This window comes from Python bivittatus, unplaced genomic scaffold, assembly GCF_059951505.1.
Source record: "Python bivittatus isolate LINGU-HERP-01145 unplaced genomic scaffold, Pbiv_v1 ctg000650_np1212, whole genome shotgun sequence".
Lineage (NCBI taxonomy): Eukaryota > Metazoa > Chordata > Lepidosauria > Squamata > Pythonidae > Python > Python bivittatus.
Window position 1 is genome coordinate 1,514,718 of NW_028277093.1, and position 101,801 is coordinate 1,616,518.

A 101,801-nucleotide genomic window follows, 5' to 3' on the forward strand; every position below is an offset into this window, starting at 1 on the left:
AAAAATAAGAAGATGAAGCAATATATTTCCATACTCTCTAGATCTGGTAACAGCTTTAAAGACTGAATGAGTTCCACATTGGTATAAATGGATATAATTTTTTAAATTCGTTTCCTTTTCCCCCTCCTTTTTGTTAGGTCTGGTTTCTTTTAATCCCAACAGTGTGTCTAGGGCTTTTTTTCTTTTAGAACCATTACTGTATTTATTTTTGTTGGTGTTGTAGTTGTTTGTATTTCACTATTTAATAACAAAGAAAGTTAGAAAGATAAGAAGTGGGGAGGCCCAGTATCAATCATACCAAGAAATCCATGATGGTAGTTATGCTGAACCTAGGACTGTTGAACTGGACTCTAAACAATATTTGCATTTTACCTCTTAATTCATAACATGGACATTGGAGAGGAAAGAGGTAGAGATTTTTATCCCTAATAATTGTAAATTTAGTTTACATTCCTTGTCTCATACTGATATTCTCTTGATGGATTTTATGGCAAGTTCTCAATTTATTTTCTCTTATTCCTGTACCCAATAGCTCTCCCTCCATGGTCCTCCCAATTAGATCTTTCTGCTTATGTGGCTCTATGAACTTCATAAAGATTAATTGATTGATTGATATATCTTTTGGCCTGTAATTTAAAGTTGGTTTGGGTGAGAAAAAGCCATTGACAGCTTCCAGTGAGGGCTATGGCAGACTAAATGTCTTCGAAGGAGCAGAGATGGTATTGCAGTGGAGATAGGCATCCAGAGGGCCAACGCTGGACACTGAAATCTCTCTAGTTCTTTCCTCTGGCAGAAGTAAATATTGCCTAATCCACCATGTCCTTCTATCTCTTCCTACCTCATCCTTCAAGATCTTTTTCTTATTCCTCCCATTATGGAAGAAATTGGTATGTTGAAAATAAACAACAAAATAGTCAAGCTTAGATGTGTCTTTTAATATGCACCTCCATCAAAATGCTCTGGATAAATCCAATACCCTTTCCTCCGATGTCACCCACCTTCCTGAGTGGAGATGATCCCCTCCGGACAAAGAACAGAGTCATAGCAGCAAACTGGCTCTCCTTCCCAAGCCTGCTCAATAAATCCAGGATGACAATTTTCCCCACATTTGGACTGAGGCAGAGACTAAACAGAAAAACAAGGAATGCCAAAGAAAATGTGTTAGGACTAATCATCCATGGAAAATGGAGGTAGACATTAACATTAGCCAAGGTAGTCTCTGGGCTTGACTTAGGTAAATATGAAATCTCTTAGTCCCAGACGGTTGTAACAGACACAACTACTTGCAGATTCTTCATTTAGTTCTTCCCTTTTGCTTCTGGCATATCACATTGCAATGAAGTACTTTTCTACTTGATAAAGTCTTGAGGGGTGGAACTGAGATAAGGCATGTGTCAGAGTTTTAACCATACTATGTCCAGTATAACCATGTGTCCAGTTAACCATGTGTCCAGGCATGTGTCAGAGTTTTAACCATACTATAAACACAGTGGACATTTGCAAACCAGTCCCTGTCCCTTTCCTCTCGGGTCTCCAGTGGCTCTTTCTTCTCTGGCCATTGATAGAAAAGATGTGCTTTGAAAAAGAACAGTCAAAAGCCTTATCTTCAAACTGTCTGCTCACAAAGAAAATAGGTTGAAAAGCATAATCTTTTGGCCCTTTTTTTCCTGGAAAGCAAAGGTCCAAATGTTCTGGACATATTTAGAAGTTTCCTTACTTATCATAGGTAAAACCCACAAAGCTGTGGTGATACAGATTTTCTCTTCAGTGGGTCCTGGCTATTTTTCAAGTGTCCAATGTACAGGGGCAACTCCATCTATGAGGCTGCCAATTTCTATAAAGTAAACAAAGATATTGACTTGTCTCCACTTAGAGAGGACATCAGGGCAAATTTTGTAAATGTATTTCTTGGGAACCGTTGCAATACAACAACAAAAATTCCATTCCTCACAAGCACAGGAGTGAATTCCTGATGAAATTCTCTGTCTGAAGCAAAGAGACCAATCAAGGCTTTCCTCCATAGAGAAGTTTGACAGTTGCTGGGTGCTGGATTCCTTCTTTGGGGACCATCCAGTAGAAAAAAGGAAATTGAGTTTTATCATTCAGAGCCTCTGAAATAATTTTATAATTGATCTAAAAAAGAAATGAAGAATGCTCTGTTATATATGGGATCAGATCAAACCCAAAATATTAGTTTTTAATAAATCCAACTAGGTTCTCATGAACGTATTTGGGTAAAAAATAGTTAACATGTTGGGTACTATACTTGTAATTTTTTTTATAAAGTGGTTAATTAATGTTAGTGGTCACTATGAGTCCATAAGACATATATATGTAGGTAAAATAATCCATTGGGATTCTTTTCACGAATCTGGGATTTGTTCACCATCGAAAATATCATTATTTTGGCTAAGATCATGGATAAAATATTAGTATCTGATCTCTGTTGCACCTTCCTTTTGTACAGAACACCCTTTGATTGGACAAAGAACCTCTCCTCACCTTCACAAGTGTGCAGCAGAAGCCCCAAAAGTAATGGGGATGGTATCATGAGAGGATATGGCTGCTTTGATCCTTGCTTCTCCCCAGAGTGGACCCCAATCCATAGCCCTGACACCTACAATGGCCATGGTGAAAAGCAGTCCTTAAATTCTATGCAAGTTATGACCGGATCTATCACTCACCTACCACCACGCCACTCACTTTGTCAGATAGAGAAACACACACACAAACCTACAGGATGTTGTAGGTTCCACCACAGTGGACATCTGGATGGAGATGTCATTGTCAGCTCCATCAAGAAGAGCCAAGGGGTTGTCCTTCCTTCCATAGCTGTAGTTGGGAACATTGGCTTCTCCAGCAGACAGCATGTCTAGCAAGGCATGTGAAGTCACAAGGGTGTTCATATAGTTGTCTTGGATGTTGTAGCCAAGAGTGAGATTGTACAATTGCTGGGAATCCTTGTTGACCACTTGAATGGCGAAAATGGGCAGGATTCTTGAATGATCAGTAAATAATGTACAGTAAAAAATGTGCATGTCATTATCATCATTTAACTATCAACAACAGCAACAACAAAATGCAGCAGCAACAATTATCAAATGCATTCCTCTTTGACTCCACAAGCCTATTGAGTCTTAAGCCAATAGTGATATAAAACTAGAGACAAATTAGCAGCACTTCCAGTGAGCTGCAATGGCGAACTGATGTTCCTCTAAAAGAGAAGAACACATTGCAGCCAAAATGGCGCCCAACTGCAGGAATTGGGCTGCTAAAATCCCTCTGGAGTTAAAGAGAGATCATCAGATAACCCACGTGTACTTGGTACAGCTGTTTTTTCTGTGAAAGGATGGCAGGATCTACATTTTTGCAGTCGGCTTGCAATCAGCTGGGAGTTGTGGGATTCCAATGTGCTTATATCTGCTAATGTTGCCTATATGGACTCTGCTTGACTGAGGCTCATCTCTTAAATGGAATTTAATTTTTTTTTATCTCTGGCTTTCTTTAAAGATTGAGAACGTTCAGACTGACAAGTTTTATTGAAGTCACTAGGTGAGTTTCCTTCAATCTTTTTTTTTTTAAAAAAAGTTTAACTACTTTAAGTATAAAGAACTACTATAAGATTTGTATTTTTTGGAATATACAGTAAAAGGATTAATATTGTTGGCTTTAGAAAGTTTTAAATCGATTAAGGGCTCAGATGGACTTGATTTATGACTCTGAAGTTGATTGAAAGGCTCCTTCTTTTTCACTGGAAAATACTTCATTTACATTCTGAAACCAATAACACCACTGAAGATTAGACACTAGAGGGCACCAGATGGCTACCTTAAAATAAATGTATGATCTATAAAGCAATAAGAAAGTAACATTATTAAAGAAACTACAAAGAACCCACCCCTTAAAAAAAATGAAAAAATAAAGAAATATACAACTTCCTGTATATTCAACGACCCAATTGCCAGTACCAGTTGTGGTCATTAAGCACAGACTACCTGTACTAACTAGAGTGAAAGTGCTATCTGAAATGAATTAACAAAACTATATTGATGATTGCTGCTTGATTATCCAGGCAGGAGCTCAAGCTATTAGTGGGAGTAATCCATTCTGGAACAAGACTGAGCCTGGCAAGTTTTATCCCTGGCTTTGATTTTGGGAACACCAGCTGACAATCTCAGTGCCACTTTAGGAACGTATCTGGGTGTTTTAAAAAGGGACCTGGGACAGATTGCAGGGCGGCTGGTCAAGGAATAGAAGGGAAAGGAGATAATATAGGATGGGTCAATTGCCCCTGACAGCTTATTCCTAAAAAGTAACTTGGAAAAAGGCATCTCCAATCATTCAGAGATGTTGCTTATAATTAATTAATTAATTATAAATGAGGGTGTGAAATTCCTCTTAAAATTTCCAAGATCCTCTACTTATTCTAGACTAGCATTAAAAATACTTTAAGGAAAGCTTTGCAGTTGTTGCTTCCTTGATCTTCTTGAGCAGCTGGAGGGTCTTTTCCAGCTCCTGCGTCTGCTGGGCGTTGTCCCTCCATCTTTGTTCTCTAATCCAAAATGGGCCAGTGGATCTCCACAGGTCTTTCTATTCACAAGGCCTGAACTTCATGAAGAGGTCTTGGACAAGTCTCCCAAGGCCATTCAGCCCTCTTCACTTAGAAGATACCTTAGTCTCCAGAGGAAGCACGAAAGATTTCCAGCTTACATATCTGAAATGGAAAAGAAACTTCCAGAAACACAGGGTGACTAACGTAACTACTGAGCATCCTCCACCAAAGAAAAAACCAAAATAAGAAAGTCTTATGAACCCACCAATGTCTGGGAAGAGGGAGAGTATCTTATTAGGTAGATTGACTTATCTGCATCTGGGGGAAATTCAGGAGAACCCTTCTGGATAAACTTCTATCAAGGACTCAAAATATTGGATGAATACCTTTAAAATATGTTTTGGATTTCTATTTCCTAATTATTTATTCAAATGATTTCTATGGCTGCATACAAAGTTAAGAACAACCCTTTAAACAATCCAAACCATAAATGTCTGAGGTCACAAACAGCAATTGAGATGAGTGGCTATATAAATTGATTTAATAAGTAAATAAACATTTGAATTTATAGTAAAACATCAGCCAGCAGAACCCTATTAATCCTATTAATGGCTCCATCATTGTGGTTAATATCTACTCTCTACTGTGCCTGGTGGTTTGTATATTTTAATAATAACTGTTTTATATTTTTTAAAAAATGATTGTTGTTATATATTTATAGGTTTACTTGATTGTTGTATGCTCCCAAGAGTAACTTTTTGTGAGATGGGCAACCATATAAATTTGATAAATAAATAAAAATAAGTAAACCTCCAGGCCCAAACCCCTGGGGGAAGTCTGAATTAACAAACCACCATACAATGACTATAGAACTAATACCTGAATGAATAAACCAGCTAAGCTTAACATGATGTCTGATTCATGCGTCTCCTAGAAACACATTTCCCACTTTTTTAGCCTAATCCAGTCTTTTTCAAACTTGGCCAATTTAAGATATGTGGACCTAAAAGTGGCCATGTTTGAAAAACACCGGCCCAATCGGGCACACAGTGTGAATGCTGCACCTCAGACCCCGCTGCACCTCCATCCGTGCAACATTTTCCTTATTTGCCCAAATGGCTCCCTCCATCCTGGCGATCCTGATTCCCCCCCCCGGGGGCAACGCGGTGGGTCTGGAGCTCCGCTCTCCCCCTGGCAAAGGGGCGGCGGGGGAACATGGGGCCCCGGGGTCCCCCCTTCCCAGGACTCCAAACCTGGACGAGGACTTCTCAGGTCTCCAGGTGCGCTCCAGCGCGAGACCCCTTTGCCCGAGAAGCGCCCCACTCACTGAACCCTGGAGCCGCGTCCGGACCGCCATCCCTGCGAGGCTTCCTGGCAGCCCCCCGGAAAGGCTCAGCCGAAGGCTCCCGGCGAGGGCTGCAGAATCGGACGCCGTGCAAAGGGCGGACGCACCTCCGGCTTCTGCCGGGCAGCGCCCGGGCAGCGCTCGCCGAACAGCCAGGCGCATGCTCAGTTCCCTCCTGAAGCAGGGCGGCTGCCAGGGAGCCCCCTGGCGGATTCTGTGCGCAATGGCAGGGGCCCTGCGAGGGCGGGAAAGACGAGGGCATGTGGGGGGGGCAGGGATGATGGGCATGGGAGTAGAAGGAAAGCGCCCCTCTGACTTATTGCCTGTCTAAGGAAGGGGGTGGCGTCTCCAGCACGTTGCAGTTTCTAGATCTTCCCGTTATTAATGTCTAGGAACTGTGGGTGATCTTGTGAACATCGAGAAAATCTCTGGGGAGGATCAAAACTCACTTTCCTCAAGAACAGCCACTCCGAAGGACCTGTGGAGATTCAAGTAGGCCTCAGAAATGAGCGAAATCCTGTCAGAAACGGCAGGGCGGTCAAAAAACAAGAACAAGGAGCCTCTCTTTGAAACACAGCTTGTGTCTTGCGGTTGTTGGCAAACTCAGGCCTGAAGCGGTGGAAGATGGGGGCAGGCAGGGACACAGGGAGGGAAGCCGCGGGTTAGGGAAATGAAGATTTGTACTGATTTTTATTTAGTTAGTTCAATTTATACAGCCGCCCTTCTCAAATTCGTGACTGGGCGGCTAATAATGGTTTGAAACACCAAGTGGCAGCCTGCAACAATGAGAATAATCCTGAAGAAAAAGAAATATCAAAAGAAATCAAGTTCCAAATTGGAGAAAAAGCTTAAACTCATGGACGTTCTAGAAATTTTACCTCAAAAAAGGCACTGTGGTAGAGAAATTAAGAGTGGGAGAATGGCATCTCATATGTGACTGGAGAACAGCCGGAGTTACAAAATGAGGGAAGGCAAATTGTGAAAGGTGAATGTAAAGCTCAAATAACATGAGGCAGAAAAAGATGTGTTTTACTTAGGGGTTGAGTAGGGAATACGCCACAGGGAATATGAGTAGGAAGCTTAAGACCTCTGGAGAGTTTAAGGCAACCGGAATATCTTTAGATCATGAATAAACAGAGAAAAAGAAAGTACAAATGTTGTTCTAGTCCGAAGAGCTGAAGACTTTTTCTTAGTCCTCATCATACCATAGAAAGGCAAAGTATGGCCCTAATGCTTGAAAAAAGTCTTTTGCACATGCATTTCAGGGGCTTCTCATCATTCTGGCTCCTTTTATGAGAGGAATTCTTCATCCTGAAGCTCTTTCCACACACTCTACATTGTTATGCATGTGATGATTTTCTCACATAATGAGAGAAATTTGACCAAAAAAGGTTCCATCCTTCTGCTTCCATTCTGGGTGACTCAGTTCTACACCTTGGATGCGAGTCTGACTATTTTTTGTATCTTCATATCTCAGAGGCAGTTCCCCTTCTCATTTCTGTTTATTGGTCAGGAGGAACTGAAGTAGTTTCCTGAAGTGGTTTTCCTTCATTTCATATTATTTTATTTTGGTCCCCACTGATTTCCAAAAGTCTCCCTTCTTGCTTGATCCTTTGCAATGTCAGCACACGAGTTGTTTTCAGAAAACAACAACATGCTACTCTTCCTGGATATCATCAGCAGAGGAAAGAACAGGAAATTAGAAACCCAAGTTCATCAGAAGACAACCCACACCAATCAAGTACTCCATTACCAAAGTAACAACCCAACCTCCCACAAGAGGAGCTGTGTAAGAACATTATTCAAGCGAGCACAAATGCATTGCAGCAACCCAGAACAGCATAAAAAAGAAAAAGACCACCTATACAACATCTTCCAACAAAATGGATATCCATGTAATTTTATCAGAAAGTGTCTGACCATTCAACCTACTACAACACAACCTACACAAGCTATGAAAAGGATCACTCTGCCATACATGAGAAACGACTCAGAAACCACCAACAGACTATTACAACCATATGGCATCTCTGTAGCACATAAACCAACAAAATCACTCCAAAATACCCTAAGTAAACCAAAAGACCCAGTAGCCCAAGAAGAAAAAGCAGGAGTCAACTACAACAGACAGTGTAAGGACTGTAACAAACACTACGTAGGACAGACAGGCAGAAGACTAGCAGAGTGCATCCATGAGCACCAACTAGCAGTCAGAAGACATGATGAAAATTCCTTAATCTCATAACACATGGACAGACTCAACCATAGTTTTAACTGGGAAACTGTCAGCATTTTAGACCAAGCTAAATCCAAATATGCAAGAGAATTCTTGGAAGCGTGGTGTTCAGACAAGGCAGCAATTAACAGACACACAGAGAGAAACAGCATCTACATACTATTCAAAAGAGACAAAAGACCAGAAGATCACCTCACCAGCAATCATCACCCAGATAAGCAAAGGTTACCACCAGACACACAATCAAGCAGCAAACATATGCCAATCAAAGAACTACCAGAGGAGCAAAAAAAAAAAAACCCCACCCTTACCAGCACTGGCAAGGCAGGCCACAGCACATAAATAGAGAGCAAACCCCATCGCATTTTAGCACTGAAGATGTTACCTAGCCGTGTAATGAAACATTTGCAAGAAAAGAACCAAGCTCAGAGAACCCCAAAGACTCCACAGTTGTTTTCATTCTCATTCTCCTGAGTTCCCTTACCTTGGGACAAAAAGAGAGAAAAAAGGAAGAAGGAAGAAGGGAGGGAGGGAGGGAAAACTGCAAAATACAAATCCTCTTAGTTGTCACTTTTAATTCAATATCACAATTATTCAATGGGACAATTCAATATCACATTCCAGCTCATTCTGTATACTTTGATGGAACTTGAGGTCCCTTTGGATTATAATATTGCTTCAGACATCAGAATCTCTCTGCTGCATCATTTCCAACTTTTTGGGAGGACAGAGAAGTGTAGGGTCCTCTGATGAACGGTGAGTGTATTAAGGAATGAGAAAGGGAGGGGAAAACAATTGTAAGAAGACTAGGCAAAAGAAGGAAAGTTTAAACTATGGGAAGTAACTGTGAATCAGGTGAATATCTGCACATCTGCTATAGCAGAAAGACTAATAAAGCTTTGTCTTGAAGAGATGCACCAGGGAGTTGCAGCTCCTTCTACAGCGGGGGGAAGCAGCATCTGTTAAATGTCTACCTCTTCACATCCCTCCCAGAACCATGATCAAGCGGGAAGAACAAACAATTGGGGAGCAGGAAGCTCACTTGTAAAAATGCAATAAAGACAACATCTTCATAAAATTGCATAGGCCAGAATCTGAGATGCCTAAAATGGCATTTTCTTGGGTTTTGATCCCCAACTGGAAACTAGAATAAACTTAAATTTCAGGGGGGAAAAAAATCTCTTATTGACGTGCAATAGCACTGGCCACCTTCAAATGATAGCACTTTCAAAAATGCAGAGTTAATTAAAACTCCACATGCCCCTCTGCGGTTGCCAGTTGTGAGGGTCAAACTTAAAAAAACTTTTCTTTCCTAGTTTAGTATATATAAATAGGAAATGCATAGATTTAACCAACTAAATCTAGAATTTACATGGATTCTCACCCAAATGGATCTGTGTATAGCAAATTAGATCATTTCTTCTCCGGAAGCTCTTTCCACACCCCACACCTTTATATAGTTTCTCTTCTGTGTGGATCCTTTTATGGGAAGTAAGGGAACCACTACGACTGAAGCCCTTTCCACATTCCATACAAACATATGGCTTCTCCCCTGTGTGGATCCTTTTATGGGAATTAAGATGACTGCTATTAGTAAAACCTGTTCCACACTCTCTGCATTTATATGGTCTCTCCCCTGTGTGGATCCTTTTATGGGAATTAAGATGACTGCTATTAGTAAAACTCTTTCCACACTCTCTGCATTTATATGGCTTCTCCCCTGTGTGGATCCTTTTATGACTCATAAGAGATGCATTTTGACAGAAGCCCTTTCCACACTCCATGCATTTATATGGTTTCTCCCCCGTGTGGATCCTTTTATGAACAGTAAGAGACCCACTTTCACAGAAGCTCTTTCCACACTCCATGCATTTATATGGCTTCTCTCCTGTGTGGATCCTTTTATGGGAAGTAAGACTACTACTCTTAGTAAAGCCCTTTCCACACTCCATGCATTTATATGGCTTCTCCCCTGTGTGGATCCATTTATGAGATGTAAGGGAACGGCTCTCCCTGAAACTTTTTCCACACTCCATGCATTTATACGGCTTCTCCCCGGTGTGGATCCTTTTATGGGAAGTAAGATGACTGCTCTGAATAAAAGTCTTTCCACACTCTCTGCATTTATACGGCTTCTCCCCTGTGTGGATCCTTTTATGGCAAGTAACTTGACTGCTTCTTCTGAAGCTCTTTCCACATTCCAAACATTTATATGACTTCTCTTCTGTGTGGATCTTTTTATGAGATATAAGGGACCCATTTTCATGAGAAAGAGTGAAAGTCCAATTATAATTTTTTGCATTGTCTCTGCATATATAATCTTCTCCTTTGGTTTGGGTTGGATAGGGTTCATTTACATCTAATTTGTCTTTGAATAGTTTTATACTTTTCCCAATATACTTTTTCTTTACTTTTCCTTGTTGGGCAACAAAATCTTTAATCTGAGCATTAATGGAAGATGCGCTTTCCTTATTCCAATTATTTGACTGGTTTCTGTCATGCCTTTCTAGTTCCGTTTGAATTGCAGGCTTCTCCGTTCTGTCTCCATGCCTGATCATTTGGAATGGTTCCCTGGAATCTTTATTCTCCTGCCTATTATCACCTTCAAAGGAAAAGTGAAACAAAATGAGAACAACATTAGGAGAAAAATCAAACTGTAGGAAGTGATATGAATTTCCTTCTGAAATTGTGCCAAATTCCAATATCTTGCAGTTTTGCATACTTACAGTGGCATGGTAGAGAAATTATAATTTCTATATTCATAAGCCATAAAAGATTTGAAAATATCTAAAGCATCCTTTTCATTTAGAATTACCCTTAAATATTGAAATCTCACCCACAGTCAGGAAACATTCAAGAAGATATTAGGGGAAAACCTAACGTTTATTGGAGGGGGACCGATTCCAGCAGAGACCTGTGAGAGCTACAGTAAATCAATTTTGAAACTCGCCTTTTTCTTCCTACCCAAACTACCTTCCATTTGCTATTCATTTTTCTCTTGCCAAAATCACATGGTTGCAGAAAAAAAAAAACCCCTAGAGTTCTTCTATTAACCCTAAACATCATGTTTGCAATGGAAAAACTGTACCATTTTGCCCTTAATCCTAAGGCTCAAGAGGGAAATGAAAAGGATGAAAAGTCATTAACCCAAGAGCCTGAATGAATGACAAGCCTTCATAGGACAGGTGGGGAAGCATCTGGGCCCAAAAACCTGAAATCAGTGTGATGGAGTTTAGCTTCTCCTCAAGCCAAGGAGTTAGTTTGTCACTGATACATTTAAACAGAAATGGAAAAATTCACCAGATGAGAAATGGCACAGGATGCATCTAAGCAGAGAGCCACTGACTCTTTCCTTCCTCAGAGCAGGAGAAAGCCAGATCTTTTCTTTTTCCCTCCCAGGAGATGACATCTAGTTGAAGATTTTAATAAGAAATAGCTGAAGGCAGCTAAAGAGGGCCAAAACTTGATGTTACCAAAAAACTACCGGCCAATATCATTATTGAACAAGGATTATAAGTTGTTTACAGTGATTCTGGCTGGAAGGACGCAAATAGCTTTGCAAGAATTTATTCATGAAGATCAATGTGGGGTTTTACCTAAAAGACAATGAAGAGAAACTTTTTGGAGATTTTGGAATACTTAGAACAACATAATGACAAAACAAGCTACACTGATCTTCTTAAATGCAAAGAAGGCCTTTGACAATTTGAACTGGACTTGTTTAAAATTTTGGAAGATATAGGCTTTGGAGAGTATTTTATTAAATGGGTGAAATCAATCTATACTTTGCAAAAAGAATAAATAATTGTTAATGGAGTTAACAATCACAAGCTAGAATTAAGATTGCAGGGAGAAACATCAACAACCTCAGATATGCAGAGGATACCACCCTAATGGCAGAAAGTGAAGAAGAATTAAAGAGCCTCTTGATGAGGGTGAAAGGGGAGAGTGCAAAAGCTGGCTTGAAACTCAACATTAAAAAAACTAAGATCATGGCATCTGGACCCATCAATGCCTGGCAAATAGAAGGGGTAGAAATGGAAGCAGTAACAGACTTCATTTATTTGGGCTCCAAGATCACCGCAGACAGAGACTGCAGCCATGAAATTAAAAGACGCTTGCTCCTTGGGAGGAAAGCTATGGCAAACCTAGACAGCATATTAAAAAGCAGAGACATCATCTTGCCGACAAAGATCCGCATAGTCAAAGCTATGGTTTTCCCAGTAGTAATGTATGGCTGTGAGAGCTGGACCATAAAGAAGGCTGAGTGCCGAAGAATTGATGCCTTTGAACTGTGGTGCTGGAGAAGACTCTTAAGAGTCCCCTGGACTGCTAGGAGGTCAAACCAGTCAATCTTAAAGGAAATCAACCCTGACTGCTCATTGGAAGGATTGATAATGAAGCTCAAGCTCAGATACTTTGGTCACCTAATGCGAAGAGAGGACTCTTTGGAAAAGACCCTGATACTGGGAAAGATGGAAGGCAAAAGGAGAAGGGGACGACAGAGGATGAGATGGTTAGATAGCATCACCAAAGCTATGAGCGTGAAACTGAGCAAATTCAGGGAGGCAGTGAAGGACAGGAAGGGCTGGTGTGATATGGTTCATGGGATCACGAAGAGTCAGACATCACTTAATGACTGAACAACAAAAAATGGAGTTAACAAAACCTTGTGAGATACAAAAAGGGACAAGACAAGGATGCCCTTAGTCTCTACTGCTCAAGGCATTTGCTGAGGATTTGGTGGTAATTCTGGAAGATCCTTTAGAAGGAACAGTAATACTAATGGAAAAATTAAAGGAATTGGTATTTTAGCGGGTTTTAAGATTAATAATCAAAAGACGAAGATGTTAACAAAAAATATGAGAATGGAAGATCGAATTGAATGGATGAGAAAAAGTGGTTTTAAGAATGAGAAAAAAGTAAAATACTTGAGTATTACTATAACCAATACTGTATGAACTGTCTGTTATTTCAAAAGAATTCTGTTAAGACATGGAATGAAATTAAGAAGGATATGTTAAGATGGAAGAAATTACAACTGTCATTGTAGGGGAGAATTTCTGTGATGAAAATGAATGTTTTGCCTAGAATGATGTTTTTGTTTCAAGCAGCACCTCTTTTGACAATTGATATGCAATTTAAGCAATGGCAGAAAGATAGATCTAGGTTTGTATGGCAAAGGAAAAAACCACAGGTTGCATATAAAATTCTCCAAGATGCAAAGGAAAGAGGAGGATTGGGTCTGCCCAATTTGAAATTGTACTTTGCAGCCTGCTGTTTTGTTTGGATGAAAGAATGGGTGTTGCTGAGAAATAAGAGAATTTTAGAACTAGAACAGCATTACCTGAGGTTTGGAAGGCATGGATATTTGCGGTACAATAAAGTTAAGGTTAATGTAGATTTTAAAAACCATGATGCTAGAAATGCCATATTGAGAATATGGAACATATATAAACCCTGACTGTGCCCAAAAACACCTTTATGGCTCTTAGCACAATAAACATTTTATAGAAGAGAAGCAGGCAAAGACAAAGGAGTAACATGTCAAGAGCTATTAGAACATGAGCAAGGGGAATACCAAATGAAGTCAAGAGAGCAATTGATGGCAGAGGAATATAATTGTCAATGATTTTCATATTGAGAGTTATCAGAAATATTCAAGGCAGATAAAAGGACCTATGGTATTAAGCAACCTAAGACAGAATTTGAACCTGAATTATGTATAAATGATGAACATATAATTGTTAAAATATATAAACGGATTAAAGAATGTACGATAAAATGGGTCAAGAATTTTGGTCATAATATACAGATGGAACAACAGGAAAAAATTTGGTTGAAAGGACTGAAATTTACATTATGTTATAATCTAAAAGAGACCTTTTCTAAAATGATGTACCATTTATAACTGCTGTTGAAAAGATCGGAAGCACTTTATTATTTTTTCTTATTTTCTTATTTTCCTTTTTTCTTCTTTCTTTATACTTTTTTCTTATTCTCGTATTACTTTATCTTCTTTATTTCCTATTCAAAACTTTTTACTCTGATAAAATTTCTTTAATAAAATTAAAACAATAGCTTTAAAAAAGAATATTAAAAAAGAAATAGCTGATGGCATATAACTGCAAAATGTCTTCCCAAACTCTCTGACGGGAGAGTAGTAAACCCTTACCCAGAGAGGCCACGGTCCTACGATTTTCCAGCATGACTTCCCAATGCAGCGCTTTTTGCTGGGGATTCAACTGAGACCACTCCTCCTCAGAGAAATACACAGCCACCTCCTCGAAGGACACAAGACCCTCCTGAACAAGGAAAAAAAGAACAGAACAGGCCCAGGAGGGTTTGCAAGATCTGTCCTATTCTTCCCAAATTTCCAAAGCAAAGATATGCACTAAGTTAAATGGCTATACATGGGAGGATTCCAAGGTTTAGGTGAGAAAATAGACAGAGCCAAAAGCCTTTGACTGACGAAATATTTCAGGCAGGTTTTATCAACTTGATTGATTCTGCAGGGCTTTCAGTGCCATTCAGTGAAAGTGACCCCAGTGTATCATCTCTCTCTTTATCCATCCATCCATCCATCCATCCATCCATCCATCCATCCATCATCAAAAGACTCTTAGTATCTGGAGAGAATCAACTGGCAGATGGACCTTGGAAACTCCACCTATCAGTGACTCCAATCCTTCCTGTGTTTGCAGAAGGAAATCGGGGGGGGGGGGTTCTTTCTAGCATTTCAGCAAATGGCTTGTGGTGTCCCCAGAAGAACCAATCCTGTCCATGCTCAACACGTTCATTAAAGTGCTGGGAGAGCTCAGCCAGGGATTTGGGTGGGGGGCCATCAATATCCAGAGACACGCAACCCAGGTTCTTCTCCTCCTCAGATTGCAAGGAAGCTGCTAGTAGTCCGAGCCACTGGCTGAATGGGAGACAAGAAAGCGGAGAAAATTTCCTCGGAAGGACATTTCTTACCCTTTGCAAAGCTGGATTGTTTGGCCTCCAAATCCAGGCACAAATCAGAGGATTAGAAATTACTTTGCAAGCCAAAAGTGCCTTGATTACGTGCTCTTTCATAGCAATTTTTACTTAGAGACTTTTCTATCTGGCCACCTTCATAGGATTTCAATAGTCTGCCTTATCTTTTACTCTGATGTGCTTATTTTTCTTATCACTGGTTGTAAACAAGGCTTTTTAAAAATGGTAATGTGCCACTGTGAATATCTAGTTATTTTTGAGCAGTCTTGCTGAATTCCAAGTCAAAGAATTACAAAAAGAATGCCTCTCTTGAAGGATTCTGTAAAAAAATAGTTACTGAAAACTAGGGAGAGTAATTAGCACAAGGAGAGTTAAGTACTGGTCTTAAAAAAAAAAGATTTCCTAATAAGAATCTCTTTTGAATTTTCTATATTGGTCGGGAACACAAAAATAACCCAGCTGAAGCAAGGGTGAAAAATGGAAGGAGTGCTATGTATACCAGCTTGACTTCCTGAAGGAAAGGGAGAATACAAATCTAATAAATAATTTTTCTCCTCTTACTTGATGAGGTTCAACCACTCTTTCAGATCCACCATAAAGACCAGACAACTTTGTTTTATTTTTCCCTGTGAGGGAGACAGAATTTAAAATGCATAATTAATAAAATAGGAGGAGGTATTCTACAGAAGAGAAGACATAGAGAAGATGAGACAGCTGGGATCTCTCTGAGGAAAGGGAGGACCTTTGATTACCTCCTGAGGTGTCCTGACTTGGATCTTCCTGAGAGATTGTCCTGAAGAACAGCTTCTGAGGGGGATCTGATGGATTCCTCCTTCCCTCAGGATCTCCAGTGTCCACAGAGAAGGACTTGAAACAGGCAGGAGAAAAGAAGAAGAATTAATGGATATAACACAACATATAATCCACAAGAAGTGGATTCTTGTTCTCTGAACACAACTTCAAAGCCCCCAGTGTCCATCAGTGAGGCTGGAAAGTGAGAAAGGAATGGTGGTCCCAGATCTATCTTCTAGAATGGATAATGGAACAATGTCCTATGAGAATTAGTGAAACATTTCCACATATTATGAATGCCAGAGAACTCTGGTTGGGAGGGGTTAAGAATTCAAACACATTGTTTATTCCATTCAAACACCTTCTGGGCTCCCAAAATGAAGGTCTCTCACCTGCAACTTGACCTGTTCCTTCTGCTCCTCCGCCTGGCTCAGGAGGAAGCCTTCCACCAGGGCCACTGCCTGGGAGGTGGTCTCTGCTCCACACTCCCACACCCAGCTCTTCATCTTTAGGGGCAGAAGGGCCAGGAACTGCTCCAGAACAACCAGGTCCAGCATCTGCGCTTTTGTGTGCTTTTCTGGTCTCAACCATCGACTACACAAGTAATGAAGTTGGCTGCAAAGTCCTCGGGGATCTTCAGCATCCTGGTATTGGATGCTCCTGAAGTTCCAGGGCTGAACTTCTGAATGGATGGTTTCCTTCTCCAGGATCTCCTGCCCAGTTCTTGTCCAGATCTCCCTATAGCTCCCAGGCTGAACAGCAGAAGGGCCTTCTCCAGTCCCCTCACTTGCTAAAAGTTGTGTCTCCATTCTTTCTCTGTCCTATAATGCAACTCCAGATGGGTCTGAGGAATCTTGTGGATCTCCAAAGACCTTTTCATTCATTGGACTGTTCCTATAGCTGCAGGAATGACTACAACAGGCCATTCAGCTCTCTTTGTCCAAGGAATAATTTTTTTCTGTACATGATGTACAAATGATGTCCAGTTTATGATGGAAAAGAAAACAAATTCCAAGAATTAGAAAGTTGTGGATTTAACCATTGAACAACACTCATCCCACGGAAGGAAGCATTTTTCTGAGCTGGTATAGGATTGCATTGGCATGGAGCTGATTGGTCCTCTGTGCGTGCATGCGTGTGGTACAAAACATGAGACTGACTTCCATCAAGGACTTAGAATACCCAATAAATGTATTTTGAAGCATTTTCCATTTTTTTCTCACAAGGAAGGGCTTGCTTTTTAAAAACCTAGATCTACATTTCCCTACAGGGTTCATACAACATGCCAAACCCCAAATAGGTTAACAAACCATGAAAGTTCAGTTCACATAAAATGAAATGCCAATGAAAGGACCCTGGCTTAGGATGTTCCATTTCCCTTTCTTCAGGGTTTGCTTTTTAAGAGCCAAGTCACACTATGACACTATGTCAGGTTCACACAACCTGCCCTAAGCCCAAAGAGGTCAACCAACCACATGGGCCGAGTTCGCACAAAGCACAGGGCTTGAAAGAACAGAGTTTAAGATGATGTCCTGGTTCACTCACCCTCCTAAGACATGTTGAACTGCAGAGAATCCAACCCTATTTTAGCCCCATCCAGCACATGGCACAATCTCTGGCATCTCCTTCCTTACGAAGCTTTTCTTCTTTCCTGCTTGAGATTTGCAATGCACACTCTCCCTTTCCCCCAATTCAGAGGCTTTTCCCAGGAAATGGGGCGTGAAGGGCTCCCCCAGATTCCCGCCTCCTTCCTGGGGACCCTGGATTTGTTCCTGGGGGCAGCATGGCTGGTCTGGAGCTCTGATTTCCCCCCTGCCTGTTACATGCATGGAAAGAGGGGGGAAGGGAACATGGGATCCAGGCTCTCCCACTCCCAGGACTCAGAAGATTGATGAGGACTTGGCACGTGTCTCTTCCTTTTCCAGTGCAAGAACCCTCTGCCTCCCATTGCATGGGAAGAGGCCCCCCACTCACCCAGGGCCACATCTGGATCTCTTCCCTGCAAGGCTTTCCTGCAGCCTTTTTGCTGCCTGCAAAGCTCAAATGGTTAAAGTGAGAGAGTGCAGCGTCCTAGAGGGGCAAGACTTAGTGATGTCACTCCCCTCCCACCCTCCTCTGGAAAGCCACCTCTGGCATTCACCCTCCAATGTCCCAATGGTGAAACACATGGTGTTCCCTTTGCAGAGGGAGCCCCCTGGTGGTTTCTGTGTGTAATGCAGGTACTCACGCAAAGAAAGGAGAAAGGATGCATTTTCCATGAGGGGCTATGGGGGGCCAGGAGGAAGGAGGCTATTGTGTCCCCCCTGATCAGGAAGCCTTCTCAATCCAACTGCTTTCTACAACTTTAGATCGTCTCCAACCTTCCATTTTTAAGCAAGTTTCCGGAGAAGGTCCCGTCTCTGCATAGAGAGAGCAGAGGGAGCAAAGGAAGAAACAGGAAGGGAACTCAGCATTCTTCTTACTCAAGAGACTCAAAATAATCCTGGCTTGATTCTGCTTTCCAGAAAAGAGGTCAGAGGGAAACTCTGACAGGCTTCCCAGATTCTGTTCTTAATCCCACAACAATATCATAGAGCTCCAATGGGCATGGTGGTGTCCAATTCCTGACCTGGCTTGCCAGAAAGGGCCGACGCTCTGCAACTGCAGAGAGCCTTAGAGGAAGCAGATGATTTGGCTCCTTGGCAATCAGTTTCCGGCCAGGATACAGCATGGAAATTGCATTGTTGCACTTATAGATGGCTTATGGAGAGAGCAGGAGTGGGGGAGTGCAACCCTCTTTGATCTCTGAGTGGCTTTCAGTACCACTGACCATGGCCTTCTTCTGCTACATCTCTGTGGGAATGCACTGTTTTGCAATGGTTCTCCTTCCTGAAGTAGTGATGGTAGAAGAGAGATCTGTCCAGAGACATCTCGTAGACACCTGAATGTCTAACTAAAGAATGTGTTGCCTCTCTTGGTGAACTTAGATGACAATCTAAGGCACTCCCAGCTCGAAGAGTGTGATCCTCTACAATAGTTTTAGTAAAGTGAATGGTATTCTTTATTGCTGGTTTTGTGGGTCTTCTTGGCTATGTCAAGAGTCAGCAAACACAGATGCCCTTGAAGCCAATTTTCTAAGTAGAGAGCTTGATGGACTGTTAGCAGCGACATCCACAGTTGTGGTCAAAGAGGCAAGATGGCCATCAAGGCAGTGTGATCAATGCCCTAAAGCTTTGTAGATGAGCTGATGTTGGCAAACATACACTATAGTTGGGGCTTGGCTCTCCCAGGTGCCATCCTGCCTCTTTTAACCCCCTCCCTTTGGAAGCCACTGTTGGTTTTATATACATATAATTTTTATTAAAGAAATGTTTAAAAGAATAAAAATCATGCAAATTTTGAAAGAAAAAAGTAAGGAAAGGAAAGTAATAAGTAAGTGGAAAAAAAGGACAAAGAAAGAGAGAAGAGAAAGAAAAGAAAAAGTTATAAAGAAGTAGCTTCCAGTCTTCTTAACAGCAGTTAAAAATATATTGATATTTTACCCTGTCTAAGTTTACAACACAATTTCCTTCCTTCCATAGTCTACGTTTTCTAATCATCAAACCCATAATCACAAGTTCATTTTTTTTTTCTTTTTTCAGCAAAAAGTCCATAAGGGCTTTCCAGTCACTAATAAATGTAGTTATTGTCCTTTCTCTAATCAAACAAGTCAATTTTGAGATCCCTGCTAATTCTCAAGTGCCCTGCATTTGAAGGAAGATAATATGTTCCATAGGAATACATTAGTTCTAAATGAGAAATAGCTGAGTGGTTGGAATTCTTGTAACCCCCTTCCCTTTCATCTCAATAAATCTTGCTAAAGAGAACTCTCTGAGAATTCTGCATGGAAATTTGGTGTTCAGCAGCTGCATTCCCACCATCCATTCCTCCATTGTGGGTATGGATGTCTTTCCATTTTTGTGCATATAATAATCTTGCAGCAGTTATCATATATAAAAACAACCCGCTATAACTCTTTTCTAGCTGTCTATCCATTAGTCCCAATAAGAAAAGTTCTGGCTTCAACTGAATGTTAATCTTTAAAATCCTTTGTATCGCAGTATGTATTTGTACCCAACATTTTCTGGACCACCAGTTATGTCCCCCAGGCATGATAAAATGATCCTTCATGTTCATCACATTTTTAATGTAAATTTGAAGTACCTTCATACATTCTAGATAATTTTTCTGGAGTCATGTATCCAATGGTACATCATTTTATAAAAGTTCTCTTTTAAATTATAACATAATGTAAATTTCAGTCCTTTCCATGAGTATATTATATCCAAAGTTCTTAGCCCATTTTATCATACACTTTCATTTGATCCTTTTCTGTTTCAAATTTCAACAAAAGTTTATATATTTTAGCAATTACATGTTCATCATCATTTGTACATAGTTCAGTTTCAAATTCTGTCTTACGCTGTTCAATTCCAAATGTCCTATTATCTACCTTAAATCTTTCTCTTGACTATGCATCTGAAAACCATTGAAAACTAAATCACTCTGGTGTCAGCTGATCTCTTGACTGAGCCACTGTTAGTGAAAAAAACTGGTCAAATAAATTCCTACAAGAGTGACAGGCTCTTTGGCAGCTGCTGAACACCAAATTTCCATGGAGGATTCTCAGAGAGTTCTCTTTAACAAGATTTATTGAGATGAAAGGGAAGGGGGTTACAAGAATTCCAACCACTCAGCTATTTCTCATTTAGAACTAATGTATTCCTATGGGACATATTATGTTCCTTCAAATGCAGGGCACTTTTACAATTCTTCCAATATCATAATGGTGTTATGTCTCAAGTTTTTGCATTTGTTCTGGCTGTAAGCTGCTCCTTTGTGTTCAGATCTGGCCTTACAATAATAATGTAGCACTTGGGGATGAAGATGCAGCCCAGCAGCCCAGCACTGGAGGCCAAGATGGAGAAGACCTGCACGGCCACCATGTACTTGCCCTTGGTGCTCAGGTAGGTGGGCACAAAGGAGACCCAGACGCTGCAGAAGACCAGCATGCTGAAGGTGATCAGCTTGGCTTCATTGAAGGCTCCAGGGAGGTTCCTGGCCAGGAAAGCCACCGTGAAGCAGATGCCAGCCAGGAAGCCCATGTAGCCCAGGGCTCCATAAAACATGGCAACAGACCCTTCATTGCATTGCAGGACGATCTCTCCAGGCTGGGAATGCAGGTCAGAGTCAGGGTAGGGGGGAGAGACTCCTAACCAGATGGAGCAAATGAGAGTTTGAATCCCAGAACAAGAAAGAACAAGGCAGTTGGCTAGAGTCTTCCCCAGCCATCTCCTCATGGTGTTGCCTGGCTTTGTGGCCAGGAAGGCCAACACCACTGTGATTGTCTTTGCTAAGACCGAGGACACAGCAGTTGAGAAGACGATGCTGAAAACGGTTTGCCGGAGAAGGCAGGCGGCTTTCCTTGGCTGGCCAATGAAGAGGAAGGAGGTCAGGAAGGAGAACAACAGGGAGATGAGGAGGATGTAAGAAAGATCCCTGTTGTTGGCTTTGACTATAGGAGTTTCTTGGTGTTTACTGAAGATTCCTAAGACCAAGAGTGTGGCTAAAGAGAAGAAGAGGGCCAAGGAAGCCAGGATGATCCCCAGACGTTCTTCATAGGACAGAAAGGTTGTAATTTTGGGGATACATTGAACTCTTTCCTTGTTGGAGTGCTGATCTTCTGGACATCTGGTGCAGAACTCTGCATCTGTAAAAGATAAATGGAACATTTATCTTATTCATTGCAGCAATCTTTGTTTTTCACTGTGTAAGAGGAAAGCCGTGTTATCTACGGTGGCCAGACAATCAGAGTCTTGGACCTCCTTTTCTGACTATCAAATTTTATTAAAAGGCATCAGCTTTTGTGAGCTGCAGCTCTTCCTCAGATCGATACTGTGGCATTCTATGCATCTGATGAAGTGTGCTGCATATTCGGGACCCTTGCTGAGTAATGGTAAGTGACTGGCCTTCTCTGGGTAGGGAAGCCGAGCAAGATTAGACTTGATTAGTGCATCAATGGGAAACTATCTGTCCTGGAGCTGTAGGATTGACTCGGGAGTCAAAACCATGGGAAACCACTGCCATACTGTCACCAAGTGAAGTGCTTCAGTTGTGTCCATTCAGTCACCACCTTGACATATCTCAGAGGAGAGGGGAGGTGATCACGAGAGATTATGAAAGACGCGTGCAGGTGGTGAAGTTCCTAAACTCAGGATATGGATCAGAATTGGGTTATGGAGCATTCCTTGGTGGAAGACAGTTGAACTCGGAAGAGAAAGCTCAGGTTTAACTTTGCATGGAGGTTTTCATTTTGAGGACATTATCCCTAATATGTGTTTTTTTCTTTGCAATTTTGCATATGAGATATATATATAATTTTGAAGTAGTTTTCCTAAAATAGGCATTTTGTGCTGTGTTTCATCCATTTTTGCAAATAATTTCTTGACTAATCCACCCAGATAGCCATTCTTCTAAAAATATCCTTTAAACAAACCTTGCAAACTCATTGTAAAATTGAGTGCAGGGGGGATTTCCAAAACTGTATTTGCAGAACTAGGTAGATTCCCCTAAAATGGTGGACCACAATTCCTTCCAATCCTTACCACCAATCACTGACAGTATTTTTCCCTAGAAAAGTGTTTCAGTAGATTAAGATTTGGAGATTACATTCCAGTCCTGTTTCATGCTCTCAGAAAGGTTCTTGGTGGTGGATCGAAGAGATCAATTTGTCTTCAATTCATGACTTATCGGGACTTAGGAAGAGTCAGTCCAAAGATGTGTCTGTCCCACCCCACCCTCTGTATCTCAAAATGCCCCTCTTAAGTTCCCTAAGACCATTCCTTCTTATTCTCTCTGAGAACTTCATGGTGGAGATGAAGCAGGGAAGACTCAAATGGATCCAAATTTGGAAATCAGAGGAGCAGGTGCCAGTTGTGGCTGGGAGGACTTTTGCCCAACTCCATCTCACGAGCCAGTTATGATCATCCCTAGATGAGGAGACCTGCTCAGAGTCACTCTTGCCTTGCTCGCCTCTTGATTGGATTATCGCTACTCACTCTACATGGGTTTCCCTTGAAGGCATCTGGAAAGCACAGCTGGTCCAGAATCCTGCAGCTTGAATAATTAAGGATGCCCAAGTAACATTACTGCTATGAGAACTCCATGGGTTACCAGCTGCCTTCTGATGTAATTCAAGGTGTTGGTGGTCACCTCTGAAGTCCTCACAGGTCTTCCTTTCCCAGAAGGTTCAGCCTATCAGATAAGTTCTAGTTTCACCTTTGAAGGATTACCATATTCAGTGACCACATGAATTTAATAATACTTTATTAAATGTATATGCTGCAGAACTCCCAGCACCATCTATGGCTAGGTCAGCCCCAACCCTCTTGGGGTTCAGGAAAGACACCAAGACTTGGCTGTTCTGGGAAGCCTTTATGGATTGACAGTATAGCAGATCCCCTCCCTTTAGTAGGTGAGTGTTCTTTTGGAGCTGGGGGTTTAGTTTTTATTTCTTTTTAATTCTGTCTATTTTATTATTGTATTGTTGTAAGCCACTCAGAGTCTTTTTAAAGTTTTTATTTTATCTACTAAATATTGAAGGCCACCCAACTCCATTGTGATTCTGAGTGGCATACCATATTAAAACGATTCAAGAATACGAAGAAAAGAACAACAGGTGTCTGGAGATCCCCCCACCCCCGAGCTCTCAAAAGATCCCTTGAACATACAAGGAGTTGCACCACTCGAGCCCAAGGCCTGGGTGAAGGGCTAGCCTTAAGTGCTCTTTTGAACTAGGTCAGGGTGGGGGCCTAAGGAATCTTGTGATCTATGGGTTTGAAGATTAGAAAGGGTGGCTTATGGAAAGAAGGAAATTATGATGTGACTTTAGAGAGAGAGGCTAAAATATAAATTACCTATAACCACTGTCAAGAAGATCAACAGCTGCTTCTTTAGAAACTTTCTTTTTTCTTTTTTCTTTTTTCTTTCCTTTTTTCTTTTCTATTTCTTTTTCTATATTTCTTTTTTACTTTCTTATTCTTTAATTCAAAATTTGTACTGTTTTTAATTCTGCTGAAAAACTTCTTCAATAAAAATTATTAAGAAAAAAGGGTGGGGGCCTAAGGCATTGGGGCAGGGGTTGCTGCTTCAGAGCCCCATCAGATGACATTTTTCAGGATTAGACAGCCTATAAACGGCAGAAATAAATGTGGGTCAGGAAATGTCTGATAAAATCTTTGCCCGGGTTTAGGCCCATCTAACAACAGGATTGGATGGAGACAGAATGAATTCTGGGCAATGAGCCAGCTGCTTTTCATCTCGACCTCCCCACTGTAGTTGATGTCTTCATCCTATGACATCTTCTTGAAAAGTTTAGCTGCAGGAATAGGTCTGTACTCTATGTAGCCCTTTTAGTATCATAAGGACTTAAACTCCTTTCTAGCACTTCGCATATCTACTGTATTTTGCCTTGTTGGTTCTTAATCTCCTTGGGACTTGATAAGTTTAGTTTTGTATAAAGCATTGGTCAATGACCACAATAAACTTGAACACATGATGACACTTTTTGGAACTGGGTGGCATATAGATGGCAGAAATAAGTAGAAATTTAAAAACCTACTTGTGAACAACTTCTGATAAAATGTCAGCCTGTGGAATCTATCTGTGGAATCACCCACCTTCCCGAGTGGAGATGGTGGCTTCTGCACAAGAAGCACAGTCGTAGCAGCAAATCAGGTCTCCTTCCCGAGATATCTTGAAGAATCCTGGTGGGCAACTCTCCACACACTTGGACTTGGGCAGGGGCTAAATAGGACGTCAAGGAGAATTGAGGACAAAGAGCAAATACATTGACAAACCACGACATCACATTGAAGAAACCCAACAACATCTGTGGCACCAGATCTGAAGCTGAGTATCTGTATCTCCTTGTTAACTCCTTCTCCACCACTCTTGGTTCTGAAGTGGTCAGTTTTTGGGGCAGGAACCTCTCTCTTTCTACTGTTCAAGTGCCATGCACACTGGTAGTCTCCACAAAATAATACACAATCAGGTGGAAAGGCATTAAAAATACTCAAGATTTGGCTGCAAGTGTGTGACTGAAACCCCACCCCTTTTTTGCACGTAAAAACGCACCTTGATTTTCTTCTCAACTATCATTTTTCCTCCTCCTTTCAAATGTAACTTGCATCATCTCCACAAAGAATATTTAACAACAGTACCTGGGAGTGGGGGGAGTATTAACAAAAAATGAAGATTGTGGCAAAGGCAGTGTGACTGAAGCTCCACCCCCTTTTTATGGGTGTCATGCAACACTTGTGAAAAATATACAGGGCTTCAATCATGCATAATTTCACTCCCCATTTAATGAATTTTTATTGAGCATTTTTTAGAAAGAATAAATCAACCCAAAGGAAGGGGGGAAAAGTCACAAAACCTGAGTAGAAGTGAGTAAACAGGCAATTTACAAGTCTCACAGAAATTAAAGTTTTCCAGTATTCCATAAATTAATTGTAAATAACTGAGCATATTGTGTCATTTTAGAAGAATTAGAAATCCCTATTAAGCTGGAAACAGGCTGAAAATATCACTGAACAAAACCAGCACTGTATAAGTCATGACATGAAATTATGAACCATGATAAATCCTACCCATACTCCTAGAAGTCTGTTCTGGTTTAAGAAATCTTATAGAACTGAACTATAAAGAGTTTAGATAAAGAGAAACTCAAGACCCATAGATAGACTTGTCATCTAGAAATGGTATCTGAACTGAGTTAGATCGTGTCTCAGATGAAGACATGACGTCACCTGTATTCCCTTCCAATGGAAGTCATTTTAGACATGGAAGTGTCCTCCCACAATGCTGATACCATTTGGAGGTATTGAGCCCTACTCATGGATGTCCCTGAGTGTACCTGCTTTCTTTAAGCCTCAATTGATTGCAGCCCATCTCTCCCAGCAAAAGGTAACAGAGCTTGGAAAAGATGTGGCTGAGGGAGAGATGAAGCTTAAGAGATCAAGAAGCAAAAGGAATAATTTTGCCCACCTGGTTGAGCCACTTGGGCCACACAACGGTGTCTTTGTCAATGGTGAACTTGATGTCAGTGGATCCATGTCTTTCTAGACTCCCAAACTTCACTTTGATGATGGAATTATTAGGTAACACCATCCAATTCAGAATAACAAAATCACCTGCCCCTGGTCCATTCTTGTCCACATACGCTCCATCAATGGAATGATTGGAAAAGTCCATGTTTTGCAGGAAGAGATGAAGCTAGAATAACAGAGAACAAGACAGCTTTTTTGATGCCTTATTCTGTCAGTTTCATCCTTGAACCTCCCTGAATACAGAGCTCATTTGAATGGTTGCACTTGTGAGGGACAACCCTGTGTTTCGCTTTGTTAGGAGAGAGTCCTGCCGCAGTGCCTGCCCTCTACAATGAGGTTCCCCGAGAGATCTGTGTGGGCATCCTGATGGTATTCTGGAGGGTCTTCCAGACCTGGCTGTTGGAGCTTCTCACTGGGTGTGGTTGTATAAGTTTTTGTGTTGTCAGAGGATTCACCATCTCCTTTTTTTTAGCTTGTTCTTTATTTACCCTATCCTTATCCTATATGGTTGCTAAGAGTCAACGCCAACTAGATGGCACATAAAAATCAGTATTTATGTTGGATTTTGATTTTGTTTGTTATATGGTGTGTCATGCAGAATCGTTCTGGGGTCAGGCAGCATATAAATAGAATAAACAAACAAACAAAGCTTGAATTTCTTGACTTCAGCATTGGATGTTCAGCCATGAAAATATTATCCTTAAAATGAAGAATGTTTGTATGTGTATATAGTCTGCGATACTGGGAAACAGCTTGCGACTATATTAACAATTCTGTTCATCACACCTGAACCACAGACTCATAGAATGGTAAACTTGGAAGAGGCTACATCTAGTCCAACTCCCTGCCATATGCAGGATAACCATTCAAAGTGTCCATGAGAGGAGGCTCTCCAGCCTCTCCTTAGAACCCTCCAGGGATGGAGAACCCACAATCTTCATAGGGAGACTGTTCCACTGTTGTACAGCTCTTGCTGTCAGGCAGTTTTTCCTTATATTTATATGAAATCTAGGTACTTGTAACTTATACTAGGGATTTCTATGTCCTAATAGTCCTAATTTCTATGGCCATGGACTACCTTACCCAAGGATCCCTTTTATGTACCTGAACCCCAATATCAGGTCTCCCATCAATCTTCTTTCCTCCAAACTGAATATCCAAAGGTCTTTCAGCCCAACCTCATAGGGTATGACCTCAAATCCCCAATGTTCATTGTCCTCCTCTGAACCTATTCTGACCTGTCAATATTCTTCTGGAAAAGTGGTACTTAGAATCTTACAGAGTACAATAGAAATTGAGACAGTGCAGAAGAGGGCAGCCAAGATGATCATCTATGGGTCAAACACCTTCCCTATTGGAAAAAGGGTGGAGTATTTGGAAATCTAGCCTGGAAAAATTGATGAGGTGGGAACATGGCTGAAGTGTATAAAATCATTCATGCCATGATGAAAGTGGTCGAGGAGACATTTTTCTCCCTCTCTCCAAACATATCGGAGGTCATTTAAGAAACCTGATTGGAAAGAGTTTTAGAAGAGATTGAAGGAAGTACTTTTTTACACAGCATCTAATCAACCTGTGGACTTCAGTAACATTAGACATGGTGAGGGCCACCAACTGGAATATCATTAAAGGTGGAAGGAATAAGTGCATGGAGGGGACTGGATAAATCCATGGGTTATGAATCTGGATCCACGGCACCATGCCTCCAAATGCTAGTTGCAGGAGAAGACAGCCAGGACTGAGACAGGCATAGTGGTATACAAACAGCTTAGTTTCTGCTAACAGCCTTCATGTTACATATGAAGGAATGCTTGGCTCTATCCTCTTTTTTAGGGAGAAGCCCTATTTCTACCCTCACCCTTCCTACCTTCTTTAGATTTTATAGGAGAAAGAAACTTCTTCAAGCAGTTGATAGCTACACATAGACAAGAATAGATATAGAGAGATGCAGAAGCAATGCCAGATGGGAAACCATAGTCAATCTCCAAGGCGTAGGAAAGAAGCATCAAGTGTTTAAGTAGAAAAGTTGAAGAAGGTGAGGACTTCTGGGGGCAACTATGGTAGACTGAAGATGGCTCTGCTTTTAGTAGAGTCAACAACCATGGCAGAACGAGGAGCTGACAAATGGATCGGCGCCTCGAAATTCCTGTCCAGATAAAGGGGAGGACTTGGGATTGCTCACAGTGCTCCATACAGATGCTCCCCACAATGAGACAGTTAAACAAAGGAGAAGACCCACTAATACAGAATGGAGAAAAGTATTTCAACTCTGGAAGAATTCAAGGATATTTGGCAACAATGAACTCAGAACTTTTTCTTAAGTTTGTCTGCTACTATAAAAATGGGTTTAAAAGAGGAGATAGAAGAAGATACAATTGAGAATCAGGCTGTTTTGGATATGGATTTAAAAATGACAGGCTACAAGAATGATATTGACAAAGATGTTACATAGTACTTACAAATGAAACTGGCTGATGCTTTAATAGCTCAAAACGACACACAAATATTAAATCAGAAGAGTGACCTAGATGTGCAGATTCCAACTCAGAAGAGTGACTTGGACCACTTTCTTATTTTGGACCTTATGAAGGAGTTCCTGAGAAAAGATAAAGAGAGAATGAAAAGAAATCAGCTTTTGGGACATTACTTAAAAGGAATAAACATCAAGGCTTTTAAAAGCAAAAAGAAGGATTATAAAGTTGGCTTATTTGATCAAGGTTAAAATATGTATTTTTTTTTTCCTAGTAGCTTTTAATGGGTTTTTCTTGACCAGGACTGAATGATGAGGCTTTAAAGATTTGTCTATAGATAATATATGGGAAGAAGAAATTCTTTGTTGTATTTTTAGAGAAAGTGATAAGCAATGGTGTTAAAACTGAAGGAACTTGTGAAGGATTTTCTGAAAAGAGGTTAAGAGAAAATGATAAGAAATTTGTGGGACATTATTTGAAGAGATTAAAGATCAAGATTTTAAGGCTTTAAAGATTTGTTTATAGGTATGAGATAAGGTATGGGAAGAAGAGATTCTTTTTGTTGTATTTTTAGAGAAAATGATAAGTTACTGTGTAAAGGAAAGGAATATGAAATTGATTTACTTGTTTAAGGTTAAAATATACATATTGTTATTTCTGGTAACTCTTAATGGACTTCAAGTTTGAATGATGAAGCTTTATTATTTGTTAAAAGATGAGATATGGGATGAAGAGATTTTTGGTTGAAATGTTAGAGAAGGTGATAAGTTACTGAAATTGTTTGCACTTGTCTTGATGAAGGGGGAAGTCATTTCTTTATATATATTTTTTCTTTATTATTTTCCCTTCCCCCTGTTTTTTTTCTCTCTGCACTTTTTATTTTTTTTAGTTGGTATTAGTTTTTTATCTTTGTATTTTTAAACTTCAGTAAAAATTATCATAAAAAAAGAGAAAAGTTGAAGAAGGCAATGGAAGAAGACCACAATGGCCTCCATATGGAAAGATGGTCTATATGTGGTGAAGGACCATTAAGAAGGATAGGAGGAGGTACTCCTGGCTTTGAGGACTGACTGACAAGCCCACCTGCTAAATATGAGTGCCAAAAGGGGGGATCTCAGAATAAGGTTCACTGATGGACATCAGATTAAAGAGGTGAGAACCTAAGAGGTGATCTCAGAGAATAACTCTGACAAACTCAAGATTAAGATAAGATACCAGAATGAGACATTTCTAGATAATGGGATAATTCAGTGTCCCGTAGTTAGGACTGTGCAAAAACATCCAGTCCCAAGTTGGGCAAAACAATGTCTCCATTTCCTCCTTGTGGATACTCAAAGGCATAAGATAAAAATGGGCCCTGGCCTAATCCAGCAAAGCTATTCTTAAAATGGAATTTTGCTAAGAGATCTGATTCACCGCCGCCCCACCCACCACCTGAAATCATCAAATTTATTCTCAGATTCAGGCAGAAATATGTGTGGTTGGAAAGTAGAATACCTGCCATGGCTGTATTTTCCAAATATCCAAGCTCTTCTCACCCTTCTTCAACATCTTCTTGGACCTGGATGAATAAGCAGTGTTTAAGGCCCGTGCCACAGTCCAGACCGTGTGATAAATGATGTAGTTGTCTATAGACAGGATCTTTTCAATCTCCTCCTGGGGGAGAGTCTCCAGGTCCTCTTTCTCTGGACATCTTGTCCAGCCTTTCACTGACAAACCAAGTTTGGAATAGGAACAATGAAATGCTTTACGTACGAACTGTACAATAGAAGCATAAAGGGTCTGAATGTTGATTGATTTTGTACTTTTATTTCTCTGGATGAGGAAAGAAAAAATGCACTGGGCGTTATTAAAAGGGAGAGGCCTTCGTAACAACTGAAAAGTGAAGTCCCATACAGCTGTTGTGATCAACACTTTCCCTACAGTGGGTTTTATCAGTATATCAAGAAAGAAGTGTGTTAAAACCATGAACTTGAGGTCAATAATTGCCTCTGCATAATAAATAATGACACTAACTTGACTCCATTTGCGGAAAAGGCTAGAAACATGGAGGAAATCTGTAATATTCATTGAGATAGTGTATGAGAAAACAACACAAACATCATTTTGGAGGAGCGCGGGGGTGAAGGTCCTCACAAACTGCTCTCCATTTTCATTGTCTCTAGCAACAAGGCCAGTCATGGTCCATCGGAAATGCTGGAGAAGTCTGACAATCCCCAGATACTGGGCTCCTTCTCTGGAGAACATTCGGTAGAAAAAGGGGAAGGGAGTTTTATCACTCTGAGGTGGTGGAGCAAAAGCGTAGCTAACCTGAAAAGGAATGAAAAGGAAAGGATGGCATTTCAAATGTCCTCTGTTTTGTATCAGAGGGGGAAAAAGTATCTGCTCACCTAGAGTTATTGGAAAGATGTTTGCTGTTATGACAGAGTGGTCCACCTCTTGTAATAAAACCTTGGCCACAGGCACTGTTTATCAGCTTATTCTACTCAGACATTGTACCTCTTCCTACTGACTTCTACACCATGGGAAGTAGGCTGTAGATATGCACATACCTGTGGGATTTTGTAGGTGGCCAACACGTTGGAAATTTCAGAGGAGGTGTCAGTCTCTGCCCCTTCAAGAACAAGGAAAAGGTCCTTCTGCCTGCCACAGCTGTAGTTAGGAACATTGGCCTCCCCAACTGAGAGCAGGTCCAACACAGCATCCCAAGTCATTCTGGTGTTCCAATAGTTATCATGGAGACTGTAACCCAGGGTGATATTGGGTAGGAGCTGGAGATCCTCGTTGATCTCCTGGATGGCAAAAAGGAAGGAGAGGATGTTCCAGTAGTACGTGGAGGCTATCCTGCAAATATACAGGCATTGTATGTTCATCGTCCATTTAATCCACATAACACATTTCAGTTCTAGGGGTACTTTTCCCCACTAGACTTTCTGTAACAAAGCAAGTAATTTAATTTCTGGAAGTCTGTTGTTGTTAGGCCAAAACCAAGACTACTTACTCCTTGTTCCCTTGATGGTCTACATTTCAGGCCAGTCAGACATTCTTTTAACCTGCCCTCCTTGGATTTATGTTCCAGGCTAACAACCTTAATAGAGTTACAGTGTGACGGAGTTCATTTTTGGACTGGATGTGTATTGGGAAGCAAAGATAGCAATGGACACGGAAATACACAACAGTGGAGGCTTTTTAATATGTCTGTGTGTGTGTGTGTGTTTTACCGTACACAGGGGGTATTTACAGAAGGTATTTACAACAGGGTGGATAACACAGTGTTGGGGTTGTGTTATTTTCCACATCTCCCTACCAGCAACTTTCCCTGTCTATTTCTCCTGCTCCCTCCCCCTATTGTCTCCATCTCCCTCCTCCCTTTTAGGCTTGATAAGAGGGAGAAAGGAAAGGAAAGGAAAGGAAAGGAAAGGAAAGGAAAGGAAAGGAAAGGAAAGGAAAGGAAAGGAAAGGAAAGGAAAGGAAAGGACTGGGGTTCCTGGAGGCTGCTCAGCATTGCGTGACTTTTTCCAGTTCAGCTGAAACACTGTCTGCTTCTGTGTTGGGGGAAGAACTTCTCTCAGGGTCTTCTGCCCAGTTTTCCCTAAAACTAGGGCTTCCATCCTGGCAGCCAATTCTCCCTTCTTTCCTCTCCAGAACCTTGAAGCCGCTACCTGCAACCAGCCCAAACCCTTCTAGTCGTCCAGGAGTCTTGGGTGGAGGTCGTCCCTCTGGGTCTTCTTCTCACCCCAAATAGGAACCAACACTTGCCTTAGACACCTCTCTTCACCTTCTTGCTCTTCTCCAGCCTTTTCCGTCCAGCTTCTCCATCCACTTGAGCAACAAACTTTTACTCTCCTCTCCTCCTCTCCACTCCTTCTATCTCTCCAACTTTCAGTTTAGACCAGCAGCATGTCCCACAGTAACTGAGGAGGTGGGTGCCCCCCTGGGCTCTAGTCCCTATCACCTACATACCTCCCTCTACCAAGGGGACTGGTCCCTCAGGATCTCCCCACATCAGCCCTGGCTAGCAGCCAGATCAGCTCATCAGGCCCTGTGACAGCACAGCTGCCCTTCAAGGCCAAAAGTGAGCTGTTCTTTCCTCCTCCTCCTCCTCCTCCTCCTCCTCCTCCTCCTCTCCATGTCTAGCTCACACCAGCAAAATCACAGCTATGACAGGCCTCGAAATCCATATGCTGCAAATAGAGAAGGACAGAAGAGGAAGATCTAGACCAGAGTGGTCTAGCTTTAACTCCATTGCTGTAAGAGTGACTTACGAGCTAGCTTTAGTAGAAGGACACTTGTTGAAATGATATGGTAGAAACTCAACAGTTGTTGCAGAAAGGACCCCACCAATGAGACGATCTCCTAGCCTGTAATGGTTTGGTGGATCTACTCCATCCCACTCCAAAGTCAAGGGACATTTGGCCTTCTGTAGCCCGTAGGCTGCATCAAGCAGAATCAGAATCAGAAGGAACATTTCTTGTGTGCTGGAGACAGTCACTTGCACTGTAGCTTCTCTCATAAAAGGTCCAAAGTCCAATGTGATAGGATTTTTGTAGCTTTAGTAATAGAGAGGGAGCCCAGTTAAGATTCCGCATTCGAGAAATGTGATGCACAATCAATACTCTTTTCTGAAACTCCACTGGCACAAAGGACATCTATGTATCCAGACTTCTTGATGTAAGATATTGCCAGTGGCAATGTTTAGTCTAAATCCCTTGAGATTTGGGATAAGGAAAACAAATAAATCACTACCTTTTTCATAATTATGAGAAACATCTTGTGACATTCTGATCTCTAGTGTGAGTCCATCTGCAGATGATTATCAGGAGACATCATGAAGTTATTCCTCCCTGGACCAGTAAAGGAGACCAGAAAGTTTGGACCATTTTTTTCCGTTGAAAGACTTTCAGAGTTGGTTAGATCAAAGAGGTCTTCATGCAGAGACATGAACAATCACACAATCTGGATAAAATACTTGTGAAGGAGCTTTCATCCCCACCCCCAAGTTTATGCTTCAGCACAAGAAGCATTTTATAGAAAAGAAACAACGGGCAAAGACAAATGGTGAACATATCAGGATTTGTCAGTATAGGAAAATGGAGAACTTAAGATGAAGTCAAGAGAACAACTAATTACAGAGGGATTTAGTTTTCAATGATTTTCATATACATAATTAAGAGAGAGAGATAGTATAGATAAAAAGGTAATTGTATTGAACGACATCAAAATTATATACAAAATCTGTCTAAGTGATGAACATGTTATTGCTAAAATGTATAAACTTTTTCTGAGATTTGAAACAGAAGAGGAACAAGTTAAAGAGTGCATGATAAAATGGGCTAAGAATTTTGGTTATAACATACGGATGGACCAATGGGAGAGAATGAGGATAAAAGGACTGAAATTCATATTGTCCTACGATTTAAGAGAGAACTTTTATAAAATGATGCACCGTTGGGATATGATTCCAGAGAAATTATCAAAGATATATAAAGGTACTTCTAATCAATGCTAGAAATGTAAAAAGCATGAAGGAACATTTGACCATGCGTGGTGGACTTGCAAAAAAGCTAGGAAATATTGGATACAAATACATATATTGATACAAAAAAATTTAAAGACCAATATTCAGATGAAACCAGAACTCTTCTTATTGGGACTTATGGATAGCCAATTAGATAAAACTTATGAAAGGTTGATTTTGTATATGATAACTGCAGCAAGGCTATTATATGCACAAACATGGAAAGGCTCTGAAATACCCACAAGATTTGGAGGAGTGGATTGTGAAAATGGCAGAACTTGCAGAAATGGCAAAATTGACTTGTTTGATCAGGGATAAAACAACAAGTACTTTTTTATAAACTGGAAACCTCTTATGGACATTTTGCTGAAAATGGAAAAAAATGAATTGGTGAGAGTTCTGGGGAAAGTATAGCAAACTGAAGATGGCTCTGCAAAAGTGGAACTGACAACCGCAGCAAAGACCAAGGAACCAGTGAGTAGACCGGTCCCTTGGAACCTCTCCAAATGAGGAGAGGATGGGAGATTGCCTACATGTGCTCCAGACAGCTTATAAGTTAAGAAGTTCAAGAATTTGAAATAAACAGGAAAAAGCTAAATAAGATTTTGATCTAAGACCGTTTTAAACAAATTAAGGGTCCAGTTAAATTTGACTTTTACTATAAGATTTTGGAATTAACTATAAAAAATGAATAGCTTCTTATGGAAACCAGACTTATTTTGGCTATCTTTGGTCATTATAAGTCATAATAAAGATAAGTGACTTCGTGATTTTAGAAACTGGACACTAGAGGGGATAAAGATTCTAAGTAGAAGGAAAAACAATACAAGTCTGCTTTTGGTGTCTGTTAGTACTGGGACTTACAAAATGACACAAAACATTGTAACACTGGAAATATTAAAGGAGATCTTTGAAGATTGGAGCCAGAAAGTAGTAGCTACAATATCAAGTGTCAGTAATGATATCTGACTCTATGGATAAACTGTTCAAAAGATGTTAATGAGAGGATGACAGATGTGGAGCGAATTTTGCATGACAAGACAGAGAAACTACCAGAAGTGAAACTACAAATGACAGGCCAAGAGAATGATTTGGAAAAGGACACTTTACTGGATGTACAAAAGAAACTGGCTGAAGTTTTAAAAATTAGAAGGAAATTACAGATGATAAACCAAGAGATTGACCTGGAGAATGTTTTCTTATTGGATCTACAAAAGAGACTTAAAGATGTCTGTGCAATGGGATAAAGAAGAATTGAAGAGAAATCAAATCCTACAGCAATATTTGAATGAATTAAAGATTAAGACTGTTAGAAGTAAAAGAAAAATAAAGTTAGTTTATTTGATCAAAGTTAAAATAAGACTTTTTTTGAAAAGTTTTGGCAACCCTTTACGGACTTTTTGCTGACACCAGGATTGAAAAGTTGATGTTTTATGAATTTGCGTATAGATAAAGGATGGGATACAAGAGGAAAAGATATCTGTTTAACCTTGTAAGGGGTGAAGAGTTACTAAATTTATCTATACTTGTTGTAAGGAAGGTTGGAAGTAACTTCTTTATATATTTCTTTTCTTTTTCTTTATTATATTCTTTCTTTTCTTTTCTCTTTTTTTCTTTTTCTTGCACTTTTTATTCTTTCTATTCTCTTTTCTTTCCTTAAGTTTAGTTTTTACTATTGTAATCAAAATCCTTAATAAAAAAATTATATATAAAAGAGAGAGAAACAGAGGGAAGGAAGGAAAGAAAGAAAGACCAAGGCTGGTCTGGGGAAAACTTCTTGAGGAGAACAACCACAGACAACAAAGAACTGGAACTGCATCACTTCTGGGACATCCTGAGCTTTGGTTGGAATCACGGGCAGGAGAGCAGATGGCGAACTCACTGAAACCACCCTTGCTGGGAGCCAGTGAGGAAAACCACCAAATTGGGCCTAGCCTTTTCTGGGAAATGCATTGATAAAAAACAGGATCAGTCTCCCAGCTTGGGTTAGGTAGTCCTGAAGTGGCCAAATCCTGTATGACATAATTGCTTAGGATCAGCCCTTCTGATAGGACCCCCTTGAAGAATGCATGGCCCTTCTAGGTCCACCTGCCTCAATAATATATAATTTAAGTTGCCACAATTTCCCACTCTTAAGCCAATAAACTCAAACATATAGAAGAGGGAAATGAGATGCTGGCAATTGCAGCTGAATTTCAGGGCCCCCAACTGGTGTCATCCATGAGAGGGGAAAGGGGGAGGTCAGAAGCATGTCAATGCACCAAATTAAGTTACCCCAAAATAATAATAATAATAATAATAATAATAATAATAATAATAATAATAATAATAATAATAATAATAATAATAATAATATTTTAGGCACTATGAAACTTTGGGCTCCCAACTTGCATAGAGTCCTGCACAAGTTCACCATCCTGGCTTAACTGCAGCAATGAGGGTCACTATTTATTTATTTAATCAATTTATATAGCTGCCCATCTCAACAAGGGACTCTGGGTGGTGAACAATATTAAAAATAAAAATAAAAGCAAGTACAACAACAAATAAAAACATTAAAATACATAGCAGCCAAGGAAAATATCACAATGCAGCCAGGAGATGGGACCCTTCACACACTTGGGGCCCCAGGCCCGGGCACACAGGTCTTCAGGGTCTTGTGAAAAGCCGGCAAGATTGGGGCCATCCTGATCTCCAGAGGGCGAATGTGCCAGAGGGCAGGTGCTACAGCAGAAGAGGCTCCTCTTCTGGGCCTTGCCAGCTGGCATTCCTTAGCTGACTGGGCCCCAAACATGCCCGTCCTGATGGACCAGACTGGACAGGTAGAAACAAGGGAGAGACAGCCCCTCAAGTAACCCAGTCTCAAGCCATGAAGGGCTTTAAAGGTGACAACCAGCCCCTTCAACTGCGCCCAGAAGCATATTGGCAACCAATGCAGCTTGCAAAGTAGTGGTGTCACATGTGCTGAGTAATTGCACTGGCGCCATTTACTACCTGTCTCATGGCATTCTGCACCAATTGAAGCTTGCAGTTGATCTTCAAGGGCAGACCCATGCAGAGCACATTGCAATGGTCCAGATGGAAGGTCACAAGGGCATAAGTGACAGTGAGCAGGGCCTCCCAGTCCAAGAATGGGTGCAACTGATGCACAACCTGAAGGTCTGCAAAGGCAGACTGAGGAGGAGCTCCTAGGGAGGTACCGTTGGCCAGCCTTGCAGTTGCAGCCAACCTGCTCCAGATAGGGCCCACCTGGGGACTCAATGTGTATGACCTCAGAGCCTCCTGCACATGAAGCAGCACCTTCCTCCTTCTTTCTAAAGAGGTTTAATTAATTTCTTCCCCCCAAAAAAAGGTTTAATTTATACCTGTTGAACTTCAGGCTGCACAAAGGCCACCATCCTGACTTTTCCTTTTTATCCCCTGCCCATATTTTTATCAAGGTTATGTCTATATTCCTCTGTGGTAGATGATCTCTGTCAGAAATTGCACAAGAGGGGATAGTATGAATCTGCTGGTTGAATTGGATTTCTTGGTGGCTTTCAGAACCATTATTCATGGTACCCATCTGGTTGATAATGGAACTAGGAGCCTCATAAGCAATAATTCAAAGATAAGCTTTTTATTAAGCTATGTTTATGCATGAACTTGAAAACTTGTTAAAGTAGAAATCCTGTTAACTATTAAGTACAAACTACAGGCTCTAAGCAAGCTCAATTCTTGGCCACCTTTCTCCCATTCACATGGCCTAATGATTGAAAGTTTCCCATTTGTGGGGAAAAGGAATGAAAGGCTTGTTTGGATAACACAGACTCAGACTGTTTCCTTCTTCAACAAATAAACCCAATAAACAATAAAAATTAAATATTATGACCCTGAGAAATAATTTCACAATTAGTTCCCTAGTTTTATCATTAGATGTTCCTTAGTGTTTAGATCTGGCCTCAGGATAATAATGTAGCACTTGGGGATGAAGATGCAGCCCAGAAGCCCAGTGCTGGAGGCCAAGATGGAGAAGACCTGCACGGCCACCATGTACTTGCCCTTGGTGCTCAGGTAGGTGGGCACAAAGGAGACCCAGACGCTGCAGAAGACCAGCATGCTGAAGGTGATCAGCTTGGCTTCATTGAAGGCTCCAGGGAGGTTCCTGGCCAGGAAAGCCACCGTGAAGCAGATGTCAGCCAGGAAGCCCATGTAGCCCAGGGCTCCGTAAAACATGGGGACAGAGCCTTCATTGCATTGCAGGATGATCACTCCAGGCTGCGAGTGGAGATCAGAGTCAGGGAATGGGGGAGAAACTCTCAACCAAATGGTACAGGCAATCATTTGCACCACAGAACAAGAAAGGATGATAGAATTGGCCAAGCTCTTCCCCAACCATCTCCTTACTCTGTTCCCTGGTTTTGTGGCCAGGAAAGCCAGCACCACTGTGATCGTTTTGGCCAAGACAGAAGATATGGCAACTGAGAAGATGATGCTGAAGGCAGTTTGTTGGAGAAGGCAGGTGGCTTTCCTTGGTTGACCAATGAAGAGAAAGGAGGACAAGAAGCAAAGCAGGAGGGAAACCAGAAGGATGAAGGAGAGGTCTCGGTTGTTGGCTTTGACAATGGGAGTTTCTAGGTATTTAAGGAATATGATTAAAACAAAGCCTGTGGTTAAGGACAAGAGTAAGGCAAAGGAGACCAAGATGATTCCCAAATCTTCTTCATAGAACAGGAAGGTTATAATTTTGGGGATACATTGAACTCGGTCCTTATTTGGATATCGATCTTCTGGACACTTGGTGCATTTTTCAGTGTCTGAGAAAACAAAAATATTTTTTTTTTACCATTTCTCCTTTCACATTTCAAGAAATATCTTCTTGGACAACAGTTGATACCAGGAATATTTTCCAAGATGCACTTCTTAACATTTCCACAGAAAGAAAATAAGAACATTTTATTTTTCACCACAAAGCTTCAGTCTATGATATTGCAGGAAGTCCTAGGACCTCAGGGATTTCCAATGGAATAAACCTTTATAGACTTATTGGCGCCTATGTATGTTCTTAGAGGTATATAATGAATAATTTAATTTTTATATTCTTTTCATCATTCTATAATTCACCCATCTTGGTCTGGATTTATAAAAAAAAAAGGACATGCATCTGAGAAAATTCATCTGGTGATCAAGACCAGATATTTTGGACATATGAATTAGAATTTATTTCTTCATTTGTTTACTTATTTTATCAATTTATATAGCTGCAATGGCAATTCTGGATAACAAACATAGTATTAAAACCAAGGAACAACAAATGCAAATTCAATAAACAATAACAGCAATAACACAATAATAGCATAATGGCACCTGAGGACAATCTAACCCACAACCCCAGAAATGATACAAAAAAATCATGTCAAAGGGCTCCACCAACCTCCAGGCCCCATTTCAAGGGAACATCCAGATCTTCAAGGACTTAATAAACACTACCAGGATAAGGGCGAAACCCATAGTCGGGGGCATGACGTTCCAAAGAGCATGCCCTGTGACAGAGAAGGCTCACATCCTGGGTCCTGCCAGATGGCACTTCTTAATAGATAGGACCCAGAGTATGTCCATCCCACCAAATCTAGTTGGCCTGGCAGAGAAAGCTAGTCCTACAAATAACCTGGAATGGCTAATATGAATGTAATGAGGTGCATCTGTAACTGTCCACGCCACAGTCCCAAGTAGACTGTATTGCATTAATACATTTGAGAGGTGGACAAAGCATGAGTGATTGTGAGTAGTGCCTCTTGAGCCATGAATTCGCTGTTCTTTCTCATTGGATGTTGAAAAGGCCTTTGATAAGTTCAGAACGAATTTCTGAAGTCTGCTCTAAGGAGACACGGGTGTTCACCCTCTTTTGTCATTGGATTACAACCTTGATCCCGTGGCAAGTGTCCTTAAAAATGGTTTTCTTTCTCAACCCATGAAGTTATACCATGACACCTGCCAAAGACACTTCCTATCTCCTTTAATTTTCATCTGGTTCTTGAACCATTCACATTTCTCATTAAACAATCTCAAGAGATTAAGGGTAGTGTGGCACTTGATCCTGAAGACCAATTATTTTTCTATGCTGATGATACAATTTCAGTAGATCAAACCCAAGAATTAAATGTTCCATTGATACATTACATAGATGAACTTGTGAGAAAATATTTATTTATTTATTCAAATAATTGATAGGATGCCTGACTCCCAATGACTCTGGGTGGCTGACAATTAAAAACATAAAAAATTACAGAAGACAAAAAGAAATCCTGAATGCCCCCCCCCGAAACCATGTATAACCTCAAATCCCATGCAGCAGGGGCTCAACCTCACTGTGCCCCAGAGCTGGGGAGAACAGCCAGGTCTTTCACAGCCTCCAGAAGGTCACCAGGGTGGGAGCCATCCTGAGCAGAAGCCCTCAAAGATCTTGGGGGAAATCGAGGTTCCCTTACAGTGAAGGCAGCTTTAGCCTTGTAGATTTTCATCTCTCTTCTTAAAGCTGCATGGGAGGGGACCCATGGTTGGGTATGGGCAGTGGTTGTTTCAGTGTTAAAAGAGGGAGTGGTTCCACCAGCTCCTAAGGAGGCAGTAGTGCACCCCCTCCTTAAGGGGCCTTCACTTGACCCGACTGATCTGAACAACTTTCATCCAATTTCCAACCTCCCCTTATTAGGGAAGGTGGTGGAGAGAGTGGTAGCATGGCAGTTGCAGATGACTCTGGATGAAGTGGATTAACTGGACCCCTTTCACTCAGGGTTCAGGCCATGGTTTGGAAGTGAAACGGCATTGAATGCACTCTTAGATGACCTCTGGTGGGAGCAGGATGGTGGTAGTGCATCCATCCTTGCTCTTCTTGACCTCTCAGCAGCATTTGATACCACCAATCATGGTATCCTTCCAAATTGGCTTCGGGAGTTGGGGGCAGGCAGCACTATGCTGTCCTGGTTTTCCTGTTTCCTCCAGGGTTAATTTCAGTCAGTGTTGATGGTGGGGAAAGATCCAGCCCACAGCCCCATTCTACATGAAGCCACCAAGTGAGGTGATCCGGTGGTTTGAGGTGAGGTACCATCAATATGCAGATGATACCTAGTTATATATCTCCACTCCAGGCCCATTGAGTGATGACCTATCCCAGTGCCTGGATGGGGTGCAATGGGCTCCGACTCAATCCAAACAAGATGGAGCGGCTTTAGGTATTTGGTTCTACTGGGGACACGGTTTTTCCATCTTTGGTACTGGATGGGGTAGTACTGCCCCAGACAGACCCAATGTACAATCTGGGGGTCCTCTTGGACTTGCGGCTCCTGCTCGAAGAGCAGGTAGCAGCCATGGCTAGGAGGGCCTTTGCACACCTTCTGGTTGTGCGCCCGTTGTGCCCATTCCTGGACTGGGAGGCTCTCCTCACAGTCACTCATGCCCTTGTTACCTCCTGTTTGGATTACTGCAATGCGCTCTACGTGGGGCTGCCCTTGAAGAGCATTTGGAAACTTCAACTGGTGCAAAATGAGACTGTGCAGGTATAAATGGTGCCGGATATATGGCACATGTAACACCAGTGGTACGAGAGCTGCATTGGTTACCGGTAGGTTTCTGGGTACAATTCAAGGTGCTGGTTGTCACCTTTAAAGCCCTGCACGGCTTGGGACCGGGTTACCTAAGGGATCATCTTCTCCCAATAGTTTCTACCTGTCCAATTCAGTCTAGTAAATTGGGGATGCTGCAGATCCCGCCAGCCAAGGAATGTCGGCTGGTGGGGACCAGAAGGTGCACCTTCTCAGCAGCGGCCTCTGCTCTTTGGAGCATTCCTCCTTTGGAGCTCAGGATGGCCCCGACCCTGCTAGCCTTTCGTAAGGCTTTAAAAACTTGGCAATGCCCGGGGTCCCAAAAGTGTTCAGGGCCCCGTTACCTGGCTGCTCTGTTGATTTTTATGTAATTTTTATGATAATTCTTGGCTGCCTGTATATATAAGTTGTAACTGTTTGAATGGTTTCAATTATTGAAATTGTTTGCTGTTCAGAGTCACTTGGATCGGGATGGGTGGCTATAGAAATTGCACAAATCAAATCAAATCAAATCAAATAATAAATTAAAAAAATAAATTAAATGAAAAATAAAAAATAATAAAATAAAATAAATCGCTACTGTTGGGCCTTTATTTTAACATCTCTATTCTTTTGGGACTTTTTCTGAATTTTGCACTCTCTGGGCTTTAATTCCACATTGACACAAATGGGTATTATGTGGATATTCTCTTTTTTTTTTCCTATTTATTTATATTTCGAATTTAGACGCTGCCCACCTCACGAGGAAGTGACGCTTTTTTCCCATCTCTTTTCTATTAAGTCTGGTTCATTTTAATCACACTTGTATCTGTAGGGCTTTTTTCATTGAAGAACCACTAATGTGTTCCTTCTTTGTTGGTGTTGTTTGTATTTCACTACATACTAAAAAAGAAAATTAAAAAGATAAGAAGATGTGGGGAGGTCCAGCGCCAATAATACCAGGAATCTGAAACAGCACTAACAACATGGCTTAGAAGAAGGTTCACCATGGGGGTAGTTAAGCTGCAGCTACGACTGTTGAACTGAGTAAAAACAATATTTGTGTTTTATCTCTTAATCCATAACATGGACAATTAGAGCATTGGAGAGGAAAGAGGTAGACAGATTTTATCCCTAATAATGGTAAATTTAGTTTACATCCCTCCTCTCACAGTGATGTCCTCTTGCTGGATTTTATGGTGAGTCTGCTGGTTTGTTTTGCCTTGTTCCTTGAACCTAGCAGCTCTCCATCCATGGTCCTCCCAATTAGATCTTCTGCTTATGATGGGTATAGCATTAATAAATATTGACTGATTGATTAATATATCCTTTTTGTGTTCATTTTTGGCCACATCGTAATGTAAGTTTGGTTCAGGTGAGAAAAAGCAATTGACCTGAAACCATTCCTCAAGTTTTAAAGAATTCAGTTGTTCCTAGAAAGGTAAATATGGAAGGACACTTCCAAACTGAAAAGCAGAAGATGTATTTTCTCTGGCAGTGGTAAAGCTTGTCCAGTCCACTACCTCCTTCTATCTCATCCTAGCCCATCTTTTAAGATCTTTTTGTTATTCCTCCCTTTAGGGAAGAAATTGGGCATGTTGAAAATTAACAAGGAAACAGTCAAGCTTAGATGTGACCTTAACATGCACTCAGTCAAAATGCTGCGGTTAAATCCACTCCCACAAGACCTGTCCTTTCCTCTGGTGTCACCCACCTTCCTGAGTGGAGATGGTCCCCTCTGGACAAGGAACGCAGTCGTAGCAGCAAACTGGCTCTCCTTCCCGAGCCCGCTTGACAAATCCAGGGGGACAATTTTCCCCACACCTTGATTCAGGCAATGACTAAGAAGAAAAACAAGGAATGTCAAAGAAAAAGTGTTAAGATTCATCATCTGTGGAAAATGGAGGTGGAGATGAAAAGTAGCCAAGACAGTCTCTGGACTTCACTGACGTGAGTATGACCTAACCAATTTCAAATAGGCATGATAACAACTACTTGCAGGTTCTACATTCCTTTTGTTTCGGATATTTCACACTGCAATGAAGTACGTTTGCACTCAGTAAAGTCTTGAGGGATGACACTGAGAAAAGATTTAAGCATTGACAACTGATCGGTTTCTCCTGAAGGCTGTTTTATCATGCATTCCTCAATTCTTGGTATACCCTTGAAGTGTCAAGATCTATTGGTATGAAATCTAATTTAAATTTCTACATTTTAAAATGTTGTACTAGAATAAACTGTGGTGAAAAAAGTACCATCTGACCAAAAGGATCTGGAAAAGTATCTTGCGGATTACACAAAATGTTGCATAACCCCTCCCCTTTGAAAGTACAGCACAATTTATCTCCCCCAAAGCTCCTCAGTTAAGATACAAAGAAAAAAATTCCTTACAAATTAGGGCTATCAACCTTAAAGGAGATTGATTTGTTTTATTGTATTTTTCTTTCAATTTATATGGCCACCATCTTGGTCCAATAATTAAGAGTAAACATGACTGCATGATTGAGAGGGACATGAGAATGCTCCCCGAGTCGGAAAGGGATATTTCTAAGGCCCAGCGAGAGCCAAGACAAGGTCCTTTCTGCTCAAGAACTACCATTAGGTGACACCGACCAGCATGGAAAGTCTCACATTTATTATTAGTGAAATTTAGAGCCTCTATTTTGCCCAGAGGGGACTTAAGGTAGCTAACAATAAAGATACTCAGAATAAATTTAATCTAAACTAGGGCCATGCAGTTCTTTAGACGAACACTTTTATTCAAGGGGGCTTCAGATGAAGTTTCCTCTTACAAGCCAAAGGCTGAATCTAAGTAGCATTTCCCCTTCAAACTGTCTGGCGTTAACATTTGTAAACCTGCCAGAGTTGCTGGGAGTCAGGCGGCATATAAATTTAAGAAATAATAATAATAATAATAATAATATCATTATCATTATCATTATCATTATCATTATCATTATCATTATCATTATCATTATCATTATCATTATCATTATTATATACCAGAAGTGACTTCTATTTGGATCAAAGTCGTGTTTCAATTATTCAATTGTTCAGTTTTGAGTCAGAGCAGTTCAGTCTTCATTATTTCATGTGAACTAAAACCCTTGGAACTCCTTCCTTGCATTATTCAAGTGGGGTGAAAGAGAGGCATGAATAACTCTGGCCAGGTCTGGGCTGCTTAGAAATATCACAGACTATGAACCTGCCCTCTCAAGGAGACACTGTCCCCAACCAGGACAAGCTGAATCCTAATCCCAAAGCTTGATTTTCCACTGGGACCAATAGGACCTCCATCCAGTCTAGATTCAATTTCATCTGATTCAGCCCAAAACTAAACTCGGGCAATGGTCAATGGGTTTGTCTCCTTCTTTGCTATTTGAGGGCAAGGAACCAGAGAACTTCAGGCTGTCAGCATCAGAGTCCCCAGCTCCTTACGACTTCTCTCAACAGTTGTATGGAGATAGTAAAGTGCAGAGGGGACAGAATAGGACATGATCTATGTGCTAAAGAGTAATCACTCAACATCCGATGTTGGACATGGATGAATCAGTGTAAAACACTGCTCCAAATTACTGCCCCTGCTAGATGGTCCAGAAGGACACCTTAGTCAATAGTACTGAAACCTCCCAAGAAGTCTAATAAAACTAGAAGGGCTCTCCTCCCCACATTCAATTCTCAGTGAAGGTCATCCAACATGGTGACCAGGCTCAGTGTGCTTGTAATGGGTCCTGTCTTAAGGCTTTGCAAAACAGACAAAAGAAGCCATTATTTTCCCCACCTTGTTGAGCAACTTCAGCCGTGACAGAGCATTTTGGCTGATAATAAGTCTCTCTCGTTCAAAACTCCCCAGTTGCCCTTTGATGAAGGGCCTATTGGGCAGAACCAACAAGACTCTGACGTTCAGGTCAGCTGATAAATCTCCATTTTGGTCCAAATATAGTTTCTCCTGGGAAATATTGCAAAAATCATTCTTCTCCAGAAAGGGATGAAGCTAGAATAAAAAAAAATCCAGGAATTTCAAAAGAAGGAAAGCAGGTTTCTCATCCTACTTGGTCTTTTTGCATTTGAATCTTTTACAGTTGTCTAACTTGCAAATATTCTTAGATGGGAGAGCAAATGTTATCCCAATCTTCAAAACTGAAAAAGGAAGATTCAGAAAATTACAGACTTGTCAGTCAATTCCAGAGCAGATCATTATACACCTTGATTTTTGCAGGTGGCCTATAAACTTAATGAATTATTGTTATTAATATTGTTAAATATTTTCTGCCATACTGATTAGGAAGGTCATTAAACAAGGGTTGGATGGTCTCTTAATTAAGTGGATAGAAACTGGTTAAAAGTTTTTCAAAAGTTCCTCATAAGATTGGAGGATAATGAATAATTATTAGTCCTTAGTTCTCTATTCTTCAATATGTTCATTAATGTAAGGAGGTAGAGTCATGATTTTGTGATGCAAGATTTCTACCACCTCTTAGACAAAGCTATTTTGTGTTCTTCCAAAAATGCCAACCTTCCAGAATTAAAAATAAAATTGTGATACATAGAAATGCAAAAGTGAAATCCAGTAGAAAACTGATTTTTAGAAACTAGGACTTGATAAATCCTGGTATCTCCTTTGGGAACAGATGGATGTAGGCCACAATGTAGATCTTTTATTAAAGCTTCATTTATATAATTTCTCACCTATTATGTATGTATCCTGGTCATTGATTGCAATAACTATTATCTCCTTAATGATTCGAATCAAAGGTGGTGGGGATGGCTGTCAAATTGGAAGCTGATATCAAATTGGATAGCATAATTTATGACCTAGAAGCAGGTATAAAATTCAAAACAAATCTTAATAGTTTACTAAAATGGACTGAATGTAACAGAAGAAAACTTAAGAGAGACAAGTGCAAAGGTCCTCACTTAGAAGAACAAGAATGAGATGCACAGATAGAGGATGAAGGATATCTGACTTGGTAGTAACATTTGTGAAAATTGTGTCAAAATAGTAGGTAGTTGCAAACCAAATGTGAGTTAGCAGTATAAAGCTCATAGAAAGAAGGCAAATGCCTCTGTAGAACTCTCGGGAAGTGAACGTTCTACTCTCATTTGGTGAGACCCCAGTTCAACTACCAGATCCACTTGCAGGCACCACACTTGAAGAAGACATTGCAGAAAATGGGACCAGGTTCAGAGAAGAGCAATGAAGCTTATGAAGAGATAAAAGGAGCTGCTCTTAGGCTTGAGAAAGGGCAGCTGAGCAGGACAGCCACTCTTCCTTTGGATTCCTTCACAGAATGATCTACATTTTATGGATCCTTATCCAGACCCCATACCTGCCACGGCTGCATCCTTGGAATCCCCAACCTCTCTACGCCCTCCTTCCTTATCCTCCTGGCTCTGGAGGAATATGCAGCATTCATAGCATGTGCCAGAGTCTTAACTGTACTATAAACACGATGGTCATTTGGAATCAGGATCCTGTCCCATTCCTCTGGGGTCTCCATTTGCTCTTTCTCAGTACATCTTCTGCGGCCTTTGACAGAAAAGATGTGTTTGGAGAAAGAACAGTTAAAAGCCTTCTCTCTAAAGTCTCTGCTCACATAGGAAAAGGGTTTAAAGGAATCATCTTCTGCCCATTTTTTTATCTGGATAAGAAAGGACCAAATACTAAGGACGTATTGTAAATATCTCTTATTATATAGTAATGGCAAATCCCATAAGGCTGTGGTGATCCAAACTTTCCCTTCAATGGGTCCTGCCAATTTTTCAAGTGTCCAAAGTACAGTGAACATTCCTTGTTCAAGCCAACCATATTCTATCAAGTAAACAAAGACATTGACTCGTCTCCACTTAGAAAGGGCACCGTTGGTGGATACTGTAAATCTAGTCATTGAGAACCTTTGGGATACAACAACACAAATTCCATTCCTGACAAGCAAAGGAGTCAAAGTCCTGATAAAATGCTCTGCGTTGTCCGTGTCTGAAGCAACAAGACCGATCAAGGTCCATCTGAAATGGAGGAGCAATTGGACAATCGCTGGGTACTGGCTTCCTTCTTTGGGGACCATCCGGTAGAAAAAAGGGAATTGAGTTTTATCACTCAGAGATGCTGAAACAACTTTATAAGTGATCTGAAAAAGAAAAGAAGAATGCTGTGTTTTGAGTTATATTTGTGTCTTCCTTTTCACCACTTGCACATTCATGAGGATGCAGCAGAAGTAATTGGGATGCTACTGTGGGAGGATATCACTGCTTTGATCCTTGCCCCTTCCCCACTGGGGATCCCATGCCATACCATGACACCTACAATGACCATAAGGAAAAGCAACTGTTTAATTTCTCAGAGAAGATGAGACTTGTTCTACCACTCAGTCACCACTACCCCATTACTTCTCCAGATAGAGAAATGCACACACAGACCTGTGGGATTTTGTAAGTTCTCACCACAGTGGACATCTGAATGGAGATATCATCATCAGTTCCATCAAGAAGAGCCAAGGGGTTATCCTTCCTTCCACAGCTGTAGTTGGGAACATTGGCTTCTCCAGTAGAGACCATGTCCAGCAAGGCATCTGAAGTCACAAATGTGTTCAGATAGTTGTCCTGGATGTTGTAGCCAAGAGTGAGATTGTGTAAGAGCTGGGGGTTCTTGTTGATCTCATGAATGGCCAAAATGAAGGGTAGGATTGTTGAATAGTCAGTGATTCCTTTACTGCAAACAAATGTGCACATCACCATCAACAACAACATCAACAACATAACTAACTTATTGAATTTATTCCTGTTAGAACCCGTAAGCCTTTTCAATCTGAAACCAGAGCTGATCCCAAACCAGTGATAAATTATACTAAACAATCAGCTTTTAATTTCGTGAGTATTGAGAAGATGGGATAGAGATAGTCTTCCACCAAGGTTAATAATCACCAATACATCATTATTAGTACTAGTATTAAGTAGTATAATAGTACCAGTTTTCATTTGCCCAAAGATCTCTGAAATCAGAAGGAGGCTCCAACCTCAGAAAGGTATGCTAAAGGATGCCTATGGGCAGATCGTAATGTCCCAGCTGCTGAGGCAGTTAGAATGACATTCTGCCCCAGAGAGTCTCTTCTTCCTTGTTTTCTGGAACATCACAGAGCTCAAAACCATGGTTTGATAAAGAGTGTTTATAGGCAAAAAGACCTCGTCCACAGTTACAACCAATACACTTCATGAACCCCCAGATTCTCTTTCCAAAAAAAAAAAAAATGCCGATACAAGTGTTTAATCATATATATATATATGATTTATATATATATATAAAATTCCCCTCTCAGCCCTACGGGTGGTACATGTCTTCCTCAATCTCGGGTCCTCCACCAGAGGCCTGGGAGTTTGAGGGTTCTGCGCAGTATCTTAGCTGTTCCTAGCATTGCACTCTTCTGCACAGAGAGCTCTGATGTTGTTCCTGGGATCTGTTGGAGCCCCTCTCCCAGCTTAGGAGTCATGGCCCCGAGTGCTCCTACCACCACTGGGACCACTTTGGCCTTGACTTTCCACATCCTCTCGATTTCCTCCTTCAGGCCCAGGTACTTCTCCAGCTTCTCATGCTCCTTCTTCCTGATGTTGCTGTCACTTGGCACAGCTACATCTATCACTACCACTGTCTTCTGGTCTTTGTCTACTACCACGATGTCTGGTTGATTAGCCAGTACCTGCCTGTCTGTCTGGATCTGGAAGTCCCACGGGATCTTAGCCCTGTTATTCTCCACAACCTTCTGTGGAATCTCCCATCTGGACTTGGGGGGGATCTAGCCCATACGCTGTGCAGATGTTCCTGTACACAATGCCAGCTACTTGTTTCTGCCGTTCAGTGTATGCTGTTCCTGCCTGCATCTTACACCCTGCCACTATCTGTTGGACTGTCTCTGAGGCCTCTTTGCACAATCTGCACCTTGGGTCCTATCTAGTGTGGTAGACCCCTGCTTCTATGGATCTGGTGCTTGGTGCCTGTTCTTGTGCTGCTATGATCAGTGCCTCAGTGCTGTCTTTTAGTCCGGCCCTTTCCAGCCACTGATAGGATTTCCCAATGTCAGCCATCTCAGCTATCTGTCGATGGTACATCCCATGCAGGGGCTTGTCTTGCCATGGCACTTCCTCTGCTTGAACCTCCTGCCTTGTCTGCTGCTGCCTGAGGCATTCTCTCAGCAGCTCATCTTTGGGTGCCATCTTACTGATGTACTCCTGGATACTCCGGGTTTCATTCAGGACAGTGGCTTTGACACTCATCAGACCCCGCCCGGCCTCTTTGCGGCTGGTGTACAGTCTCTGGGTGTTGGACTTGGGGTGGAAATCTCTGTACATTGTGAGGAGCTTCCGGGTCGTTACATCGGCAGCCTCCATGTCTTCCTTTGGCCAGCTCATTATACCAGCAGGGTATCTGATGACTGGCAGAGCGTGCATGTTGATGGCATGGATCTTGTTCTTCCCATTGAGCTGGCTCTTCAGGACCTGTCTTATCCTTTGGTGGTACTTGGATGTCTTCCTTGCAAGGAAGCAAGGCAAGGAAGATAGATAGATAGATAGATAGATAGATAGATAGATAGATAGATAGATAGATAGATAGATAGATAGATATAAAGAATAGTGACCAGAGAAAGCTGGTCTAGCTCACTGAAGCAGTCAGGTGGAATGACTCACATACATTCTGGCACAAGGTCTCACAGAACCTAAGCAAAAGGCTTGAATGCCAGGTTCCAGCCTCCACCTGGGAGGCCTATTTCTACTCTCTAGATGCTCCACAGATGCTACCACTCAACTAGAGTCCATAATAACATCTGAAACTCTACCATGCTGGCCACCTGCATCCATTAAAGAAATAAGACAACTAATTGAGCAATCGAAGCCCAATAAAGCACTGGGTAGTGACCTTATTCCTACCGAGGTCTTCAAAAACAACATTGCCTGGTGGGCCCCAGCTCTTGCAGCACTTCTCACTTTCACTGATAATACTACTCATATCCCAGGAGATTGGGGCACAGCCACCGTAGGTCCAATTGATAAAAAAGGGCGAAAGGAAAATCCAGCCAACTACTGCCCAATCAGCCTTTTGAATATAATTAGCAAAATCTTTGCCAAACACCTATTTGAGAAGTCTTATGATTGGACTGAAGATAACAATATCCTAGCTGGAAAATCGGCTGGCTTTAGGCCAGGAAGTTCTACCATAGAGCAAGTGATAATCTTACAACACTTAGCGGAGAAATACACATATGGATCCAAAGGTTTCTTTATGCGGCTTTTGTAGATCTCAGATCTGCATTTGGCTCCACATCAAGAGAACTGTTGTGGAAGGAGCTGCTATCTACCAACATAGATAAATGATTACTTTTACTAATATATAAAGTTTTTAGCAATACCAACCTGCTTGGTATTTGCTTGGGTTCTGTGAGACCTTGTGCCAGAATGTATGTGAGTCATTCCACCTGACTGCTTCAGTGAGCTAGACCAGCTTTCTCTGGTCACTATTCTTTTTTTATATATATGTATGTATGTATGTATGTATGTATGTATGTATGTATGTATGTCTTCCTTGTCTTGCTTCCTTGCAAGGAAGACAGCAACATCCAAGTCCCACCAAAGGTAAGATGTGGCCCCCAAGGGCAGCTAACCAACTCAGTTGTAGAGTTTGAGAGAGCCCGTTTGGTCTAGTGGTGAAGGCAGCAGCCAGAAACCAGAGGACTGTGAGCTCCAGTCCCACCTTGGGCATGAAAGCCAGCTGGGTGACCTTGGGCTAGTCACTCACCTCAGAGGGTTGTTGTTGTGGGGAAAATAGGAGGAGGAAGGAATATTAGATACATTCGCCACCTTGAGTTATTTATAAAAATAATAAAGGGGGATAAAAAATCTAAAAAATGATGATGATAAATGACCAAAACACAAAACTTCTGACCTTTAGCAGAAGTCCTAAAAGATGGCAATAGCATTGAGCAAGTCAAATGCTTTAACTGTTTGGGAATTATCTGTCATTCCTCAGGACCCACACTTGGCCCACATATTGCAGGTTGCCCAGAGGAGTGCTACAGCCATGTTTCTTTCAGGTACAGTCCTTTTCTTTCTCCAAAGGTGGGCTGTACCTTCTGGCTGCCCTAAAACTATTTGAGGCAAACGTTGAGGAACGTTATATGGGATTCCAGCGTGGCCTTACACTAGCCTAACGGAAGCCAAGAGGGTACAGGCCAAGCTCTTAACATGGATCATGCATGTCCCCAGTTGTGTATCTAACACAGCTGTGAGACTAGAACTAGGAGCTACCAGGATAGAAACCAGGATCTGGGCTGTTATCTTGAATTACTGGCTAAAACTACTATTTAAGTCAAGAGGCCTTGACATTCCTTGTCATCAGGGATAATTGTTGTATGCTGCCCAGAGTCACTTTGTGTGAGATGGGCAGCCATATAAATGTGACAAATAAATAAATAAATAGCTTCCAATCCTCTTGGAAGATACCCATTAGAGAAAACCTGGCAGCCTATGGCTTCTCTAATGAGGCAATACAAAAGATGGGATACGACCAAGGAAAAAGATCATTGAAAGAGAGGATCCTTGATACAGGATGGCAACAGGACATCAGCTTAGCACCAAGGCTACGTAAGTCTTGGAGACGGTCTTTTACCACCAAGCCAGATGATGATTGCCAATCCTCAATAAACAATAGACATTGCGGAGCATTATCTCTGGTTAGACACATTGTACTCCCTTCAGCAGTTATTGATGGTAAATACCAATAAATTCCCTTCCACAGACGACTTTGACCTTGTGACTCCCACGCTGTAAGGAATGTTCAGCATGTCCTGTTGCACTGGAATTTCTATTTGAACCTGCGTGAGGTATTAATTCAACCGCTCACAAAGGAATTCCCAGGGAGAGACGACCAATGGCACAGCTCCTATCATTTAGCAGACAATACCACCCATGATGTTGCCAAATTTTGCCTCCCTGCTGCAACAGAAAGGCAACTGCATTTGATACCTTTCAATTTTCCTCCCCTCCTCTTCCTTTCCTCTCTTCCTCTCTAACTCATTTAACTTGTTTTAATTGCTATTTTTAAAGGTATATTTTATGTATTATATACACGCACACTACACATGCTGGCCAAAGACCATGATAAAGGCTTACCTACCTACCATGTAGATAGTAACCGATTCAAAGGAGATTGAACAAAGGTGGAAGGAGTATACTGAAATACCATACAGTAGAGGCGTCAACATCCAAGATACCTTAGAAGATATTTCCAGTTACAAGAACCTCTAGTCCTAGAAGATGAAGTGAGACCAGCACCCAGTCATTACCAAGCTGGAAGGCTACAGGAACTGATGGAATACCCACTGAAATATGGCAAGCAACAGAAGAAGAATCAGTCAAGGTTCTAACCAAGCTATGCCTGCAAATCTGGAGAACAACACAGTGGCCATCTGACTGGAAGAACTGAACTGACATTCCAATACCAAAAAAAGGAGACTTAACAGAGTGTGCAAACTATCGTACAATATTCTTAATTTCACATGCTAGCAAAATAATGTTTAGGATCATCCAGTGCAGATTAGAGCCCTACGTGGAAAAAGAGATGCCAGATGTTCAAGCTGGTTATGGAAAAGGCTGAGGAATGTGAGATATTATTTCTGATGCACAATGGATAATTGAGAAAGTCAGAGAATACCAACAAGAAGTCAGTATGTGCTTCACTGATTATAGAAATTGTGTCGATCCCATAAAGTTGTGGAATGTGGTCAGAAAAATGGGAATCCCCGAACATCTCCTTGTCCTCATGAGAAACTTAGCTACAGGGCAGCCACAGTATGGACAGAACATGGTGAAAGAGACTGGCCCCAGGTTGACAAAGAAGGGTGACAAGGCTGCATCCTCTCCCCTTATTTATTCAAACTATATGTTGAATATATATTAAGTGGAGCTGGATTAGAAGATGAGTGTGGGTTTAAAATTGGAGGAAGAAACACCAATAAGAGCACTGTGCTGATGACACTACCCTGATAGCTGAAAAAGCAAATGGTCTGCAAGCTCTACTAATAAGTCAAGGAACAGAGTGAAAAAATGGGATTAAAATTAAATACGGTATAAAGCAGACCGAACTAATGAAACAGGTAGAACAACCAACCTTAGAACTGACAATGAAGGTATAGAATTGGTGGATTGCTTCTGCCTTTTTGGATCAACTCTCAACAGTAAGGGGATAAGCAGTCATGAAACATGCTGCAGACTAGCACTTGGTAGAGCAGCCATGAGGGCCTGGGAAAAGGTATTCAAATGCTGTGATGTGTCTCTACCGACAAAGGTCAGAATCATGCAAGCCATGGTATTCCCTGTGACCCTCTATGGAAGTGAAAGTTGGACTTTGAGGAAGTAGGATAGGAAGAGTATGGAGGCTTTTGAACTTTGGTGCTGGAGAAGACTCCTGAGAATTCCGTGGACAGCCAAAGAAACAAACTGAAGGATCATTGAAAAAAATCAACTAAGAGTTCTCACCAGACTCAAATTGACCTACTTCAGACACATTATACATACAGTAGTCCCAGCTCTCTGGAAGAGGCTAGAATTCTGGGAAAGGTGATAGGAAACAGAAGAATGACCAGCAGCAAGGTGGATAGACTGTTACAGTGGCGATGGGTACAATGTTGGAAGACCTGAAAGTCCAGGTTAGGGACAGATCGCCATGGCAAAAATCTATCCATGGGGTCTCTAAGAGTTGATAATCACTTGATGGCATATAAGCAATCAATCAATCAATCAGGACTGAACTAGAAGAACCATAAAAACAAGAGTGTGGATTAATAATTGACCCAGAAAAGCAACTGTAGGAAGTCACCCTCTATTCCTAGAAGGAGCAGGCATTTAATATCAAGGAGCTGTTACAAAAATATGGAAATGGGCTGGATGGATGCAACTACAACTTTTCTGAACTGCTTCAGTGTCATTAAAGTCATCCTTCTGAATCGAGTGAGAAAGGGATGGGAAAAGTAGATTTACTTCTATTAAATAAGAGGGTTAGCAAGTGATTGAATCAGGATTGGAAGAGGAGGGAAGATCATCTGGACTTGGACTGTTGGGTCTCTCTTGCTCACGTTTTAGGTTGTTTTCTGCCCCATCCTTGTATTTGAGGGTCTTGCATAAAATAAGACAAAGGAGGGGAACCACATAAATCAAAATGAACCAAGAACTTTGACAGGTTTGCAACTTAAGCAGAAGTGGAAGAAGAAGAAAAGAAGAAGAAAATTTGGACTGCAATTGGAGTGTATGCACTTCCACAATGAGTTACTTACTCAGCCAACTGAACAAAAGGAGTCTTGTTAAAACGGAATGGCTCACACAGAGTCTGTGTGGCAGTGACAACCCCACTAATGAGATGGTCTCCTGGCCTGTAATGGTGCCGTGGTTTTACTCCATCCTGCTGCCCCAAAGTCAGAGGGCATCTGGTTCTGAGCTTCCCAGAGACTGTCAGGGGCAGCAGCAGCAGCAGCAGCAGCAGCAGCAGCAGCAGCAGCAGCAGCAGGTCCATTCCACCACTCATCACCCTTTTTGAAGCAACAAGAAAAATTGGAAGAATTTTAGGCAGTCTCACAACATGGAAATGCTGGTGGCTTTCCTGATTCAGACAGAGCGCAACCAATCTTCACATGAAAAGGAGAGAAAGGGACATTCAAGTGCATAGCCCCTGCCTGTCCTAAAGCTCATGTCAAACTCCCTGGGTGATCAGAGGCACTTATCCTTTTCTGATACAAGACCCCTTCCATGCTGCTTCAGTCTGATGTTTACGTCAAAGACAGTCACTGGAGAAGTAGCAGAAGAGGTCTCATAGACTGGGATGGTGATAATTACAGTGAGAAGCAACATCTCCTCTGGGGATCCTGAACTTCTTCTCTGGCTCCATATGCAGAAGGATAGCTGGAGAAAAGCATGCTTGTGAAAATCACAGAGACAGCCCTGGGGGCACTCTTCTGCAGTGGTTCTGGTCCTTCTTATTGGCACATGTCCAGAAAGTGATATTGGAGGATAAGAGTTCAACACCCAGAACTCTCTTGCAAGTCATAAGATTCACTTACGAGGTCCTTCAAGATGGCATCTTGTTTCCCATGCTTTTAAGCTCCCCAGAGACCACTGGGGAACGTTATCCAGAGCTTTGGAGGTTGATGCTGCTGAATGATGATGACAACTCTACTGCTCCCTACTTTCTAACTCCAATGAAGTAACCATTACCCATGTGCCCTCCCTAACATTAAGGTTGGGGCCTGTTTGGAATTTTGTTTTCTTTTAGATACGCAGATTTTCATCCTACAATTGAACGAATTGTCATTTTTTGTGTGCCGGAAGTGAAATTAACATCTCCTTTCCCATATGTTCTAGAAGTACTTGAATGTCATTGGATGTTCTTTTATTTTCTGGTGAGGAAAGAAAGAATGCCCTTTTTAACAATAGTAACGAGAGGTCCGACACAGCGGTTGTATTCAACACTTTCCCTGTGGTGAGTTTTCAAAATGAAGGGTGTAAGAATTATGCAGTTGAAGTCAATAACCCTAAAATCATTAGAAAGATGTTTCTCTTTATGATGGTCTTACACGTTGCAGACAAAAATACCACACCGTATGCTGATCGTGCCTGAGTTTGAGGATCTTATGGCTGGCTGTTAGATGTTGTATGGAATGACCAAAGGAACCTTTACATCTTTGCAGAAATTTTTGATCATTGTCCAGCACTGGATTGTTGCCCTCAGTGATCAGTATGGCCCATGTAGCTGCTCCTTCTTTTAGTAAACTCAGCACGAAAATCACCTTTGTGCCCTCTGTGGGTAACTCTGCTGGTTTGCCCACCATCAATAGTTCAGACTGAGTTGCGAAGGTCAGGAATTAGTTCTGAACTCCAAATTCCCTTGGGAACCTCTCTTGAGAATGCAGAAATATCATCTGTAGTTTGTGTTGAGGTTAATTCTGTCCCAACTGTTTTGTTAACTGCATCATGGCATTTTATATGTTGGCTGTTTGTACATCCACCTACGGATGGTGTTACAACAATGCTGCAGCAAGGTGTTCAGCAGAAAGCAATGTGCCCTGAGGATCAGAGGCCATCTCCAGGAACAAAAGCAAGATCTTCTGCTGCTCTTAAAAGAGAGTAAGAGACTTGCAAGTTGGATGTCAGCCCTACGAGGTAAATCAGGCCAAGAAACAGATGCCCTAAAGGCCTAAAACTTCTTTTATTAGAATAGTAAGAGAACCTTGCAAGTCTGGATGTGCTTCCCCTTCTCCTTCTTTTATCTTCAGGTGAACTGAAGGGTGCCTGCTTGAGATGTTTTTGTAAATTTCTCTCTTTGTATGGTCTTAAGCCATGTTTATCTGTTTGTTGCCTTGGGAATGGATCTTCCCTCTCTCTGCCAAGGTCATTCTCGATATCCTCTATACTCCGTGATCTCCTGGTCCGGGGTGCTCTGGCCTTCATGGTGCAACAATACCAGGCACACAGGAAGCCCCGCAGTCCATAGGAGTGCCCTCCACAATGGCACAAGTACGCAAACACTTTCCAGCCAAGGATAGTGACTTCAGTGATGTTTTAGCAGCCAAGAAATTGATCACTTCCCCACCACCACCTCTGGCCATATGACTGTGCTATAGATCTGGCACCAGGAGCAGCCGTTCCCAGGGGCTGCCTCTGTGTCCCCTCTGAACCAGAACCAGAGGCACTTGACAAAGGGACTGGACTCCAAGAAGCTCAGGAAAGAATGATTGTTCCTTCTTTCCATTTGCTTCCCAAGACAAAAAGTGAGCCCAGAAATAAAAGTAGTAGGAATCTTGTGAAAGCTGCATGGCACAAATGAAGCCCCCTTTGTCACAGGGATGATCCCACCATCACACGGTCCCCTGGCCTGTAAGGACTCAGGGGTTCTGTTCCACTCTGTTCCAAACTCAACGGCCATTTGACTTCCTGTCCCCCACAGGCTGAAGGGGGAAACAGCAACAGCAGAAGCAAGAGAACCATTTATGAGGCACCTGGTAAAGTCACTTGCCAGGCCTTGACTCTTTTCAAGCCAGTCTAAGAAGACTTATACAAATTGAAGTTTACAGTTGCAGCAAAAGCCAGCTTTCAGGACCTTCTGAAATACAACAGCGCCCAACCAGGACTTTACACCTGAAGAAGTGGAGGTGAAATTCTTGCCTGAAATCTCAACTCAGTTGGTCTGTGAGGTGGACAGTATTTATGCTTCAATCTTTTTTGATACACACCAATCTTTGACATTGTGCTCAAGATTGATGTTTCTTTCAAAGGCAGGCCTGGCCAAAAATGCCCCTAGGAGAATGAGCATGAACAAACAAGTAGTTGTAATTAATGCAAATGCATTGCTTCTGGGACATCTTGAGTTTTGGTTGGAATCAGGTGCAGGAGAGCAGATGGAGAACTCACTGGAACTACCCTTGCTGGGGGCCAGCAAGGAAAACTAATACGTTGGGCCTAGCCTTTTCTGGGAAATGCACTGATAAAAACCAGCATCGTTCTCACAGCTTGGGTTAGGTAGTCCTGAAATCTTGTGTAACAAAACTGATGAAAGTAGCCTAGGAGCTGCTCCTCTGACAGGACCCTCTTCAAGAAGGCATGGCCTTTCTCAGTCCACCTGCCCCAAGAATATATCAATATAATCGCCATGATTTTCCACTCTTAAGCAAATAAACCCAAAGATGTAGAACGGGGAAAGGAGATGCTAGCAATTTCAGGGCCTCAGACCATCATCCTCTTGAGGGGATAAAAGGGGGGGGGTGGGTCAGAAGGATGTAAGTCACCTTGATGGTCAGATAGATATAAAGGCAGCATAGAAACACAATAATAAATGCAATAAATAATGAAATGTCATGCCTCTGAGAAAAGAATCACAATCGGTTTTCTATATGACTTTTATTGTTAGATGTTCCTTAGTGTTTAGATCTGGTCTTATTATAATAATGTAGCACTTGGGAAAAAATATACAGCCCAGGAGGCCAGCGCTGGAGGCCAAGATGGAGAAGACCTGCACGGCCACCATGAACTTCCCTTTGGTGCTCAGGTAGGCAGGCACAAAAGTTACCCAGACGCTGCAGAAGACCAGCATGCTGAAGGTGATCAGCTTGGCTTCATTGAAGGCCCCAGGCAGGTTCCTGGCCAGGAAAGCCACTATGAAGCAGATGGCAGAAAGGAAGCCCATGTAACTCAGGGTGATGTAGAACATGACAACAGACCCTTCATTGCATTGCAGGATGATCACTCCAGGCTGCGAGTGGAGGTCAGAGTCAGGGAATGGGGGAGAAACTCCCAGCCAGATGGAGCAGATGAGAATTTGGAAAGCAGAACAAGAAAGGATGATGGAGTTGGCCAAGCTCTTCCCCAACCATCTCCTCACTCTGTTCCCTGGTTTTGTGGCCAGGAAGGCCAGTACCACCGTGATCGTTTTGGCCAAGACAGAAGATATGGCAACTGAGAAGATGATGCTGAATACCATTTGTCGAAACAAGCACGTGACTTTCCTTGGTCGACCAATGAAGAGAAAGGAGGACAAGAAGCAAAGCAGGAGGGAGACCAGGAGGATGTAAGAGAGATCCCGGTTGTTTGCTTTGACGATGGGAGTTTCTATGTATTTAATTAATATGATTAAAACAATGCCTGTGGTTAAGGACAAGAGTAAGGCAAAGGAGACCAGGATGATCCCCAGATCTTCTTCATAGGACAGGAACATTATTCCTTTGGGAATACATCTGACTCGGCCCTCATTTGGATATTGATCTTCCAGACACTTTGTACATTTTTTGGTGTCTGAGGAAACAAGAAAAATTTTTTTTTTTAGAATTCCTCTTTTTACATTTCAAAGAAGACTTTCCTTGGATGACATCTAAGACCAAGAGCCAGGATCTGGATGAGTCTGGAAATGGGGAGAAATACATGGCCTGGGGAATGGAACTGAAGATGTCCCTAAAACAGGAACGTGCTTCTCTTGGAGAACATCTGAGATGAACGTCTTAACATTTCCATAGAAAGAAGAGAAGAAGAATGATAAGTATTTTTTACAGCTAAGATTCATTCTATGAAATTGGGAGGAGTCCTTGGACCATAAGGATTTATAGATTTATTGGGACCTACTTCATTAGAGGTATATAATGAATCATTTCCTCTTTTTGTATTCCTGCTATCATTTTATACTATTTATAATTCAACCCAGTATGGATTTATAAAAACTGGACATGCATCTGAGAATATTCATCTGGCAGCAGTTATTTTGGACATTGTCACAGATGAATTAGACTTCCTTTCCTTTCCTTTCCTTTCCTTTCCTTTCCTTTCCTTTCCTTTCCTTTCCTTTCCTTTCCTTTCCTTTCCTTCCCTTCCCTTTCCCTTCCTTCCCTTTCCCTTCCCTTCCCTTCCCTTCCCTTCCCTTCCCTTCCCTTCCCTTCCCTTCCCTTCCCTTCCCTTCCCTTCCCTTCCTTTCTTTTCTTCCTTTCTTCCTTTCATTGATTTGTGTAGCTGTCTATCTTACAATGGCAATTCTGGGTAGCTAACATAGAGTTAAAACCAAGAAAGTACAAAAGCCAAAATAATTAAATAACAGTAATGACATAATAATAACATCATGGCACCTGAAGACAATCCAACCCAAACCACAGCCAACCACAGTCATTTAAGAAGGATCATATCGACGGGCTCATCCAACCTCCAGATTTCTAGGCCTTCAAGGACTTAAGAAATACCAGTAGGGTAGGGGCCAAACAAATATCAGGGGGTATGACTTCCAAAGGGCAAGCACTTCAACAGAGAGAAGACACACTTTCTGGGTTCTGCCACACAGTCCTTTCAATGGACGTGACCCAGAGGATGTCCACCCTGCTGAATCTAGTGGGCTGGGCAGAAAGAACTGGAGAAGGGAGACCCTGCAAATAACCTAGCCCCCAGTTATGAAGGGTTTTATAGGTGCTAACTGGTACCTTGAATTGCCCCTGGAAGGCTACTGGAAGCAGCAGTATAATATGGGTGTACCAATGGGCACCCGTAACTGCTAACACCACCATATTTGGGGCCACCTACAGCTTCCAAGTGGTCTTCAGGGGAAGCCCCATGTAGAGCTCATTGCAGTAATCCTTCCGAGAGGTGACCAAAGCATTAGTGATTATAAATAACACCACTCAATCCATGAATTTGCTGTCCTAATGTCATTAGATGTTGAAAAGACCTTTGATGAGCTTGGTCTGGGTAAGAAAAGCAATTGATCTGAAACCATTCCTCAAATTTCAAGAGTTTGGATGTTCCTAAGAAAAGTAAAAATGAAAGGACACTTCCAACCTAGAAAGCAGAAGAGATGATTTCTCTGGCAGAAGAAAACCTGCCCAATCCACTACCTCCTGCTATCTTTTTTTAGTCCATCTTTCAAGATCTTTTTGGTATTCCTGCCTTTAGGGAAGTAATCGTACATGTGGAAAAGAAATAAGAAAACAGTCAAGCTTAGATGTGTCTTTAACATGCACTTTCATCAAAATGCTGCAGTTAAATCCACTCCCACAAGACCTGTCCTTTCCTCTGGTGTCACCCACCTTCCTGAGTGGAGATGGTCCCCTCTGGACAAGGAACGCAGTCGTAGCAGCAAACTGGCTCTCCTTCCCGAGCCCGCTTGACAAATCCAGGATGACAATTTTCCCCACATCTGGACTCAGGCAAAGGCTAAACAAAAACACAAGGATTGCCAAAGAAAACGTCTTAGGACTAATCATCTAAGGAATAGGATCTGAAAAGGAATCTTGCAGGCTACATAAAATGATGCAAAGACATTCCCTTTTGAAAGGAGTAGAACTTCACAATCAGTCTCCCCCATGGATCCCTAGTTAGGATACAGAGGAAACATTCCTTAGAAAGTAGGGCTCTCAAACTTAAAGGAGACTGATTTCATCCATCCATCCATCCAACCATGCATCCATCAAACCATCCATCCATCCGTCCATCCACCCATCTGTCCATCCATTTTATATGCTTTCCATCCTGGTCAAATAATTAAGAGTAAAAATGACCCCACGGTTGATAGGACAGAATTGAGATGAGATGGAGGTGACGTCATGAGAACGTGTCCCTCAAAAAGTGTTAGGCATCTCTGAGCTGCAGTAAGTGGGATGTGAGGGTGAGTCCTGTATCAGAAAGGGTATTTCTAAGGCCCAGCTAGAACCAAGACAAGGTCCTTTCTGTTCAAGAAAAACATTACTAACCACCATGGAAAAACAGTCCCACATTTCTTATTAGTGAAATTTAGAGCCTCCACTTTGTCCAGAGAGGAGTTAAAGTAGCTAATGATAAATATAAATAAAAATCTAATCCAAACTAGGGCCATGCAACACTTTGGAGGGACAGTTACATTCAAGAGGACTTCTGATGAAGTTCCCTCTTACAAGCTAAATGCTGAAGCAAAGTAATGTTTCTCCCTCATTATTTTAGATACCAGGAGTGGCTTTTCTTTGGGTAATATCATGTTTCAGTGCTTCAGTTTTCTGAGTGAGGGTGCTATCTCAGATCAGAGCATGATGATGTTCAGCCATCGTTATTTCACATGACTTGAAACCCCTGGAGCTCCTTCCTAGGAGCAGAAGGCCTTTTGCTCTATTCACACTGGAGTGAAGCAGAGGCATGGATAACACTGACCAGTTCTGGGATGCTTAGAAACAGTGACAGACTATGGAGCTGCCCTGTCAGGGACCTCAGTCCTAATTTCAAAATTTGATTTCCTGCTGGGACCAATAAGATTTTATTTTTATTTATTTATTTTATTTATTTATATATCAAATTTGTCACCGCCCATCTCGCTGAATGACTCTGGGCGGTTTACAAAACATTAAAATCAATTAAAATTACAAAATACAATAATAAATAGAAAATAAATAGATCCAAGAATAATTGCAGTCACCCAGGGAGCATCATCAAGGCACTAGCCACCCCTAGGATTGGGTAAGGTTGTTATGACCCCATGCAAGCTGGCAGAGCCAGGTCTTTAATTTTTTCCGGGAGGTCGGGAGGGTAGAGGCCTGCTGCACGTCTGGGGGAAGAATATTCCAAAGGGGGGGCCACAGCAGAGAAGACTCTCCTCCTGGGCCTACCAGCTGACATTCTCTCGCTGATGGGGTCCCCAACATGCCCTCTCTGCCTGACTGGGTGGGACGGGTTGATGTGACAGGAGTGACATGGTCCCTCATGTAACCTGTACACATGCCGTGTAGTGCTTTAAAGGTGATAACCCACTTTGAATTGGACCTGGCAGCAGACTGGAACCCAGTGAAGCTCGCGTATGAAAGGTGTTATATGTGCCATTCTTGGGGCACTCAAAATTGTCCGCGCAGCTGCATTTTGGACCAGCTGTAGCTTCTGGATACTCTTTAAAGGTATCCCCGTGTAGAGCACATTGCAATAGTTTAGCCGAGAGATGACCAGGGTGTGAGTGACTGACCGGAGAGCCTCCTGATCCAGGAAGGGGCGTAACTGGCATACCAGATGGAGGTGGTCAAAGGCCCTCCTGGCCATGTCTGCCACCTGCTGCTCAAGCAGGATTTGTGAGTCCAGGAGGACCCCCAGATTATGCCCTGGGTCTGTTCGGGGCAGTGCAAACCCATCCAGAACCAAAGATGGTAAATCAGTGGATATAAAAGGGCCCCCAATCCACAGCCACTCCGTCTTACCAGGGTTCAGCTAAAGCCTGCTGCACCCTATCCAGACCCCCACAGCCTCCAGACATCACAAAAGGGTGGTCACAGCATCACTCGCCTCACCCGGGATGGAGATGTATCAGTGGGTATCATCTGCATATTGATGATACCTCATCCCATGATAGCAGATGATCTCTCCCAGTGGTTTCATGTAGATGTTAAAAAGGAGTGGAGAGAGTACCAAACCCTGGGGCACCCCACAAAGGAGGGGCCGCAAGCTGGACCTCTCGTCCCCAATCAACACCAATTGGGATCGAGCTTGGAGGAAGGAAGAGAACCAGTGCAAAGCTGTGCCACCCATTCCCAACTCCCCAAGTTGACCCAAAAGGATACCATGGTCAATAGTATCGGAAGCCACTGATAGGTCAAGAAGAGCAAGGATGGATGCCCTACCCACATCCTGCTCCCCCCAGAGATCATCCATGAGTGCAACCAATGCCATTTCTGTCCCATATCTGGGCCTGAAACCTGACTGAAAGGGGTCCAAATAATATGTTTCCTCCAGGATCTTCTGGGGCTGCAATGCCACCACCTTCTCAACCACCTTCCCTAAAAAGGGGAGGGGGGAGACCGGATGAAAATTGTCCAGTATGGTGGGATCCAGTGATGGCTTCTTGAGGAGTGGGTGCACCAGCACCTCTTTAAAGGCAGCTGGAAACACCCCCTCCCTCAAGGATGAATTCACTATTGCCTGGACCCACCCACATGTCACCTCCTGGGAAGCTTTAACTAGCCAGGAGAGACATGGATCTAGTTGACAGGTGGTGGCATTGACTGTCCGGAGGACCCTGTCTACTTCCTCAGGTACAACAGGATCAAACTGTTCCCAGATAACAGGGTAAGAACATACCCTGAGCATCTCTGTAGACCATGCCTCATGCTTGGCATCTGTCGTGATTCTGCTGCACGCACGCACACACACACAGAGGGGTCTTGCAGTCCGATGCAACACCAGTTTGCCTGACAGCAGTGTTGTCGGGTCCAGTCCAGGCAGTGCAGGAAGCAGGATTGTAACCAGTCTGAGACAGGGTACATGGCAGCAATTTCCAGAGGAAACACGAGTGAGACATGAGCGAGACAAGAGCAGACACAAGCGAGACACGAATGGGTAACTAAATGGTTGTCGTCACCAAAGACTCCCCTTCTACTAAGCCTTCTTTTATAACAGCAGCCAGTGTTCCTCATTTCTGAGGGCAAGGTTCCCTTCTCATGAGTAACCTCTCCGAATGCCTTTGCAAAGCTCTCTTTTCAACATGCCTCATTCTAACATCAGGTGGTTTCACACTTTCCACCTCATTATCTGAGACTGACTCTGGCTGTTGCTCACTGTCCAACCCCACCTCTACTGACTGCTCAGCCTGCTGTTCATCCGGTACTTCCTCAGACTCTGACTCCGAATCAGACTCAGAGAGGACCATGACACCATCCAACTGGAACTGGATCCGAGTGATTTTATCCTCCAGATGCCTAGAAAATTCCTCTGTGCAGCCCTGTAAATGGGCTACTGAGCTCCCCTTTCCCAAAAGAGATTGAGTGATCTTAAACAGGGCTGCTGAGCAGCATTCTGCGGATGCAATATGAGCTGAGAAATATTGGTGTTTCGCTGCTCTTACCGCCACAAGGTAGGCCTTAATAGTGGTTCTAGATTGTTTTCAGTTGGATTTGGTCCTGTTTTCCTCCAGCGGTGCTCTAGATGTCTTTTAACTCTTTTCAAAACCCTCAACTCCTCTGTAAACCACAGGGAGTGTTGGGTTCAATGGGTCAAGAGAAGTCGCATGGGTGCGATCTTGTCCAAGCCTTGGCTGCTTTCCTATTCCAGGTAGCAGCCAAGGCCTCCACTGGACTGTGCAGCAGAACCCCAGGTATAACCCCCAGATCCCTTTGGAACCCAGTGGGGTCCATCAGTCACCAGGGGTGGCCCAATTGAATGGGTCCTGCCTCACTGTGGAGGGGGGTAGCATAGGAGAATCTCAAAGCCACCAGCACATGATCTGACCATGACAAGGGGGACAGATGTAATTCCTCCTTCAGATCACATTGCCACTGCTCTGACAAGAAAACCAAGTCTGGTGTGAGGCCACTGTCCCGAGTCGGGTCACGGATAATCTGGGACAGGCCCATGGCTGCCATGGTAGTCATGAACTCCTGGGCTGCCTCTGAGGCACACCCCAGGGACAGCAGATTGAAGTCCCCCAGGACCATCAGTCTGGGGAACTCCACTGCCAGTCCCACGACAGCCTCCAGCAGCTGAGGCAGGGAAGTTGCTATGCAGCAGGGAGGCTGGTACAGTCACAACAATCCCAACTGTGCTTGCGAACCCAACTTCAGAAACAGGGTCTCACAATTGGCCACTTGTGGAGTAGCGCCCCTGAAGGCCAACAAAGATTCTCTGATGACAACTGCTACCCCTCCTCCCCTACCCTGGGGTCTCGGCTGGTGCCAAACCGTAAACCTGGCCAGGCACATTTCCGAAATGGGCACACACACCACCACCCTGCTTCAGTGCCCAGCCAGGTCTCAGTGATACACACCAGGTCAGCCTGCTCCTCAGTCCTCAACTCACATATAAGGGGGGCCTTGTTGTTCACTGACCTGGCAGTCTAGAGTCACCTTCATTTGATCCAGCCCAACACTGAATTCAGGCACTGGTCAACAGAATTGCCTCCTCTGGCATTTGAGGCCAAGGAACAAGCGAACTTGAGGCTGTCAGCAACACAATCCCAGTTCCTAATGACCTCTCTCAGCAGTTTCATGGAGATAATAAATTGCAGAGCAGACACAACAGGACATTCGATACTTATGAAATTTTTGAGATACGACCAGCTCTGGCCCCAAAAATTTACCTCGATGTGCGAACTCCGCCTCGAGGTATGGCTATTTTTCCACCCTGACACGTGGTCCACGGCCATTTTTCCGTCCTGACACGTGGTCTGTGGCCATTTTTTTGCCCCTGACATGTGGTCCGCGGGCGTTTTTCTGCCCCGCTGCGTGGCGCGTGGGCGTTTTGCTGCCCTGCCGCGCCCCTGACGTGCAGCGCGCAGGCGCTTTTCTGCCCCTGACGTGCGGCGTGTGGGCGTTTTGCCGCCCTGCCGTGTGGCGCACAGATGCTTTTCTGCCCCTGACGTGCGGCACGCAGGCGTTTTGCCGCGCCACCACACGGTGCGCGGGCATTTTGCCGCCCCACCACGTGGTGCGTGGGCGCTTTTCTGCCCCTGATGCGTGGTCCGCGGACGCCAGAACGGATTAACGGTAATTACATTGAACCTTATGGGAAAATTTGCTTCGGGGTGCGACCAAATTCGGAGGGCGGAACGAATTTACCGTATTTACATTGAACCTTATGGGAAAATTTACCTCGACTTGCGACCAACTCGACTTGCGATCAGAGTCATAGAACGGATTAAGTTCGTAAGTAGAGGTACCACTGTACGTAAAAAAGAGTAATTACCTAACAACATATATTGGAGATGGCAGAATTTGTGTAAAACTGTGCTCCAAATTACTGCACCAAGCATGCGGTTTAGAAGACCTTTCTTGATAGTACTGAAATCTCCCAAGAAGTTTATGAAAACAAGAACAACTCTACTCCCCACATTCAGTTGTCGGTGAAGGTCATCCACCATGATGCACATGCTCAGTCCCCTAGAAATGGGTCCTGTTTTAAGGTGTTGAGACAAGAGAGAAAAGAAACCAACATTTTCCTCACCTGGCTATGCAACTTCAGTCGGGACAGAGAGTCTTGGTTGATAGTGAGTCCCTCTCTTTCCAGACTCCCCAGTTGCTCTGTGATGAGGTCCTTATTGGGGGAAACCACCATGCTCATGATCTTCAGGTCAGCTGCTATATCTCCATTTTTGTCCAAGTACAATTTCTCCAGGGAAATATTGCAAAACACATTCTTGTCCAGAAAGGGATGAAGCTAGAATGGAAAAATCCAGGAATTCAAAAGAAGAAAACTAGGTTTCTGATCCCATTTGGTGTTTTCGCACTTCTACAGTTGTCTAACTTGCAAATATCCTTAGGTGGGAGAACAAATGTTAGCCTTATCTTCAAAACCAGAAAAGAACATTCAGCAAAGTACAGATAGTCAATGTGACATCAATTATTAGGAAAACTCCAGAGCGGGTCATAAAGACATCATTCAGAAACAATGAAAACAATGAGGTAATTGCCAGAAGACCTGGATTTGTCAAGAACAAAGTCCTCAAGGCTAATCTTCTCCCATTTTTTTATTGAATTACTTCCTAAAAGTTTTTAGAAATGCTCTTGATATACTGTAATGTACCTTGATTTCACAGAAGTTTTAACCAAATACTTCCTGCCATGCTGATTATGTTAGTTATGTTAGTTAGCTAGTTATGTGAGGGCTGGATGGTAAACCCTTCTTGGCTAATGCTGGCTGGCTCACATGTTTCAAAAGGCGATATGGTGTGACAAACATTAAACTTGCAGGTGAGGCAGGTTCTGCAGATCAGGAGGCTACACAGGAATTTAAGAAGACCTGGAAAGTGCCGTACAGGAAGTGGCTTATGTGGAACAGCAGGTTTCCAACACTGGTGAAATTGGCTTGTTTTACAAGGAAGTTGGCAAATGAACCCATATCACACAAATGGCCTCCAAAGCCCTGGCTTAAAATCATTCAAAGACCTTGCTATTGTGCACCAATACCAAGGGTGACTTTCAGTGCAAATCCCTAATGGTATACAGAGCCCAAAATCCATGACTGCTTAAAGGGAAAAACCTGAACCATATGCCAGTCCATTGGAGGTTGAACCAAAAAGCGTAGATGACATCCGAAAGATTCTGGGATGTGGATATGGGAAAAGGTGATATACTGGATATACAAATGAAACCGGTCAATGTGTTAATAATTAAAAGGGACATACAAATAACAAACCACAGGAGTGATTTGGATAACTTTCCTATACTGGATTTCCAAAAGAGATCTGGTAAAGTTTTGAGGGCTTTTCTGAGAAGGGACAAAGAAAAAATGAAAAGAAATCAAGTTCTATGACATTATCTGATGGGATTAAAAACCAAGGGTGTGAAAAGTACACAGAAGGAATATAAAGTTGGTTTATTTGATCAATGGCATGTGTAATTATCTGTGGTGAAACACAGTAACGCAGCACGTTCTCAGGAAAGAGGGAGTACATTCCAGGAAGGGGGACGAAAGAAGAGACAACACAGTCTGGAGCAGGATCATGGGAAGAGGAAGAGATTTAGGATAGCCATTCCCTAGAATCTCCCAGGGTAAATCCACCAGGTTAGAGTAATACAGATTTATTGTATTACTGTCTGGCAAGCTTCTGTCTCTATTTTGTAAGCAATAAAAGAACTGAACTTGGCTGGACTGTTTCTCTGTGGTTCTTGGGCTGGACCTGACATTATCTCAGTAACCTGTAATGGACTTTTGCTGACCAGGAATGAATGGCAAGATTTTAAGATTTTGTTCATAGTTAAGAGATGAGATGTGGGAAGAAGAGAGCATTTGTTCTATTTTAAGGGAAGGTGATAAGTTACTAAAATTGTTTATACATGTTGTGATGAAGGGGGAAGTTACTTCTTTATATATCTTTTTTCCCTGTTTCCCCGTTTTCTTTCTTTTCTATTTCTATTTCTCTTTCTATTCTTTCTTTTCTTTTTCATTTTCTGCACTTTCTAATGCTCTTTTTACTCTTATATTTTTTGGTTTGCATTAGTTTTTATGTTTTCCACTGTAATGTACAATCAAATTATTATGAAATGAAATATTCTGAGATTCATTCCACACCTGCTTCAGCCCAGAAGTTGGACACTATCTCCAGGGCAAAAACCTTTCCTTCAAGATTTTATTAATTTTGGAAAGTACCTTAGTCCATTACCATGAGGAACTTGAAAATACCTACCGCAACACAGAAATTCTTTGCAAACCCCAAAATGCTACATGTCCCATGCAACCCTTCAATCAGGACATAATAAAAGCTTTCAAGGCGCACCACATGAGGGAGCTTCACAGCAAGGGTTGCAAGGCTCTCAATGCCAACAAGGAAGCCCCCATGATGGACTACTCTATGTCAGTCACTATACGCAACATTACTGATTATGTTGGCACAGCCTGAGACAGCATCATGCAGGCTACTATCAATAACTGTGGAAAAATGTTTGGCCGGGCTGCATGAAAAATTCTGGAGGCTTTGAAGGTGTGACAGAAAACATAAACAACAGGGTCAAAAGCATAATTCCTATTGCGTGGCAAATCAGGGGAGATGGCTGTGATGACATGAAGGAAGAAGACGTGGAGGAAATTTTGGCAGACAAGGCATCAGAACCCACCAATGAAGACCTGCACAAGAGGACAAAAACAAGGCACTGGAGTCAGCGATGTTGAGGATGGTGATAAAAGGCAGATTAAGACTCCAAGAATTGTCCCTCTCACAGCAGCCAAAATATTGGATGGAATTCTGCCTTGGAAAAACTTTTCAACGAGACGGAAGAATGTGACCCGATGCTTGAACGCAGCCTCAAATTTAAGCACCTAGCCTCCACTGCGTTTGCCCCTTTACGCTGAGACACTTCAAGATTTGAGGCTTGCGCAATTTTTCAAGCCAGTTTGGGAGGGACAATCACCGACATCACGAACAAATTGCAAGAGAGAAGCTCCTGAGGTAGCATTGCCAGATCTCAACAAGCCACTCTTGTTGATGTCCTCCTCTTCTGCAGAAGTTCCAGCAACATCTTCCTCAGTTTTTGTGGGGCAAGCCAAGCATGGGAGGTTTAAATGCTTAACCTTTTTTTTTAATGTTTTCCCCCCCAGGACTTTCTTGATTTGTAAGAAATACATTCATTAAATAAGATGTCTTTAACAGAACAAGGTTATGTATTGATTGGTTGATGAAAACACTGTGATCAGAGGCTGGCAGGAAACTAACCCTGTATTTCCCTCTGAGCAATGGTTCAGTATTCACTGATTTCAGTATTCAAGGTGAATATTGAATAATGAGAATTTACTGTATAGGTGTACTGGTAATGATTGCAATAAATTATTGTTATTGTTGTTGTTATTATCATCATCCCCTTAATGATATTGGTGAAAGATAGAAGGAAAGGCTACCAAATTGGCAGCTGATATCAAATTGGGTGGCATAAGTTATGACCGAGAAGCAGGTATACAATTCAAAACAAATCTCGATAGTTTACCAAAATGGGGTGAAAATAACAGAATGAAATTTAACTGAGAAACAAGTGCAAAGTTCTTTACTTAAAAGAACAAAAATGAGAAACCACAGGTAGAGGATGTAAAAATCTTGATAGTTGTGAGAGAGCAAGGTTATCAGGAAGGAGGGGTGCATTCCAGGAAGGGAAGGGGGACAAAAGACAACACAGTCTGCAGGGGGAGTGTGGGAAGCGACAGACGTTCAGGATAACTACTTCCTAGAATCTCCCAGGGTATACCCAGTTGTTGTAGTACAGATTTAGTCTGGCAGATTCTGTCTATAAGGGGTAAGCTAATAAAAGAACTTGATTCAACTGGACTGTTTCACTGTTGCTCTTGGGTTGGGCCTGACAATTGTTTACCAAAATGGGTCAAAAGTAACAGAATGAAATTTACAAGAGAGACAAGTGCAAAGATCTTCATTTAGAAGAACAAAAAGGAGATGCACCAGTAGAGGATGAGGGATCCCTCACTTGGTAAGAATATCTGTGAAAATGATCTCAAAATAGTCGTTGCTTGCAGAACGAATGTGAGTCAGGAGTGTGATGCTCATGGAAAGAAGGCAAAGGCCTCCATGGGAATCTCAGGAAGTGAATGTTCTACTCTATTCTGGTGTGGTGAGTGCCCAACTTGAATCCTGGGTCCACTTGCAGGCACAACACTTGGAGAAGACACTGCAGGAGAATTGGATCAGGTTCAGGAAAGGGCAGTGAAACTAATGGAGAAATTGAAGGAGGTGCTCCTAGCCTTGAGGAAAGACAACAAGGAGAAAACCCAAGTTGGTCTATTCAGAGTGCAGGACATGAAACAACTGAGTTACAAGAAAGGAGATTCTGGCTGAATGATTGGAAAAACATCAAAAAAGAAGAGGAGTTTGATATTTAGCCAACTAACCAGAGAGGTTCAGTCTCCCCTTCACTGAAGGTTTTAATGCAGAGACCAGGCAGCCATCAGTCAGCAATGCTTTAACTAGCCTCACTCCTTCATTCTTCCTTTGGATTCCTGCTCAGCAGGAAGGAAGTTTGATGGATCTTTGCCAGGACCCCATACCTGCCACGGCTGCAGCCTTGGAGCCCCCAAACTCTCTTCGCCCTCCTTCCTTCTCCTCCTGGCTCTGGAGGAATATGCAGCATTCAAGGCATCTGCCAGAATCTTAATGATGCTGTAAACACGGTGGTCATTTGGAATCTGGAACCTGTCCCTTTCCTCTGAGGTCTCCAGTGGCTCTCTCTGGGTGCATCTCCTGCGGGCTTTGACAGAAAAGACGTGTTTGGAGAAAGAACAGTTAAAAGCCTTCTCTCTAAAGTCTCTGCTCACATAGAAAAACTGTTTAAAGGAATCATCTTTTGCCCATTTTTTCCTCTGGATAAGAAAGGACCAAATACTATGGACATATTGTAAATATCTCGTATTATATAGTAATGGCAAATCCCATAAGGCTGTGGTGATCCAGACTTTCCCTTCAATGGGTCCTGCCAATTTTTCAAGTGTCCAAAGTACAGTGAACATTCCTTGTTCAAGCCAACCATATTCTATCAAGTAAACAAAGACATTGACTCGTCTCCACTTAGAAAGGGCACCATTGGTGGATACTGTAAATCTAGTCATTGAGAACCTTTGGGATACAACAACACAAATTCCATTCCTGACAAGCAAAGGAGTCAAAGTCCTGACAAAATGCTCTGCGTTGTCCGTGTCTGAAGCAACCAGACCGATCAAGGTCCATCTGAAATGGAGGAGCAATTGGACAATCGCTGGGTACTGGCTTCCTTCTTTGGGGACCATCCGGTAGAAAAAAGGGAATTGAGTTCTATCACTCAAAGATGCTGAAACAACTTTATTGCTGATCTGAAAAAGAAATGAAAAATGTTGTGTTTTATCTGGAGTCAGATAAAGGTCAGAATATTAGTTTTAATAAACAGAACCGCTGGGCGACTGTATTTGTAATAATATTTCCATCATGATTGATGTTATTGATCTACTGAGTCCATAGGATCTTTTTCTTTCATGTTTAGGCAAGACAATCAATTGGGACTTTTTCCAGGAATCTGAGATTGATTTACCATTGCTAATATTTTGGGTCAGATCAAGGGAAATTGTGACCTTCCCCTCTTTGCCGCACCATCCTTTTGTACAAAAGACCCTTTGATTGAGTCTGTCCTTGCCCTTATCTCCTCTTGCACCTTCACAAGTGTATACCTGAAGCCCTAAAAGCAACGGGGTTGGTGTCATGGGAAGATATGTCTGCTTTGATCTTCTCCCTTCCCCATTGTGGATCCCAATCCATAGCCAAGACACCTACAAAGTCCATAATGCAAAGGAGCTGTTGAATTTCATGAACAGGTTCACTGGAACTATCACCCATCCACACCCGCCCACTCAGTTTACCAGATATAGAAACATACACACAAACCTGTGCGGTTTTGTAGGTGTCCCCCACAGTGGTCATCTGGATGGAGATATCATTGTCAGTTCCATCAAGAAGAGCCATGGGGTTGTCTTTCCTTCCACAGCTGTAGTTGGGAACGTTGGCTTCTCCAGTAGACAGCATGTCCAGCAAGGCATCTGAAGTCACAAGGATGTTCAAATAGTTGTTGTGGATGTTGTAGCCAAGCGTGACATTGTGCAAGAGCTGGGGGTTCTTGTTGACCCCTTGAATGGCAAAAATGAAGGGTAGGATTCTTGAATAATCAGTGGTTCCTGTACTGTAAACAAATGAGCATATCATCATTGTCATCTAAAACAACAACAAAATAACTTCTTCAATTTATTCCTCTTTGACTCCACAAGCCTATTCAGTCTTAGGCCAATACTGACCCAATACAGACCCCAAATCAGAAACAAATTATAGTCACCAATCTGCATTTAATTCTTTTTGAGTGTTGAGAAGATGGAATGGAGATAAGTCTTCCACCAGATTTAATAATCACAATATGGCCTTCTTAATAGTAGTACTAATTATCATTTCCCCATGAACCAGAATTCCAAATAAGTAAACCATTGAAGTAGAAAAATGATAAAAGGAAGAGTGTGGATTAATAAGTGACCCAGAAAATCAATGTTAAAAACAAGTCATCCTCTTCTATTTCTATAAGGAACAAGCCTTTCAATGATCTGTTATAAAAATACGGAAATGGGCTGGGCAGAGGCAACTACAATCCTTTAAAGAACTACTTTAGATAAAATTCAATACTTAAAAAACGCCTGATCTAAAATTAACCCTTCAGCCTCAATTGAGAAACTGGCAGAGAAATGGCCTTTTACTTCTGCTAAAGGAAAGAATCAGCAAGTGATGAAATCGGGAATGGAAGAGGAGCGGGAGATGATCTGGACTTGGACTGCTGTCGCTCTTTCTCAGCTTCTTTTCAGTTTTTCTCTACCCCATCCTTGGACCTGAGTCCTGCTTCTCAGAAAGAATAAAGGAATAAGAGCTTGAGAACTGCAAAAGGAAGGAATGCAATTCCATCACACACTGAATGACTTACCTACTAGACTCAATAAAAGGTGCCTTGTTGAAATTGAATGGCTCAAACAGAGCATGTGTGGCAGTGACAAGCACACTGATGAGATGGTCTCCTGGCCTGTAATGGTTCCATGGCTTTACTCCATCCTGCTGCTCCAAAGTCAGAGGGCATTTGGTTCTGAGCTTCTCAGCATCTGTCTGGGGCTGCAGCAGCATCAGAAGCAGAAGCAGGAGGTCCATTCCTCCTATGGCTTAATCACCTCCCTGTTTCTAAATGACAAGAAGAAGAGTTAGAAGAATTCAAACGATTCTCACAACATGGAAATGGCTGTGGCTCTCCTGATTCAGACAAAGCCTAACCAAGCTTCACATGGAAAGGAGAGAAAGGTGCATTCAACAGCATAGCCCCTGCCTGTCTTAAATCTTTTGCAAAACACTCAGCATGACCAGAGGCATTTATCCTTTTCTGATGTAAGATCCCTGGCCTGTAGCTTTAGTCTGATGTTTACATCAAAGGCAGGCACTGGAGCAGTAGCAGAAGAGGTCTCAAAGGGGACTGGAATGTTGGTTATTACATTGTGAAGCAACATCTCCTCTGGGTAGTCCTGAACGTCTTCTGGGGCTCCATATGCAGATGGGTGGCTGGAGAAAAGCATGTTAGTGAAAATCACAGACTTTCTGGTAGCAACCAGAAGAGGAGCAACCGTCTGAGGTAGCACCAAATCCCAACACGTGCAAGACGTTTTGGAGGGAGGCAAAGGCTGTATGCCACTTTCCAAATGTTAGGATTTTTATTTGTTATAAGGACTAACCACCAAAGACTAATTTACAGGCCTACATCAACTTGCAAAGCCTAGGAGGCTGGAGTTAACCTCAATAAACAATAGACATTGCAGCTACAATTAATAATTAATTAATTAATTAATACTTATTAATAAATTGTCATGTTCTACATCACCCTCAGTTACATGGGCTTCCTTTCTGCCATCTGCTTCACAGTGGCTTTCCTGGCCAGGAACCTGCCTGGGGCCTTCAGTGAAGCCAAGCTGATCACCTTCAGCATGCTGGTCTTCTGCAGCGTCTGGGTGACTTTTGTGCCCGCCTATCTGAGCACCAAAGGGAAGTTCATGGTGGCCGTGCAGGTCTTCTCCATCTTGGCCTCCAGTGCTGGCCTCTTGGGCTGTATATTTTTTTCCCAAGTGCTACATTATTATAATAAGACCAGATCTAAACACTAAGGAACATCTAATGAGAAAAGGATTTATTCATAAAAATGCTTTAATTATAGCTTTCTAATTATCATCCTGGAATTTTACCTTCATAAAGTTGAAGGAGCCCCTGAGGCCCTCTAGTGCAACCCCCTCCTCTCCGCAGGAATTCCAGTTAAAGCATTGCTGACTGATGGCTGCCTGCTCTTTGCATTAAGACTTTCAGTGAAGGGGAGATTGAACTTCTCTGGTCACTGGTTGAACTCTCAAACTACTGGTTCAACTACTCTTCCATTTTGGATGTTTTTCCCATCATTCAGCCAGAATCTCCTCTCTTGAAACTCAGTTCTTGGTTTCATGTCCTGCACTCTAGAATAACAGTGAACAGGTCTTCAGCTTCTGTGTGGCATCTTGCAGGTATAGGAAGAGTGCTATATTCTCCCTTTTCCAACTTACAGGCTTTGTAAATAAAAATTGGTAGCTGGAAAAGGTGCTCCCAGACTTCTGATTTTCAGCTCCCATAGACCAACTTGGGCTTTCTTTTTGTTGTCTTTCCTCAAGGCTAAGAGCACCTCCTTCGATTTCTTCAGTAGCTTCACTGCCCTTCCCTGAACCTGATCCAATTCTCTTGCAGTGTCTTCTCCAAGTGTGGTGCCTGCAAGTGGACCCAGGACTCAGGTTGGGGACGCACCACACCAGAATAGAGTAGAACATTCACTTCCTGAGATTCCCATGGAGGCCTTTGCCTTCTTTCCATGAGCATCACACTCCTGACTCACATTCGGTCTGCAAGCAATGACTATTTTGAGATCATTTTCACAGATATTCTTACCAAGTGAGGGATCCCTCATCCTCTACTGATGCATCTCCTTTTTGTTCTTCTAAATGAAGATCTTTGCACTTGTCTCTCTTGTAAATTTCATTCTGTTACTTTTGACCCATTTTAGTAAATGATTGTCAGGCCCAGCCCAAGAACACTGATGAAACAGCCCAGTTGAGTCAAGTTCCTTTGCTTACACCTTCTAGACAGAATCTTGCCCGACTAAATCTGTACTACAACAACAACTGGGTATACCCTGGCAGATTCTAGGGAGTAGCTATCCTGAACCTCTTATGCTTCCCTCGCTCCCCCTGCAGATTGTGTTGTCTTTTGTCCCCCTTCCCTTCCTGGAATGCACCCCTCCTTCCTGATAGCCTTGATCAACATTTGATTCGGGTTTTATGAAGAAAGGGAGGGAGGGAGGGAGGGTCAAAAGTAAATAAAAAGGAAAGAAAGAAAATATAAAGATTTTCTTTATAGCAGTTATAAGTATAAATTTAACTCTTACTCTCTGGTTACAACATGTCTCTCATTTTTTCGTATAATCTATTTTTTTCCTAATCATCAAAACCATAAATCAGAAGTTCATTTTTTCTGTTTCATGCAAAAAGTCTATAAGGGATTTCTAGCCAGCAATAAATGTAAATATTGTGTTTTCTCTGATCAAAGAAGACAACGGCCTGCCCTTTTAACTTCTTTCTCTAAAGTTACATTATGACTCTCTTCTTTCTAAATTTATCCTGCCTGATCATCAAAACCATAAATCACAAGTTCATTATTTTCATTTATACACAAAAAGTCCATAGGGGGTTTCCAGTCACCAATAAACGTAGATATTGTCCTTTTTTTAATCAAAGGAGTCAGTTTGTCCATCTCAGCAAGTTCCGTCAATTTCTCCAACCATTCCTCCATGGTGGGTAGTGCCAAATCTTTCCACCTTTGGGCATTTAGTAATCTCGCCACAGTGATCATATACTGAAATAATCTTCCATGGCATTTTTAAAACTGTTTATCCATCAATCTTAAAAGGAAAAGTTCTGGCTTCAATTGAACACTTATCTTTAAAATCCTCTCTATCAAAGTAGATATCAGAATCCAATTTTTTTTAGCTTTTTTTCATGTCCACCAAGCATGATATAATGTCCCTTCACATTGTTCACATTTCCACCTCTGAACCTTTAAACTGAATGATTACAGGCCAGGAGATCGTCTCACTGGTGGGGTCCTTTCTGCAACAACTGCTAACTTTCAACCATACCGTTTCTGGTGGCCAAAACCTGGCTCACTTCGATACACCAATTCACTTTGGAGATACAACATAAACATATTAGCATGCAAACAATAAAACAGACTACACTGGACTCCCATCAAAGCATTGGCAGCTTGCTGAGCAGCCCTGGTCAAAAACAGAACTACAGCTTCTGTACCTTTGGCCTATGTCATTGCATAGAAAGAGGCAGACACAGTGTAAATTACAACACGACATTGGAATGTTATTGTGACATCCATCTGGGTGACCTCCTCATTCTTTATTCTTTCCTACTAGGTCAGCACGGCAGCTATACTATCTTTGAGATATAGTCCATGAATATAAGTATTGTGGTTTATTGGGCCACTGGTTCTTCTCTGTTTTTTTCTCTTGTCACCACTCATGGTCAATTTAGCTTGCTGAATGTTTTGTGACAAGGGCACTTGAACCAGTTCGCATGTATGAAAAGGCATCTTATCGGGTTGGTCATGAATGCAGCTCGTGTGTGTGTGTGTGTGTGTAGAGGGGTTACCTTATACCACCACGTCTTTAATGTTACAGTTGATCCTAAAAGGCAGAAGCTATCCACTGCTTCAGTGTCTCCATGGTCAGTTCCAAGCAAAGTTCCCTTTAACTGCCAACATGATGTTCTGAAAAAATTGTTTTGTGCAGCGTTTCCCAACCAAGTATAAGTTGGTGCACCACAATATGAATATACAAGTAAACTGCAAATACATGTAATACATGTAAAGGGACAGAGAATTATTGGATCCATCATTCTGACAAGTTGGTACGTTCAGGAGAGTGATCCATCCATGGTAGTGGACTGATGTTCATCTCCTCCACTGCCAGATCACGTCTCAACCCCCCTGAAACAAAAACCAGGTCTAGGGGGCAGCCTCTGGTATGCGTTGGGCCATTGATGTCTTGGGACAGGTCCATGGTTGCCATGGAGGCCATGAACTTCTGAGCTGTCCCAGATTCAACGTCACCATGGCAAATTGCAATCCCCAAACACCAACAGCCCTGGGGACTCAATTGCCAGCCCAGCAACAGAACCCAGTAGGTGAGGTTTTGGTAAGTCACGTCAGATAAGATCATAGATGAGCACAGCCTTGTTACACATCAACCTGGCATTCAAAAGCAGCAGCCGGAGCCTAGGGTTCTCCTCCAGACAACAAACATAATCCCCCCAACTACCTACCCAACTACAGCAGGACCCCAGGCACTCCCAACCATACCTGCCAAGCACTCAGTGGTCTCGGGGGGTTCCAGATCCAGCAGAGGAGACCACCCAGGTCCTACCCCTAAGACTCCATCATTCCCTCAGATGGAAAGGCTGAAGGGCCCCACCCCCATGATTCTCCACCAAATCAGAAGCCCAGGGCCACAAGGTCATCCCAGGCTAGTTTCTGGGGAGGTGAGGCAGCCAGGAACCCTACCACACAGACCACTGCTTCCTTGGAATTAGAAGGTAGGGAGCGGTAGCGCTGGGTGTCATCAGCATTGAGGGGCACCAAACTCCAAAGCACTGGGTGACCTCTCCCAGCAGTCTTTGTGGATGCTGAAAAGCATAGGAGATAAGATAACATCCTGAAGGACATCAGAAGTCAATCACTTGGGTATTGGACTATCATCTTCACTTTCTGGACAAGTCCCAACAGGAAGGGCCAGAACCACTGCAGAACAGCTACCCCCAGGGCTGTGTCTGTGCCTTTCACAAACATGCTTGTCTCCAATTACATTTCTGCATATGGAGCCACAGACCAAGTTCAGGATCCCCCAGAGGAGATGTTGCTTCTCACTGTAATTATCACCATCCCTGTCTTTGAGACCTCTTCTGCTACTTCTCCAGTGACTGCCTTTGATGTAAACATCAGACTGAAGCAATGTGGAAGAAATCTAGCATTAGAAAAGGATAAATGCCTCCAGTCATGCTGAAGGTTTGGTGTAAGTTTTAGGACAGGCAGAGGCTACGCTGCTGAGCGTACCTTTCTCTCATCTCCATGTGAAGCTTGGTTGGGCTCTGAGTCAGGAAAGCCACTGGCATTTCTATCTTGTGAGAGACTTTTAAATTCTTCTAACTCTTCTTCTTGTTCTTTTTAGGAACAGGGATTAAAGAGGAATTTCCTGACAGTGAGAACTATTAAGCAGTGAAACAGTTTGCCTCCCAGAGTTGTGGGTGCTCCATCGCTGGAGGTTTTCAAGAAAAGACTGGACAACTATTCGTCTGAGATGGTATGAGGACTCCTGCCTTTGGCAGGGGATTGGACTAGAAGACCTCCAAGGTCCCTTCCAACCCTATGAAGCTATGATTCTATGAGAGAGGAATGGACCTCCTGCCTCTGCTTCTGATGCTGCTGTTGCTGCCCCACACAGATGCTGAGAAGCTCAGAACCAAATGCCCTCTGACTTTGGAGCAGCAAGATGGAGTAAAGCCATGGAACTATTACAGGCCAGGAAACCATCTGATTAGCGGGGTTGTCACTGCAACACATGTTCTGTTTAAGCCATTCCGTTTCAACAAGGCTCCTTTTGTTCAGTCTACTGTGTAAGTCATCCAATGGAGTTCTAAAGCTCTTCTCCTTTTATTCTTGTGAAATATTCTTATGTCCGTAAAAATAATCCAAGAATTTATTTCTCCCCTCTTTTGTCTTACTTCGTGCCAGAGACTGAAATCCAAAGCGGGGGCAGAAAAAGCCCTAAAAAAACCTGAGAAGGAGAGATGCAGCAGTCCCAGTCCAGATTATTCCCCCCCCACCCCACCCCCCCACTTCCAATCTGGATTCAATCACTTGCTTACTCTTCATTCATTTTTTAAATCTACTTTTCCCATAATTTTTTCCATTGCGTCAGAAGAAAGACTTTCAGATCAGACTAAAGTAGCTATTGAAAAGGTTGTAGTTGACTCTGCCCAGCCCATTTCCATATTTTTACAACAGCTCACTGATATTAAATGCCCACACCTTAGAGCAATAGACAGTGACTTCTTGTTACAATTTTTGTTTGTTTGTTTGTTTGTTTCTATATCAAATTTGTCACTGCCCATCTCATTGACACAACTCTGAGCCGTTTACAAACCAGTTAAAATCAATTAAAATTACAACATACAATAATCTTAAATAAACTGAGAATAAATAGATCCAAGGATAGATGTTAAAATTGGCAGTGTTATATGTGCCATTCTTGGGGCAAGATTCCCTTTTTTTCTGGTTCATTTACTAATCCATTATGGTTTTTTTTTTTTTTTTAAGATTGAGTTACTTTGAATCCTGGATCTTGGGCAAATGAAAGTTAGTACTACTTATACAACTTAATACTACTATTGTTAATAATGATGTACTTATGATTATTAACCCTGGTGGGAGACTATCATCATCCCATTTTCTCAATACTCACAAAACTTAGATGCTGATTGTGGACTATAATTTGATCTTGGTTTTGGACCAGCCCTGGTCTAAGATTGAATGGGGTAATGGAGTCAAAATTCAATAAGTTATGATGTTGATACTGAGATGATGATGAAGATGAAGATGAAGATGAAGATGATGATGATGATACACGCATTTGTTTACAGTGAAGGAATCACTCACTATTCAAGAATCCTACCCTTCATTGTTGCCATTCAAGAGGTCAACAAGGATGCACATCTCTTGCACAATCTCACTCTTGGCTACAACATCCAGGACAACTATGTGAACACACTTGTGACTTCAGATGCCTTGCTGGACATGCTGTCTACTGGAGAAGCCAACGTTCCCAACTACAGCTGTGGAAGGAAGGATAACCCCTTGGCTCTTCTTGATGGAACTGATGATGACATCTCCATCCAGATGTCAACCTTAGTAGGCATTTACAAAATCCCACAGGTTTGCGTGTGTGTTTCTGTATCTGATAAAGTGACTGGATGGGTGGTATTTGAGGTATCAGGGCTATGGATTGGGATCCCCAACAGGAAGGGGGCAAAGATCAAAGCAGCCATATCCTCATAACTTTTGGGGCTTCTGCTGCATGCTCGTGAAGGTGCAAGAGATGAAAAGGGTGAGGAGAGACACAAATATGACCCAGAATAAATCATATTATCAATGCTTAGCAAGTCCCAGATTCCTGGAAACAATCACAAGACCAAGCTGGATTTATTAAAAGCTAATATTTTGGTCTTGATCTAACCTGAAATAAAACACAACATTCTTCTTTTCTTTTTCAGATCACTTATAAAGTTGTTTCAGCATCTCTGAGTGATAAAACTCAATTCCCTTTTTTTTACCGGATGGTCCCCAAAGAAGGAAGCCAGTACCCAGTGATTGTCAAACTGCTCCTCCATTTCAGATGGACCTTGATTGGTCTTGTTGCTTCAGACACGGACAATGCAGAGCATTTTATCAGGACTTTGACTCCTTTGCTTGTCAGGAATGGAATTTGTGTTGTTGTATCCCAAAGGTTCTCAATGACTAGATTTACAGTATCCACCAATGGTGCCCTTTCTAAGTGGAGACGAGTCAATGTCTTTGTTTACTTGATAGAATATGGTTGGCTTGAACAAGGAATGTTCACTGTACTTTGGACACTTGAAAAATTGGCAGGACCCATTGAAGGGAAAGTCTGGATCACCACAGCCTTATGGGATTTGCCATTACTATATAATAAGAGATATTTACAATACGTCCATAGTATTTGGTCCTTTCTTATCCAGAGGAAAAAATGGGCAAAAGATGATTCCTTTAAACAGTTTTTCTATGTGAGCAGAGACTTTAGAGAGAAGGCTTTTAACTGTTCTTTCTCCAAACACGTCTTTTCTGTCAAAGGCCGCAGAAGATGCACTGAGAAACAGCAAATGGAGACCCCAGAGGAATGGGACAGAATCCTGATTTCAAATGATCATCGCGTTTATAGTACGGTGAAGACTCTGGCCCATGCCTTGAATGCTGCATATTCCTCCAGGTCCAGGAAAAGAAGGAAGAAGGGCAAACAGAGGTTGGGGGCTCCAAGGCTGCAACCATGGCAGGTATGGGGTCCCAACAAGGATCCATATAACTTAGTTGCTTCAGAGAAGGAATCCAAAGGAAGAGCGAGAGAACCTTGTCAACCTCCTTGTGCCCTTCCACTGCCTTCTGCTCCTTCTTTTGACCCACTGCTGCCTTGCACAATTCTTGCTGCTCAAGAGTTGTGGGCTGAGCCTGGGAGTTCTAGGGGGGAAAGGAGAGCATGGAACACACCTCTTTGATTTTCTGCTGATCTGTTTTTCACATTGTGCCACTGTTTCTGGCAACTGCAAGTATTTTTGTTTGTGTCCCTATATGTGTGTATGTATCTGGGTGGGCATATATCTGGTTCCATAGACTAACATATCCCTCCTCCTCAATTGTCTTTTCTCAAGGCTAAGAGCAGCTCCTTTGATCTCTTCATTAGCTTCATTGCCCTTCTCTGCACCTGATCCACTTTTTCTACAATGTCTTCTTCAGGCATGGTGTCTGCAAGTGGAGACATTACTTGAGTTTTTATTTATTTATTTATCACATTTGTATCACCACCCATCTCACAAAAAGGTTACTCTGGGCAGTGTACAACATTTAATTAAAAAACCAATACATTTATAAACACATTCATTATAAAAACTATAAAGAGCACAGGAACAAGAGAGGATGATGTTAGCCACAGTAAGGGAGCCATCGCCAGATTTCCCCTGTCCTCTGGAACCCCCAGGCCTGATGGCATACCCAGGTCTTGAGGGACTTACCGAATGTTAAGAGGGATGGAGCTAATTCATTTCCAGGAGGGAGAAGATTCCATAAGGCGGGCTCCACAGCAGAGAGGCCCGCCTTCTGGGACCCACCAAGTGTAGTTCCCTGACAGACAAGACCCACAGCATACCTTCTCTGCCAGATCTGACGGGACGGACAGATATAATCAGGAAGAGGTGATCCCTCAGATAACCTGGCCCCAGGCCATGAAGGGCATTAAAAGTTAAAACTTACCAAGGTTCAGCTGAAGCCTGTTCTTCCCCATCGAGACCCTCACAGCCTCCAGGCACTAGGATAAGATGTTCACAAAATTGCTTAATTTGCCAGCGGCAGAGATGTATAATTGAGTATCATCAGCATACTGATGATACCTCACCCCGTGGCAATGGATGAGCTTAACAAGCAGCCTCATGTAGATTTTAAATAGGAGGGAGGAGAGTACTGAACCGTGCAGCACCCCACATAACAGGGGGCCGAGGGTGGGATCTCTCCTCCCCAACCACCACCAACTGGAATTGGTCCCAAAGAAAGGAGGTGAACCAGCACAACACTGTGCCGCCCACCCCAATCCCCTGAGTCGATCCAGAAGGATACCATGGTTGATGGTATTGAAAGCTGCAGAGAGGTCAAGTAGGGCAAGGATGGATGCACAACCCCAATCCCGCCCTCACCAGAGATCATCCAGAAGCACAACCAATGCTGTTTCCATCCCATACCCAGGCCTGTATCCTGACTGAAAGGCATCCAGATAATCTGCTTCTTCCAAGTTCCGCTGAAGCTGCTGCACAACCACCTTCTCAGTCACCTTCCCCAAAAAGGGGAGGTTAGGTACTGGATGATTTGTCCAATATAGTGGGGTCCAGCAATGGCCTCTTGAGGAGGGGGTGAACCAAAGCCCCCTTAAGAGGTGAATTAACCATCTCTAGAACCCACTCATACAACACCTCCCAGGCCGCTTTAACCAGCCAGGAGGAGCATAGTTCTAAAGAGCAGGTGGCTGAGCTCACAGCTGCAAGGACCCTGTCCACTTCCTCAGGCCCAACAGGTTCAAACTGTTCCAAGATAACAAGGCAAGATTCCTCCCTAGGCATCTCCTCTGGACCTGCAACAAGGCTGGCATCCAATTGAGAATTAATCTGAGCAACTTTGTCCAACAGATGCTAAGCAAATTCCTCCACACACCCCGCAAGAGGTTTTCCAAGCCCTCCTTACCCAGGAGGGCTCATGTCACCAGAAACAGGGCTTTCTGCAGATGCAATAAGAGCGGAGAAGTAATGATGTTTGGCTACCCTTATCGCCACTAGGCGGGCCTTAATAGTGGCTCTAACATGTGTTTGGATGAGTTGGTCCCTCGTTGACATCTGTACTCTCACTTCACTCTACTCCCTCAGCTCCTCCGTAAACCATAGGGAGTGTCAGGATCCCTGAGAGGGGACAGGTGGCATGGGCATGATCCAATCCAAGGCCTTAGCTGCTCCCTTATTCCAAGCAGCAACCAAGGCTTCAGATGGACCATGCAGCAGACCAGTAGGAACAACCCCCAGCTCCCTCTGGAACCCATCTGGGTCCATTAGTCGCTGGGGGCGGACCAATCTAATGGGTCCAGCCTCCCTGCAGTGGATAGTAGTGCCAGAGAATCCCATAGTAATCAAGGTACAATCTGACCATGATAAGGGGGACACCAAAAACTCCCCCAATTTCAGATCACATAACCACTGCTCTGACAGGAACATCAGATCCAGTGTATGGCCACTGTCCACTGTTGGGCTCTGGATGACCTGGGATAGGCCCATGACCATCATGGTGGCCATGAAGGCCTGAACCACCTCAGACCCCATTGCTGAGTTGGGGTCTCACCAAACCAGAATAGCTTTCAATTTTCAAACCAGTTTTTATTCACTTAATTATCATGCCATCCAGCCCTCACTTACAGTAACTACCTTATGTCAGGAAGTATTTTCTTACCACTTTGCTGAAATCAAGGTATATTGTATCAACAGCATTCCCACATTCTATTAAGGAAGTGATCTGATTTAAAAAAAAAAAAACAGGAAGAAGATTAGAGCACTTTTCTTGACCAAAACAGGCTTTCTTGTAATTACCTCTTTGATTTCAAGGTGTTTACAAATGTTGTCTTAAGACCTGCTTTACAATTTTCCCATAAGTTGAAGTCAGATTGACTAACCTGTAGTTTGCTGGATCTTTCTTTTCCACTTTTCAAGATAAGGGTAACATTTGTTCTCCTGTCAAAGGATATTCGCATGTTGGACAACTATAGAAGTTTCAAATGTCAAAAGACCAAGCGGGATCAGAAACCAAGTTTCCTTCTTTTGAATTACTGGATTTTTCCATTCTAGCTTCATCATTTTCTGGGCAATCATGAGTTTTGCAATATTTCCCTGGAGAAACTGTACTTGGACAAAAATGGAGATCTAGCAGCTGACATGGACATCAATAGCTGGGTAGTTCTCCCCAATGAGGATCTCACTGAAGAGAGAGTAGGGAGTTTTGAAAGAGAGAGGCTTACTATAAACCAAGATGCTCTATCAAGGCTGACTTTGCTCAACAAGGTGAGGAAAATAGTGGTTTCTTTTCTCTGTTTTACAACACCTTAAGACAGGATCAATTTCAAGTGGACTGAGTCTAGTCACCTGTACTGAGAACTGAATGTGGGGAATAGAGCCCTACTAGTTTTCTTAGACTACTTGGGAGGTTTCAGTGCTATCAGCCAAGGTGTCCTTCTGAACTGGCTGGCAGATGCAGTAATTTGGAGCACTGTTTTACACTTATTCAACCACGCCTAACATGGGATGGTGAGTGATTCCTCTTTAGCACTTAGTTCATGGCACTCTTGTGTCCCCTCTTCAATTTATTAACTCCATAAAACTGAGGACTGTAGTGCTGACAGCCTCAAGTTCTCTTGTTTCTTGTCCTGAAAAGCTAAAGAAGACAATGTATTGTCGAAGGCTTTCACGGCCGGCATACGATGGCTGGTGTGGGTCTTCCGGGCTGTGTGGCCGTGGTCTTGAAGTCTTGTTTCCTAACGTTTCGCCAGCACCTGTAACCGGCATCTTCAGAGTGCAGGAGCACAGACAGGAGGAGTTCTCTCTGTGCCCCCTGGCACAGAGAGAACTCCTCCTGTCTGTGCTCCTGCACTCTGAAGATGCCGGTTACAGGTGCTGGCGAAACGTTAGGAAACAAGACTTCAAGACCACGGCCACACAGCCCGGAAGACCCACACCAGCCACCTAAAGAAGACAATTCTGTTGACCAGTGCCTGAGTTCAGTGTTGGGCTGAATCAGATGAAATTGAATATAAACTAAATGGAAATCTTGTTGGTTCCAGTGGGAAATCAAGCTTTGGAATTAGGATTAACTTCTATGAAAAGACAGGTCCATAGTCATCCTCACATCCCACTTGCTGCAGCAAAAAATGCCTGACTAACCCTTTTTGAGTGACATGTTCTCAAGATGTTGTCTCCATCTCATCTCACTACTGTTCTAGCAACCATTGGGTTTTTACTCTTAATTTTTTGACCATGATGCAGCCATATAAATTGGATACATGAATAAAATCAATCTGTGATAGCCCTAACTGGTAGGGATTGGTAGGGGGAGAGTGATTGTGTTTTATGTAGTCCACAAGATACTTTTCCAGATCCTCTTGGTCAGAAGGTTCTTTCTGCATCACAGTTTTATTCTACTACAAAATTTTAAAATGTTGAAGTTTAAATTAGATGTAATATCAGTAGATCATCATATTTAAACTCATGGATATACTAAGAATTGAGGAATGCATGTTAATACAGCCATGAGGAGTAACCCACAAGTTGTTGCTTAATGCTTTATTTTTTTTTCTCAGTTTCATGCCTCAAGACTTTACTAAGTAGAAAAATACTTCATTGCAATGTGATATGCCAGAAGCGAAAAGGAGGGACTGAATGTAGAACCTGCAAGAAGTTGTATCAGCATCACTTACAAACATTTGGAATTGGTTAGAGATTTCAAATTCACCTAAGTGAAGTCCAGAGACCATCTTGGCTATTTTTCATGTCTACCTCTGTAGAGGATTAATAGATAATGAATCCTAACACATTTTATTTGGCATTTCTTGTGTCTCTCCTTAGTCTCTACCTGAATCCAGATGTGGGGAAAATTGTCATCCTGGATTTGTCAAGCAGGCTCGGGAAGGAGAACCAGTTTGCTGCTACAATTGCATTCCTTGTCCGGAGGGGACCATCTCCACTCAGGAAGGTGGGTGTCAGCCCTTCAAGGTAGTCCAGACAGGAAACCAAAACCATAAGTACTACCACTTCCTTTATTGTAATGTTATAATAACAGAATCTTGCAAGTCTGAAAACACTTCTCCCCTCCCTTGCCTTGCTTTTCTGGAGAACTAGGACAGGTCCCTTCTGAGATGCTTTCTCCATCCTCATTCCTGCTGCGGGATGAGACCTCTCTTACCTGACCACTGCCCTGGCTGTGGCTCTTCTTTCTGTCTCCCAAGGTTATTCTCACAGTCCATTACAGTGGGTGACCCTGGAGGAAAGAGTAGTGGATTTATCCACAGCATTTGGATGAAAGTGCATGTTAAAAGACAAATCTAAGTTTCCCTGTTTGTCTGGTTTATTTTCAACATGCAGAATTTCTTCCATAAGGGGAAGAATAATGAAAAGATCTTGAAGGATGGGATAGGAAGAGGGAGATGGATGTGGTGGATTGGGCAAAGTTTACTACTGTCAGAGAAAATAACTCTTCTACTTTCAGTTTGGAAGTGTCATTCCGTTATTTAACTTTCCTAGGAACATCTGACATCTTTGAAATTTGAGGAATGGTTTGAGGGCAATTGCTTTTTCCTCACTTGAGCCAAACCTACATTACTCAGTGAACTACCACTACAATGAACCTTCTTCTAAGCCATGTTTTAGTGGTTGAATTACCACTTTGGTATGATTCCTTGGCATTATTGGTACTGGGCCTCCTCCCTTCTTCTTTGTCTCATTTTCTTTTTTGTCTAATAGTGAAATACAAGCAACTACAATAAAAGAAATGCAGGAGTGTTTCTAAAAGGGAAGAAACCCTCCATTACAAATGTGATTAAAAGGAGCCAGACCTGACAGAAGGGAGGAAAAAAAGAGAACTAATGAAAAATAATCTAAATAATATCCCTTCCTCAATGTGGAATTAACTGAATATTTAAAGTTGTTATTAAATCTACACCGTATGGAAACATCGCTCCATCTTTTCATTTTTGGAATCTAATGACTTGGCAGAAATAGATAACAGACTATTTTATCTTTGTTAAATACTTAAGGAATTAATCTTCCTTAAAATCCAAAGAATACATTTCCTTCTATTTACATAAGATTATCCCTTTTGTTGAACCCCAAACTCAGGAGAGCCAAATCTCTTCATTAAAAAACATTCTGCATCTTTTAGGAATATAATTTTGACATCACATTTATAAACTTTTACATTTATTTCCAAAATTATATTACCATATGCCATATTTTGAACCCAAAATGGAGCTTTGGCCAGAATGGACCAAATCATATGAGTTAGAGAGCCCTCAAATTTCTTACAACATAATTATCATCATACAAACAAACACACACACACATGCATCTGATGTCCTACTTTTTAAAACATAAATATTCTCTGAATGGTCCAAGAGACACAAAATCATATTTAATGACCAAATCTGTCTAGTAGCTTTCAAAGCTGGGGAAAAAAAATCCCTAATTATTATATATAGATTCTAAAGCTAGCCATATTTGCAGAGGGTTGACATAGTTGCCTCAAAATTCCACAAGAAGAGAGATGTTAAAATAAAAGCCCAACAGTAGAGTTGAAGGTCTACTACTATAAAGCTGTCTTTGGTCTAAGGGAATCTCCATTTCCCCCAAGACTGAAGGCATCTGCTCAGGATGGCTCCCACCCTGGTGAACCTCAGGAAGCTGTAAAGGACCTGGCCCTTCTCCCAGGCTCTGGCCTTGATTAGGCTGTTGTTTACAGTTTGATTGTTTGTCTGGGGTTAATCCTGGTATTAATCCCTGATTTTTTGAGTGTTGATTGCTGGCAATGAGGTGTTCTGGTCTTTTTTTTTCTTTTTATTGTCTCTTTTGAGTGGCGTGTAAATGTTGTTTGTGTGCCTGTTGATGGCTGACTTGTCTGAATACCAAGCTTCAAGAATTCCCTCACATTTTTGGATTTAGCTTAGTCTAAGATGCTGACAGTTTTCCAGCTGAAACTATGGTTGAATGTGTCCATGTGGTGTGAGATTAAGGAATTTTCATCATGTCTTCTGACTGCTAGTTGATGTTCATGGATGCGCTCTGCTAATCTTCTGCCTCTCTGTCCTACATAGTGGCTGTTACAGTCCTTACACTGTATGTTGTAGATGACTCCTGTTTTTCCTTCTTGGGCTATTGGGTCGTTTGGTTTACTTAAGATGTTTTGGGGGGCCTTAGTTGGTTTGTGGGCTACAGTGATGCTACGTGGTTGTAATAGTCTGTTGGTTGTTTCTGAGATGTTTCTGATGTATGGCAGTGTTATCCTTTTCATAGCTTGTGTTGGTTGTGCTGCAGTGGGTTGAGTGGTCAGGCACTTTTTGATAAAGTTGTGTGGGCATCCATTTTGTTGGAAGATGTGGTATAGGTTGTCTGTTTCCTTTTTCTGCTGTTCTGGGTTGCTGCAGTACATTTGTGCTCATCTGAATAACGTTCTTACACAGCTCGTCTTGTGGGAGGTGGTGGTGTTACTTTGGTAATGGAGCACTTGGTTAGTGTGGGTTATTTTTCTATAGACTTGTGTTGCTAAGTTGCTGTCATCTCCTCTGCTGATGTGAATATCCAGGAAGGGTAGTGTGTTGTTTTTTTCTTCTTCCCCTGTGAATTTTATTCCTTTGAAGATGTTGTTGATTTTTTCATGTGTCTTCTCTCATTGTTCCTTTTTTATTGTGACGAAGGTGTCATCTTCATACCGGATTCATACTTTTGGTTGTATGTGTGGAAGTGCTATAGTTTCTAGACACTGCATTACAATCTCCGCAATGAGTCCTGAGAGTGGTGATCCCATGAGTATTCCTCTGATTTGTTGTTATATTTGTCCATCAAACTGAAAATAGGTAGTGAGGCAGAGGTTGATGAGGTCCATGATTCTGGGCATTTCAATCTTAGTATATTGGGTTTGGTTGGGGGTGTTGTGTGCTGACATGGATTCTTTTGCTAGTTCTGGGTCAGCAAATGAAACCATAATTTCATCTTCATCTATTTTTAGGTCTTTGTGTCAGGCACTGCAGCTCTTAAATCCCAATAAAAAGAAACATTCTCCAGAGACTTAGTAAGTCCTAAAAGAAAGTTAGTTTATTGATGATTAACATACAGTCCTTAGCAACGAATTGCTGAAACTGAAAAGCCTGTGCAAAGCAATGCTTTCTTAACCCTTCTACTTGCCTCCCCTTTGCTCCCTCATTCTTTCTGACACCTTTCTCTGCTCTCACACCGGTACGACCTTGGCATTCCTGAAGACTAGATAAGCCCAAGCCATCTGCACTAACCGTTATGCACCTAACTGGTTTTACCCCCTCCCCACTATAACTATGGCAGAACTGAACAAGCTAGCAATTACAATTAGTCAACGGAGTTAATTGTGAGGTTCTGACATTCTGCTTCTCCAGGAAAAAGGGAAATGCAACACAGAAAATTATATCTGTAAGAGAAAACACAAGGAAAGATACATTGTCATGCAATGATACATAATAACACTTAGGAAATACATTTACTTCACTTTATCTGGATACTTTTAAAAAAATTCTTTAACAAGTTTAGGTGCTTTTAAGTGTCTTTTATCCACCCACTCATAATAGGATTTAGGGAAATGTTTCCATTGCACGAGGAACTGTAACTTCCCCTTTCATCTCCTAGAGCAGGGGTCGGGAATCTTTTTGTCTGAGAGAGCCATGAACGCCACATATTTTAAAATGTAATTCCGTGAGAGCCATACAATATGTTTAATCGATCGGCCACTGGTGGAAAGTGGCACCGTGCCTGAAATATGTCTCATACCTCATTGGGGCCACAAACAGGGGGCCAGCCCAAGATGAGGACTCACCCAACAGAGCAGGGGCAGAGGAAGCAGGATGCAAAGCGGTGCATCTGGATCACATTTGCGTGGGCCACCGATGGGAGCTAGGCCGAAGCCGGGGCCTCGATTTGCGGCTGCCTGTGGAGGACGATGCAGCTCCAGGCCCGTTCGGCCGCGGATGCTGCGGGGCAAGGTAGGGTGAGTCCCAAGGATGCCGGATGCGGATGCAATGCGGAGGAGGGCATGGCCTGTGCCCGGCAGATAGAAGACATGTTCTAAGCCTTACCCCATTATTTTTGTTATTAAAGATTTGGCAGCGAGCCAGATGCAGCCATCAAAAGAGCCACATCTGGCTCGCGAGCCATAGGTTCCTGACCCCTGTCCTAGAGTCTAGGATTTCTTAGACTTCAAAGTACTGTTCTCCCTCAGTAATAATTGGTGTTGGCTCTGAGGGATAGGGGTGCCACCTCGTGGATTCCTTGAAAGGTTTTAAAATATTACAATGAAATACCGGGTGGATTTTTCTATAAGTTTTAGGCAAAGTCAGTCTGAATGAAACAGGTCCAATTACTTTCTCAATAGGAATTGGTCCAATAAACTTATGTCCCAGTTTTTTACATGGTTGGGTAGTTTTTAAATGTTTTGTCAACAGCCAAATTTCATCTCCCACCTTCCAGGGCTTTTCTGGCGATCGTTTCCGGTCAGCATATTTTTTATATTCTTTTCATGCTTCTTGTAGTGCAATCTCAATGATTGGGCATGACTCAGTCATTTGCTTAATCCATCCATCTGTAGACAGTTCTGGGGAAACTTTTAAAGACAATTCTGGGATTGGCACAAGTCCTGTCCTGTGGCTATTTTAAATGGTGTGTAGCCGGTGCTTTGATGCACCATATTATTATATGTCACTTCAGCAAAAGATAAAAGTTCTGCCCAATTGTCTTGCTGATAGTTTGCAAAACATCATAAATATTGTACCAACACAGAGTTAAGTCATTCCAATGATCCATCCATTTCCAGATGGTGCGAAAAGCTCAGTGCTTGAGCGGACCCAGTTAGTTTCATAAATTCCTGCCAAAACTTAGAAGTAAACTGGACCCCGCGGTTGCTGATCACTCATTCGGGGGTACCATGGAGGTAATCATATTCTTTGTGAGTACACAGTGAAGGTGATCAATAGATTTAGAGGATTAGATTTGGTAGACAGAGTGCCTGAAGAACTATGGACGGAGGTCTGTAACATTGTACAGGAGGCAGCAACTAAAACCATCCCAAGGAAAAAGAAATGCAAGAAAGCAAAATGGCTGTCTGATGAGGCATTACTTTCCACAATAGCTGTGGAAAGAAGGAATGTGAAAAGCAAGGGTGAAAGGGAAAGATATAAGCAACTGAATGCAGATTTCCAGAGAATAGCAAGGAGAGATAAGAAGGCCTTCTTAAATGAACAGTGCAAAGAAATTGAGGAAAACAATAGAATGGGGAAGACTAGAGATCTCTTCAAGAAAATTGGAGATATGAAAGGAACGTTTAGTGCAAAGATGGGCATGATAAAGGACAAAAAAGGCAGGGACCTAACAGAAGCAGAAGAGATTAAGAAGAAGTGGCAAGAATACACAGAAGAACTATGCAAGAAAGATCTTAATGTCCCTGATGTCCATGCTGGTGTGGTCACTGACCTTGAGCCAGACATCCTAGAGAGTGAAGTCAAGTGGGCCTTAGGAAGCATTGCTAACAACAAAGCTAGTGGAGATGACGGTATTCCAGCTGAGTTATTTAAAATACTAAAAGACGATGGTGTTAAAGTGCTGCACTCAATATGCCAGCAAGTTTGGAAAACACAACAGTGGCCACGGGATTGGAAAAGGTCAGTTTACGTTCCAATTCCAAAGAAGGGCAATGCCAAAGAATGCTCAAACTATCGCACAATTGCACTCATTTCACATGCTAGCAAGGTTATGCTCAAAATCCTACAAGCTAGGCTTCAGCAGTACGTGAACCGAGAACTACCGGATGTACAAGCTGGGTTTCGAAGAGGCAGAGGAACTAGAGATCAAATCGCCAACATTCGCTGGATCATGGAGAAAGCACGAGAGTTCCAGAAAAACATCTACTTCTGCTTCATTGACTATGCAAAAGCCTTTGATTGTGTGGATCACAACAAACTGTGGCAAATTCTTAAAGAGATGGGAGTACCAGACCATCTTACCTGTCTCCTGAGAAATCTGTATGCGGGCCAAGAAGCAACAGTTAGAACCGGTCACGGAACAACCGATTGGTTCAAAATAGGGAAAGGAGTACGACAAGCCTGTATACTGTCACCCTGCTTATTTAACCTATATGCAGAGTACATCATGAGAAATGCCAGGTTGGAAGAATCACAAGCCGGAATTAAGATTGCAGGGAGAATCATCAATAACCTCAGATATGCAGACGATACCACCCTAATGGCAGAAAGTGAAGAAGAACTAAAGGGCCTCTTGATGAGGGTGAAGGAGGAGAGTGCAAAAGCTGGCTTGAAACTCAACATTAAAAAAACTAAGATCATGGCATCTGGACCCATCAATTCCTGGCAAATAGAAGGGGTAGAAATGGAAGCAGTAACAGACTTCATTTATTTGGCCTCCAAGATCACCGCAGACGGAGACTGCAGCCATGAAATTAAAAGACGCTTGCTCCTTGGGAGGAAAGCTATGGCAAACCTAGATAGCATATTAAAAAGCAGAGATGTCACCTTGCCGACAAAGATCCGCATAGTCAAAGCTATGGTTTTTCCAGTAGTAATGTATGGCTGTGAGAGCTGGACCATAAAGAAGGCTGAGCGCCGAAGAATTGATGCCTTTGAACTGTGGTGCTGGAGAAGACTCTTGAGAGTCCCCTGGACTGCTAGGAGGTCAAACCAGTCAATCTTAAAGGAAATCAACTCTGATTGCTCATTGGAAGGACTGATAATGAAGCTCAAGCTCAGATACTTTGTCACCTAATGCAAAGAGAGGAGTCTTTGGAAAAGACCCTGATGCTAGGAAAGATTGAAGGCAAAAGGCAAAGAGGACGGCAGAGGATGAGATGGTTAGATAGCATCACTGAAGCAATGAGCATGAAACTGAGCAAACTCAGGGAGGCAGTGAAGGACAGGAAGGCCTGGCGGAATATGGTTCATGGGGTCACGAAGAGTCGGACACAACTTAACGACTGAACAACAACATGGAGGTGGTATATGTGCTGTATAAACATCTTGGCCAGATGTTTGGCAGTTGGGATGGAATTGCAAGGAATGAAATGTGCCTGCTAGGAGACTAAATCCATGACTACCGAGATAACAATTCGATTGTGGCTTTCAGGCAAATCCACAATGAAATCCATAGCTATTTGCTTCCAGGCCTTGTTAGGAGTTGCCACTGGTTGCAATAGTCCCATGGGTTAGCCCCCTTTTTTCTTGGCCATTGCACAAGTAGGACATGAGTTAAGGGTTGGGGTTCTGTCACTTTGATTTTCTGGAAGGACTGTAGTGGGGAGTTAATAGAATATTTGCTCCCCTCTGTTAGATGTCAAAGCTTTTTTATAAGTTCTTTCACTCTGTTGCATGTCGGGGTTCCTGGTAACAATACAATTGGTCAGAGAGGTATGTCGGACGTGTATTTTGGAGTGTCCATGGAAGCGTGGGAGGATGGGTCCACTGCTTTTCCCCTACTGCTATTCTTTGTTTGTGATTTGGCCCTTCTTAGTTAGGTCATGAAGGGTTCTCTTGAGCAGGTTGTTGAGTTTCTGTATCGGGTTGGTGTTTACTAGGAGGTAGATTTCTTTGTCCTCCAGGAATGTTTTGGCTTTTTGTATTGTGATTTATCCAAAGTTCTGCCTTTGTCTGCTGGAAGGATGATGATGGTTTGGTCCTTCTTTAGGTCTTTGAGGGCTGCTGGGTCCTCTGCTTTGAGTTGGTTCTGTGTTCCTCTGATCTGTGGTATGATTGTCTGTCTTATGTTTTCTTGGGGCTCTGTGGTAAGTCCTATGGTTTTAAATGCAGCTTCTAAGGCTGCACAGAATTCTAGCTGGTTAGCATCATCCATGTTATAGTTGAGGCCTTTCAGGAGGATGTGTTCTGCAGTGGATAGTGGGCAGTGGGATATGTTGAATGGCCCCCCAACCACATGTAATCCCAAATCCCATCCAGCAGGGGTTCAACCTCACTCTGCCCCAGAGCCTGGGAGAACTGAGAACATTCAGGTTCAGGTTTTTTCAGAAAAAAATCTCATTCCACAAGAATAAAACTGTTAAAATAAAAGCCTAACATTAGAATTGAAAACCTACAAGGCTAAAACTGCCTTCACTGTAAGGGAACCTCCATTTCCCCCAAGGTCTTTGAGGATTTCTCCTCAGGATGGCTCCCACCCTGGTGACCTTCAGGAGGCTGTGAAAGACTCGGCTGTTCTTCCAGGCTCTGGGGCAGAGTGAGGTTGAGCCCCTGCTGGATGGGATTTGGGATTACATGTGGTTTGGGGGGCCATTCAGGACTTTTCTCTCCAGCAATTCTTTACTTTTTAATTATAAGTGGTCCAGAGTCCCTGGAAATCAGGCAGTCTATAAATTGTTTAAATATTATAGAATAAGCTATATTCTAGATTATAGAAGATTATAAAAAGATTAAATGATTCATTACATACCTCTAATAATGCAGGTGCCAATAAGTCTATAAAAGTTCATTCCCCAGGAAATCCTTGTGGTCCCAAAGACTTTTCCCAATTTCCTAGACTGAACCATAGTTCTTAAAAATACTTGATGTTCTTCTTATCTCATTTCAGTGGACATGTTGAAGCCCTTTTCGGATGTTCTGCAAGAAAAAAACATGTTCCTGTTGCAGTAACATCTCCATTTCCATTCCCCATGCTATACATATCTCCCTATATGCAGATTCTTCTAGATCATTTGCCATACTTTTCCTGTCTCTTAGTATCACTTGTCATCCAAAGTAGGTATTTCTTGAAACGTGAAAGGAGAGATTGTAAAATAAATATTACTTTTGGTGCCCTCAGATGCTGAAAAATGCACCAAGTGTCCAGATGATCAATATCCAAATGAGGACAGAGTCCAATGTATCCCCAAAATTATAACCTTCCTGTCCTATGAAGAACATCTGGGCATCATCCTGGTCTCCTTTGTTCTCCTTTTGGCCTTAACCACAGGCTTGGTTTTAATCACATTCATTAAATACCTAGAAACTCCCATCGTCAAAGCCAACAATCGGGACCTCTCTTACATTCTTCTCGTCTCCCTCCTGCTTTGCTTCTTGTCCTCCTTCCTCTTCATTGGCCGACCAAGGAAAGCCACCTGCCTCCTCCAACAAAGTGTGTTCAGCATCGTCTTCTCAGTTGCTGTGTCTTCTGTCTTGGCCAAAACAATCACAGTGGTGCTGGCCTTCCTGGCCACAAAACCAGGAAACCAAGTGAGGAAGTGGTTGGGGAAGATTTTGGCCAAATCTATCATCCTTTCTTGCTCTGCTGTCCAAATGATCATCTCTGTCGTGTGGCTGGGAGTTTCTCCTTCATTCCCTGAGTCTGACATGCACTCCCAGCCTGGAGAGATAATCCTGCAATGCAATGAAGGGTCTGTTGCCATGTTCTATATTGCCCTTGGCTACATGGGCTTCCTGGCAGCCATCTGCTTCACGGTGGCTTTCCTGGCCAGGAACCTGCCTGGGGCCTTCAACGAAGCCAAGCTGATCACCTTCAGCATGCTGGTCTTCTGCAGTGTCTGGGTCTCCTTTGTGCCCACCTACCTGAGCACCAAGGGGAAGTACGTGGTGGCCGTGCAGGTCTTCTCCATCTTGGCCTCCAGTGCTGGCCTTCTGGGCTGCATCTTCATCCCCAAGTGCTACATTATTGTTCTGAGGCCAGATCTAAACACTAAGGAACATCTAATGATAACAATAAAGTAGGGAACTGATTGTGACATTGTTTCCCAGGGTCATAACATTTAGTTATTTGTCACATTTACATAATTATTAGAACATAGTAATACAAAGGAAAAAATGATATTTTCCTGGGTGCCTTTGAACTATCTGTCTCAACAGGATCATCCCTCCCAAAAAGAATGGACTCACAGTTTGGGGGTGCTTTTTAACCCCCGTTTCCCTGACTGCTGAAATGAAAGGGATGTGAGAATGCCTGTTATCATCATAAGATCATCAAAACAGGATGTGGGGAAGCCTATGAAGGAAACTTGGAAGGCTCAGCAGCTTCTTTGTGTGTGTGTACATATCTGGAAAACTTGCTTTGAAATAAAATAAAATAAATAATAATATTGTTTTAAATGACTAAAAAAGGTCTAGAATGAGGCTCCCCAAATTCTATCCAATGTTCCTCCCTGGGGGGACATGGCCCCACCATCTTTCTTAGCCCAGCTTCACTGGTGTCCCCTGGTTTTTTTGAGCCAGTGGGCGTCTTCTGACGTACAAACCCCTTTATTGATCACCATGTGCCTGCTGAAAGGATCAAGGTCCCTAATTTACTCCTAAATGAATTAGTCATCACCTCTTGAGGGGGCCACCATCTTTTGAGGGGACCACCAAGGAAGGAGGCCCAGCAGGAATCTACAAGGACAGAGCCTTCTCGGTAGCAGCCCTGAAGCTGAGGGACTCCTTTCCCATCCACATTCAGTCCTTACTGTCTTTGATCGACTAACTATTTATATGTACCTATCATGGTGCCACAGCTTTACTCCATCCTGCTGCTCCAAAGTCAGGGGGCATCTGGTTCTGAGCTTCCCAGGGACTATCGGGGGCAGCAGCAGCAGCAGCAGGTCCATTCCACCACTCATCACCCTTTTTGAAGCAACAAGAAGAATTGGAAGAATTTAAGGCAGTCTCACAAAATGGACATGCTGGTGGCTTTACTGATTCAGACAGAGTGCAACCAATCTTCCCATGGAAAGGAGAGAAAGGGACATTCAAGTGCATAGCCCCTGCCTGTCCTAAAGCTCATGTCAAACTCCCTGGGTGATCAGAGGCACTTATCCTTTTCTGATACAAGACCCCTTCCATGCTGCTTCAGTCTGATGTTTACATCAAAGGCAGTCACTGGAGAAGTAGCAGAAGAGGTCTCAAAGACTGGGATGGTGATAATTACAGTGAGAAGCAACATCTCCTCTGGGGATCCTGAACTTCTTCTCTGGCTCCATATGCAGAAGGATAGCTGGAGAAAAGCATGCTTGTGAAAATCACAGAGACAGCCCTGGGGGCACTCTTCTGCAGTGGTTCTGGTCCTTCTTATTGGCACATGTCCAGAAAGTGATATTGGAGGATAAGAGTTCAACACCCAGAACTCTCTTACAAGTCATAAGATTCACTTACGAGGTCCTTCAAGATGGCATCTTGTTTCCCATGCTTTTAAGCTCCCCAGAGACCACTGGGGAACGTTATCCAGAGCTTTGGAGGTTGATGCTGCTGAATGATGATGACACCTCTACTGCTCTCTACTTTCTAACTCCAATGAACCAACCATTACCCATGTGCCCTCCCTAACATTAAGGTTGGGACCTGTTTGGAATTTTGTTTTCTTTTAGATACGCAGATTTTCATCCTACAATTGAATGAATTGTCATTTTTTGTGTGTCGGAAGTGAAATTAACATCTCCTTTCCCATATGTTCTAGAAGTACTTGAATGTCATTGGATGTTCGTCTTTTATTTTCTGGTGAGGAAAGAAAGAATGCCCTTTTTAACAATAGTAACGAGAGGTCCGACACAGCGGTTGTATTCAACACTTTCCCTGTGGTGAGTTTTCAAAATGAAGGATGTAAGAATTATGCAGTTGAAGTCAATAACCCTAAAATCATTAGAAAGATGTTTCTCTTTATGATGGTCTTACACATTGCAGACAAAAATACCACACTGTATGCTGATTGTGCCTGAGTTTGAGGATCTTATGGCTGGCTGTTAGGTGTTGCATGGAATGACCAAAGGAATTTTTACATCTTTGCAGAAAATTTTGATCATTGTCCAGCACTGGATTGTTGCCCTCAATGATCGGTATGGCCCATGTAGCTGCTCCTTTTTTTTGTAAACTCAGCACGAAAGTCACCTTTGTGCCATGTATGGGCAACTCTGTTGGTTTGCCCACCATCAATAGTTCACTTTGAATTGTGAAGGTCAGGAATTGGTCCTGATCTCCTCCAAATGTCTTTGGTAATCTCTCTTGAGAATGCAGAAATATCATTTGTGCTTTGTGTTGAGGTGAATTCTGTCCCAACTGTTTTGTTAATTGAATCATGGCATTTTATAAGTTGGCTGTTCGTACATCCATCTATGGATGTCTGGAGGTTGAGTCATGGTAACTGGACTTTTCTTTTTTTTGGTAGAGATGTTTCGCTACTTGTCCAAGCAGCTTCTTCAGTCTAAAAAAGTTGGTTAGGGGGAGCCCATAAAAGTCTTCCAGGGTGGCTGTGTTTCTTACTAGCATGATAGGCTTGTTGAAGGACAATAGGAGATGTGATTACTAGAGTCTGAGATGTAGATGTCTTACTCCTAATCCTTCACTCATACGCAAGGGGATGTTGATTGTTGCCTTCCTGGTGAACTTTTGAACTGTTAATTTTCTTGGGGACTGTAGAAAGGACAGCCTGAAAAATGGGGGACAAGTTGTGTCTGAGGCCTCCACCTCTATTGAGGGAAGGATTTTCCACTTTGGCATAAATGGATTCCTTCACTCCTCTCTCAAACCACCTATCTTCTCTGTCCCAAATGTGAACATTATTGTCCTCAAATGAGTGTCCTTTTTCTTTTAGATGAAGGTAAACTGCTGATTCTGGTCCTGTGTTGTTGCTCCTTCTGTGCTGGGCCATCCTCTTGTGTAAAGGCTGTTTGGTTTCCCCAGTGTAGATCTCTGAGCATTCCTCACTGCACTGAATTGCATATACTACATTGCTCTTCTTATGTTTTGGTGTTTCATTTGTTAGGCACACACCTTTGTTTATTTGTTTACCCAAGTTCCAAGAGCCAGATAGAACTTGAGACAAGGCGTGTTTAGCTAACAGAAGTTTTATTGGCCAAGAAACATTCTGGATGGCTCATTCAACACCGTGGCAAAGTATTGAGGAGAACCACCCCTTGCAAAGCAAACAACAGAGATTTTATAGGCATTTACAAATGTAATCAGATCGTATATCCCCTCATGTCCATACAAGAGATTTTTGGGATGGTCTAGGGAGGAGTAAAGGTAAATCTCAGAAAGAGAAAGTTAGCTCAACTCTCTTCTCCTGTTACCAAAGAAATGCCTACCTCCTTATCTCTCTCTGGAATGCAGGGCCTCTTGCTTTGCAACTTTTACTAAGCTTATACCAAGCTAATTGCTTATTCGAAGACAATCAGGCATTCAACAAAGAGATAAGGTGGGGGGAAAGAAACGCTGTGCTCTTTACAAAGCAAGTTAACCCTTTATAAATAAGATAGAGTGCACTGTCACATGTATGTTCATACACTAAGTGAAATATATATATAGAACACAAAATCATACATTAAAATAATGCCCTTCACATCTTTAGGGTATACAAGCCTCTGTCTCAGTGTGTTAGTGGGTTTGAAAAACACAGGTATGTGGTGTTTTCCAGAAATCCATTTTATCTTCTCTGACACCCCAGCCATGTAAGGAGTGACAAGATTTTTCCTTTAACTCTGGTTCTCAGCTCTGTCTGCTGTTTTTTTTGTTGGATCTAGAAGTAGATTTAATAAAGGCCCAATTTGGATACCCACAGGCCTTAAGGGCTGTCCTCATGTGTCTGTTTTCTTTCTTTTTTGCATCTATGGTGGTGGGGATGGTTTCTGCCCTGTGGTGTAATGTCCTGATGACTCCTAGTTTATGTTGCAGTATTGGTCTGTGTGTCTGAGTTTCCTGTAAATCTCTATTTCTAACTTACCACAGGTCCCAATTGAAACCTCACAGTCTAGAAATGCCAGCCTGTTGTCCTTGCTGTCCTCCCTGGTGAATTTAATGTTTGGGTCTATGGTGTTTATATGGTCTGTGAAAGCCTGTACCTCCTGGACTCTGATTTTAACCCATGTGACATCCACATACCTGAACCAGTGGATTGGTGTTATTCCCTGGAAAGAGCTGAGAGCTTTCTTCTCCACTTCTTCCATGTATAGGTTGGCAACAATGGGTGATACGGGGGAACCCATGGCACAACCGTGTTTCTGTCTGTAGAGGCGCTACAGATCTGGCACCAGGAGCAGCTGTTCCCAGGGGCTGCCTCTGTGTCCCCTCTGAACCAGAACCAGAGGCACTTGACAAAGGGACTGGACTGCAAGGAGCTCAGGAAAGAATGATTGTTCCTTCTTTCCAACTGCTTCCCTAGACAAAAAGCGAGCCGAGAAATAAAAGTAGCGCGAACCTTGTGAAAGCTGTATAGCACAAATGAAGCCCCCTTTGTCACAGGGATGACCCCACCATCACACAGTCCCCTGTGGAGACCCGGTGGAGGTAAAATTCGTGCCTGAAACCTCAACTCAATAGATCTGTGAGGTGGACAGTATTTATGCTTCAATCTTTTTTGATACACACCAATCTTTGACATTGTGCTCAAGATTGATGTTTCTTTCAAAGGCAGGCCTGGCCAAAAATGCCCCTAGGAGAATGAGCATGAACAAACAAGTAGTTGTAATTAATGCAAATGCATTGCTTCTGGGACATCTTGAGTTTTGGTTGGAATCAGGTGCAGGAGAGCAGATGGAGAACTCACTGGAACTACCCTT

The 101,801-nt window shown here is 42.4% G+C and overlaps 5 protein-coding genes across 16 annotated transcripts; 1 reads left to right on the forward strand and 4 right to left on the reverse strand.

Annotated features, from left to right (window-relative positions):
* Positions 1–914: 914 nt before the first annotated feature.
* LOC112542484 (zinc finger protein with KRAB and SCAN domains 7-like) lies at positions 915–17,948 on the reverse strand. 12 transcript variants are annotated; one of them, XM_088151379.1, is made up of 9 exons: positions 17,878–17,948; positions 16,296–16,861; positions 15,864–15,978; positions 15,673–15,737; positions 14,309–14,438; positions 5,880–10,735; positions 4,672–4,714; positions 2,734–2,997; positions 915–2,133 (listed from the first exon to the last, which is right to left on the reverse strand). In XM_088151379.1, the coding sequence occupies exons 2-6, from the start codon at positions 16,710–16,712 to the stop codon at positions 9,495–9,497; spliced, it is 1,968 nt and encodes a 655-aa protein (XP_088007505.1). In that variant the 5' UTR covers positions 16,713–16,861; positions 17,878–17,948; the 3' UTR covers positions 915–2,133; positions 2,734–2,997; positions 4,672–4,714; positions 5,880–9,494. The 12 variants fall into 12 exon arrangements, with proteins under 12 accessions (XP_088007505.1, XP_088007503.1, XP_088007502.1 ...); XM_088151377.1 differs by having other exon boundaries at positions 5,806–10,735; XM_088151376.1 differs by having other exon boundaries at positions 2,734–4,714.
* Positions 17,949–20,720: 2,772 nt separating this feature from the next.
* On the reverse strand, positions 20,721–37,575 carry LOC112542485 (vomeronasal type-2 receptor 26-like). Its single transcript, XM_088151196.1, has 4 exons — positions 37,385–37,575; positions 31,054–31,345; positions 24,600–24,726; positions 20,721–21,631 (listed from the first exon to the last, which is right to left on the reverse strand). The coding sequence occupies exons 1-4, from the start codon at positions 37,573–37,575 to the stop codon at positions 20,721–20,723; spliced, it is 1,521 nt and encodes a 506-aa protein (XP_088007322.1).
* Positions 37,576–37,910: 335 nt separating this feature from the next.
* On the reverse strand, positions 37,911–55,136 carry LOC148214475 (vomeronasal type-2 receptor 26-like). Its single transcript, XM_088151197.1, has 6 exons — positions 54,889–55,136; positions 47,993–48,284; positions 46,906–47,703; positions 45,357–45,569; positions 43,290–43,416; positions 37,911–38,815 (listed from the first exon to the last, which is right to left on the reverse strand). The coding sequence occupies exons 1-6, from the start codon at positions 55,134–55,136 to the stop codon at positions 37,911–37,913; spliced, it is 2,583 nt and encodes an 860-aa protein (XP_088007323.1).
* A 3,354-nt stretch (positions 55,137–58,490) lies between these two features.
* Positions 58,491–74,204, reverse strand: LOC148214476 (vomeronasal type-2 receptor 26-like). Its single transcript, XM_088151198.1, has 6 exons — positions 73,996–74,204; positions 72,915–73,206; positions 71,552–72,349; positions 67,013–67,225; positions 61,159–61,285; positions 58,491–59,392 (listed from the first exon to the last, which is right to left on the reverse strand). The coding sequence occupies exons 1-6, from the start codon at positions 74,202–74,204 to the stop codon at positions 58,491–58,493; spliced, it is 2,541 nt and encodes an 846-aa protein (XP_088007324.1).
* A 5,367-nt stretch (positions 74,205–79,571) lies between these two features.
* On the forward strand, positions 79,572–96,993 carry LOC103056359 (vomeronasal type-2 receptor 26-like). The gene is made up of 6 exons (XM_088151199.1): positions 79,572–79,792; positions 80,819–81,110; positions 81,449–82,246; positions 85,340–85,552; positions 87,110–87,236; positions 96,092–96,993. The coding sequence occupies exons 1-6, from the start codon at positions 79,572–79,574 to the stop codon at positions 96,991–96,993; spliced, it is 2,553 nt and encodes an 850-aa protein (XP_088007325.1).
* The last annotated feature ends 4,808 nt before the right edge of the window (positions 96,994–101,801 follow it).

Coding starts and splice junctions, on each gene's coding strand:
- LOC112542485 (XM_088151196.1), bottom strand. CDS start 37,575: ATGAATAATGGTTCTGAAAGCCACCAAGAAATCCAATTCAACCAGCAG. Junction 24,727..31,053: donor CCACCTACAAAATCCCACAG/GTATGTGCATAT, acceptor CGTCCTATTTAG/CCCCTGCCCAAGTCCAAGTG. Junction 21,632..24,599: donor CACCATCTCCACTCGGGAAG/GTGGGTGATTCC, acceptor TATCTTTTACAG/ATGCAGAGTTCTGCACCAGA.
- LOC148214475 (XM_088151197.1), bottom strand. CDS start 55,136: ATGAGTGGTGGAATGGACCTGCTGCTGCTGCTGCTGCTGCTGCTGCTG. Junction 45,570..46,905: donor CAAGGATGCAGCCGTGGCAG/GTATGGGGTCTG, acceptor TTTTTATTCTAG/CTTCATCCCTTTCTGGAGAA. Junction 38,816..43,289: donor GACCATCTCCACTCAGGAAG/GTGGGTGACACC, acceptor TTGTTTTCTCAG/ACACTGAAAAATGCACCAAG.
- LOC112542484 (XM_088151379.1), bottom strand. CDS start 16,712: ATGGAGACACAACTTTTAGCAAGTGAGGGGACTGGAGAAGGCCCTTCT. Junction 15,738..15,863: donor AAGTCAGGACACCTCAGGAG/GTAATCAAAGGT, acceptor TCTCCCTCACAG/GGAAAAATAAAACAAAGTTG. Junction 10,736..14,308: donor TAGGACCGTGGCCTCTCTGG/GTAAGGGTTTAC, acceptor TTTCCTTTGAAG/GTGATAATAGGCAGGAGAAT.
- LOC103056359 (XM_088151199.1), top strand. CDS start 79,572: ATGGACCTCCTGCCTCTGCTTCTGATGCTGCTGTTGCTGCCCCACACA. Junction 81,111..81,448: donor GCATTTACAAAATCCCACAG/GTTTGCGTGTGT, acceptor TTTCTTTTTCAG/ATCACTTATAAAGTTGTTTC. Junction 87,237..96,091: donor GACCATCTCCACTCAGGAAG/GTGGGTGTCAGC, acceptor TGGTGCCCTCAG/ATGCTGAAAAATGCACCAAG.
- LOC148214476 (XM_088151198.1), bottom strand. CDS start 74,204: ATGGACCTCCTGCTTCTGCTTCTGATGCTGCTGCAGCCCCAGACAGAT. Junction 73,207..73,995: donor AACAAGGCACCTTTTATTGA/GTCTAGTAGGTA, acceptor ATTTGTTTACAG/TACAGGAACCACTGATTATT. Junction 61,286..67,012: donor GACTGAAGTTGCATAGCCAG/GTGAGGAAAATG, acceptor GTTTTTGTTTAG/CCTTTGCCTGAGTCCAGATG.